Raw genomic sequence first — 144,179 nt, forward strand, 5'->3', positions numbered from 1 at the left:
ACATCTATAGTCAATCTGTCCGTTTAACAAACCTGACATGATATAGTTTCATGCTAAAATGTTACAGTACAGTTTGTACCATTTTATCGCAAATCTATTGCGGACAATATGTGATGAGGCGGAAATCAAGCCACAAACAGCATTATAGTGTTTAATTTTGACTAAAAAGTAGTATGAACTAGGAACTATAGTTTGTTCTGGCAATTAATTTCATGACATGACTATATTCTAGTGTTTATAAGAAAACTCAAACGTCTTTGTAGAACTTACCATATCAACATAAACATTTTAAATACATAAACGCTGTTAATACTCATTTCATAGTTTTAAATCACTTAAACATTAACACAAACATGATAATATTACGTTTTATCGTTAGTGGCTTGACAAATATCAACTTTCATATTATTGCTGCACTTACTGGTCGATCGGTACGGAAGATATTTTGGAAAGAATAAGAATAATGCGTGATGCGACATGCTTATACGAATGTGTGATAAAATGATATAATTTATATAATGATGTCGATTTCAGGGCTGTTTCGACGCTATCTACAACCTGATCGATCAATATAACATCGCTTTTATTGTGGTTGGAGTCATCACCCTTCTCGTACAGGTAAGTGCCGGTGGACTTATGGAGATGCAGGGCTCAATTTCATCAATATGCATTAACGTTAATGAATCTCTAGACTTAAATTTCCCCTAAGAAAAGCATTACTGAAGTTAAGGAACAATTCTAAAGTTGAGGATACTTCCTTAAATTCTGTAATGCGTTTATATGTTAAGGGAATCCTAGGATTTAAGAAATGTTCATGAAGCTTGGCCCAGATCAGTGCGGCCGAAATGTAAAACAGTAAAGAAATCGTCTTTCATATTCTCTGTCATTATTACATGAATTTGGTTTGTCTTAATCAATATCAAAATCTTATTTATCAGTGTCATTCAAGGCGCCCTGCCATATGTGCAAGTTGATTTTAAAACGAAGCCCTAAATAAGATACACTTAAATGGCATTATTCATATTGTATTTTACAAGAGTAATACGAAAATACTTTGGATCCATTAAAATATCTTATTGCGCAAGACTTAGCCAACATCATTATCATTAGAGGGAGTATCAAATTCAACGTAATTTGCCAGAGTTGGATTAATGTATAATGTTTGTTACAGGGAATTGCCATTGCTTCAGCTTGCATAATCTACAGACAGATGACAAGTCATGATCAATTTGCCTAGAAGAAAAGGAGGTATGTTATAGGTTAAGCACACATTACATAAGTAACGAATTCGGGAAAAAAGACATATTATAAAAATATCACAGTAAGCAACCGAATAAATGGAAAGAGATTTATGCAAATAATTATAGATATACCTCTTACTCATAGAGTTTTAATTAACGAGGACTCAAATTAATTACAATATGGATTTTTTTTAAAAAGGCTAATGGATTTTATTTTGAACTATTTACAGCTTAAAATCTTAAAGTTTTTATACACAATTATATTCATTTTTGTAGGTTTCGATCCAAATCGGATTTGGATGATATCATAGTGCAAGTGCAGATACTATGAAACTGAGGCCTTATGCTTTGTGATATTGAACTTGTTTATTTGTTTGTTTATAATAAATTAACAGTCTGTTGGTACATAAGATGTCGAAAGAACCTAACGTTGACTGAAACTGAAAACACCATGGATTAGGATACGTTGGATATATGTGAAGATAATATAATTGGACCACGGTAATCCGGAAGCTGATAGTCCGGAAAACTCACAGTCCGGTCGGTAATGTCAAGGGAACGGATAATTGTAACGTTACATATTGACCGTGAACAGAAGTCCGGAAAATTCGAATTCCAGGCGATTGCATCCTCGATACTTCAGGGGTTCCGATCACTTACGATCTCTACACCCCTGGACTATCTCATAGTAAAACTGGAGACAACAGAATAGAACAGGTAATTTAGTCATTTGATGTCCATCAAAAGAGCCGTATAACGGTACACTGTGGTTGACTGTGTGGCTTTGATGTTAGGCGTCGCTCTCTCTGTAGTATTCAAAGGAAATCTTTGCTAGCCTGTGATTGGTCAAATGTTTTCCGCTGAGCTGCCTTCACCATGAGATAGTCTAGGGGTGTAGAGATCGTAAGTGATCGGAACCCCTGGACTATCGAGGATGAGGCGATTGAGGCTGGGAATGAAGATTATCGAGGGTTTACTATACAAATTGTTGAATAGCCATCCAATATAATATATACGACTATATATCAGTATTGTTAATCATGTGTTTCATTATTGAACATTGTAAATGCATGCTTCAGTAGGTGTCACGGCGATCCATTGGAGATTAGACAAAAGGGAAACATTTCTATGAGTTGATGTGTCAGTTTATGAATCGCTTGTAAGGCTTAACAAGCATGACTTATCAAACACATATTTGGTTTATTGTCTGTTTCTGTGAGTATCATAAAATTTAGTCTGTGAGTATCATAAAATTTAGTCCTCAATGTACATGAGGGTTCATTATACATGATTATGATTTAACAGAAACTAAAAGATATAAGTATCATATAGAACCCAATTTAAAAAAATCTAAATTGAACTATATTGGAAATTTTCACGTAATGTGTTTGTTAAAGTGGTACAACTTATTAATAAAATAGAAATGTTTAATGAAATTTTACTTACTGACAGTCAGCCATGATTCACGCTTTTGAGTATGTTATCTCAACTATTGTTATGTTTTCGTCCATGTTTGGGTTACATAATGTTTATAAAATGTACGATATAGTAATTTTGCACTCACTTTTTTGTTCTATCTGAAATAATATTATATCCTTTACGTTTGAACAAGCATCAGTCAATCAATTAATCAATCAAATCAATTTATTTGTAAACAATCATTCGTCAGACGTCTCGCAGGAAAGTGCTCGTAGTATTACGCTTCATAACATTATTGCCGTTTTTATAAAGTCATTACTAAAAACAAGAACAGTTCGAAAAGCGGGTTTTACTATGGCTATATTTTATTCACTATATTTTTAATCTGTAAAATTATATAATAACGGTGCGTTTTTATTATTATAAAACATTCAATATAACGTAGCTTACAGATTACATATGATCTGTAAATCATAACATGACCCTAATGACAATGCTAATTTTTATGTGCCCTTATACATGTATAAATATCAGACTGAAAATCAAAGAATATAACATACCAGGTATAACTGCATGCAATTACATCATTTTAATCTCATTGAGTATGATTGAAAGTAATGTTATTTTTCGAAAAAAAAAAGATCGACTGAAATATTGAAAATGTTTTGCGATTTTATTTTTTTTGATAATGTTGGATATTTTATCAACCTCTATATCATGTTTTTTACCTTCCGTCAACAACACCGAATACGAGATATACATTATAGGTACAATACTGTTTTTAATATCTTACTTTTTCATATGTTACTGATATGTTTGCAAACAAATCTATAGTATTCTTGTATTTTATCATTTTGCATGCATTATTAAAATGAATGAGTAATTAGTTTTTGTTTGTTTTTATTTTTGTTACATGTTGCAAGGAAATAGATCATAATCCTAAACCCTGTGAATAGGTACTCTAAATCTAAACTGTTTACACCCAGCAATACACCCAACCCGGTCCCATTATACTAACAACGCACAAACCAGTCGTCTGTTTTCCTTTAAGCCGAAAGCTGAACAGGAAAACTACCACTTTTATATGCTATGTATGTCTCGACTAGGGCAACCTTCCTCAATAGACAAGTGATCACTGAAGACCACAATTGAGGCTGAGACGTTAGGGAGAAGAAAATATTATGACTCTAAATTTAGTCGCCTTTAACGATCGTTTGCGATTTGAGATACGCTTATATACGTACGCGTAACTACACCTGCCCCTTTCCATTGTTTATACTGAATAATTAGTTCTTAGAAGAGTTGTCTCTCCTTTCTAGTTACGGACAACGAAAAATCGGATAATCCCATTAAACCTCCGGTATTCCATGTAGAAATAATCTCAAAACTAAAATCAGAGTACGTTATGAAACAAATATTACAATCGAAGCAAATGAACAATGACGTTGTGATTACTTTCTTTTCTTTTCTTTTTCATTTAAAACACGTGATGGTGTGAGGACAGAATTATTTTCTCTCGACAGTGATATACTAAATGTTGGGAGTCGTCGGTACTTTCTGTAAGTAATGACATCCCGCGCTACGCCATGAAACTGACATCAGATTGTGATTTCCGCGTATTTCACCAGCTTTCTTATACATTCAAATGTGTAATTCACTTGTCAATGATTGACTTTCTGAAGTTTCACCGACAAATGAACCCTTTCCCGATGGCAATGAACAATTCAAGTAACATTTATGGCCCAGATAAAATTTGCAGTTGTTAGAGTTAAAAGGAGAAATTTCATCGATCAATGATGAAAGGATGTGAAAGTAACAATACGATTACAGATACTGGGGCCCACCAGTAGTTGTGACGGAACAGTGGTCGTGATTGTGTGCATATCCTTCTGTGCGTCTAGATTTCCGAAGATTTCTGGAGCTGCTGCTGAATACATGATGGTACTTTTTGTTTATGTTGAAATAATGTGTCTTGAGATGCAAACAATTATTTTTTTCACGACTACTGTTCCTTCACGACTACCGATAGGGTCCCAGTAGGGAAGATAATTTTGACACAATCCTGTCTATGCTGACATGTTATATCATCAATGTATTATTGGTCCTATATACCTCTTATTAAAAGTAATATATGATAATTACATATAGCGCCGTTTTTATAAGACTTTGCATTATTAATATATCATATATTACTTTAATTTTATGTATTTTCTATAAACGGTAAATTACTGACCCCAAGAACAGAATATTTGAAATGTCAATAAAAGACGTATGCAATCACAAGGTTAACACAGGAACAATTTATTGATATAAAAATTGATACAAATAAGAGATAACACATTCATTACATCTTAACTCCTTGCTTGCCTTGATAATCGGACCATTATGTAACATCATATTATATTGCCTTGCAGTAATAGCATTCGTGGAGATACATAATAAAGAAAAAGGTTGGTAATGATTATCAGCAAATGTTTTTTTTAGTTATACTTGCAGTAACGACACGCTGTTCTGTTTAAAATCCCATCACACTGAAGCCTGTTAAACATCATCAACCACCCGGCTACATATTACTGCCAACAGGAAACCAAATATCATAAATACAATAACATACGGAGTATTCTACATACAGGGGATGCCGTACATAAATGACCTTAGCATTTAATAGTTCGTTAATCCGAATCACGTAACCAGTCATTCCACCTCCTATACGGTTTAGTGTAACGAGGGCTTTTTACTTATTCTGTTGAAAGTAAATACTGCAACATAATGTTTGCTCCTACCAAACAAGGCGTAAGTTTGTTCCTAAGTAAAGTTTGTTCCTAGGTAATCTCACAACATCATCACACAAATATTTACAACTGTAATCACACAATACACAATTGATAAATAAGACGAGTTATATTTCATTGATCGTTGAAGTTTGCAATAAAAGGAGTAGATGATATCTGCGATGTAATTCCGAACTTTAGAATGATGAAGAATGTTAGTGAATCTTTACAGTTATTGAAATAAATCACTAAAGTGCTTTAAATGAAATTGAAACTATACAGTTGTGATGAGTCTTCATTGCGAGCAAATGCAATGATAGATGATATTCTCCAATATCTCACGTGGTAGATGATTCAAGAGACTTCAAACTATATCAGTCGCGTAGCTGCAGCAGAGACAGAACGCAAATACAACCAGTAGAATCTGTTGAATAGAAAACAGACATGATTTAGAAATATTTTCAATTTTGTAGAGGTATATTATGTGACCAATATGGTAACTTACAAATGTTATATAATACTTCACCGAATTCCTGGTATCATGTCATATATAAGTCTCCCTTATATAAACACCGCCCTGATCTTTATTAGTTCCATATGTATTAATTATTCATATTGTACCGAAATATTTGTGATAAAGCAAAATTTCAAAAACTTATACACCTCGAAAATGACATGACGTCATAATTACGTTAAGTGATCATTCGTGTCTGACGCTAGCGTATTTTTGTTTAAACACCGCGATGTTATTTGTACTGCAGTATCAGCTGCCAATGGCTTTACATTTATTCATTAATGGTGGTACAGAACTTTAGTTAAAATCGCTTCAACACGGGTCGACATAATCCGAGCGTTCCGTTTTCGAGTTCGTACCAATTATACCAGAACACATCTGCTGTGTTTGTATTTGAAACAGCTTTTTGTTGAAAACAAGACGAAATTAAAATGCAATTCAAGGCTTTTAGAATTTTTTCATGATATTGCTTTTATATTCGTAATACTCTTAAGATAATATATGAATAATTAGATTTGGAATTCAAAGTTATCTTTCATATGGCTGCCGCAATATTGAGAAAGCCCAAATTTGTTTCATTAGCTGGTACCAAATGAATTTAGAACAGCTGGTACGAATTCGCATAAAGGTTTTGAATCATTCTTTATTTGAACAAAAACATTTGTTGGAAATATAATAATGGTATTCTTACGACGTGGCTCACTGTGCAAAACAGCGGTATACAGAGTGATAATAACATTGTGTAACGTACCTGAACCAGAACTGCGATCAAACACACGTAGCCCATGGCATCCAGTGTAGCCCCGAAAGAATTCATGATCTTATCAAAACAACCCTGGGATAAAAACATATTGATAATACATGGCTCATCTTTATATTTCGTCATAACCATAGTGCTATCTAATGAATGGTAAAAAAACGAAAGGAAACAAACACAGCGATTTTTAAATATTAAAATTACAATTAATACCATTTTCTTACAAGGTTATATTTCACGTACACTTGTTTATCATTTTTCTCTCATACGTTTTATTGCTATTTTACTTCTATGATCTGCCGCCATTTCGATATAAATAAAATTACTTCTATGATCTGCCGCCATTTCGATATAAATAAAAAAAATCAATTCTCTATACAAAAAGAATGCGTGATTTTTATACGCAGATCTCGCTGTTTGTATCTTTTAAAAAATAGTAATTGACGCTGTAACGTATCGAGGTTTTATATCATGAATAACCATTTTAAGTCCAGCCAAGACTCAGGCTTACCTCTGACCAGTATTGTCCGCTCGTGGCCGTATCGGTACAGGCTGCGTTTGAGTAGGACGCGTAGTTATTTTCAGTTACATCTTTACAACATCCCTTGGGTATCCGTTGAGCCGTACCTCTTCCCCAGGGAGTGTTGTCGAAATCATTCGATGTCGACGTCACGGGGTCAATGCCACAACACTCCATCTGCAAAAATTACAAAATATTTTTTTTACCTTTCGATTAATTAATTTCTTATTTAATTCATTTTTGTTGCTGTAGATAATTGTTTAGAATATCCACTTTTAGCCGTAGTTTGTTGTGCTTGTTTACAAATACTTATTTCGTAGATGACAATTGTATATGCTTTGTAGCTTATCTCAATAAATATTGAAAGAACAAGTAAAATAATGACGTCAACGTTTTGATATACTGGATGTTTTTGTCTATTTCACACAAACCAAATACCAGTGATTTTTTTATTCTAAAGAAAGAGCAAGAAGTTTTCTGCAAAAATCTGATGAAAGATAACATGATATATTAAACATATTTAGCATTGAGAGTTAATAATAACATGTAAAATCAGATGTATACAATGTATTTATAAAATTACGTGAACATATAGTAAAATATAGCATTGAATTCCCAGTATACTTATTGACTTACCTGCATAAACATATAGTTGAACGAGGAGGAGACTTCGTCGCTTTTGTCGAGGGCATCCTGTTTGTAACTATTTTGTAGCTGATTCAAGAATTCTTGCTTTATCGTATCATCCAACTACAGCAAAGCAAAATAGATTATGTAAAATAAACTAGTATGATATGATCATAATATAAATAAAATAATTAAAACAGTGGAATATATCACATCGAAAAAAAAATGATGTGGGGACATTTCCCAACATGGTGTTATATATTACTCGATAGCGATATCTATATTTAAGGGAAAACCTTCGAAGATGCTTGATTATAATATGTATATATCATGACGTTTTCTCAGTGAAAATACTTATATGAATTTAGCACTAAAAGTTCAACAGTTGTTATACGTCTTTTGTAAAGTATGTCGCCGTAAAATACATCACATTCACTAGTTTAATGATTGAGCTATCACGAAAAGGACGTTAGAATTGTACATGCTGCGGCCATTGAATTATCGTAAATACGAATAAAATTGGAATGCTTTTATTTCTCTTCCCTAATGTCTCCTGTTTGTATGGAACAATTGATCCTGTGAGGAAGGTTTAGGTTTGTCTCGTTGCCATGACACAGCAAAGAATACCAAAAAGTTGCTTCTGCTCCTGCTTAGCGCGCAGCATAAAGGAAGCGGATACGTGAACGATGGTTTGCCCGTTTTCACAAGTAGTATAATGTCCTCTCTTTTGACGACATGCTTTATTAAACTAGTAGCTTTTCAAAGGGAAAAAGGTGCACTTTTATACGTTAACACAACACGAAGATACCGCAGCATCCCAACGATGCATATATCACACACGTAGCACAACCAAAAGGAGAAGTTACTGTATATAGTTTGATGGTGCTGTGTGTCAGGATGACTTAGATAGACATTCTAGGTAGTTGTTTAATCCATCACTTAAATGCATAGATATGCCAAAATGTATAGTTTTGATTACATAGATAAATATATACATTTGTTCGTGTTCCCGTTTTTAGTGTAGAATTATTTTTATTGCTCATCTGAGTATTGCAACGACTAAGAACCGAATTTATGAGGGTAAAGGAAGCAAACTAATTTCAAAACAAACATTCCTATATAATAAGTCACCTTCGTTCAGGTAATTTAACTAAATTCGACCAAGGCGAGCTAAACAGCCAGATCTTTTACATGATTGGTGTATTATAAAAACTTTTCCCCTGTATTTTATACTATTTAGGTTTAAAATCCTACTACATGAACCATTTTGACTAACACATACAATTCATAAAGAAATGTTATAACATCGAGAAAGGAAAACTTTTCTAACACGACGTTATCTACATGTATCTAGTCTTTTATAGAATATGTTTGCAATATTAACGATCAAATATTTTCTTTACAGTATTTAAAATTCTCATTTTCTTATTGACACGTTTTCTCTACTCAAATAAAATGCCTGTCAGGTCAGTCAATACCATTGTTATGTGCAAACGAAATTGAAAGGTATCGCCATTATTTCAATAAATAATCGTTATGTGATAGATGCTAATACGCGATATTACTTATTTCAAACAAAAAGTCTGCATGCATTTTTGCAAATGGTTGGTGAAATACTGAATGTCTAAAATCGTTTGATACAAGTTTAAAAAAATCATCAATATAGATTTTTTTTTATTTTTATGGGTTAGTTAAAGAGACAATTCACTCGCACTATTTCTTTTACATAACCAAGAAGCAAATTATATCATAAATGTATTGTTCTACATTTCTTATGAAACATATAACGTAAAACATTGACAAATTCCACGACCTTGTTAAGTATTTTAATTAATATCGTCGAAATATAAAATCGTTGATCAATACGATTAAGCTGGTACAATATGGACGATGTACCCATACCCGAGTCAAAGTCACGCACATTAAACAAATGAACTACATAGCCACTGAGAAGGTGATAAAATGATTTTTAGGCAAGACAATGCACCTAATAAGGTAAACACACTACTTTCAGAGCGATTTGAGCAGTTCTAGACAAAAGTTGCATTACTCTACGAGCAAATGACAGGGTTCGGCATACAAGAAGTTTGATCACAGGGTATAATGGCGGACAGCGAGCGAGTTTGAACATTTCACACACATGTCGCCACAGTAGGCTTTTCAGGCATGTCACAGTAAAACCGACTGATCTAATTTCCATTAGAACTGGGTTTTTTTCCGATATATGTACAAATTTTAATGTTCTCTTAGACTGAATTGTGCCTTTAACAACCTAGTCTCTCTTATTGATTATTATCAATGATAATCGTATTATGTAAACCAATACCTACCATGGACCTCAGCAGGAAGAAGAATGCCAATATAATGATCTGGGCTATCAGCAATACAATAAGAATAATCGCGTACTGTAACAGAAACACATAATTACATTTGTGCATGTACATATAATCGCAGGACAAAACGTAATTATTCCTATAAAAAACGGCATGTCTTTCACGGTTACCATTGACTAAGCCATAACTAGACACATTTTGGAAGTCTGCCAATTTAAACCTGGTTCTGGGAAGTCCATTATGTTATAAACATAACAGAGTTAGTAATGATAAACAGCTTTAATTTAAAATACTTTGTTCTGTGATGTTTTAGTAAAGAGGTAAAATAGTGACAAATATATGTGCTTAAACAGTTCAGATATTGTACTTGGTCATTTATGCCTGTACTCCATCTTTAGTTCAGTTTAGTTCAAATATTTGTTCTCCAATCTTGTTTTATTGATGTTTACCTATATCAACATTATGTTATCTATCAAACTTGAATATTGGAGAAGTCATAAATAAATTATTATCAATAAATAATTAACAACAAATATTGTCTCCATTATTATTCCTTTGAGTAAAGCAAACATAGCTTCGGCCACTTTGCTCCATGTCACAAAACTGAGATGACATAAAGAAACGTTAATGAGTAAGAGTTCATTTTTTTCACTTACAACGACAAGCAGAGTTTTTATCTTGCAGCAGGCTCCAATCAACCCTATGGCGGCTATTGCTAATATCACTCCGCCGATTATGATAAACAGCATCGGTAGGTTGTTCGAAATGCTCCCGAGATTGACTCCGTTAAAGGATATTTTGTCGAGGAGGGGTGTAATCTCGTCACTTAGAAAGTCTATATTTGTAAACATTAGAATTCCTGGTACCATGATAGCCAGGCCAAGTACCTAAAAAAATTAAGACGTCAATAACGTTAGTATGATGAATTAAATGCTGTTTTGTTCATTGAACTGTTCTCTTTCTTTAAACTATTCTTTTTATCAATATGTGTGCTATTGTAATACTATAATGATTTAAGCCTTTGTATGAATTCCAACTAATTTAATTCATAAGAATATATTTTCTCATTGAGTAGACTATACAATTACCTCATGAGTGATATACAATTGGATGTAGATATTGTTAAATATAGTTAGTTTCCTCGTCTCCGACTCAAATCTAGCTCATTACAGTCTCACTAGCATAGTCAGAGTAGCATAGCCCCTCCGACTCAATTGTAACTCATTACAGTCTCACTAGCAAAGTCAGAGTAGCATAACGCCTCCGACTCAAATGTAACTCATTACAGTCTCACTAGCATAGTCAGAGTAGCATAACGCCTCCGACTCAAATGTAACTCATTACAGTCTCACTAGCAAAGTCAGAGTAGCATAGCGCCTCCGACTCAAATGTAACTCATTACAGTCTCACTAGCATAGTGAGAGTAGCATAGCGCCTCCGACTCAAATGTAACTCATTGCAATCCCACTAGCATAGCAATAATATTACTGATAGTTCATTATGTTCATGTGACAAAGAGGACAATTCTCACTTTTTGTTGCACTGCACAAATCATACGTTCGCACACATAAGGGTTCACATCTCCTGTGATACATCTGATAAACTGTTATTAATTGGTGATAGAGGTTTATACTTGGCCTAAAATATTGATTTGTTAGAGCCGTCAAAAGTTTGTAAGTTTATTGTAATAAGCATATGATAATACTTTAAAAAGACTGGTTAAGATAACACCTTTCTTGCTCTTTTGTTTATAATGTAGGACAGGTTCCTCCACAGCCGAGTTTTTATTTATCACTTTGTACATTCCACGTTCTCTCCTTTCTTTCATTTCATGATTGCATGACATAAGGATGTGACCTTAGTTTAATTAAACTCTGACTTTCCCATTATGTTCCGTGCATTTATTACATGATTAGAAAGAGTGCTTGTTTACTTATCATCATATTCATGTTGATGTTTTCTTATATTGTACATGTCTTCATTGAATAATAAATATGTTAAGTCATTGACAACTTACCATAAACACTATGTTCAATGCAATGATGACTGTTTTTGAGATTGTTTCCACGCAGCACACCATGGTGGACCTAACTGACAGAAAGAGAGATATTAAAAGTATTAACTTCAAAAATCGAGAAGATATTATATAACCGTAAATCAACACAAATCTGTTAAACATACAACAAAAACCGTCTAATATAAAAAAAAAAATCATTGTTTGAAACAAATTATTATAATTCAGAAGTGATTTTCTTTCATATAGTCATATGACGTTCAAGCGCTCGAAGAGTGAGTCAAACCAGTTCTCTGTGTTACTCTCCAAACACAAGTTGCAAGACTAACATAATGACTTGATAAAATTCTACATTGAATAATACTGGTCCAATCACTTGATAAAATTCTACAGATTATTTTCATAATCTTCGATAATTACACAACTTCAAAGTACTATGTAGACTGGCGCTGTCATATCCGTGACAGGCAGAAGGAGAATCAGGCAACAACATCAGTGTCAGTGCATTATCTGGGACTGGGCTGACAATTGGTAGTTATATTTTTTTTGTTTCATTTCATACATATTAATTATAGTTAGTGTTGTGTTATTTAATAGAAAGCTCTGTACAAGACCAAGTAATCCCAACGGGAATGTACATGACACGTATCACTGCACTATCATTATTTAATAGAAAGCTCTGTACAAGACCAAGTAATCCCAACGGGAATGTACATGACACGTATCACTGCACTATCAACGACTACCCCAATAATTAAACGGATGAAACACATAAACACATGACAAATGTGTATTTTTAAAGTGAATAAACTATTTTCGTAGATATTCTATTCATGTACAAATCTGTATCTAACTAGAAATCTACAGAAATAATGAGAATGAAAACCAAATGCAGAGATTACAATATCAGTATAAAGATATATATTAATACAGATTGCGCGTCTCAATACACTTAGACTTCAAACATCTATTGTTTTATTTGAATACGATTAACATATATAAAATAAATGATATTTAGAATCTGCGTCTAGCTTTTTACCTATTTACTCTGGCGTAGCTTACCTTTTTCTTAGTCGTAGAAGAATTATATTATGTCAAAACAAAATTAAACCTCCATCCACGGCTACTCAATCTGTAATGTGTCTTGTCAAAGTGGTAGCTAATTATTAAAGCTCTAAAATTAAGCCAGTCAAACGTGACTATTTAAACAAAGGAATTGACGTATGATTTTATCTCTCAGAGGTGACCTCAATGCACCGATCCTATTCAATCAAATGTCTCTACCCTAGACACAAGAGGATACACATAACGTTTATGCATACAGTGACAATGGGGCCTGTTTTTTAAACTCGGGATATTTAACCTTACCTACCCCACAGTATGTATAGAGTCTTACTTGTTTAAGCATTTAATTATATTTGAATATTTTCAGTCCGCAGCTTAAATTCCAAAAACACAATTTGGACATTTTTGCCATTACGTGATGTATGCCAAATTGAGATATATACTGATATGTCAATGAATAATTATCTTATACTTGTAAAAACTTTGACCTGAATTCGAAGATAACAAGCAGTAGAGCGAACACGCCGTCCAATACACACCGCTGGTAGGGTTATGTAATGGTAATGGTAATGATTGGTATCTCCCGTGTACATGACACAAAGGAGTATCCGCTTGTTGAGATATTTACATAATACCAATTTCGTTCAACAGCACTTAATAATAACAATATTTTATAATATAATCACTGCAACATAAATCACCACGATGACAAAGGTTGAATTTGCATTTATTGATGTCCCGGTTAAACTGTATCAGTTGTAACTGTGTTTTACTACGAGGTGTATATACTTATGTTCGAATCGTATTGGTATTCATACAAAGCCGATGGTTCTTGCTTCACAAAGCGTGTTTTATTGAATTACAAAATAATTATGTATACAAACTTCTTTATTTTTCATATAATCCACATGCCATCCAGTGGCTTCGCCGTGTAATTGTTATTGTTTTTGTATCGGCTTTTAACTTTGAACAAGAAATCCACTGTAACGTTATGGCAGAAACAATGAGGTGACGTCGGTTAGTCAAACGGTATAAGGGTAAAATGACTGCCATTGCTGAATTTTGCAGAACGTTTTGATATTCTCCTAAGTATAAGTTGCTGTAGCTATGTATCAGTTTTGTTTTCATTTCGTATAAGACTTGAAGAAACTTGTCTCAAAATCTAATTTTTGCTCGCCAATACTTGCTAAATCAAATCTAAATAAACACTTTTTGTCCTATTTTGCTTCTCAAACGAAAGACATTTGTTCATAATGAATCAAACACAATATTCAAATGTTGTCAGTGGTTTGAACATTGCTTTACCGTGCGACGGCGTTAACATGATTTGCAGCTGGCTTGGAAAGTAAGCCCTAGATATGGCTGATAACAGGTTTATCTTCGCTTCGTTTGATGCATGCCCGACGAACGGTTCGCCCGAGGTCAGCATAATTTGACCGAATGGAGTATTTCCTGGGTGTCTTCGGTGGTATGGTTTAGTGATATGACACTGTAAAAAGGGCAAGAATTCCACTTTATCCTGCAACTGCCGCACAAACTGACGGATGACGTCATTTTTACGATATCGAAAATCTCGCATGGCGGTGTCGTCTTTTTCTTCGCTCACGGTAAGGGTATGTATTTTGAAGTAATTGTTTGGTGGGTAATTATTGGTGTTGGAGTATTTTCATATTGCTTCAGTAATATTACACACGGAATAGAATAACTGTTATTGTTTGTGAATGCTTTTATATATTTCCCTTGACAGAAAAAAGGAGTACATACTCAATTGAGTTAGTGAATGGATCTTTTCCTCCGCATCAAAGATGCATCTCGCTTCGGACGAAACCAAGTAAATAACTGGAAATTTCTGCGTATTGAATGTCATGATAGTTGCAGGATAAACAGAATACACGGTTAGTATCTTACAATACAAGTTTTATTTTGGTACTCGACACGAGAAGCCGAGCTTACTCGGCAAAGCCTCGTCATCTTGGCTTTCCTAAGTCTCGCACCAAAATAAACCTTGTATTGTAAGATACTAACCATGTATTCCCTATGTTTAAGAAGACACACACGAATATGCCTCAGTCTCTCAGCACAAGCAGCTCGCATTTCACACACGCAAGAAACGAGACGCAAGAAACATCCACGAGAGGCCGTTCCTTAATGACTCTGGCTGTTATTAGGACGGTTCGATGCATTCCAATCCGATGTTGTATACTTTATATGATTTGTTTGCTGGCAATGCAATTTTGTTGCTTTGAAATTTACATTTCCATAGCATCTGGTATATACCTTATCCGACGTAATGTGAAAGTTATATTGCGTAAAAAAGTCCTGACGCGAACGACACCGCCAACATTAAATGTGGTCGATGAGCCAATAAGGCTTATATGTTTTGTTTTTCTTATATATGTTTTTTTTGTTGGTTTTGTTATGATAACGAGGATATGTATATCAAATAGTTTTAGAAATCAGAATTTAAATATCTAGAATACTTTATAGAAACCAAATAAAAGATAAAATCATTCTGAAATGCTTGTCAGATGTTACACAATGCCGTCGCTAAATACCGATGGAGAGTTCTTATTCTGTTCATGGACTTGTTTGATCTCTACGCGAATTACGTGGTATATATCAATGTAGCGTATGTTCATGCACAATTTTGTTTAATGCATTATGATGCAAGCCCCATGAAATGAAAATGTAACACACAGGTGTAAGTTGCTGTTGTTTACTAAAGAGATAACAATTGAATCACGCATATAATACATGTACAAAACGCAGTTTATACAAATATAAACCACAGTTTGGTTTGGTTATGAGGATAGTGACATTTTATGTCTACTTTGTGTGGCAATATTTAGATGTCTATGTATTGGGACGATTTGACTTCGGTAGTGATCATATCGCTATGATGTGATTAAAATATCCTCAATTAATAAGGCTGGTCCTACCCTTCGGGATAGAGGGACGGGCTCCAAAAGGGGAACTTTTAATTTTGCTGTAAGTTTGCTTTACAATTCTACTACTCCGGAATACTCTCATGGAATACAACCAATTGACTTTGGAACATAATTTGGAGAGTTACTATTTTATATTCAATGGATAATTTGGAGAGTTCTGCGACCCTCTCGGGACAGAGAGACGCGGCTCTAAAAGAAATAAAATTCCATGGCAATCCTACTGTTTTACGCTTGCATGAATTACGATCAAATTTATTTTGAAATATCATAGGGGGATATTATCTAATACAAAAATGCTGGTCCGACCCCTGAAGGGAATGGGATCTTAATGTGGAACATTGGTGAAATAGTTTATTGAATTAACAGGCCCATGGGGCTCTTGTTAGCTTGACCCTCCGTCTAACTGCTATTCTTTGTTCACAGATATACTCGCATATAAAAGAAAATCACAAAACACAAAAATAACTAATAACAGTAGTTTATTTCTGAACAATTTTAACTGGAATGTTTTTGAGCTTTTGGAAATACATGCATTAGACAATATAAAATAACTTTTGTTTATGCTCGGTAGGTAAAATGATTCCGTACGTTAAAGCGTAAAAGATTTTTTTCTTTCTTTTTTTCGATAATGTAATTCCTCATTACGAATGCATTGTGACTTTCTTTCCCAGTACATCAACACTAACATGAACAATAATTTATAAAATAAAAAAAACAATTTTATTCTTATGTTTTTTTTTGCTAATTAATCTGTCGTTGAGTAAGAATCATTATATAATGATCATTTAACAAAGTAGATAATCGGACATAATCATATTACAAAAACCTGTTTTCCTTATGCTATTACTATTGTTAGAATAAAATGTTATGATGATATGACAAGACGTATATTAAAGGGAACATTACACAAAACCATACAATAGGATAATATTTAGGATGTTGATTTTAATAAATTAAACAACTATATCAAATGTGATGCCGTAATTTTAAAACTTCATTCATTATATAATTTCCGAAACGTCATGGATTTTAAAAAGCTTTTAATTACGCGTAAATCGAATGCTTTTAGTCATAATACAGTTTCTTTTTAATTTACCAACAAAAACAATTTTTCCTTATAACAGAAATATGCAATTTACTTCTCAATTCATTAAATACATGTATTACGTTAACAATTATACATATATAATTACATATCTAATTATTACACAATTTTACCAATTAAAGCAATAAAATAATTAGAATTTCTTTATCATTAGACGACGATTATCTTCACAAGTCATTTCGTGAACATACATCCATAACTACATTGAAACCATCACATGGCATTATACCATTATGAATGGACCAAATCATATTAGGTATTAAAGCATTAAAGCATAAAACAAAATAACAGTATGAAGTGGAACACTACTGAAATGGAAAATAACTGTTAAAAACACTGTAAGAAATCTAGACCATAATCTAAGATCTAGATCTAATAAATAAACTTGGACGGAATTCACTAACATCCCTGCGCAATACAATTTTAACAAATTTCACAAATTGAAATGGGATACCATCCATAACAGAAATAGGAATAGATTCACTATAAAGTTTAAATAGGCGTATACCATTAAAAAATCGATCTGTACAAAATGTTTTTAAGGAACACAACGTTATACAAAATAGAGAATCAGTATAAACAATAAAAGGTCTGGAATTATAACAAGAAAATGTCTTTGAAAGAATGTAGTGATTTTACATTATTTAGAATGATCGTAATCAAGATAATTATGATATTAATAATTATAGTTCTTTTACAATCACACCATAATTCCCGTCCGTGCAGATTCTCTTACTAAGAATATAACAGAAATCACACAGATGGTCTGAAATAAAGAGAAAAAAATATCAGCATAACAAACAAAAATATAAAAAAATAATTCAACCTGTCAGTAATTTTGTTATATAACAGAAAATGATAAAATATCGTTTGTTGGTACAAATACCGTGTTACTATTATAACAAAATCAACTATATCCATGATTATAGTAATGTTTTATAAATATTTTGCTTCGTGTATATAATTTAAATCGTTCTATGTACAGATATAATTTAACAAATTCTATAACACTATATATAGTTTTCAAATGGAGTAAAGACATATTTGAATTAACAAGAGGATATAATAAAATAGTAAGATAAATAGAGTTATACCAATGTATTAAGTAAAAGACCTGGCACATGACAAAAGCTTGTCACGTGATCATCTAAACCATCATGTCTTTGTCTCCAGCTTGTTTACAAATAAGGCAAGCAGCGATGATGGCACAAATCTGAAATATATTAGGTCATCCACACAAAACAAACATTAGTACTTCAGTGTGATTATGGAAGGGCAAGACGATTGAACTTGAACACGTGGAGTTAGTGTTACAAAGTGCAATACATTATCACATGAACGTGGGCAATGATACAAAATGAAGGAAGACTCGAATTTATCTAATGTCAACCTCAAACTGTTTCTACTACTAAAACATTCGCCTAATTATCCCTATACGTGGGGAACATTTGATCCCTATACGTGGGGAACATTTGATCTGGTATCATGTTTGTAGCATTTCCCGTTGCTATGACTTAGCTTTTCCTCGTGTTTTTCGTATTTATCTAATATCAATATCAATATGAATATGGATCGAAATCTACGGTATGTTCCGGGTAACATGAGATCCTTACATACGTATGTCTGTAAGGAACGAATTATTTACAAAACTCAATATGCAAATATGCAAAATACCTTGAATATTTTATCCGAAAACGTCAGTTCCATAACTGTTAATTGTACATCATAAGACATCAACACACAAATTAGAGCAATCAATTGCAAACAAGTTCGAAATATAGTGAATTTATCAAAACACACGTCAAAATCTAACTGACAAACAAGACATCTTAAAAGTTAGGCTAATGGTCTATAAAGACCCGACGTCGATATCAAACTCCACACCAATCTGGTCAATACCAGAATGACCAAGTGCTAATTTACCTCTATAACGAGCAGAGTGATTCCGACTCCAATGAACCAGTTGCTGTACGCCATCACTTTGTCGTAAATTGCTTGATAACATCCCTGTGACAAAAAGGATCAGTATTGACTCATTAGATCATTTTACATTCGAATATATCACATTTATCGAAAAATAAACCAAGCGAGTCGGTGCTCGAATAGAATCAAAAGAAATCGTATAAAATATTAGTGAGACATCTATCATCAACATACGCCTATATATGCATCACGGACTAAGTAATTACTATATCACTGTTTTATGCAAAGATTTATCTTATCTGCTTGCATTTACAAGAAAACATGCAATTGCAATGGCAATTATCATGTTACTAGTTATTACCTATATGTATTGCAGACTTTTTGTAATGGATAAAAATAGGGATGGATAAAAAACACACATTTAAGTATATTATTGTTTGAATGTATGTTATAAGTACTAAAATGAGAGCAACCGCGCACCAGAAATAGCTGCACTCACCAGAGGATACCTACACAAGGGATACACAATTATTTCCAAATTATGGCAGTGAGGGCTAGGTATGGAGATAGTATAAGATCTGATGGTTTTTACTTACTTTCGTATAGAACCCTGATGTAACGGTATCTGTACAAGCTGCATTAGAATAACTTGTATAGTCACTGACTGTAGCTCCACAACAAGCCTTGGGTATCTGAGCAGAAGGGGTTCCCGCTTGCCACACGCTGCCGTCATAATCATTAGTTGCTCCTGTTACTGCATTCACACCGCAACATTGCAACTGTAAAGGAAATGCAAGGCATTGCATCAGATTTAAAAATATATTGCTTTCTTCTAGAAAATATATATAATTGAAAATGTATTTCAATCTTGAAGTATATTTACGAAGCAAAGAAGTCTGACCGTAATTCCAGTTATGTATCGTTAAACTGCATAGAAAACCATTTACAAAAAAGGCAGCAATAATACCTAAATATAAACGTATTGCATTCTGGCAATACAAAAAGCAAACAGAACTAGACAAGCAGAGCACAGAATAAAACCTTCACAGTCAATTTGATAACATTACATACATTTTTCTCAATTTAGAAAGGCCTTTATAAAACGATTTGGAAAATAAAATCTGAATTTTCACCACATTCTCCAATATACCATTTAGAAGCAACCCTCACAGAGCATAGGTAACAACTTGTAGAGAGCATAGGGGAACAAACCTTACGAAGCATACGGTAATGACCCTCACAGAACATAGGGTAACGACCCTTACAGAGCATAGCCTTACAGACCACAGGGTAACAAGCCTTACAGTCCATAGGGTAACAAGCCTTACAGACCATAGGGTAACAAGCCTAACAGACCATAGGGTAACAAGCCTTACAGAGGATAGGGTAACAAGCCTTACAGAGGATAGGGTAACAAGCCTTACAGACCATAGGGTAACAATTCTTACAGAGGATAGGGTAACAAGCCTTACAGAGTATAGGGTAACAAGCCTTACAGAGTATAGGGTAACAATTATTACAGAGTATAGGGTAACAATTATTACAGACCGTAGGGTAACAATTCTTACAGAGTATAGGGTAACAAGCCTTACAGAGTATAGGGTAACAAGCCTTACAGAGTATAGGGTAACAATTATTACAGAGTATAGGGTAACAATTATTACAGAGTATAGGGTAACAATTATTACAGAGTATAGGGTAACAATTATTACAGAGTATAGGGTAACAATTCTTACAGAGTATAGGGTAACAATTATTACAGAGTATAGGGTAACAATTCTTACAGAGTATAGGGTAACAATTATTACAGAGGATAGGGTAACAATTCTTACAGAGTATAGGGTAAACAATTCTTACAGAGTATAGGGTAAACAGCTTATTACAGAGTATAGGGTAACAATTATTACAGAGTATAGGGTAACAATTATTACAGAGTATAGGGTAACAATTATTACAGAGTATAGGGTAACAATTATTACAGAGTATAGGGTAACAAGCCTTACAGAGTATAGGGTAACAATTCTTACAGACCATAGGGTAACAAGCCTTACAGAGTATAGGGTAACAATTATTACAGAGTATAGGGTAACAATTCTTACAGAGTATAGGGTAACAATTATTACAGAGTATAGGGTAACAATTCTTACAGAGTATAGGGTAACAATTATTACAGAGTATAGGGTAACAATTCTTACAGAGTATAGGGTAACAATTATTACAGAGTATAGGGTAACAATTCTTACAGAGTATAGGGTAACAATTATTACAGAGTATAGGGTAACAATTATTACAGAGTATTAGGGTAACAATTCTTACAGAGGATAGGGTAACAATTCTTACAGAGTATAGGGTTACAATTATTACAGAGTATAGGGTAAACAATTATTACAGAGTATAGGGTTACAATTATTACAGAGTATAGGGTAACAATTATTACAGAGTATAGGGTAAACAATTATTACAGAGTATAGGGTAACAATTATTACAGACCGTAGGGTAACAATTCTTACAGGGGATAGGGTAACAATTATTACAGACCGTAGGGTAACAATTCTTACAGAGGATAGGGTAACAAGCCTTACAGAGTATAGGGTAACAATTCTTACAGAGTATAGGGTAACAATTATTACAGAGTATAGGGTAATAATTTATTACAGAGTATAGGGTAACAAGCCTTACAGATTATAGGGTAACAATTATTACAGAGTATAGGGTAACAAGCCTTACAGAGTATAGGGTAACAAGCCTTACAGAGTATGGGGTAACAATTCTTACAGAGGATAGGGTAACAAGCCTTACAGAGTATAGGGTAACAATTCTTACAGAGTATAGGGTAACAATTATTACAGAGTATAGGGTAACAATTATTACAGAGTATAGGGTAACAATTATTACAGAGTATAGGGTAACAATTCTTACAGACCATAGGGTAACAAGCCTTACAGAGTATAGGGTAACAAGCCTTACAGAGTATAGGGTAACAATTCTTACAGGGTATAGGGTAACAATTATTACAGAGTATAGGGTAGCAATTCTTACAGAGTATAGGGTAACAATTATTACAGATTATAGGGTAACAATTCTTACAGAGTATAGGGTAACAATTATTACAGAGTATAGGGTAACAATTCTTACAGAGTATAGGGTAACAATTATTACAGAGTATAGGGTAACAATTATTACAGACCGTAGGGTAACAATTCTTACAGAGGATAGGGTAACAAGCCTTACAGAGTATAGGGTAACAAGCCTTACAGAGTATAGGGTAACAATCATTACAGAGTATAGGGTAACAATTCTTACAGAGTATAGGGTAACAATTATTACAGAGTATAGGGTAACAATTATTACAGAGTATAGGGTAACAAGCCTTACAGATTATAGGGTAACAATTATTACAGAGTATAGGGTAACAAGCCTTACAGAGTATAGGGTAACAATTATTACAGAGTATAGGGTTACAATTCTTACAGAGTATAGGGTAACAATTATTACAGAGTATAGGGTAACAATTATTACAGAGTATGGGGTAACAATTATTACAGAGTATAGGGTAACAATTCTTACAGACCATAGGGTAACAAGCCTTACAGAGTATAGGGTAACAATTATTACAGAGTATAGGGTAACAATTATTACAGAGTATAGGGTAACAATTATTACAGAGTATAGGGTAACAATTCTTACAGACCATAGGGTAACAAGCCTTACAGAGTATAGGGTAACAATTATTACAGAGTATAGGGTAACAATTCTTACAGAGTATAGGGTAACAATTATTACAGAGTATAGGGTAACAATTCTTACAGAGTATAGGGTAACAATTATTACAGAGTATAGGGTAACAATTCTTACAGAGTATAGGGTAACAATTATTACAGAGTATAGGGTAACAATTATTACAGAGTATAGGGTAACAATTCTTACAGAGGATAGGGTAACAATTCTTACAGAGTATAGGGTAACAATTATTACAGAGTATAGGGTAACAATTATTACAGAGTATAGGGTTACAATTATTACAGAGTATAGGGTAACAATTATTACAGAGTATAGGGTAACAATTATTACAGGGTATAGGGTAACAATTATTACAGACCGTAGGGTAACAATTCTTACAGAGGATAGGGTAACAATTATTACAGACCGTAGGGTAACAATTCTTACAGAGGATAGGGTAACAAGCCTTACAGAGTATAGGGTAACAATTCTTACAGAGTATAGGGTAACAATTATTACAGAGTATAGGGTAACAATTATTACAGAGTATAGGGTAACAAGCCTTACAGAGTATAGGGTAACAATTATTACAGAGTATAGGGTAACAAGCCTTACAGAGTATAGGGTAACAATTATTACAGAGTATAGGGTAACAATTCTTACAGAGTATAGGGTAACAATTATTACAGAGTATAGGGTAACAATTATTACAGAGTATAGGGTAACAATTCTTACAGAGGATAGGGTAACAAGCCTTACAGAGTATAGGGTAACAATTCTTACAGAGTATAGGGTAACAATTATTACAGAGTATAGGGTAACAATTATTACGGAGTATAGGGTAACAATTATTACAGAGTATAGGGTAACAATTCTTACAGACCATAGGGTAACAAGCCTTACAGAGTATAGGGTAACAATTATTACAGAGTATAGGGTAACAATTCTTACAGGGTATAGGGTAACAATTATTACAGAGTATAGGGTAGCAATTCTTACAGAGTATAGGGTAACAATTATTACAGATTATAGGGTAACAATTCTTACAGAGTATAGGGTAACAATTATTACAGAGTATAGGGTAACAATTCTTACAGAGTATAGGGTAACAATTATTACAGAGTATAGGGTAACAATTATTACAGAGTATAGGGTAACAATTCTTACAGAGGATAGGGTAACAATTCTTACAGAGTATAGGGTTACAATTATTACAGAGTATAGGGTAACAATTATTACAGAGTATAGGGTAACAATTATTACAGAGTATAGGGTAACAAACCTTACAGAGTATAGGGTAACAATTATTACAGAGTATAGGGTAACAAGCCTTACAGAGTATAGGGTAACAATTATTACAGAGTATAGGGTAACAATTCTTACAGAGTATAGGGTAACAATTATTACAGAGTATAGGGTAACAATTATTACAGAGTATAGGGTAACAATTATTACAGAGTATAGGGTAACAATTGTTACAGACCATAGGGTAACAAGCCTTACAGAGTATAGGGTAACAATTATAACAGACCATAGGGTAACAATTATTACAGAGTTTAGGGTAACAATTATTACAGACCGTAGGGTAACAATTCTTACAGAGGATAGGGTAACAATTATTACAGACCGTAGGGTAACAATTCTTACAGAGGATAGGGTAACAAGCCTTACAGAGTATAGGGTAACAATTCTTACAGAGTATAGGGTAACAATTATTACAGAGTATAGGGTAACAATTATTACAGAGTATAGGGTAACAAGCCTTACAGATTATAGGGTAACAATTATTACAGAGTATAGGGTAACAAGCCTTACAGAGTATAGGGTAACAATTATTACAGAGTATAGGGTAACAATTCTTACAGAGTATAGGGTAACAATTATTACAGAGTATTGGGTAACAATTATTACAGAGTATGGGGTAAACAATTCTTACAGAGTATAGGGTAACAATTATTACAGAGTATAGGGTAACAATTCTTACAGAGTATAGGGTAACAATTATTACAGAGTATAGGGTAACAATTATTACAGAGTATAGGGTAACAATTATTACAGAGTATAGGGTAACAATTCTTACAGGTATAGGGTAACAATTATTACAGAGTATAGGGTAGCAATTCTTACAGAGTATAGGGTAACAATTATTACAGGATTAAAGATAGGGTAACAATTCTTACAGAGTATAGGGTAACAATTATTACAGAGTATAGGGTAACAATTCTTACAGAGTATAGGGTAACAATTATTACAGAGTATAGGGTAACAATTGTTACAGAGTATAGGGTAACAATTCTTACAGAGTATAGGGTAACAATTCTTACAGAGTATAGGGTTACAATTATTACAGAGTATAGGGTAACAATTATTACAGAGTATAGGGTAACAATTATTACAGAGTATAGGGTAACAAACCTTACAGAGTATAGGGTAACAATTATTACAGAGTATAGGGTAACAAGGCCTATACAGAGTATAGGGTAACAATTCTTACAGAGTATAGGTAACAATTATTACAGGAGTATTAGGGTAAACAAGCCTTACAGAGTATAGGGTAACAAATTCTTACAGAGTATAGATGGTAACAATTATTACAGAGTATAGGGTAACAATTATTACAGAGTATAGGGTAACAATTATTACAGAGTATAGGGTAACAATTGTTACAGACTCATAGGGTAAACAAGCCTTACAGAGTATAGGGTAACAATTATTACAGACCATAGGGTAAACAATTATTACAGAACATATCGGGTAACAACGCCCCTTCTTACAGACCATAGGGTAACAAGCCCCTTTAGTGTATAGGGCCTAACAATCCTTACAGAGCATATGGTAACAACCCTTACAGTGCATAAGGTTACTTTCCTTACAAATCATAGGATAACAACCCTTAAAGATCATAGGGTAACAATCCTCAGAAAGCACACAAGGAAACCCTGGCATAGGGTGAACAAAAAGCTCTAAATACTTCTTAAATTCTTACAGAGTATAGGGTAACAATTATTACAGAGTATAGGGTAACAATTCTTACAGAGTATAGGGTAACAATTATTACAGAGTATAGGGTAACAATTCTTACAGACCATAGGGTAACAAGCCCTTTTAGAGTATAGGGTAACAATCCTTACAGAGCATATGGTAACAACCCTTACAGTGCATAAGGTTACTTTCCTTACAAATCATAGGATAACAACCCTTAAGGATGTACTCCTCTGAGAAGTCAAAATTTTCTTGTATTAAACTTTTTTTCTCATATAGATTTTTGGAAATAGGAGTTCATGTTATAAACGAAAATGGAAGAAAAAACATATGTCCGTGTGCTCGTTTTTGAGATATTGTCACTCAAAGATACCTAGTTGACAAAATATTGGATTTTATGGGAATTTTGCGGTTTTGACCATATACACATGAGATTAAAGTCATAATTTCCTATCGAGGTGTTTGATATGTATGGATGTTTGTAGAATTTATTTTCCAGTAGTCTTCTTTAAAAAACATACCAGTTTTGATTAATAAGACTAATATTTTTTCTCAGAATAACAACATATGCTACCCCTACCCCTTAATTTCTAGCTAAAAAATGCACCATTTTCAGCCATTTTTGCCAAATTTAACCCTTTATAGAAAAAGTTCTGGTATTAAACTTTTGTTCATATTTTGCATATCAACAGGGAAAGGGTTGTTCTTTCTAAATCAGGCAGAAAAATAAGGGGTCCGTGTGCTTACTTTTTTGCCCCATTTGAATATTTGTTATTTTTCAGTATTTTGGAGTAAAAAATAAAAGTGCCCAAATTACCATTAAATGTCAAAATAAAGTGACAAAAGTGTATCATTTCACACATTAATGCTCAATATTTTAATTACCACGAACCCAGTAACGATTTACAGCAAAAATTAGTTCGATACAGCTAAAAATACTGGCGCAGTGATGATTTAAGTAAAAACAATTTCAGTAAAAAAATGGTAAAACTGTGGCGCTATTCAAAGCGAAAAAAAGACACAATTTCAAAATGGCCGCCAAATGGACCATTTCTTAAAGTCCCCGTATAAAAAAATCTACTAAAAATAGAAATGTAATTTTTTGACAGAATTTGCAACTGGCAACTTGCTAAAGATATTGATAGATTTTATCTTAAAATCTCATAACTTCTTTGATCTATGTCGAAACGAGACTTCAACGGGACTGAAACCTCAGAAGAATACAACCTTAAAGATCATAGGGTAACAACCCTCAGAAAGCACACAAGGAAACCCTGGCATAGGGTGAACAAAAAGCTCTAAATACATACAGAACACACAGAAAAAATAGCATAGGGTATCAACCAGCACAACCCGTACACAGCGACATATCGATAATTGCATTTACATTAAGTGGATATTGCAAGTGTCATTAACTACGAAACCACGATTCACTATAAGAAAATATATTGTAGCATTTATGTTTTCCACTGTGACGAAATAACTTACCTCCATTGACAAATAGTTCCAGGCAGTTGAGAGTTCATGAGTTGTCAGATCGTCATTCTTGTAGTTGTTGTGAAGCTGTGATATTAATTGGTTCTTCGCTTCGGATTCCAGCTGTAGATAGAACCGACACCACAGTTTATTGTATATAAAGGCACATTGTAGGCAATAGGGAATATTCACATATCAGAACATTAAAAACTGTGATATCGAAGAATGAAATGTAAAAAATATCTTTTAAATTATTTGTAGATATTTATTTAAGCTAAATCAGACCCCCCAGCATATATTTTCCCTTCATTTCTCTTTCCTACATTCGATAAAGAATGTATGACTCGAGACCCATCGAAAGTCAAACAAATTCATCTAGCCAGCCTGCATGAATGAATTAATCTTATCAAACGAGTGATTTCATTGAGATTTTGATCATATCACCCAACAGGAAAAGTTATGCATCCATGTATTCTGATCATTAAGTTGATATTAAAAACACACACGAGTACCGGAAGATAATAAAAGCGAATCAGAAAAGATAATTCATAAATGTAAAATGTAAGTCCCATATATGTCACTATAATTTATGTCGGATGAATCACTGAACATCGTTTCTTTTTTATTTAATCGTAGGTTATCTGCGTAGAAATAATATATAGTACTGTAAGTTAATAAAGATAATATTTCAATAAAAATCATTTATTATTGAATACAAAAATGTGACAACCTGTTTAACTTACATTATCGCGCATGACAAACCATAAGATCACAATGACAATCTGAGCGATCCAGAATATTGCGACGATGATGGCATACTGTAAGAGATATATAAATCAGAGTCATAAGTTCGACATGTAAAATCGCATTAAGGGTACAAAAAGAATGAACATTCAACAGTTTTATTATTGTGGAAAAGTTGTAAATGCATGTCATTTAGATAATATTAAAATATTTGATAAGGTCTTGACAACGATATCGTATATTCATGTTCAGTTTATTTCCATCAAAGATTGTATTTGTGATGGCGATTTATTTTCGCAAGATACGTGAAATGCAAACGCACACGAAATATTTGCTGTCTTTAAAGTAACTTTCTAAAGAGAGAAAAAATAAATAAAATATTGTGATTTTTAATATTAGTCATGTAAAGTAAATTGACATTCATTCCATCGAATCTTAAATCCCAATACAAATTCTAAGTAGTCTATTTTGGCGATAACTATTTGTCTACTTGGTGTAGTAGCGCATGCAAGAGCTTCGAGTCTTTGTTAGTGAAGGTGATTTATTTCTCCTTATCATTAACTAACACTGATATTTTAGAAAGACTTTATATTTAACATACAAGGCAAACATACATACCACGACCAGCATGCATCTGTTTTTGCAGCACGCGCCAAATGCACCCAGGCCTGCCACCAATAGAATGAACGTTCCCAGCACGATCAGTGTTACAGAGAGGCCGTTGGCTGCGTTACCGAAGGTCAGACCTCCTAGGGAGAGCTGGTTAAGGAGTGGCATGACTTTTTCATTGACAATGTCAACATTGACTTGGACGAGGATTCCCGGAATCATCAACCCGAGGCCAAGTAACTGGAATAGAAGTAATTCGAATATGCTATAATAATGATATAACAAAAATCACATCAGCAAAAACAAAATATCGTCAAATTGTAAAATGTCCTGTTACGAACATTCCAGTGTACAGAACATCAAAAGAATAAGTTCCAGGGCTGTAATAATAATAAACGTATTAAATAGTGGATTTAACGAAAAAACAAGGTATTCAATAAAACACACGACATATCCATCCTCATATCACATTTAATCATGAAGCGAACTGTGAAAAATTCCCACGTTTTTTCCGATTCGCATCAGTCATCGGATGCATATCAAAAGCCTTAATTGAAACTTACCATAAATATAATATTGATGATAATCAGGAATACCATCCCAAGTTTTCCGGAACAACTGAGACCCATGATGAGTGCTGTTTGATCTACTTCACCAATTAATTGTAATCTAGAAACAGAAAGTACAGATTTCCTTAATGTCGCATGAGTATGATCGTAACAGTCATTGTTAATACGATGGTAGCTGCGACTTTCTCTAGACAATAGTAAACAAAAATTAGCGCGAGGAATTGGAAAAAATGCACTGTGTACATGCCTTTTGTCCGTTGTGCATCCATTTTTGATATTTAAAAAAGAAACAGATTTGCAATGTTAACTGTTTACTTTTAGAATAGCAAAACTTGGTATTTCGGGGATAACTTTGCCCCTTAATTTGCCTGTATATAAGTTATATTTTGCGTCATTTTCACCAAAGGAAAATGTTATCTTATCATCAATGTAGATCATTAATGTAGTTTCGTCCGTCATATAGTGATAACACTAGAAAGTAACCATATACAATACAATATGTGACGTAATAGTGTTTCAATAATATACGTTCCTCATACATTAAACCTTTTTCATCATTTTTACAGATATATTGAGAGATTGCTTAATAATCTCAATGCATCATCGCTAATATATCTACATGGCTTAATAAATAAAATACGTATTAGCTTTGATTGTGTATCCCTTATCCATTGACAATGAATCAATTTTAGTTTTTAGTCATTGTGTTGTGACTGACTCGCCTCTCCTAACCGAGATCTAATCGATACGTGATATATATAATACAATGGTATTGCCATAAACCAGTACAATATACAGGTAGATTCTCTTGAGTGCGTGTTTCGGACCAGCCCGATTGGGTCCGGTACCAAGCAACGCTATAAATATTGACTTGTAAACATTCACGTGAGTATGACTGGGGCTATTTATAGACGACATGATCATGAATACGCTTTCTGGAATTTCGCAATATATTTTCCGTTGAAACAATCCTTTTAAGGGCTTGTTTACTTTTGAGCTATGACATAAAAATGGATTTCTTGGAAGTCGGTGTATATTTTGTGCTTTTTTCGTTAGCCTTAAAGTACTGTAAATTGTATTGTATTCATTCATCATGAATATTTTATTTCAAATGAAAACAAAATTGTACATGAGACACTCAATTCTGATTTTCAACACAGTAAATACATTTAAATTTTAATTGATGTCAAAATTAGGAGTTTTACGTGACTTTTATCATCATGCTGTCACGTGCGTATTATGTTCATGCCATCAACACATTATTCCTTTATGAGTTTCCACTGGAGTACCTAGTTACATGATTATTTATTTACATAAATAGAACTATTATACTCTGATTTACATTATCATTTTCTACCGTTCGTCTAAACAAGAACAAGTAAACATATTCAGCATTCATTTCTATTTAAAGGTTTGTTAAAAGTCAATTAGCGCAGGCGAGTGAAATCTGCTCTATTAAGTTCATCTCCGATTGAATCGGAACTCTTATCAGTTGTACTGTATATCGATCTGTATTCCAGATATAAATCGTTATTGGAAGGTTGAAACAGGATCATCAGTTCTGTGTAGATAGATAAACGGAAATGGGTCAATGTGAAGGAATATCACTAAGAATTATAGGAAAAGCATTACTGATTGTATCTTTACCCGATGTGCGATACAGTAACAAGAATTCTATATCAACTATCAATTTAACTGGTATTACTTACCATTCGCACCTACATGAACTATAATGCATCACATTGACATATATATGCGTTAATGTTCAGGTACCATAACCATCTCGTTACAGGTATATATGAGTACGCCTTATTTGTCGTAATTGTTTAGTAGTATAGGGAAAATACCATCAATGAAAGCAGTGTGTGGCAATTTGCTATATCTCATTATGATATATCTCGAGTGTGTTCGTTTCTATGATAACGACGGTCAGTGCGAATACACTATCAGGACCAACATACATGTAGCTGGATATCTCTAACTTGATTATACAAAAACTGTATTCAGAAATCAGCAACTATATAAACATATTCGGTTTCACTTTCCTGAAATAATATTAACGAGATAACAGTGAATTTAGACCTTCTGAAATAAGGTACATCATTATTCGAGAGTACGTGAATCAAGATGCATTTGCTGTAACTCGCTTCATTATTATATCATACAAATGTTAGTCCTTCTTGTTGCGTCGCAGAGATAAAACTTGAGTAATGAAATATAAACAAATTTGGGCAACATTTATCGGACATAATCGGGACATGATATCATTTCATTTATAAGATCATTTGATGACACAAAGGTTTATAAATTCGAAAATGATATTTTCTACAATTAACTAATAAATCTGTCGGAAATGTGCCAGCTGCATTTAATTTGTAAAATAAAAGATAAGAGATGATTTGAGCTATTCCTAGCGACCTTTCAACATCTAGAATGATTTCAGAATATCTTTACCTTTAAACGACATGCCTGTAGGTTAGATTTGTATGTGTAACAGGAGACTGTAGTAAATTGTGTATCTGCATTTATCTCTTGGCTTAAGAGCTGAGATGTCATTGATATGGAAAGTAACTTAGAAGGTAATATGGTAGTATCTTCAACGTTTGTCTGTGGCTTAATACAGAGCTCATTTTGATAGAAAAAATATTGATAAGCATGTTCATAAGACTGATAACAATATCAACTTTTCAATCCTGGCTCTGATTTATAATATTCCTTTCTTTTTAATATCTATGGTTTTTCATTAAGTTATTTTATGAAAGTTTCAAGTGCTCGAGCTCCTTTTCATTCTGGTAAATAAAATGTATTACAATAAACATTTACTTGGTAGCAAATTTAGTTAAATTCCAAAGCCTTGTGCACCTTTCCGCAATGCCAAATCTTGCCAACAAACCAAGCTGTGTCAATAAACTTGGCTAGCTTCTGGTGTTATGCTACTTAGTGTGATATCAGTTACTAAATCCATGTAAGGATTGCCAATAGAGCTAACAGTAGGAGTCGTACAAAGCCCGATAACCTAAATAAAACAGCATAGATAAAACAAACAAATGGCGATTTCTTATATGGCTACCGTTTTAACGCACCAAAACCTTTCCAAAACGACTTTTGATAGCTTAGTAGTGTCGCAAAAGTTATCAACTCAAAGTAAATACTACACTTATCACCACTTTCTATTCAATTTCATCAAATAGAAATTAAATGTTGATTTTCATAATGTGGTCCATATTATGTTTCCCGCCGTAGTCCTAATTACAGTGCTTTTGTTGAAAATCAATGCGTCAGACGGCAAAACAGCGAAATGAATCTTCACTGTTAACACAGGGAAACTTTTGTTTTGGTGCTTAATTCTCATTAATAGAACTTTTCTGATGTTCTTATTACTATTATTATTTAGTTTTGAAACGTTATAGGGCCTTTAAGGTGTCCAATGCTATCATGGCCATGAGACACCTATAAAACAACCATAACACATGGTATTCGGTGTAGACGAGGTATTCATGAAAACCCATGAATAATGCAAACATCGTAAGCTACCAATTTGTTCTATCCAAATCGAGATTAAACTGTTTTGTATTATTGTTATTCTGATTAATACTACTGCAGGATTCGTAATAGAATATTGTGTTAATATGCGCGTATAATCAGTGGTAATATAATGGTATTTGCAATTTATCTGCTGATCGGAATAAATCAATAAGGACACAATGTACCTGTTAATATCCAATCTAAGCAATTTACATAAAACGTTCTTCAGCAGTTCTGCATAATAATCACTGCACTGAATGTCCTTTATAGATTTATACATATCTAACATCTAAGATCTGAACTATCATTGTAACTCACTTACTCTTTAATTCTGTCAAGTTCCAGAACGACAAATACAAGTTTTCAACGTTTTTTTTAGACCTGTGTCTAACTATGTGACTAGTTTAGATCAATGAATAAATTTGCGAAATACTTCACCTAATGACACCTTGTTAGGTTTTATTATGTCTATATTTCCGATTTCATGATTTCTACATGTGATAACAGTTTCAAATAAATTGTAATAGTATTCGTATCAATAAAATTACCGAACAATATACCACAGGCTCCCAAAACATCACACCAAGATGCACGCATACATTACAGGCCGTGCTTAAGTGTTAAACATATCTCACATGACGTACAGTAACACAATGATTCCAGGGTATTCCTGTAGACGGTTAGTTCGAAATCAATATTATCCATACAAATATCATATTCACGGCATGCATAATTCATCAGCGTATACCTACTAATGATTTTACCTGTGTGCATATACAGTGCGTAATATACAATATGTGCCTATAAAGGCCATGGTAACGTATAAAACTCATATAATTATGTTAAAAATACCCCGACGAATAAAGACTTGAAAAGGCTTTCCTAGAAGTTCAAATAAAATAAGGTGCATTTACTATTTTCCAGATAGGTCTATAGTGTCAGCTTTCCATTATTAGTCGAAATGATATCTAATAGGGATTCCATTTGTAATTATTTCCTTAAATAATACATATATGTATCTACAAGAATGAACATGATATCAATATATAATACGAGAAACGCTGCCTTTATGAAACATTTAAAAGTGAAACACAATCATTCTGTTCATACAAACAAATTAAATATATTGAAATGTAATAGATTATTTGTTGGCCAGTCTTAGATTTACTCGGTGATGGTATATTGACCTTTTTACCTGGGTGTTGTTTAGAAACGTTGTGATTGAATAGGGTGATTTAATCTTTAAATGTATTTTAGATAAACTCATTTCGTTTCCATAATGTTATAATGCTCATCAGTGTTTGCATTATTCTACATACTATAATAACTGCAGTTCATAAAATTAGCAAAGGCAGCGTACACGTTTGTATTTTGTTCTTTGTTATACTTTTATATATTTAGTTTTGATAGTTCTATTTTACGTACTTAATTTTCCAAAGCAGATAACTAATATATTGATTCGGAATCGCACTAGATATTGATTTAAAAGCAAACAGTCATTATTGATCTAGGGTGGGTTTAATTATACATCTCAAGAGACAATCGAGCGTTTACATGTGAACACTCTCGAGTAGATAATGAAATCGAACAGCATCATGACATATACTGCATTACAGATCGACACTTAAACAAATTTGAATAATCAAAAACATGTCTGATATGTAAGCACTGGGTTTGAAGTACATACTCTCGTTAGTTATATGGCCACGTTGGGCAACTTATAACACGGAATCCGAAAGTCTCTTTGTTTGTTTCTGGTAACTCATGAAAATAGATCTAGAGCTGCTTGCCAAAACCTACTGCGTGATAACGGCTAAACGATATGTTCCCTGGCCGAGATACAGCATATACATGCCTAACCAGTACGGGAATTGTAGTTAATGTTCATGATAAGAGAGTCGGGATTGTTTTGGTTTTGGTTAACAAAGTTTAACGTCCTTTACACAGGTGTGGTATGCATTGTGTGTTATGTCTTCGGAGAATGTATGATGAGTCCGATAGTCGTGTAACGTAACTGAATAAAGTGTACCATTCAATTTTTTTTACTAAAATTTAGTAAAATAACAATATAGTAATCAATTAGTTATTTCGCTCTTACATCAGACACAATACTATCATACTTCAATATATTGAAAAACACAAAACGGGACTGCACACTGGAAAGGTCGCTATTAACAAAATAGAAATAATCAAGTGGTCGAGCGTGGGTCCATAACGTTTTTTCATATGTTTTGTATTTTTCACGGTACATTATTATTATCATTTTTCATTTTTATCGTATTTCGTCACAGAATATCATTGCGTTATATAAGCTATCATCCTATCATAACATTGATCTGTAAGGTATTAATTATAATTTTGACACAAACACGACAAGCAATCGAAAACATACTAAAATGTTAATTAAAACACAACTTATTATCCTTGAAACAATACCTAAGACTTATATCCAGTGGTAAAGCACATTCATGAAAAGGTTACATTAATTATAAACGTATATGGTTGACAATTACTGTCTAAAAGTAGACTTGGTTCAATTAACGGAAAGGGCATGTACGTGAATCTCAGTTTACAATAGCATGTCTGAGCTTAGTCAAAATTCATTGTCGACTTATAAGCCAGACATTCAGGTTCAGCGACATGGAATGTACATATGTGTACACATGTGTCGTGCCTTTTAAATCCACATTTAAGTAAGCGTGCTAATGGTGCTTTTGTAATCGTAGACAAATTAAATGCTTTTCCAATTTACGTGTTTCCCTTTAGGGTCTATTCGTCTATGGTCACTTGAATGAACATCTATAATATCAAAATGAAATCAATACATATGCATTGCATTATTTACCTGTGTACCAGATGGTTAACACGCAATTAAAGTTACCGACCTATGTCATATACAGTGTAGGTCATCAACCGATTTTTACTAACATTTATTATAGCTTTATATCCAACCAAGGATACATAAATCGTCCTTATCAAATGTTTTGTAAATATCATTCAATTCTTTTCAATCGATTTCCAAATTGGTCTTATTGAAGTAGCTTGACAATATAAATCACACTTTTATATAAATATTAGTATATGACTTCGATGTGGAATAACGGTTTAAAAATACAAAATAATATATGTACAAAATGGCTCATAGGAAAAAGATAGAGTGTATTGTTTACATCTCCAAGCAATTTACTGATGCTCATTGGTGCTATATATGGTTCCGAATCATTTAGAACTTACATACCTTAACATTTACCAGAAAACAACAAACGTTAAAGAGTATATACCAACTCATTATACATACGTAAACGTGACAGAACACAGTCCGTGGTGATTTGTGAATGTTGAAATGGAATTCGAGCTTTCACCTACCTGCCCTGGGTAAAATGGCGTCCGAAAGGTATTGGTTTCGATTAACATATGAATATAATCCAACAGATTCTTTCACAGACAGTAAAACTTAGCTTCGTTCACCCACTCAAAGTTGATATATATCCGGGTTTACACGTAAACACCGCGTATACCTTTTATATCAGTATTTCAATAACGGTAATGTTCAATACCCATGTGTGTGTTTACCAGTATATAACAACGGTATGTACGTCACTCACCTGTGACGGAGCCGCAATACACTTCGGCATTGACCATTTCTATCGGTTAACACGATTGTCGGGGGCACAATAGGGGAATCCAATATAGGTTGTTAAAGGTATGGTAGTAAATTCGAGAGATTTCTCTCTCTGGTATAACCATCTCTAGATTTTTTTATCTTCGAACCGAATTAAGAAGGTTTGTTTAATTATAGATAATTATGTAGGATATTTTTGTAATATTAAAGGTATGCTATATTATACGAATGGAAGGATAGTAGGGTCTGCAATGTATGTCGAAATAAGATAGATTTAACGTTAAAGATGAAAGGAATATTTCTTCAAATCTTACTGAAATGGGTCATGGCGATTTAAGGAAATACGTTGATTGTAACAGGATATTCCACTGAATGGCGATGAAGGCCATTTTTGCCGAACATTGTTTTCAAGCAACAGTAAGTATGTGTGGAAGAAGGTTATTTTCAAATGCTTTTTTTAAATTCAAATTTAATCCTTAAAATTACAATTTATAATGAAATATTCTATTGACTTTAAGATACTCATCAATAGCCACGAATAAAACGATATTTTTTTCATTATCTTTTCACAATGTATATATTAAAAGGATACTTCCATCGCCATAATCCCTTCAAACAAAACGTAATACATCGTTTTCAATTATGTGATCAAATATAACAAAGCTTCCATTGTTGTTCGCGCGATATACATTTCATCTTTAAACACTTCTAATATTAAATGTACATACATTTTTGTTATCACTCCCTTCAAACATTTCACTCTTGTTCATATAACCTCTTACAAACAATTTATTCCCCGCATATATATTCCCCCTATCGGCCATTACATACTTGTCACAATTTATAACTATCTTCAAACTTCATACATATATAGTTTACTTTCCTTCACACCTCTACGTTTCACTTTTAGCCCTTCGAACATGTACACATTTGTAGATTTTTGTTGTTACACTCTTCAAACATTTTCATACATTGCAATATTCAACAACACATAAATAACAGTATTTCCTATTGTTATATCACATCCAAGATATTACTTTTGATTATCACACTTTTCACCATATAAATTAATATAATTTTGTACAACTGCCTCCAGATATTATATGCTTCTGATTTCATTGTCTTTAGTATTTTCAACATTTATAAAAAAAGTTAAAATCAAACACTTTTGTTGACTCAATCTGCATATTTTTGTTTCACAATATCGATGGCCCCGGAAATGTATAATTGAAGACTAATTAGTTCTTACTATCGGTTTGATTTTAAGTTTGTTTACATTTCCCTATTCTGTTACGTGTTCTAAAAAACGTTGACATAGGTATATCAGAAATGGTGGGAAATCGAGAAATGCATTGTGTGTATATGTGAAATTAACAAGTACATTTGTAGTGGTGTATTTATGTATTTTTTTAAAATTATATGATTTGTTTATAGTAATAATATATCAGCCGTCACTGGATAATTCATAATATTGAGTTAATGATTACAACTCAATCTAAAGAATGTTAGAGTTATCTCCCCTCTGAACTTATTTTTCAGTATTCTACATTACACTGAACTTTATGATATACAACATTGTGGGGTTATTTTGTTGATTTCAACTAAAAGTATTTGTTAAGTTTTTTGTCAAGGATTAATATCGTTCCTGAACATATGAATAATACTAATGTAATGTACTGTACTGTCTTAAGTATGCAGCAAATATTTCATCATTATCAAGTTTTTGATATTAAAGTTAATTATAAGTTAGCATGATAAATAAGAAGGCCTCTTACAGGAGAACAATCATGTATGGATGCTTAATCCAGGGAACCCTGGCGGCAGTCATTTATGTATGTCATGTCTGGGGACAAAAAGCTAATTTTTTTTTTACTTTAGATAATAGAATTTCTGTAATTTTGTCTATATTATTTTTAATATTTGAAAATTTCAATAAATTATTTGAGCTAACGCATTAAGAATTTTGGTTTGTATTCTTTATACACAATAAGTTGTCAATGATATGTAGTTAGTCTATTTACGTATATTCCCTTATAGTATTCATAACTAACTGATATTCTAAAGAATGTACGTAAATTTCATATTCTAAAGAATGTACGTAAATTTCTTTCATACCTACGGGTGTAACACTGGCTGGTCTAGGACAATACACGCATGCCGCCTGATGAGGCTGTATTGCATGGCTACCCATGCAATAAAGCATCATGACGTCAGGGCGTCAACAAAATTTCTATTTCCTCGGTAAAACTTTAACATTTTTTTCACAAACTTGACTGGTTTCACTATAAAAGATGCAAACAAAGGAATTTTTGTTGGAAATATCACATAATTAAAATTGACTTTAGCCGTGGATTTCTTCGAATTTATTTCAGATGGCGGTATATTATTGTTGTAAAATTGCAATAAAACGTCGAGGTATGAAAGAAAAATAGTCTTTCATAAGTGGATATAAAGGAAAGGGATATTCTACCCTCGGGATCACAAAACGTTGCAAAACCCTCGGCAAGCCTCGGGTTTTACTACATTTTGTGACTTTTGGGTAGAATATCCTATCCTTCATATCCACATATGAAAGAGTCTCATAATATCGTATAACTAAACAGAATAAATGAATGGATGAATGGATGGATGGATGGATGGATGAATTATGAATGAATGAAACAGCAATGCGTTATCAAGTAGATTTCATAAACAGACATATGCGAGGTCTTGAAGTAGTAAGAAAGCAAAAATAGAATAAAACGAACTACAAATGTATTATAGTGAGCCCAATCCAGAGATGTTTAGATACAGAAGAAAGGTATGCGTGGATTAGGGGAGCCATCCTGTGAGGGGGCATTATTTTTATATGAAAGCTGATCCCTAGGTTCCGACCTTGGCAACCTCTCAGTATGTATGTCTGTTGAAAAAAAAGTTTCGTAAAAAACAACATATATGCTAGGTAGTCATTGGTAACATCAGTGCACATGTTTACGACGCGCGCAAAAAAAAAAAACAAAAAAAAAAAAAAAACTAAAAATACTGAAAGGTTGTTTACTTAGCCCTGTATCCCATTTCCAGAAAATGGGGTAATTAATTTTAAAATGCTCTGAACACCACAAGAATCATCCGATCTGAATATGTTTTAGCTTACATTGAAGACAATTCCTTACTGGTCACTATGGTATATGATATGATGGGATTATGGGCGAATTTTATTTCATATCGAAAGTTGAATTACGAGGATTCGTGTAAAAATCGTTAGTCGGAAAAGTACACGCTACATCCCCAGGTCACGATTCCCTAATGAGCACAGACCGAATAAAATCGCCATCTATTCAACGAATGCATCCCTGAAGTGCAGATCCTCAATATAAACTCACTTACTTATAAAAAATTGCACATAAGTATCCCTTAGCGATCCCCACGCTCCATTTATTGTCATGCAGAACAGATGATCACCGATCTCGGCCATTTTTTGTCTGTCGTCTCCGATTTGATACAAGCTCTCTGAATGACTCCTAGGAGCGAGTGGATCAATCAGATAGCTTATAACAAATCGGAGACGACAGACAAAAAATGGCCGAGATCGGTGATCATCTGTTCTGCATGACAATAAATGGAGCGTGGGGATCTCTAAGGGATACTTATGTGCAATTTTTTATAAGTAAGTGAGTTTATATTGAGGATCTGCACTTCAGGGATGCATTCGTTGAATAGATGGCGATTTTATTAGGTCTGTGCTCATTAGGGAATCGTGACCTGGGGATGTAGCGTGTACTTTTCTGACTAACGATTTTTACACGAATCCTCGTAATTCAACTTTCCATATGAAATAAAATTCGCCCATAATCCCATCATATCATATACCATAGTGACAAGTAAGGAATTGTCTTCAATGTAAGCTAAAAAATATTCAGATCGGATGATTTTTGTGGTGTTCTGAGCATTTTAAAATTAATTACCCCATTTTCTGGAAATGGGATACAGGGCTAAGTAAACAACCTTTCAGTATTTTTAGTATTTTTTTGTTTTTGTTTTTTTGCGCGCGTCGTAAACCTGTGATCAGTGACTGATATTCTGAAGAGTGTATATAAGTATATCTTAAAACAAAACAGACATTCCATGTTTTATAGATATATATTTCTGATAAGAAAATGGGGAGTTTGAGATAACAGTAACAGATGTACATGTATTTATGATAAACCTTGTCCTTTGTAATCTCACCTATAGGTTTGGCGAGGCACTACTAATGGAATATGTTGGTTATCATTTCTACGCGCTAAATAATCTTTATGATTTATATATGTTTAGTGCTTAAATGTATTTACTTGGCTATGCTACCATTTTTAAGACATATGGTATTCTCAATCTGATTTCTTAATCTCACCTGAAAACCTAAATCGCATAGCGCTTCCCTATTCACACTTTATTTTAGAGGTGGATGTTCCCACTTCCCACACAGAAACGTTTTCTCAATTTCAAAATGATGAACAAAGTACTAAGCATTGTTTTTATCGTTTTAACGTTAGTGATTTTCATTAATGGCGATGTGGATGACATCACAACTTCTCGTCATCTCCGTCTCATCCATGTTGAAATAGACATGCTGACGTCACTCCTTACCAAGAAAGAGTTGACAAGACGACAGCTTCAATTCTGCGTCACCTCCTTAGAAACACATGTGAACGACTCGACCGGAACATCTAACAACAATGAATTAAACATCAGGACACTAAGGTCGACTTTACGCGAGTTAAAATTGCTGACGGAAAAGGAGAAGGAGTTGTACCAGAACATCATTGATAAAATGAGAGCGTTATTCCCACATAGAGTGTTGCTTCGCGGCCCGGGAAATACCGCTGAAATGTTGAGGGAATTAGAAAATATCTTAAGCCGTTTTACTGATGTGTTTGCGGAGCCGGAGACAGATGAAGTCCCGACAGAATGTTCACCAAGTCCGTGTTTTGGTGAGTATTAACAACTACAGTTGTATATATATAGAAAAAAGCATTTTGCTGAGGAGTTTTTTTTTCAATTTCCTGAAGTAACTTCTTTCTGCAGTTAATGTTGTTTCTGATTTTGTTTTTTTTTAATTTATGTTTTTTTAAACAAATTTTCAGATTCTGATTATATTTTCATGTGCAATCGTCTAGCATTAACTAGTCAAACACTGTAAATAACGATTAAATATTCTAAAATATATTTAAATAGTAAAAGGAATGAAACCTTGCTGAACAACGTATTTTAACCAAAATTGTATTGATTAAGTATATATTGACCATCAAGTCCTTCATGGTTTTACGTTTAATTTTAATTCCTTGTCTCAAAATAACGAGATAATATCATTTCACTTAAAAATTTACTTTATCAGCCCATAAAGGAAAAAATGGCGTCGCCGTTTGTAACGTTGCTTCTGATTGGCTGAGATGACGGCGTAATGATTCCATAGACAAAAGAGTCCTAAAATGAATTTTGAATATTGAAGAGATTATCTTTAGTTAATTGAATTAGAAGGATAAATTTGAATAGATTTTTTATGTTATGGAGATATAACACAAAAATATGAGTGTACTCTCCATAAACCGCTTCGTGGTTTATTTAGAGTACACTCAGATTTTTGTGTTATATTTCCATAGCATAAAAAAAAATCTGTTAAAGTTAATCCTTGATTTATCGTATCCAAAGTCATATGTCACTCGACAGAATGATATTAAGAAATAATAATAGGGATATGAGAACATTTTCGTTACATCGTAATTATGGAGCAGGTTCGGTTGTTACGTTATTTATTTCAAAGAGCAACAAGATGCTCGGAAGATGATTAAATAAAAAAAACACAAAAAAACCCAGACGGATTTCAACATTTGAATTGACATGGTAACAGTATATATTTACAGTTTGAACTGACATGGACTCAATAACCATGCTTTCTAGTATTATCATTATCAGTGTATAATGTTAGCATAACACGCGCTGCGATTCTATTGTTACGTGAATAGTCGATGGCGTAGCAACGTGAGGTCATGTCCCCACTTCGCCGGAGTTACATAATTCACACGTGCTCCATTATCATTAAACCCTCATAACCTAAACAAAATAAACATTTAAACCTTAAATATATTGCTCTGTATCGCAATAACATTAATTCACTACGACATTAGTTTGGGTACGAACGTTATAGTGTGTTTATGGTGTTCTTTTTAGCCTATAACTTTAAATATAAATGATAAATGCTCATAAAACGTATCAAATAACTATAAAACAAAACCACATGATGCAATATGTGTATAAAAGACACAGATGTGATCTTGTTTAACTAAGATGCACTAAGAACAGGGGGCCAGTTCAATGAAAATGGGTGCTCTCATACATTATTTTTGCATTTGGTGGATGGACTAATGAATATACATGTACCTGACATGCATGTGTTGTGGGGTTTTTCAGAAAATACGAAAATTGAAGAAAAAAAATAACAGTAAATATCCCGATTTATAAATAATTTTTCAAATATTTTTTTTGAAAAAAAACCCTATCACATGACTGTTGGTTATATTCATCAGTCCATCCACCAAATACAAATAATGTATGACAACTATTTTCATAAATTGGCACTAGCCTGAACTTTTGATACAGATCATCATTGATCTAGTGTGATGTGCTGTTGGCCTGAAGGAATACCTACCGCCATCCTATATCCTGGCATTGGTTCATGATGAAATGTCTTACTTTCAACAACGTTATTACACCTGTGCTGTGTATATGATACTGTCATATTTTCAATATCGTTTCTCTCTTAAACAGAGCCAGCGAGCCCGATGCCAACTCTACTTAATACAATTGATTTGTGTGGAGACGTGAACGAATGCCAATTTTCATTTGAGGTAACTGACGAGAATAGTATTATGGTTTTGAAAAACTATGGTGATAAGATAACGATACATTCTGGTCAAGATGGGTCGACCATCCGCACATACAACTTTGAATTTCAAGTAGAAGGGATGGCTTATCAGAACCGAGAGACGTTTTACGTGGACAGAGCGCCACGGAATGACAGACTTATTTACAAATATAATACTACATCACGGGAATACACGACCTTAATGGAAATTTCGGAAGGATTTTCATCGTACGGGATGGAAGTTCTTGACGGAATGTTGTTTATAGGGGGAAAGTATGGCGGAGGGATGCATGTGTATTTACTGAATCAATCACGAGTCGTGGAGATATACACCTATATCACAAACTACGAACAATATCATAGCGTGATCATGTGCGCCTCCGAAGTTGGCTCGAAATATGGCCTGTTTACGGGCCGTATCGTTGGAAATGACATGGTGCTGATTACGTCGACAGGAGAGAGATTGTGTGCCACACAGCCGCTCTATGGGTACCAGTGTGGAGTTGTGGGCCGAGACGGAACATTCTACCTTCCCGAAAACAACTTCATCGTACGATATAATTCTAGATGTGAACCTACTGGGATGATGGCCATCCCAAGTTCAGGATATATAACGGGACTTGACATTCAAGATGGCAAACTGTATGTTGGTAAACCAAACGGTCGAATAGATATTTATCAGGTTTGAGTTTGGTACAAGGGAAGTTTGCATTGTATTTGGTAGTTAATGAAGCATTAAGATATTATTCTGGAGTTCCATAAAGTTTTAGTTTGGAGAAGCTTTTTTTGTAACCCAAACATTAGTATATTTTATATGAGAGATACGCGCAGAGTGCGATATCACATGTAACATACTCGTTGTCTATTGAAAAGAAAAGAATAGTATGAAAAACGAGGCAACATATAAATAAAATGGCAAAGGAAAATTAAATATTGTTAATGCTATATTTTTAATATTTGCGTCAAAAACAATTACTGGACCATTGGACTTCAATCCCTTGATGTGGAGTTATGGTACTTCAACCCTGGTCAAGTGTTTTTGTACTGGACATGGGCCCAAATAAGGTAAAGGGGTTCTTGGGTCTTCTCAGAATCATAGGAAGTTAGGGATAAATAGAGGTGCGGGGATAAGAGTAGAACAGAGAGCAGACAAAATACCGGGAGAGACTACCAGAAAGAGTACTAGGGAGGTACCATAGAGTTCGGAGAATGAGGCTGACATAGCGACTGGAGATTTAGTACCTACTAGTTCTGGAGTATGGGATTTAAATAGAGATCAGGCCAGAACTAGAAAAGGAGCTACTTTGACTGAAACAGAAATGAAAGGAACCATTGTAATACACTTTACGATCATGGAACTTGTAATAAACATCAACTTCTAAAAAGGACCCAGAGTTATATTTTATAACATTACATCGCCGCCATGTTATTAAGCACAATGTTTCACTTTTCCGGTTCTGTTGCTAACCAATGTTGTGGGAGTTACCTCGCATGTCTCAAACAAGTGGCCCCATTGCATGTTCCGGAAACTGATTGAAAGTCATCCCTTTTTCTGTTTTTATTTTATCTCTTAGGGTTAGAAATACTTGAGAGCTTTTTCACTTGAGTATTTCTGCTAAAACACACGATTTAGCCATATAGCAAAACTGTGATAAAACTTAACGAACATCATGTAGAGGCAACGACCATTGCGCAAACAAAGATAGCTTGTATGGGAGTCCTGCAAATGTGCAAACAGGTTAAAAACAGTACAAGTGTTCCGGAAAGATTTTAATTGTATTTGATTTATAATCAAAAGAATAATTGTTCGTGCATGTACGTCGCTATGGTCGTGTAACTAAGGTGTTCCTGCATAAAGACTAGATCTCCACCTCTGGGTCGCGAGTTCGAATATATCATGTAGGACAGTTGCCAGATACTCGGAAAAGGTCGTCGAATATTTCCGGATATTCAGGCGTTCCTTTATCTCCTTAATCTGTCATTGCTTTAAAGGGACAATTCAGTCTAAGAGAACATTATTTTTTTTACGTATATCGGAAAAAACAGTTATAATGGAAATTAGATCAGTCGGTTTTACTGTGATACGGAAGAAAAGCCCATGGTGATGAAACACGTGTGAAATGTTCAAACTCGCTCGCTGACCGCCATTACACATTGTGGTCGAACTTCTTGTATGCCGAACCCTGTTCCTTGCTCGTAGAGTAATGCAACTTTAGTCTAGAACTGCTCAAATTGTTCTGACAGTAGTGTGTTTACCTTATTAGATGAATTATCTTGCCTAAAATCATTTTATCACCTCCTCAGTGGTTATGTAGTTCATTTTGTAACGTACGTGACTTTGGCTCGGATATGCGTACAGCGTACATATTGAACCTGCTTTATCGTATTGATCAACGATTTGTAATTACAGCGGTCTCAATTAAGATACTAAACGATGACGTAGAATTTGTCACTATTTCATGTTATATGTTGCGTAAGAAATGTAGAACAATACATTTATGCCATAATTTGCTTCTTGGTTATGTAAAAGAATTATCTTGAGTGAATTGTCTCTTTAAATGACTTTTACTGATAGTACGTCGTTAAACTAAACATCATGTCAAATATCTGAAGTCTGAACCTCTTAACTTTCTGTTGACATAAACAATAGTATATAAGAGATGAGTGAGGCATGGTCACTTCCAATTTGTCTATTGAAATCTGGTAATGATGGTATACATGTATTTACTCCATCTGCAACACACATACTTTGTGGTCTGAACAATTACTAGGATTTCAGAAATGCAACTATTCGAAACATAAAACCATTACAAAAATAAAACACAAAAAAACATTCTTTAATTCACAAAATAATACTTTAGAACATTCTAAAAATGCATTGTATGCAAATGTATTTGTCTAGTACTATTGCTTAGTAACTGACTCATAAGTGCATCATTTACTGCCATATCACTTAAAATTTAATTTTTCTAAGTGTAGAGGGCGACGGGTCTGGTTTTTCAAAATCATAATTCCAATATTAGGCCTAGTATCTAACTATTTCTAACTATAATTTGTATTTGATTATTTGAGATCTCTGTAAGTACAAATATGTGCTTCTAAAAGTGACTAGTCCTTTCATGAGTATTGTTGAGATTCTAACTCCATTATATAATTGTTTTCTTTCTTTGTGACATGGTTTGTGACTGTGTATATTATCGATGTAGCCGATGAATGTACAATACCGTTTATATAACAAGTGCTTTTTTATACTATGTTTAGTTTAACAACATCCTGATTATAGACGTTTTCATTTACAAAATTTCTTAGGAAGATTCATTGGGTTCTTGACACTTTCTTGTTTGACAAGAGTTGCAGTATATAAATCATTAACAACGTAATAAATACGTCAAACCACATTTTTTGTTTTAAAAATAATATCAAATTCAGACAGAATGATATTTCTATTTAACTACTTACGGTTATCAATTATTAGTGTTTTAATACGAACTTATAATCAAATTTATATATTGTATATAAATAATCACATTCTGTATATAAATAAAAACCTACAGAAATATCTCTTCACCAGCCATTCTGCTGAGTATAAAAAGTACAACTCTTTAATAAAGTTACCCTTGTAACAATACATATACAGCTAAGCCATTGCATCAATTTGATACTAATGTAAACACATATAGAAATTTACATAAATAGTCATGTTACATCGAATTTTAACGAGTTTATGATTTTATGAAAATGAATTTTATGCAACGAGTTCTGAAAATAAAATTTATCCTAAAATATGAATGAAAAATGACATATCTTTACAATGCATTTAGAATTTGTTTATGTGACTTATTTATGAAGTGTTTTATAAAATAGATAAAAATAATAATTATCATCTTCTGTAAAATATCACAAAAGGAAGGTGTGTGTGTGTATATATCAATATCACAAACAACAGATATTTGAATGTAAATGATACTCAACTACCACTCCCTGTCCCCAGACAACCTTAATGTTGAACATTACTCAACTTGTTGAAATGTTACACAAACGAATACAGACACTGTAGTAAAGCTAACATAAAAAGTAGACTAATCGCTTGTAACATCCGGGAGGAATACCAATGTTTATATGCCGTATGTGTGTCGAACAAGTCTGAGGAGCCACCAAACTTCCACCAAGATTTCCAACATTCTTTCATTTGTTTTCCCTTTCCAGCACTCTCTCTTTTGTTCTGTTCTATACTGGACGGTTTATGACGTGGATCTGGCACATCTGATGGGCTCTCAGTGTTTGGCCCATCAGTGGTATCAGTTTTAGCTATGTTTTTATCTGTACTGTTTTCAACTTCGTGTAAATGTTCTGGTTCTGCGTTTTCAGCTTGGTTGCCAGTAACAAAGCGAATAAATTCCAAGATATTTTCATGTTCCTCTTTGAAATGAACACTATTTGATAATTCCAATGCACTTTCGGCTAATTCTATCGCTTCCTTAGTATTGCACTTCACGAAGTGTATCTTTGCCATTGCAACAAAGTAGGACATTCGCCAGCGAACCTCCATCTGCTGCCAACCTTCACCAGTGTCAACTGTGGTAAGGAATGACTGTGCAGTTTTAATGTTTTCTTCTGTAACACAATCGTGACATATGTTCCTCAGTGTATAGCCAAGCCCAAGGTTAGCGAGCGTTATCAAAAATTGTAATCCTCTGTTTAGATATAGTTTGTACACTAAATCCTCGTTCAGTTCCTCATCCACGGCAAAATGCATTGCTGCTGCCGCTCCTTTCTGCAAAAGCTCTTTTTTCGTAACCTTGTCAGAACTTTTTTCGTATAGCTGCCAGTAGACCTTGAACTCTGTTATAAGTACCAAGGACGTTTCCCGACATCCTGGAAGAAAAGGAAAGTTACTTTTTGCCTCATTCAAAACACTTAAGACTTCTTCACATGGTTTTCTAGCAGTTAAAAGAGAATGTGCATATATTGTCAAAAGCGATGTGACAGAGGCGCACGGATGAGACGTGTAAGGTACGAGTTGCGCTGTGTCACTAAATAAATTCCTAATGGTATTATCTTCCGCACCTCCCTCCGATAATTTTCTCATCTGAAGGATCTTAATTTCAAAGTATCTATTTGCCACCAGGTGTCGCCTTTCGGTATCGCAATGATTCTTGTCCCAAAGCTGTTGATATTTATTAAGCTCATCATCGAACTCGTGTAGAACATGCTTTCCTTGGTTAAGCAAACGTCGCATTTTACAATAGAGTTTTGTAGCAAGAAAATGTTCTTTAGTAAAGACCGTTCGTTTGATTTCTCTGGACGGGTTACATATGCCAATGAAATCGTCATCACTTCCAGTTAAACACACGTCCAAATTATTCGTCTTTTTACGTGGTGTTGCTACCACTTCACCAAGCGTAACAAGCAGTTCTGTACACAAGTGTGGGAAACTACTTTCATAGTTCAATGCATTGAGCAATGGCACCAATATGTACGGTAGCTTGTTTAATTCCAAAAGCAGACGACGACATCGATCACGTGATGTTCTATGTTCGTCTGTCACATACTCCAAAATTTCCGGAGAGAGCAACTCCTTTTCGTAAAGGTAGTCAGCTATATATCGTGCATCGACATTTTCCACCAATCTGGTGTGCTCTTTTCGGACCGTCTGGTGTCCAATGGTGGACATGCCTGGAGTCTGTAAAGTCTGCGGAACAGTAGACTGTAAGGTATATGTGGTATCATCATAGCAGGTGATCGTTTTGGAACCTGAAATTAAACGTTAAACAAAATCAGTATCAACTAAGAGGAAGAAAAAGGGTATCATCACTGGTATACATATATATTAAAAAACCCATCGAACAACACGATTGCGGTTATTTGAACCGTGATATGTGATATGATACTGCGATTTATCAGAATGAACTGAAGGGATTTGTCTAAAAATGTCTATGTAGATTTTACTTTGATTTATTGTAGGATTGATAGGAAAACAAGATGGTAGCCATCTTGGATTTTAATCATTTAAGTTTTTATCATAATATCTAAAACATGTACTATGCGATTTTATGGTCTTATTGCAAAATCATATTATGTTCTTCTAGTACTTAGAATGATGCTAAATCCAATTTTGTGAATCATTAATACACAGAATTAAGTATAAGCAGCCATCATGATTTTTGACACCTTTACAGAAAGTATTAAAGAGATCACCCTCATTTTAAAATTTTATGTCCTGCTTGGTCTTTAGTTTTGTATGTCCATTTTGGGAACAATCCAACCGCAACATGGCAACATTGAATTTTAAGTGTGTTACTGCTATTTAGACTTTATATGAGACGTTCCCTATATATGTATTGCATAAAAGAAAAATACACTTCTTTCCATTAAGTGACAAATATTATTCTATGGTGGACGCACAAAGATCCTTCTGTGATCAATTGTAATTTTCAGTTTGTTGATAACTGAACATAAACGCCATGACACAAGGAAATGATCAACGACAATGTAAACATTGTATACTCATACAAACGCCCTTATTTTCTTATTTATAATACTACTCGTTTTACACAACAATGCACAGATTGGTGTCATTTAATTTCAATTATATATAAATTGCAACGAGGAAATCAATTTAATCATTCATAGATACTGACTACGAAACAACACAAATAATCGAAAGCGATGTTACCTTTTATATAGATAGAAGTCGTATTTCTAATCATATAATTAAACATGCACTTAAAAATGTATATGAAACATATAATCATTTTATATCGCATTATATCTCAAATATAACAGCAATATGAAATCTGGTCAAAAGTGTTGCTAATTTCCCTGACCAAAATAAATACTAACCCCACAATTCAGGGCTCACCACCTCAGCCTTATGTCATGCTTGCGCTTGTATCGTCATGTTATCTGAAATATAAAGGAGAGGGCTGATATATGCTATATAAAACACTTTCGTTTGTTTGTTTGTCTGTATGGTGCGGAAATCCAAGTGACAGCAGTGAATGTACATTTTATTTCTTGAACTTTAACCTAATGCTGAATTACACAAAGTAATTAATTGTATCTGGTATTTCCGACTAGTAGGAAGATTTGTAATATGAATAGTGTTAATAAAACTCTCTACCGGTATGTCTGCTAACTGTTAATTTCCTTACCGCCAATACAATTAGGTCAATGCTATTATTATTGAACACTGGCTTTGTGTACAACGAGGACGACATTGTTGTGGTGTAAAGCCTATAGTAATGGCTGCCTCAGTGGCATACCACCGATTGATAAATACACATATTTTCGACGAATATCAATACATATATTTTATGGTATATTTGATTTTATAGTGTAAATTAAATACACAGGAAAATAGTATTGGGGATACGTATTGTTACTAAGTTGCCTTGGATCAATGCCAAAATAACGTTTTAGTTTAATGTGTAGAGGCCCACGCTTTTACAAGTCTATAATGTGTTTTCTTCATAAGCATTTGTACCCATTACAGTTGTTCCTCCTACCTACGAAACTATACAAAAATGACTAACACCATTCACTGCGGAGGATGATATTTAGAAGATATCAGTATATAGTGTAATGGTGATTGCGACTGGTATTTGTCAGGTTCTAAACCAAAACATTCATCACTGTCAACCTGTCCCTAACCACAGGTAGTCAGTAACAAACGGTTTTATCTTATTTAGCTTTTCTTAGATATCACGTAGGTATATCATACTAGTTACAGCGTATTTTGAAGACGATTCATGATCATATGTGACCAGGTTTTTTATAATTTCATTAAAGGGCAACTACCTTTTTGAAATTACTTTTAATTTTAAAAGTGAATGTAAAACTAAACTGATGGAGTCACAAAAGTTATTAACTTACCATTAATTCTGCAATTACCATCACATTCTTAACAATTTAATTTAAAAACATTCAGTGCTAATTTTTTATAACGCGGGTCGGTTTATGTTTCCTGCAGTCGTCCTTATTACTGCGCTTGGGACTTTGATATACATTTTCGTATATTATTATTGTTTATAGGAAACTTTTGATTTTTATTTCGCAACGTTAGTGGACCTTTAATTCGCATATCCTTTATATACCCTCAAACCCAACCGTATAACTATATTTATCATAAAACTGGCCTGTCTAGCCATGTCATATATATCGTAAGATATACCCTCAAACCCAACCGTATAACTATATTTATCATAAAACTGGCCTGTCTAGCCATGTCATATATATCGTAAGACACGTGTGTAATAATATTACTGTGGTGTCACATGTAGTTTTGGCGTCATGATCTATTTATGACGTCGCATGATTGTCTCAGAAGACGGAAAAGTCACATATGAGCCGGGTTTCTACTGTTTTATATAGAGACAAAATTAGAAAGTTTCACTTATAGTTATATTAATGAATGTTATGTGATAAAGAGTATCTAACACTCTTGACTATGTAATATGAAATTTATCAAACTCGTTCAATAATTTGATATGTCATTCGCCTGAGGCTCGTGCCATATCAAATTATTGAACTCGTTTTATAAATTTCATATTATTAGCCACTCATGTAAGATCCTCTATGTATATAGTCACAAACACAACTGTATTGGTTATCACAACATTTAAGTCTAATCCCAACAAGTACCATGAACGTCTTCATTACCAATATGGTAATATGAACTGCTTTATCAATGAACTTATTTCAGAATTTAACAAAACAGTTTTCACATAACCAAAGGGTATATTACCTGGCATGTTGAAGTGAATAAGTCCGCTAGCTGATACACAGCTGAATCACTTTAACATTATAGCCTATCCTTTTCTCAAAAGGCGACAATCTTAAGTGTTACATTACCACATTGTGTTGTATGTGTATCAAATTACACAGTATAAATATCAAGTTGTATTTTCAGTGTGTCATCACTACATCTGACTCTTAAGTATACTATAGTCAGAGAACGTATGCACTGACCAATGACCTAAATATAGTGTCAGTTAAATTACAACACAAATGTATAAACCTTTAAAAGTTTATGTGAGAAGTACATTATCTTTTTTATCAGGCTAACATAAATCTATATAAATAATCTTTTTTCACAGAGTCAATCTTGATGTTCACCAAATAAAGCATGATCTTAATAAGTGGATTTTTTTTTTTATATAAAATGACTGGTAAGTGACAGCATCCGTTACTTGACTTAACATTAACACACATTTACCATACGACCAAATATAATCATGGTAGTCTGTAGATTTACTGAATACACATCTAGCATATCGAATTCATAATGAAAATATTATCCAAACTTAAACGAGAAAAAGATCGAGATGGAAATACAAATGTATGAGAGAAGACCCCTTAATCTCCAAAGAAGTTGATGTCAACGCCACACATGTGTACATGTATGTTACGGTATAATTTCATGCTGAAAGCGAGTGATGACAACTGGGTTTTCTTAAAGTAAATTAGCATGTGTCTTAAACCATTATATAAATGTCCCAGAGATTACATGAGACGAAAGTTAATTGTAACACATATATAATCCACATCTAATTAGCGATCTCAAATATGCCATTTCCAGGAAAACCCCGATTCCATTGCTCATATTATAAGGTCATGTTCCCAAGTTCACATCTAAAAACGTATACGTTATAATGTACCTGGTGCTGTCCTTCGTATGCTTTTTATGTTATATTTGATGGAATACTTCCCTGTTAATGCCCTCGAGGGATATATGTTTAATTAGCCATTGTAAGAAACAATTCACCATGTCTTAATGTCCATGTAATAGATAGTGCTGAGACGATATCTTATGTTTTTCATATGATAAAATACCAGGTTGTTTGATTGATAACCCCACAAAAATAGGAAATACCATCTGTAACCATATATAATAGTATTCTAAATTATGTGAAAAGAAATTGTAATTTACATAATATTGTAAATTGTTTTAATGAATAAGAAATATAAACAAAATGCTACATTTCGCCATAATCTATGAATCCTACAGGGATTTTGGTGTACGTTTGGCAATAAGACAAAAGCAATGTTTTAAAAAGATTTGTCCTTTCATGAAAGCCTTGAATAGAATCTTCACTATTATGTTACATTAAATGAAATATGAACCGTAGTAACATTTCAGTCAACAAAAAATTGTATATTGAACATATATTTCATAACACCAAAAGGGGAGGTATAGCGGGTACAGTAAAACATCAGCTGACATTAAACTGTTTGGGGAAATGCATTAGTTATAATTTCAAATTGCAACTGTTCTGATGATAAAAACAAAATCAAACTGTACTCCTTCAGTGTTTGTTCGAACCTTGTTTACCGGGTGATGGTGTGAGTCCGTGTGTATCTTATACTAACGGATGTAATTCTACGTTATCAAGGTACTCGGAAACCTATCAAAGTTGTCCTGAAATCAGGATACAGAGCCGTGGTTGTGGTTAGATTAAATAATTCCACATATGTTAAGTACGTGTAACAATCATACACACATTCTGCACGCGTCTTGCAGTACAAATGTTGATTCATCGTGTGGGACATGAATTGACAATATTATGTTGGTGCTACACAATAGTCCCAATGTCCTTCCCTGTATTGCTGATATTTCCTAAATCTACCCTTAATTAACTTAGTCACGAAATGACTATTTTTCTGTGAAGAAAACAACAAGATATGCAAGAATGGTACAGATACAATTGTATACTTAAATAAAACCAATTATTCTAGAGAAATACTTACAACGATCGAGATACACAAACAACAAATCATACGTCAACAGTTAGTCGCCATTACAAGTACACACATGGCTACGTAGCCGCTCCAGATGATACATAAAGCGTAACGCACAGTGACAGCATACGGCTGCTTAAAACATGTAGTCTATAAATATATACAAATGTATACAACCCACCTGGTGTTGATTTTGTGGTACACAAACGCACTATATTACAATGTCTTCGCTACAGTAAAACGATATTCGTCTTCCTGTGAACACATATCTATCAGTAACTTCACTTCTCAAGTAGGAGTATTCTGCCAGAATTCTGATAGCCGCATTATATTTCTGCGGAAAACCAAGCGGAAATTCCCAGTAACACATAACATAAAAGGCAAGGGGTCATTTCTAATTTAAGAAGCTAAAGAAGCATAGCGTAATCCGGAATACTGAGTTAACAATTGATCCGTGGACACATGTCTACAGACATTATTTCATCAGCGATCTCCTACTTAATTTAATTCCCATTGACAATAAAGAAAAAATAGGAAAAATTAATGTTTTAGATTGAACAAGAATATACAGTATAAGTAATATGACATCAAAAACATCTGGAGCATGACCGACATATACATATTGACTTGATAGTATTTGCTTTATCCCGATATCGATAAAACATATAATTGCTTTTCTACGTCAAATTGTACATGGAATGTTGTAGTAAGGCGTTTCTTGGTCATTCATTATTAATGAAGTGATTCTTTGTTAGAAGTTCCGCCCTGATCAGTAGGGTATAATTGCCTTCTCCCTGCCATAATTACTATTAATAGATTTGGAATTTTTCAGAGTAAAAATAATGCACTGATGAAGCGAAACAGTACTCGGGTACTGGAGACATATATCAAATATTATCTCATTAAAACGGACAATGATCACAACATATATCAGTGTTGAAGTCATATACTAATTCATTTTGCATATGCTTCGTAACAACGATATCCAGGAATGGTAGGATTATATCATGCTTAAATGTGTTCTAGAAATATACCACCATACACTAGAATTTCCTGGATATATTCATAGTCATTATATATACCTGACTATGATTCGTCGCTGGGCTGATTCAATGTCTGAATATCAATGAACCGAAGAAGAAAGAAAGAAATAGAAGGCCCCGCCTTGTAATATTTTCTGGAAGAACCGTATCGTCATACGTTAAATATGAATAAAATTGTATCTTTAGGATTTTAATTCTGGTAGTTCAAATTAGATCATATAGTCGAAATATCCAAATTGTGGTGTCCTCTAAGATTTGTGATGGTTATAGAAAAAAAATACATTCTCTGTAGCTATTCATTATTTGTGCCAAATATATCAAATAGTAGCTTGAATCAAAATTAATATTAGCAGACCATGGCCGTTTTCGATGATGCGGTTTGACTGGTTGGACCTAGTTGTTCGTTTATAAATTAAAGACGGACCTGGTGATTTTATATTGTTTTCAGACGAGCTTTGACAAAGCCCCCAAAGGCTTGTATCAGAAACTGCAGGTCCGTCAGGATTTATATTTCAAATAATGACTTTTACAAACGTCCAAAACGGTTGTTCCGAATAAACGAAAACGACCCATATTTTAGCCAATAAGGTACAATGCTTTTATGACTTTCTGGTACCTTTCCTGACAATCCGACTTGGAGGAGTCCGAGGTTTAATGGCAAGGCTTTGCCCTATTTTTGATCTTCGCTAAACACCAACAATATCTTATGGGCTTATAGTGTATTGGTGTCACTTTTGTCGTAATGCAAACGTAACTGTAAAATTATTGAGAAACGATACAAGATTTCAACCTTCAGATAAACATGGACAAGCAAACTCTTTTGAGCAAGTTCTGATATGACTTCCCAATTTATTTAAAAGAAATTTGTGTTGTGCAATATAACTGACGATCATCGTTTTGTTCAAAAATAAAAGCTAAACTTGCTTGCATAGCCTCAAAGCTACCTACACATTCACCGGTTCATTATTTTTTTTTTAATATTTTTTCCTTTTCCCTTTTTTTTGTTTTTTTAATATGAAAACATCAAATCAACTACCAGTTTTTAAATCATCCATAACCCAAACATTAGAACGTGAACCAGTACCCTGACTAGAAGTAACCAAACATCGGTTAAACAGCAGAGTTGAAGATATATGGAACACGTAACCAGAAAACGTAATGTCTGAAGAGTCTGTTAACGCTTTCAAATCGCGCCTTAACCAGTACGGGTACAATCAATCCTCCAAATTTTCTCTTACTTGTTATAGTGTTACCTGAGCAATTAATTGTTAACTACAAGGATACGCCTACAGAAATCAGAAAGAAAGGTATTGGTGATTTAATTACATGAATACAATTAAAATGTGACGCGAATCCATCACTTTAACTAATTTGGGTAATTCAAAAAGAATGATAATATTTTTCATTATTATCTTAAATACATGTAACACTAATTAATGTTCATTGAATTTTAAACACTATATCAATATTATTATTTAACATCATAAGAAAAGGAAAGGATAATTTTCAGTTACAATACATATGTTCATAAAAATGCATTATTAAACACCAAAATATTTTTCGAAGAATGCGTATTTATCTAATATTCCCAACAGAGATAGACATACTCTTACTCCTAAAGATGATACTGGTTTGTCTCATACAAAACGTGTTCACTCCTGCCGTCTGTCACTGTATATAAAATATACATACATGGCTACCCATGCAATATAACCTGAATTGTGACGTCACCGGGTTAACAAAAGGGCTGATTTCTCAGTACAATTTACATCACTTCAGGAACAAGGCTGGTATTATTACACAAGCCTTACCCAATGTTAAAAATGTAATGTAATTTTTATGTTGGGAGAAATGATTTTTTCTTAAAACTTATAATAATAACGTGGATGTATGATAGTGACATGTACCCTTTCATATTTTGGATTGGTAGGATAGGAATATTCTATCTTCGGTATAAAAAACCTCTCCATTAGGGAAGTTAAGATAAATATATAAATTCACAATTATGTATCGGTAAACTCCTAATATGTTTCTAAAGTTTGAATATCTTTATCACTTACGAAGTCGGGCCGCCCAATCATTGTACAAAAGTAATCCCTAACATTATATGTACCTTATAAGCTATTGAAACTCGTACATTGCAACAATCATGCGGTTCATAACAATAAAGGATACTAACTAGCAACAAGATTATTTCAGGTAATTCCTAGGTCATACATTGGGTAATGTCGTGGTTCTTCGGTTATGCAAATTCATCACATGAGTGTATATTACCGACTAAAACATGAAGCGAATATTATTATGATAATAAGCCAAAGCAATGTTTAATATGTTACGTGACCACAAGTCATATGTTCGAGAATCACTGGTATACGTGAGGCAGTTGTACATTAATATATATATATATAAGAGGTCGGTCATGTGGTTACATCAACCATCATATTCAAAACTTAAAAGCCATGGTTTGTATAAAACTTGAACTTTACACTTAAACTCATATACTTGTAACTTTTTAACACAGTGAATTCCGACACATTAAACACATCCTGAGAGAGCAGTTAGCTGGTGGATGATCTGAACTATCAGACATCTTATAAATTATAAACTCAGTGATTTTGTTACACCTCAGGTTTTAAATGTAAAGTTTATCTAGGAACTTCTCTGTATCATTGTCACCAACACACATTCATTCAAAATATTGTTACACAACAATCTTCTGTGTTTAAAATCTTGTTAGCTTTATAGGGAAATTCTCTGTTACCAGATGATCATCTAGGAATACTATCACTATGTTAATCTCAAATTCTGAAACATAAAGACAGATATCATTTTAAGATATAATCCTTTAAACATGCAATCTTTTTAAAATACAGACCCGTATTATCAGTACATTAAATTTTGATATGAGGATCTGACAACATTCCATTTGGGGTTATGTTCTGGTAACAATTCGAAATGGAAAATGAAATTGCTGCCTCCAGAATATTGAAATTGATTTTCAGGAAACGAAATAGATTGATAAAGCTACGTAGTCATCTTGCCCATAGAGCGCTACAAAGCTTAATGTATATGGATACTGGGACCAACTGGTGTTAAAATATTTGATCTGAAGTACGGTAGGTGGTATAAAGGTCATCCGAACATGACCCGATATCAGATGTTGTCAGATCTTCTATTCAACAAGTGCTTATAAGGATCAGCAATTTAATCAGATTGTAAATCATGTATCCAACTATCAACTTAAATGATCACAGACATTAAATAACTAAGTGCATTTATCTTATAGACATTATAGTGAGAGTTTCTTTTTTATTTATTTATTTCAAACAGTAATTAGAGTTTTAAATATAAAATTGTTTTATTTCATAGTTCAATGATATGCAACCCAAATATGGCAGATTGATACATCATATAAAAGCAAATTTTATAAATATAAACGTATACGCTTTACGTACCAACTTTAAAATTGTTTGTCGATAGGGTTGGACATGTGAACAGTCGAGGGAACACCATATGTATGGGTATGGCTATACCTCGACACACGTCTCCATCCGCAATCTGTATATTCTGTATTTCTGTGGCTGAAATAGTCATTTACATCATCTAAATTAGATAACTGCTATAAAATGGCATAGAAAGTCATTCAAAGAAAATAAGACAAACTAACTTAAATAAAACCTATCATGAACATTTTTGCGCAATGAGTTTATCATAACAAATTCACGCAATCACCATAACCATATATACAACCTATACTGTAAACCAAATTTTTTCGTGTGTAATTTAGTTTCGCAAAATTTTTGATCCATGCATGTTCTCGAAAAACCATCTCTGTGAAATATTATCTACATATTTTATACTGATAGGGATTGTCTTCAAATTTTAAAGTCGCGAATATTCATCTTCAGTTTAACTAGTTAATCAAATAGTCCAGGGGTGGATATATTGTCAGTTACAGTAACCCCTGGAGTATCGTGGATGATATAAAGGTGATTCAGGTAAAGTTTTCATAATGTAAAATTTTTGGATGAATCAGACATGGGACAGATGACCTAAAATGGTTTGTCTCATGATAGAAAGATTATGCAACTTTACCATCTTTGGCGTAGCCTTCTGCACAGCCACAAGTTTCCACTCGTACCAACTGTATCTCTATAGATTTGATCTGAGACTCACAACTGTCCACCATCAACTGTCAATAATAGAAGCATATCATGTGATGGCAATAGTCAATGATAATTTTAATACCACAAAATGTAATCTCAACAGGAAGTAGCTATATATACAGGTAGTGATTTTACAATTTCTACCTGTCTAAATGACATGATTTGCATCATTTTACACCTGTTCAGGAAGATCAGATGAACTATGAATATTTAATGCATAATTATGTATGAGGAAATTCACAACTGGCATATGTTTAAACAAAACTTGTAAGACTTAAACAAGTTAACTCTCATCAGTTTTGCTATACTGTCAGCCATTTTACATTTATTTTACTTAATAGGCTGATTTCCATTTTGTCTCTGAAATATTCCATTCTTCATCAACATCTCAATATGTTAACAAGTTGATGTTTAAATGAAACAACAAATGATATAAAAACATTCATAATGTATACTAAAACAAAGAATCTGTTAACTACACAAGATTACCTCCCCTTTCAATGGCGTTGTGATACACAGTGTGGATGTCTCTAACTTTCCTCTCACTTTGAACTTTGGCACATTTTGTTTCTAAAATGAAAACATTTCAAATTAAGACTTTTCTTCAAGCAGATTTATCTGCACTTAGGAGTAAATTTTTTTGATAACATCATTATTTTTTTCAATATTTTTTTCTTCACAAAGCTACTTGCTCTTATTCCACAGATATGGTGAAATGGTTCACACTTTTTGGCAAGGCCAAATATCCCTACATAATGAAATGTAACAGTATGCTAGTGTCCATAACTTTCCTTCAAGGTCATACATGACATGGGGAGAATAACTCAAATATCAAAATCAAGCATATGCTGTTAACAACCAGTCAGCACAAAATCCTGATATACTCATCATCATCATCATCATCATCATCATGTGTTAGTTTAGTGTGTTGCAACATGATGTTTCTATAATATTATTTCCCCTTTTTCCTTCCTTGTTCTATGTAGCTACTATAGTATCATATTTCATTATTTTGTGGAAAAAGGTATAATAAAAAGTTTCCTCATATGAAATGTAATGCCCTAGGCATTCTATCAGCCTTGCTTCTGACATTTCTAAAATAAAACATTAAATACAAACCTCTTTTACATTGGTAAGTGTTTCTGGTGTTATTGTGAAGTTTACAGGCTTTAACTTTGGTTTTTCCTCTTGATTCTGGAAAAAATAGATTGATATCATTATATTGTACATGTATAATGACTTTTTTGTTCTTGTTTCACACCAAATTTTGTAAGCATTTTACATTTTACATCTGATAAATATTTTTAATAAAAGAAAAGGAAAGCTGTTTTAGTAAGTCTGTTACAATGGAGTTCAATGTACTGTTAACTCTCATAGCTTTATATGTATAAATTTAACTTCTAGTTTGAATGTTCATCCTATGAACACTCTAACTTACCAAATCAACATCTATAAAAAATTACATTGTACTTATATAAAACAAAAACATACCTTATACTCAACAATGAATTCACAGGTTTTTTGTAAATCTTTATTTAGCAGCGATCTCTTCATGTCCACTTTGAGTGTATACTGAAATTAAACATATTTAATGAGGTTGATATAAACAAGAAATACATTAAGTATCTGTGAGATTTAAAATAATCTTGTCTCCATTAAAATATCAGTGGCAGTTCCAGAGACTATAATGAATTGTATTGAATCAGTATATGGTGGATGTATTGAATCAGTATATGGTGGATGTATCACTATTGAATCAGTATATGGTGGATGTATTGAATCGGTATATGGTGGACGTATTGAATCAGTATATGGTGGATGTATTGAATCAGTATATGGTGGATGTATTGAATCAGTATATGGTGGATGTATTGAATCAGTATATGGTGGACGTATTAAATCAGTATATGGTGGACGTATTGAATCAGTATATGTCGGATGTATTGAATCAGTATATGGTGGATGTATTGAATCAGTATATGGTGGATATATTGAATCAGTATATGGTGGATGTATTGAATCAGTCATATGGTGGATGTATTGAATCAGTTTATGGTGGATGTATTGAATCAGTATATGGTGGATGTATTGAATCAGTATATGGTGGATGTATTGAATCAGTATATGGTGGATGTATTGAATCAGTATATGGTGGATGTACTGAATCAGTATATGATGGATGTATTGAATCAGTTTATGGTGGATGTATTGAATCAGTATATGGTGGATGTATTGAATCAGTATATGGTGGATGTATTGAATCAGTATATGGTGGATGTATTGAATCAGTTTATGGTGGATGTATTGAATCAGTATATGGTGGATGTACTGAATCAGTATATGATGGATGTATTGAATCAGTATATGGCGGATGTATTGAATCAGTATATGGTGGAGATATATATTGGTAACCATATGTCTTAAATTAAGTAGGACCACAATAGCAAATAGCTCGCAAAAGTAATACCAGACAGACACTTTTTAAAATAACTGAATAATTAGATATACTGTTATGTAAAATTTGTATAATCTCTGCATGCCTATTATAATCCTTGCTTTAAATACAAACTCTGCTCCATGTGAGCTGAGTTGTTAGTAAAAAAATAGTTTGACTTAGTGTTGGGAATCAATTAAAATTTCATGGTTAATCATCAGTTTTGATTACCAATCAATGATCGAATAAAATCAATCATTTTTTTTCGTGATGTATAAACAAGTCTTATATCAAATTTCCTTCAAAGGCTTACAATCAAGAGGCCATTCTGAGCAGTCATGTTTTCATGTCGTTTATTTTCTTCACAAATCATGCTCATCTGATGAATGTTAACATTACTACAATTCATTTAGATGCTTGAAATTTGAAATGATATGAGTGACAACCATACACAAGGGAATGATTTTAACAAGTTGGCTATGATTTTTTTGCATGTTTTATTGATCAGCTAACTTTATACTTTGGTTTATTATGGTGTCGGAAAATTCCAACAAAACTTGATTACAGATTTCTTACTTGATTCATTGATTAAACACCTCAAACCAACGATACTCGATAAATTTGATTGATAGGAACACCACTACCGGTAGTTTGACTACCAGGTAATTGAAATAACATATTGTTCTAGGTGCAGAAAAAACTATATGGAATGAATGGCTTGATAATCTGTATCAACAATCAACATGAAATTATATATGACAATAAATGTAACTCTAATATTATTGATTCTTCTTACCTGTATGTTAACAAATACTCCGTGGTAGGTTTCATACAGAGTTTTATTTCCCTTTGGCTTCAGTGGAATCTCAAAAGGGATCTCTGTTTTCCCTGAGGGAAGTCGACCAGGCTTGGCTATCTCCAGTGTGTAGTTCACCAGTTGGATTGGCTGAAGTCAAACATACAATTGTATGATAGTGTTTGGAAATGGTTGTAAAATCACAATCGATGATCGGTAGATTATTGATTAAAATTGGTACAACACTAAATATATATGGAATTGCATAAGAAGTTAAAAACAGAAACAAGATTTTTTCCTAGTTGATCAAAGTCTCAGAATTAAAAATAAAAACAAGACAATAAAGTCCATACGTGTAAAAAGTCAGAATGGCTTCTAAAATATTCCCTATCAACTATTTCCTATTGCATTAAGTGCATTTTTTTTTTTTTTTTTGACTTACCTTCAGGGAGTTGTAGAATGCTTCAAACAGCCCCACGCTCTTGGCACTGAGCTGGAGAGTAACTGCACCTTCCATAGCTAGGAGAATGCCTTGGTGTTGTAGATCCCCTTTACTCTCCACCACAACCACCCCGGACACAAGGTCCTGCAACACAAAGTCAGGTTAATGAATAAACATTTCAACAATGTACGGAAGTAAAGGTGGTCAATTCAACTGATTCAATTTGGTTTATTATGTTTTTCAAGTGAAAAATTAAACCAATTTAAGTCTTTAAAACCTTTTTCAAATCAATAAAAAACAGATACAATGTAAATATATTTCATTGAATTTTTTTTTCCATTCCGTTGCAGTCTAATTAACAAACAAAAAGTGTTGTCTATGAGAAATTCTGAATTCTGTAAAATCTATAATGTCTTCTTGTCAATAAAATATACATAACATATTGTGAAGTTTTTTCCAATGATATTTGTCAGAGTTTTTTAAATATCATCTAGACTCTAATATTATTTTAATATATAGTACCAGTTGTAGACTCAAACTATCTAGGGGAGACAATCCAGCAGTTATGGTTGCTTATTGTGTAGTATGTATACCTGGCTGATGTACGTGGTATAAGCACAATTACACACTTGAAATAACGAAGTCTTAACTGAGAGACGTTTTATGTATCGTCCTTTATGTCTGAATGAAGGAGACAGGGTAAGATCATTCGCACTACAGTTGTAAGGGGGGTGTCAGCTGGCTCAGCTGCACAGAAGCTCAAATTGTATGTGATAGATTTTAATTTTATTCAATTACGATAGCATGCAATACCAACCATTTGCTACCTGAGCATGTACTTAGTTTATTATTTAGAAAACATCCTACATTCTAGGTGAAACAGTCTAACTTACCCCCTCTCTGTAAACTTTGTTGATTTTCTTCAAACGCAGGTCCAGCGCCATTTTGACAGATCATGTGACACCATACAAAAATCGCTTGCATCATTAACAAATTAATTAAAAAATATTCGCGTTAATTTTGCTTGATTTGTCTTCATGGTCAATTAAAAATGCTATTCAATATTAATTCTTTCCTCTTGATATTATCAATTAGTTTGATTTCTGAAAAAAATAACAATTCAGTTTTGAATGATATAGGGGACAATATTATTCATTCCATCATTTTCGTACACATATGTTTCATTAATAAAATTCTGATATCAAATGTAATAATAATTTTAATCACATCATAAATAAAATATTTTTATTTCAATGACTTAGTAAAACACCTTCTATAAAGTCATATATATATATTGGCCATTCCTACGTATAGACATAGGGAGTTAAAAGGAACAGCCGTTACTAATATACGTCGCTAAGGACTTTTCGCCGGTGGTTACGAGTTTGCATCTGTGCGCTGAAATCCGTGTTATGTACATATGTCGGTCGATTGTTTACCGATAAGACACCGTGATTTTTAAATTTGTTCATGGAAAGCATGTAGTGTTGCAGATCTTTTACCACCGAAGTAGCATCGTAGATTAGTGCCCAAGTAACAGCTAATTAGCACGCGCCAATTAATTAACTACCATGGATGTGCAACAGATTTTAGCTGAACATTTCCCCGATGATGCCTCTGTTACTGACCTTTGTGACTGTGGGTAAGTAACAGAAGTTTGAAAATTATATTATACCATATAGCCATTATATAGCTGTATTTGTACATAAAGTGTTGATTTGTTGTGTAGTGAAATCAAATCGAATTATATCAATAATAATTTGTATGCTAGCTAGCTACATGTAGTCCATATAATTTATATACAAGTATGAGGAAAGGAGGTGGGGGAGTGATTTTGGATGTTTGGTGCAATAAAGTATATAAAGGATGATTTTGTATAGCATTTTCCTCAAAAATAAAAAGCAAAATTAAGGTGCACTAATATAGATCTATGTACAAGTACATTTTGTACATCTTATAACAGGTGATGGTACATTGAAGCGTGCTGCCAGCACCTTGCAACCCACGACCCTGGACAAACTTGCTGGTCCACTGCTCTACCAATTGAGCTAAGGGGAGATTCCCCCTAACACGAAGCTAGAAGCTTGTGACCATATCACTATGAACTCATATGTACTATATACAACAAAAACCTTCTAGCGCTGCACAACTCCCCCTTTCTGGTCCCCGCACACAGGCCAACACAGGTTCTCTCTCCAAGGGAAGCCTTGAATACTTGTATTTGAAGTGGTCTTAGACGTTTCTGTTAAATAATTTGCTATACCATTTTCGCCATAATTAGCGCCCCATCCCCTATAAGCATCCCTCTCCTCTTCTGTGGATGGTATAGCAGTTACATAAACGCCCCATCCCCCTCTCCCACCCATCCTATGTTTTACAACTGTGTGATGTTTATAACATCAGCATTGTATCCTATATTATATGAATTTGCGAGATCGTCTTTCACATGTGAATCATGGTGTAAAAATGCATTTCTAAGGAAAGAACCGAAGACATACATCGCTGTTTTGATTTTGACAGATTAAATTGTGCCATTAAATTGAAAGCATTTAAATATGGCTGACTAATTTGAGAAGTTTTTTTTTTCCCACAGCTTATATTTTGCTTACAAACAAGCGCCCCTCCCCCCTCCCCCCACCCCCCACCCCCCCACTTTGTTATAATTTGTAAGCACCCTGGATGCCATCTTCGATACTCCAGGGGTTCCAACCACTTACAATCTCTAAACCCCTTGACTATCTCATAGTAAAACTGGAGGCAACAGAACAGAACAGGTATTAATTTGTCCTTTGATGCACATCAAGGGAGCGATATAACATACACTACATGTGGTTGACTGTGCAGCTTTGAAGTTGGACGTCGCTCTCTCTGTAGTCTTCAAAGGAATGTTTTGCTGGCCTGTGATTGGTTCAGAATTTTCCCTCTGAGCTGACTTCAGCTACTATGAGATAGTCCATGGGTGTAGAGATTGTAAGTGATCGATACCCCTGGAGTATTGAGAATGCATGGATGCTAATTACAGTGAATACAGTTTTTAAATACTGTTACATGTACAGTGTACATTTTATATATACAGTATAATGAACCAATTAGTGTTATTCATGCATCGATATGTTTCTGTCTGAGAGACCTGTTAATCGATCAGGTTAAGGTATTCCCTATCAAGTCCATTACATGACTGATGTACATAATTTGTATGTACATTTTATATTCACTTCAGTTTAAATTATGAAAGTAAAATCAGAACTTGAATCAGATACATGTACCTTTGATCACTGCAAGTGATTTAACCAGATGTTTTAGATAGGGTATATATATATAGCGAAAGGCATGGCCAGACCAGTGTTTCAACCCATGTATGTCCTCCGAACACTATAATATATATGAACCGGGTATCATTGTTGGTTACAGTGATGGGGCCACGTTAATCAGCCTTATTGGAGTGTAGTGGAATTTAGAAACTGGCTTTCCCAGGGTGACCTTGTATGTGCTACTGACTTTAACAGGCATCATATGGAACTTTTATTTTACTAAGAACAGCTGTATACATGTACCAGTATATATCTGGCTTGTCTTTTTTGTATTCCTACCATATTCACCCTGAATGAAGACTCGACACTCATACAACCCAAATTTGCATACTTTTATCATTGTTTTAATAACAATAATTAATATTAAATGTACCTAGACATCATGAAATTTGGCGGTCTGACGGACATGTGCGGCAAAATTTGACTTGCACCGTCTATTTTAAAATCCGGTCCGGACCGACCGTCCGGCAATTATTGAGTACTCGAAGTTGGTAGAAATGGTGTCTCTGAGGTATTATGCAGGTGCCGAACCTGTAAAATATGGAAACTGCATAAGATAAATTAGATAATCATGAAAACAGCTGCCTGGATACTTATAGCAGGAAGTTATGTTTACTTCAAAACTTCACATTAATGTTCGGTCCGGCAAATTCTTTTTCGGTCCGGCTTACTCACAGTCCTTGCTGGTCCGAATGTCCGGCCATTTTTTTTCAACTTTCGCAATGTCTGATGTACCTTTCCTGAAACAAGGATGAATGTTGCTGTAAACCATCTCAGCTTCTGAACTTACCTAATTAGCTAAACAAATGAACTTTACTGTATATCAATATACAGAATAGATCATTTTACCTACACTATGTATAGAGAGGATTATTTGAGCTGATGTATCCTTAACATCTGACCTATTCAAAGTTCCTAGCTTAGAATGCCATACACCAAACAGATCCCACTTGAGATGTTTGTACAAGTTAAACTGCATGCTGTGCTGGGAAATAGATAAAAATGTTTCAATGAAGACTGAAGTACTAGCTAGCTCATTCACAACATTTAAAAATGAAGAAAAGAAATATTTGAAAGCTTTTTGAAAGTGCATAATAGCAGTAGTGTAATTTAACTTAGCTATTTATAACTTCTATTCAGATAATTGCTAGTTATTAATTACCAATTTCAGGTTAAGACTTGTGCCATTCAAACTTGTTTATTGAATACAAATTGTCACAACCTTCAGGTTTCTCAAGTAAATTTTATCACCTGATGACTTATATTTTATCTAACAAAATACCATATTACAATAAGTTAACATATGCACAAACCAATATTCACAAAAGACTGATAGCCTGACTAAAATACCCTGGTAAATAAAATACAGAACAATTCCATCAGAACTTAGCTGACCATTAATGTCTAATGGACATTGAAGCTTTAGCCTTTTTTTCAATTTAAACAATGATAAAATAGGGACAAACATTTGACTTGTAATCTTTTCTGTAAATTTAATCTATATATTGAAAACATTTAAAGTAAATATTTGACACTCCAGCTACTGAATACTTCAGGTTTTTATGTGTGTAAATATTTATTAAATCCTAAGCTGTCATTTTTAGCTGTGCAAACAATGTGTATAAGTGTTTTGCATAAGTTTGATGAACTGAGAAAAATGGTACCAGGTATGTTAAACTAGGCCGTTTTCGATTATACGGTTTGGCTGGTTGGACCTACAGTAGTTGTTCGTTTATTAATTAAAGACCGACCTGATGCTTTTACATTGTTTTCAGACGAGCCTTGGCAAAGACCTCACAGGCATGTATCAAAAACTGCAGGTCCGTCAGGATTTATACTTGAAATAATTACTTTAACCAACGGTCGAACCGGTTGTTCCGAATAAACGAAAACGGCCCTATAGTACCCAATATGTTTAAATAAGCTGGCTTCTATATAATCCAATTTTATCAACTAATATTACCCAGTTATGTTACACATAAGATACAATGTATTTTTTTTTTTTGTATGAATGGCATTGAAAATGACAAACATGGACACTTTGCTAAAGCCAATACTTGATTGGTTGGTAAGCAATTTTAATTTTCAATCTACTTTTTAACAGCCATTGCAAACGAAGGCATACAAGAAACCCCATACAGGGAAGAATCAAAAGGGTTCAATTTCCAGAAACAGACTACCAATCAACTTTCAAGGCTGCAAAGCAGCCCCGCCCCAGGTCCTCCAAGAGACCGCCTGCTTCCCCTGGTGGAGTGAATGAGGTCCTAAACAAGCCAATGAGCATGGTATTTAATACTAATCAGCGTGATGACTTCAAGGACCCAAAGGTCAAGGAGCGTACACCAGCAATAGTACCGGTGGGTCTTCTAATGTCTATGAATATGGATTTATCTGCATGTCATTAACGACCATTTTTGTTTGAAAGATGAAGCAGTTTATATCCTCTACATTACCTATTATAATGGTATAATTTTCATATTTACAGTATTGCAAAACATATTCTTGGAGTCTTATTAAGTTAGTTTTACAAAAATAATAACCTTTAAATTGTTTTTAAAATGTCCAGATCTTTTAGTGACCTGTCATAAAAGTTTTATCAGCTTTTAATAATAACAGGCACTTATGATTGCACCCTGCATAATGCCAGTGTCAGTGTTTTATTGGCAGGTATAATATTTTTCTTATATTGGAAAATTGTTTTATTTTTCCTGCAATTATATAACCACATATAAATATAGTCAAACTAATACATGTCTATCTCACTGTAGGAACACAATTATGAGTCCCTTGATGTACCAATGGAGGGTAAGACATCATATTCTGCGGAGTTCATTCAGAAGCCACTCCCCAAAGAATTCAGAGGCATGGAACCATCCAGCAATTATGTGACTTCGTCTGCGAGGTTCGATGACAACACAACTAATAAAGATCATTTCAAGAAATGGGTGCGACAACCGACAATCCAATTTGGAGAACTCCCAAGCTTCACAGGTATTAATTGCTGTACAGTAAATATTTAACTTTGATTTTAAAGATGCTCCACTGCCAACAAAGCATAAATGATATTCATCACTTGAACAATAATTGGTGTTTAATCGTGAATAAATATGTCTAATAAACATAAAAAATAATTGAATTAATTTATTTTGCCTTTGGTGCATGAGCAATCAGTACTTCATTCCATATAGGATATAGTGCCACAGAATTTTTTCGGGATGCAATTAATTATTTTTCATATTTTTAACTTAAAGTAAAATTAGAAGCTCAAACTTTTCAATGGTGGTAATGGTCTAAAGTAAGTAACTTTTTTAACTGATGAAAAATACTAAATCGTCTGCTCAGGTTTTTGATAGTGAAAAAATAATGTTTGTCAGCGGTGGAGCATCTTTAATAAATCTTCATGACATCAGTAACTACAAATTGTTCTGTTATATAAATGATTAAAGGAAACTGATTACAATTTTTCACTTTTATTTTATGTTTTCTAAATTTTGATCAGCCAATTATCACCAGTCTCTGCAGAAATTGAATATGTGATCTGTCTTCAGTAATCATATGCTGTAATTATTACATACAATGTAGGCAGGCATAAATGATGTAAAGCCTATGACAAGAAATTTACTGGTATTTTCACACTTAGTTGTACAGAATGTATATTACTCATGAAATTTAAAAATGTGAAGTCCTGCGTCCCGATGGTAATTGTCAATGTTAGGTTAACACTCATGTACATAGTATTTGAGTTTGAATTAGTCAAATGTTTCAATTGAATTATTCCAGGATCGATACTGTTTCCTAACACTAAAACCAAGCAGAGAAATCAGAATAAAAGTGAGACGAAGGAAGAGTTTAAAGGAGCGTTCCAAAGGCGACCCGACGCGGTCCGACTCGACGAGGCGAACATCAAGCTGGAAGGTATGTATATTATGCTCTTCCGAAACTATCCACTATTGTCATCCATGGAAATGTGCTTATCTAGCATAAATGATAAGTTTTTATTGGACAAATGTAATCAATTCAAGCTTGGTTGATATGAAAAATCTGAAGAAATATCTTGACAGCATTTGAAGAATTATCTCCCCTTTTGTCACTTTTTTTCTTTCTTTTTCGTTTCATCATGATTGTTGTTATGGGATCATATCAGCATGTGTGATGGTAAGGAAATCCGACATATGTCATGTTAATGTTGGTTACAATAAAATACTTTTTGTAGAGAATCAATATTGTTTATAGCTATAAATATTTAAAATTCAAAAATTTTTACTCCAAATTATGTGAATTTTTAATAAGAAAATTCTGATTAAAATTTAAATGATTAAATTGGGAGATAATTTACAGTACATGCAACCTTTTTAATTCTATAAAATCTCCTTCAGTTTTGCTCATTTAACATTCATTATAACAACCACACTCATTACCTATTTGTTTACAGGTGTGAATATTTTATGAATTTAACAATTTATCATCTACAGCTACTCATATTTGTGTCAATAGAGCAAAGACAACTAGGATAGTAGTAAGGATTTTAATACTGTTTTTATATCCACCATGTGTAATTTAGCCATGCTTAAAACACAAATAGCACAGGGTCATGAATCTATTATGTTTAAAATATATTATAACATAAAGTGACTCCATCTGTAATATAATACATACCGTTTTGTCTTAATCAACCGATGATAATTTATGATATGATTTTTTTATGATGGACTATAAGGATGTATAAAATTGGTTGATTGTTCCCAACTACAGAATTAATCTTAACATCATTTTGAAAGGATAAATTCCACATTTGGCCATATTCACAAATCACTGAGCTAGCAGAAATATGGCATGAGACTTTTGCACCAATGCATGCATGATTGCACATAATATTTGTGGATATTTTTTATGTCATATGACCGTTGTGTTTACCTCTCTCTAAAGTTGTTTACATTTGGGTTTTTTTTTATTGACTTTTAAATGTACTCGCATCATTAAGACTTTATAAGTTATCAGCAAGCATTTCATTTGCATGCCACTTTCATATTTTGACACACCATTGCATGTATCAGGTAAATATGCTTTATGTAAAGTGAGATCACCTATATATTTAAGTTGGTTATTTTGACAGATATGATATTTTTGATAATTCATGATTACCAACCTTATTTTCATAGAAATTGTAAGGTGAATATTCATGTAATTGCACATGCCTTATAAATACATATTACAAACCAGGTAATATAATATATTATTCCAATTAATTATATATTGTTATACTGGCTAGTAGGCATATAAAAATATTAAAATAAACTTTTAAAAAATATATCCAAAAAATGAAAGAAATGATGAAAAAGTATTTTTTGAATGGTTTTTATCATAATATACTTACTGTATAATTATGTTATTATCAACAATTCCAACAATATGCAACCCAATGGTTTGAGAAACATTAAAAAAATATATGATAATCTTTTAAAGATACAAGAATCATGATACATGTATATTTTGACTTACAAAGTTGACTGATTGTAGGATAACATTTCTGATCATCATAAACATATTCTATAATTTAAGACATCTTGATTACAGATGCATGCAGAGAGGATACACATTGAATATGTTAACTAAACAACTGATTCACTTTTATTATTTTAGGTGAGCTTTTCATGGACACAACACATAATGATACCTATAAGAAAATTGAAGGCGTTCACAGAGCCGACGCTTTCTTCCAAAAGCCGAAAATTGATTTAGCGAAAAAGTTAGGTCGCTTCCAGAACCAGACTCAGTCAATGCGTGACTTTCCCGGCTACACTAATGGGATGCCTTCCCGCATGAGACCAGCATGTCCACCACCCTCCACCATAGATCTGAGGTTTGATAACAAGTGAGTGCAATCATAATTACTTGAAATTTGTACAATTAGTAAAAACTTATTCTGTTTCCAATTTTTAAATTCTTTACTGTGAAATGGAACGTAGTTGGGGATGGGACATGTATTAATTAATAACCATATCTATACCATATGTCATACCTTAATTCCTATCGAGTTTCTTCTTATTCCATGATTCTTTTATATGGAGGTGGGAGTCAAGTGTTAATTCCTACGAATGTAGATACATGTATCATCCAGGCATATATGCCTAAGTATGTACATACAAATATATTGTACATAAATTTGGATAGCATTCATGTATATGCCTTTGCATTTGTGTATAAAACTATGTTTATAAACAATTTGCTAAATAGATTCAATAGACATAGTTTATTGAAAATTTGAGATCTTTTGAATTTCTGATAACTATATATATTGCACTAGTTAATATGTTTCCATCCAGGTGTCGGTAAAGACTATTAATACTAATAAAAACACTTTGTTTCCTAGGAGGGCATTTGACACAGAACAGCGGGCCATCTACAAGGGCCATGATGTTGTCCAGAACCCAATGGTAAAACCATGTAAATTTGCATCGGATGAATATGTCCCACCAACTGTGAAATTTACTACAGAAACTTCACACAAGGTATAAATACATACACATAATATAGAAAACAAGTGTCTGAGTACATATGGGTCAGATTATTAACTGGATGTTTGAGTACACAGGGGTCAGATTATACTGGATGTCTGAGTACACAAGAGTCAGGTTATATACTTTATGTGAGTATACAGGCTCAGATTACACTGGGTGTTTGAAAACACAGGGGTCAGATTATACATGGTGTCTGAGTGCATAGGGGTCAGATTATACTGGATGTTTGAGAACACAGGGATTAGGTTATACTGGATGTCTGAGAACACAGGGGTCAGATTATACAGGGTGTCTGAGTACACAGGGTCAGATTATACAGGGTGTCTGAGAACACAGGGATCAGGTTATACTGGATGTTTGATAACACAGGGGTCAGATTATACAGGGTGTTTGAGTACACAGGGTCAGATTATACAGGGTGTCTGAGAACACAGGGATCAGGTTATACTGGATGTCTGAGAACACAGGGGTCAGATTATACAGGTTGTTGGATTATACTCCATATAGGCAAATTGAATATGAAGTTTCGATTTCCATTGGGTACATTGTAAAAATTAAGAGAGGTATGCAGATCGATATATGGTAACATTTTGTAGTCATGTTGCATGATACAATTAAAAATGGCTTTTGGTAACTGTTTATATCAAAGGAAAATTAAATATTTCTATATACACTGTACCTAAAAAAAAGCAAACACAAAATTGCAGAAAAGAAAGACAATTGATTTGCATGGTTAATGATTGCGTTCAGTAAATGCTTATAACATTGATTTTTTTGTTTTTTGTAAATTACAGAAAGATTTTGTTCCAATCGACATCTCAAACAATTATGTCAGGCATGCGTCTGCCCCCAGTACAAACTATGTCACAAGCAGTCACAAGTTTGAAGACCAGACCACTAACAAGGAGTTCATGAAAAATTGGGGACCACAAAGGCGTGTCCGATACGGAGACTTCCATGAGAACCGGAATGTTCAACCTGTCGCCAAATTTGGCGGCGTCAGTGTTACCAAGGATTCCTTTGTTCCTAAGGGCTTTGTGGAAACCAAGGACTTCCGTCCGGAACATAAGGCAATTAATCAGGAAGGAGAGATTGACTTTGATACTGTTTATAGAGGCACTTTCCAGAAGCCAGTCGTTAAACCGTGCCGTGCCCAGATTTTTCTGGCTAAGCAGGAAATACTGAAACAACAGCGGGCCAAGGCAATAGCCTCCCATTAAGGATACAAACATTGTAATTGATGGCCACATTAATTACCACCAAATTAAGTCTTTTGCCTGAGGATCAGAAAATATTCTGATCTACCAGAGTTATTTCCCTTCGATTAATTCCATCAGACTGTACTGATGGAGTGAAGCAAAGGGAACTAACTCTGGTCTCAATATAGACTAAACTTGTATGCAAAGCACTATTATGTACCAGCTAGGATGCTGGTATGACAAAACCTAGCCATAGGTGAAGTCCTGTAGGTGGTAATTATACTTTGCTCCTTGATATGGACAGTTGACAATAACCATGCATTCATGCAGATTTCTATTTTAACTCAAGGTGACTATATATCATTTTAAGACATTTCTTATCAAACAAATTAATAAGGCAAAGACATTTCTGCAGAGATATGACTATTAATTGAACGGTTTGTTGAATATTGTTGATGAGATTCGAAAACTTCCCAAGGATTTTCTATACCAAAGTATTTGATTGCATGTTATAACCAAACATAATGAGTAAGTATAGCATGTTGAAAGATTAATATACAAATACTGTTGAATTGCAGGTTTTAAGTTTGAGAATGTGCTACAAAAATTCTTGTTTTAACCTGGCATATGAATACCTCTAAATATCATCTAAATATGTATAGTGTTTGCTTTATTCGACTACATATGCCCTTTGTCATAGTATTCCATTCAAATAGGTCAAGCTGCCAAACAAAAATGTTATTGAAGCTAGCTTTGTCGTAGTTACATGTGCTTTATGCTATTCCAGAAAGATGTTTACATGTAAAACTATGGTGATTTGTTATTGAATGTTAGAAATAGTCCTGTACATAGTTAATTTGCCAGTTAAGTTTAAAACAAACAGTAAGCTACTAGGTGAAGTTTAAGTCAGTATTTTATATATTTTGTGCAATTTACACTTTATAGTTTTAAAAGCTAGAAAAATCTAATCTACTAATTGTTGCTCAAATTAATTCTAATTCATGTGAAATATATATGTTTGATAGAATAATGGAAATGGCATTATGTCCGGTATTTTGGTAGATTATGGGGTATGGAATGTTTAACTTTGTTTTCTATGCCGTTAATTGTATTGGTTTTGTAACTCAACAGACATGTACTGATCATATACATATGTATAAGGTTAGGGCATTTTTTTTTTTTCGTACATTATGTATGTTCTTTCCTTTCCCTTTTCCCAAAAAAGTTGTTCTAGTACAAAAATACTGCTTAAAGTGCACAAGCCATGCTCTTGATGAAATTAAGGTGGTAAAGAAAATTTTAATATCTATAGTTGTTTGCTTTGTAATATGGTTTTATATTCAGTTGTGAGAATAACTTCATAAATATAATTTAAAGACATATAGCAAGTAAACAAGGGGGTATAACTCTCCATTATTCTTCCAAACAACTTCATATAGCATTCTCTATAGTGATTTGTGAGTCTTCAGTGTAAATTCGAAGATATTTGAGTTTACTGGTACATGTGATATATACGGCCAACACGTAGATTATCTATTTATCACATAATTGGCCTTTTAATTATAACCAGTGAATTTTGTAAAAAAAATCATTATATAATTAAGATTGCATTTTTTTCATATCACATTTTTTGAAGTCATTGTTAAATATTGTTACTGATAAAAATAAATCGAGGGAAAATGTTAAGTTGTTATTTTAAAACCAAACTTGTTGAATTTTACAAGGTTGTGATTACCAGTATTTTGTTTATCCTTCAATTTTATTTATTTTATTTTTTCTTTTCAAATTAGTGTCAAGCATTAGATTTAGCCAGTGCTCTATGTATAAGTTTTTTTTTACTCTTTTCAAATCAAAATCCCCACATCAAAAGCTGGTAGGACTATTGTACCACATACAAATAATGCTATCTTGTTTACAATTTGTAGGACTATTTTTATTTGTGGTTTCTTTAGTACTCAGTTAAGTTTAAGTTGTTAGTATCAGTATGGTGAACTTCTCCTCCAAAATTTAAAAAAAAAAATATGTTCAATTACCTTGATTTCAATAACTGAAGGGAATGTATTATATGGCATGATTTTTCATTCTTGTTTTAATTATATATATATGTTGTATAATATTACATATACACTGTGTCTTTCATTATCCATGTTTTGAAATACATAATTTCTCTTATTTTGTTTTCTGTATGTACATAAACTTAATATATTAATCACTGACCACAGTGGTCACTTAGAAGGTTACAAAGCATGTGTTTGGCTTAATTACCGAAAGGAAATAATTTGAATGCACTTTTAAATATATGAGTGCGCTGATCATTCAATGAAATGATTCCTTCATTCATTTTTGTATTATTTGTGTATTGCTATCAATTCACCATATAAATGAAACATGTTTTATATCTGTTTTACATATAAAATGTGTATTATAAATGATATAGAACTGAGCACATATGTTGAAGGGGAGATAATTCAAAATGATATGCTACCAGATTGCACATTTATATTCATATATACCACTATTAAAACAAATGTACAGTGCAGAAAGTCACAAGATTACTATTATTACATTATTATGAAATATTTTTATTATGAAGTCACTATATATATTGTGGCCAAACCTAATTAAAGCACAAAGTACTATTGTAGTACATCATATTTTATCTGTGAATTTCATATATATTTTGTGTCATATTTTTTTCTTCTTCCAGTTATATTTTTTTCTATTATCTTTTACTCCAGCTAAATAAATGTGGTTAAATAAGACCCTGCTAGAAAAGTTGTGATGCATTTATATGTCTACGCTTTGTTGGAAGTCTGTGATGTGAATTTTCTGTGATATAAATCTTTAACTTCCTAACTTCTGTTAATCAATTAAAATAAAAATTGTTTAAGCACAAATAATTGCTTTATTTTTTGTTCAATATTTTCAGTTTGACATCAAATAAATTCTTGTGCTGTGATATTGTTGTGAGGACGCTGTATAAGTTGGTAATTTTGGTATTTCGAGGGATCAGGAAAAAAATTACCATTTAGAATAATTGAGATGAATTTTACGGTGTATTTTTTATAATTTTAAAGCATTCTTTACGTGGTAATTTTTCGAATTTTTGAAAACGGATTGATTCATATTGCAGATTGAAAGTTACCTACATTTAGAAATCATAATTGTAAATGTCGTCGTATCTTTATGCTAAGGAGTTGGGATTTACCTTTTGAGAGGGAACTTGTACCAAAAGTGATATGTGACATCGGTGACCATTACCGGCATAGTTTACACCTGGTCATGCTAGTTATCAGATGTATTATACTATAACCTGTACTGGTGTGTAATGGTAGACTACAACTGTCACTATCAGCGTTCTATATTGAGTAAAAGCATGTTACTGTATAGCCTTGTTGTTAACTATTTCACGACATTTGCATTTTTGACACGGCTATTTTTAGCAACATCTGTACTATTTATAGCTTGGTTTGGTTTGGTCTATTATTAATATCCTATCAATATAGACAGGGTCATGCAAGAATATTCTACCCGAGGGTCACAAAATGTTGTAAAACCCGAGGCTTGCCGAGGGTTTTCCAACATTTTGTAATCCCGAGGGTAGAATATCCCTATCCTTCATATCCATTTATGAAAGAGTACTTTTCTTTCACACCTCCACGTTTTATTGCAATTTTACGACTAATAATATCCCGACATTTTGAAATTAATTCGAAGAAATCCACAACTAAAATCAATTTTCCATACATGAAAAGTTATGTGATATTTTCAACCAAAATTCCGATGTTAACATCTTTTATAGTAAAACCAGTCAATTTTATGATTTTTTAAAAATTTTACCGAGGAAATAGAAATTTGTTGACGCCGTGACGTCACGAGGCTTTCTTGTATGGGACAGCCTCAGGCGACATGAGTGTATTGCCCTAGACCAGCCAGTAATACACCCGTAGGTATGTATGGATCTCTTGCCTTATTTATAGTGCTATATCGCGGATGCATACCGCCGAAGACACTAAGCAACACACCCCACCCGGTCACATTATACCTACAATGGGCGAACCAGTCGTCCCACTCCCGCTATACTGAGCACCAAGCAGCAGAAACTACCACTTTTATTGACTTTGGAGTGTCTCGGCCAGGGAACAAAATCCAGAGCCTCCCTCACAGGGGCGAGCGCTCCACAGAAAGCCAAAAGTGAGGCGGGTCAAGGGAGACGCTAGGAAGAACAAAGTTAATTAGAAAGAAGAGAAAAGATGATATCCTTAACTTAGTCGCCTTTTATGATCATGCAATGTAGGGACAGCTAGTACAATGCTAAAGCCCTACCTGCATGACAAACGAGGAACAGAGGAGTTATCAAGAGAACGATTCCGACGAAGTAACACCAAATTATGGATGATAGTCACTTCTCTCAAGGGATCCGGAGTACTTCTGTAAAGCCCTACCTGCAGGGCCCCCACACGACCTAGCGCTTGGAACAGAAGGTCAGAAGCGAGACGTTTTGGAAGCGTATAGTAAGAAGAGAAAGAATAATATCCTAAATTTTACTCGCTTTTTACGTCATACAATAGGGGCAGCAAGTACAACGCTCCACTGGGTTTTTTTTGGATGCCCACTGTGGGTCTGTGGTGCTATTCTGCTTTGCAAGAGACAAAGCAATATACTACTCTGTAAATGCGTAGATCCAAACAATCAGGACTATTGATTTCTAGGTATTTATTCAAGATTTAAAGGCCCATTACCTTTCCGAAACAAAAACATAAGTTTCTAAAAAAACGTTCATAACATCAGGAAATATAAATTGATGGCCTAAGATGAGGTTACAATACCAAACAAATGCAAGATTTCCTCCGAAATCTATGTAACAGTGAAGCTACCTTTCTCTGTTTTGCCGTCTGTCACAGTGATAGTCAACTAGCTACCGCTCGGTAATTAGGACGACGGCGGGAAACATAATACGACCCGCGTTATGAAAATTAAAATTCAATTTATTTAAATCTAATTGTTTAGAAGGTGATTACAGGTATAGTATCAGCGGTAAGCTAATAACTTTTGCAACTCTACAAATTTATCAATCTCGTTTTACATTTCAATTAAAAAAAATAAAAGCCGTTTCGGAAAGATAGTGGGCTTTTAACTAACCAAAATTACATTATTTACTGCTGTAAATGTGAGTACATACGTGTTTTATGAAAGTTATAAGATAACCACACGTACTGCATGGAAAGGCATCATTCTAATTTGAACTTTTGACCACAGAAATCGAAATCAAAGTAACTTCATAGTAATTATGTTATACGACCCATTTTATTTAGATGCACTTTGATTTATCGGAAAACAATATATATTTTTGATAAGCAGTGTGGCTTTATTGGAATAGATGGGGTACTTCAAGGTAACCTTCTTTGGCTTTTATTTTTTCTGATATTAGACTTTAAAATCAGTTTCAATTTTTATGTATGCAAAACTACTTTTTGTAATGCTTTGTTTGTGTTTGCTATAATTTTAGTACATGTAATTCCAATTATCATCCAGCGTAAAAAAAACAATAACAACAACATCAACAAAAATCATTCAATCATGTATGTTCTATGTCAAAACTGTTCTATGAAAAACTTGCTCAATACGTTAATCTTAAACGTATACAATGTACACTGCATACACTACCTATGCCGCGAGCATGTATGGAAAAAAATAAGAAGAAAAAACAAGGGAGGCAACCGTGGTTTCCTTAGAGTCTTCTGTGGCAGATTTGACGACAATATCATGAACTCGGTAAACGCCATATCAGGTCCAGTAAAGTATAAGTGACGATGACAGATATTACAGGTTATGAGAGTTATTCTGGTGCCCAAATTTCCCACGTAAAGCCACTGGTTTCGGATGATATATTTGATGTATTGTTACGACTATAGCGATTTGATTTGACTATCTATAAGTTTTGTGAAACATGATAATAGTAGATATACTAAATTCAATCTTCATATATAATTCAGCTGAATATCTGATACTTTTCAAAATGGCCGACAGTTTATGATAATTAAGTACATAAACTCCATCCTCAAATATTGTATGAATTACGGCTTATTTTACGGCTGAGTCAATTTATTGTATAAATACTCGGAAATGTCTCAGGCTTCACTACATTTTCCGATCCTCCGTATAAAAAAACCCAAATCATTCATACCTTGTATAACATACACAAATATCAAAAGCCATTCAGGATGTGATATCCATACACACACGCAATTCATCTTTTATACACATCAGTTTCATTTTAATAAGACATTTAAAGGGTGTGAGTGGTGACTTCTATTAATATATATCAAATGTCAAATGACGACGCCCAACTTGTAAAAACCGTGATTAATACGTGTATTACATCACGTTATTTCCCGGGTAATGTAGGTTGTCATCAACAGTCAATCGTACGAGGGATCACGTGAATAGTGTTATTGTATATCGAACCCTCCAACAAGTGAAATTTACATTTGATATTTTACACCTAACACCATTCATCATTCTGGAGAACTCTTTAGAAAATAACACAAATGGTGCAACATGTAAATTGTTTTCAATAGATATTCGATGAAATCAATCACGTCTATATAAGAACGTATACGTTGATTTAGTGAAAACTGTTCTATATTTTTTTCTTTCTCTTTAGCCATGTGCATGTACACCATCGCTGTGAACCTTTTTCATTGTCATAAAGCAGTCGATCCAGCGAGAGTTGCTATTGTTTTTGTTTTTCTATTAAAAAGGGTACTACCAGGTACAAGTGTACGAGTATACTATTATTTTATATATCGCCAGTGCTCTTTTCACGATCAGCTATTCATGTCTTGCATCTATTAATGTTTCACTAAACCAGACCTGGTTAACACCACTACATTTCTACACATTCCGATTCACGTTCTTGTCTGACAACTGTCTGACATTTTGACACATGCAAATAACTCTCTAAGCAGTAGAATAGATCACGTTTTGTGAAGATACACCACTATATGTATGTAAGATAATCCTTGTTTATATATTATATACCAGGTCCACGTACGATTACTGTTCGCGTCAGATTTTATGTATGTTGATATAGACCCATACAGTATATATATATATGTTCATGTATGGCGTTGTTGATGACTAGTATGGTCGCTTTTACATTAATTAGACAAATGGCAAGTAATTATAAGTTGTAGCAGATATTATCCTCTTTGAATGTATTTTGGAGGACTGAGATATGCTATTTCAGAGAAGATATGTTTTTAATTAGAGATACAATAAGAATAGTGTTATTTCGATTGACCAATTAAAATCGACGCACATTGTGCACAGTATGTACGATGCATTACGTGCATTTATAACGATGGTGGAGGTAGAAATGTGTAGAATTTCTACATTGTACCCTTTAAATAGCCACAATAGACAAGTATCCTTATGTATTGTAACAAACAGACCATGGCAGCTGTGACCCTGACCGGACCACGAACTTTCCATGTACGATAACTCACTGAGAAATGAATTAAGAAAACACAAAAAAAAAAAAAAAAAAAAAAAATAGCGATGGTGAAGAGGAGAGAGTGGTTGAATTTACATTGTTTCGTCGTCAAAATTGTCTCTCTACAGAAACATCAGCAGATTCATTACAGCGCAATTTCTGATTTTATTTTGTAGGCAATGTTTAGTTTAGACTTCTACGACTCTCATAATAGTATCTATTCAACCTGTTTAAGTATAGTTTGATGTTCAGAGGTTCCATTGACTTTTTATCTTACTGCGAACTATTATTCATAAACATATACAATGTCGACAGAGTAATGAAATATTTGCCTGATATCCATACAATTATTGAAAAATGTAATGTAAAACAAAAATATAAAGAGCATGTAAAAGAGAAAAGGAAATATGTTAATCAAAGGTTACTAAATTTTGGATCCTATACATACTTCAGTTAAATGGTGTTTCGTGACAACGATTCATATTTTCCATTGTAATGAAAATCCCCCAGGCTAAGGTTAGATTCCACTTCTTTAATTATGATGTTTTTTGGGACGACGGATATTAAAATTCTGGCGCAGAGTATGTTTCACCCGAGATATAATAGTTATAATTAAATGCCAATTTTAAGTAACAGTTCATGTGTATTGCACATTATAAATAAAAAAATAAAACAAATCCAACATTTTTTTATGTTTTCGTTCTAGAAAAACAATTGCTTGGATCATTTATTGCAATTTAAAATGTTGGCGGACAGATAATACAGGCCTCCATAGGCTTGGTCAAGGTTTGTTTGAAAAGAATCATTTTTGCTTATTCTAATAACGAACACAATCAGTTTTATAAACTCAAGCTGTATTACCAGTTGGTATTTAAAATATTCTTAAGTGTTCTACAAGGAGACGTTCTTTGGCCCTTAAATTTGTGTTCATATTTTGTCGTGTCATAAAAATGAACACAAATTAAAGGGCCAGATAACGTCTCCTTGTAGAACACTTTAATGTTTTACATACCAAATTTTGTTACACCACTCTCTTGTCTCGTTTAAGCAGACGCTTGATACTGCGCACTTTGTCTGGCGTGGCATACGAAGCCAACAAGAGTCAGGATGAATGAGACTACATGTAACCACTCTTAAGCCCTCCATCTGTGATTGATTTCCACAGCCCGATTAAGGACATTTTTTGTTAGTTTTGTTGAAACGGGACTGCTATCGTGTAAGTGACGGAACTTTGTATATTTCAAGGAAACATACCGCTCTTTCCAACGATAAATAATCGTTTTTATGAAGACTTACTAGAAATGAGTTTTTAGCCACTAACACTACGTAGGGTAGAATGTTTGTTCCACCCTTCTGGTGTATAGTTCAGCTAGAATAAGGATTTTACCGATTTTTAGGCTAGACCCCTAATTCGTCTAAAATTATCAATAAGCATTCTGGTGGGTCCATATTGGTATGAAGTGTAACTAATTTTCAGATTTCTTACACCGCACCACTTTTGAGTTGAACCCTACCCATATGAGGAAGTCTATGGGTTTTATACTCTGTCTATTTGTTTGGTTTATGCCCTGCAAGAAAAGCATTAGAATGGTACCTGTTACCCCTATTGTACGATCGTAAAAGGCGACTAAATTTAGGATGTTATCGTTGCTTTTCTTCCTTATTAACTTTCTTCTTCCGAACGTCTCCCTTGAAAACGCCTCACTTTTGGACATCGGTTGAGCACTCGCCCATGTGAGGTAGGCTATAGGTTCTGTCCCAAGGCCGAGACACACCAAAGTCTATAACTAGCTTCAGAAAATATTGGCGAAATTTCTGCTTTACGGCACTCAATGCTTCAGATGAGTGATTGTAAAAGGCGACTAAATATAGAATCTTTCTTTTTCCTTCTAACTGACATTCATGTTCCTAACGTCTATGGCTTCTGTCCTTGGGCCGAGACACACCATAGTCTACAAACGTGATAGCTTCCCTAAACATTGATGGCGAGATATTTATTACACAGAAACAAAATACACATGGATTTGTATAAGTTCTGGACCGAAAAAAACCAACCCTATGCTTATTGAGAATCCAAGAAAATGGCTCAATGTTAATCTTAATGTATTATTTGAGAACCTTGACCTCCAAGTTAATACAGGAACTAACAAGAAGCTTGGTCTCTTAGGAACCTTGACATTCATGAACAATTAGGATTCATGGACCTTGACCTTTTGAGTTAATGCATGTTCTAAGAACATTTGACTGCATGTTGGTATATTATCGCAGATCAGTACACGTGGCCTTCATGAAAATTTAGGATCTATGAACCTCGATTTTTGTGTTAATACAGGATCTAAGAAACTTGACAGCATTGTTAATATTAAATTCAAGAACATCAGCCTGTATTAATACATGGATAAGAAACTTGACCTTCCTGGTAATATTATATCTAAGAACATTGGCATTCATGTTTTGAAATACATGATCTAAGAACAACCTCTATCTCAATACTAAAAATGTATCTAAGAACCTCGATATAACGTGGTTCGTAGTTCCTATTCTACACGAATATTATACCCAGCAGGTTACAAACAAACACTGTGTCGGGTTGGTTCGCTATTTATTTCATTTAGTCCTATTAACAGCTAGGGTCATTTAAGGACGGTCTGCTGATATGGAATGTGTTTGTGTGAATGTCGGTATATTTTGGGAGACTGGAGGGTGTCGGGATCACTAGAGCGTTTTAAATAGGCGATCACTGCCTGTAACAAAGGATTTGAATCCTGTGCCCTGCGTGACTTGTACAAAAGATTATCATGATAATAGGGACATTATAAAGGCAGATTTCGGTATATTTACGTTCAACTTTCGTTATCTGCGAACATATTGCATATTTGTATTTTTGTGCTTGCTGTTTGTGATTGCATAAGCTACGACTGCATTAAAATAACATTTTCCTGAAAGATAATTATTTGCATTTCAAGTTACTGCACAAATGATAGTATTTAAAAAAAACCTCGTAACTTTAAAGTTCAGGGGTGGGATTAAATGAAGAAAATGTCTACAGAGAAACAAGATAGAGCGCAAATATGCGCTGCAGGTAAGGCGTTATAATTGTACCTGCTGCCCCTAATGCATAATCGTAAAAGGCGACTAAATTTAGGATTTTGTCTTCTCTTCTTCCTTATTAACTATGTTCTTTCCAACATCTCCCTTGACACCACCTCATTTTTGGCATTCTGTTGAGCGCTTGTCCATGTGAAATAGGCTCTGGGGTATCTCCCCTGGCCGAGACACACCAAAGTCTATAAAAGTGGTAACTCAATTTGTTTATTTCCGTAAGCCTTGCGGCTTATAAGACACAAAGTACAATTTTAATACATATTGAATAATTTAAACATGTACAGGAGAGTGATTGTATACAATAAAACACAAACATTAGCACACAATTATTATACATCATATACTATACCGTTACGGTGTATTAAGAGACTGAGAACGTAGCTTGAATTGCGCTCCTGTTTAGCGCTCAGCAAACGAGGAGGGGGACGACTGGTTGGCCCGTTGTCAGTACAATGTGACTGAGTGAAGTGTATTGCTTGGTGTCTCCGACGGCATACTTCTATGGTATAGCACTATAAAAGGGGCAAGAGTTCCACTTTACGAGAAGACACATCACGAGTATACCGCAGTCTCCAAAAACACACGCCCTGCACTTCATACACACTATACACCTCATGCATTGGAGGCCGTCCTTACATGGCCCTGGCTGTTAATAGGACGTTAATTAAAGAAACAAACGCACGATCCAGAAACACATGTTTAAAAAGAAACCACTGTGTTCGACTATTCGGTCATGCATCCTTTTAGAAATGTTCAAAATATTCAAAACCATTCTTATCGCAAATATTCACAAATCATCGATCTCGGTCACATACTTTTCTTTTTAACCTAGCGCTTAGAGTAGTTCTAATACTGTCAAGTAGATGATATTTAAATGTATGCTGGACAGTACCGGTAATCATTTCGTTTTAGAGCTATTAATTCCTTGCATGAAATGCGTGCTGATAAATGATTTGAAATGCACTGTGAAGACTTCCTGCATGTAATGTGCCTGAGGCACACGATAGGCACATTGGATTTGAACGTCGACTCGTGAGATAATCATACTCTTGGCATGTCGTTAACATGGGAGATATAATAACCGAAAGTGTAAGGACTTGTCATTATCTATAAATAGGCCTTAGGCAATATTACCAAAACAGTGTACTGTTAATGGTTATTTTTTCACTTTTTTTTTCTTTTCTCCCTTTCTTTGCATGGGGGATTAAGCTTATATTTAATGTATATTTCCACAATAGACACATTGTATAAATACATTACCGTTTGACATATGAATCATGAACACCACTTTCCACTATAAACATAACATTTATAAATGAGAAAAAAATAAATCATGTCCTTTCTCGTAGTTATCCAAGATTATACTTATAGATGCACCTTAGCGAAGATGAATTATAAAGTATACATGCGCTACATTTCAGTAGAGGGTCGAAATCAAATAACATATCCATATTTCAAATGTGTCTTCAACTTTACAATTAAATTAAAACTACGAAAGGAAATTTGTTTGACTTCCTACTTTAAGAACCATATCGGTTTTGCTAGTCAGCATATGACGTCAGGTTCGCCTGTGGTCAGTATACTCAAAGTAAGGTGGCTAAGGTGAATATTCCCTCTGGATGAGGTCTGTCGAATGTGATTCTCCTTCGTGGTCATTTGATCCTGAAGACTCTAAATGGACATAACAGTTGTCTCCAATATTCACCTCTCGAATCAGGTAAGATGTTCAGCTGTCGTCTGTGCCCTTCGTCAGTGTTGTAAATTAGGGTGATACGTTCTGTGAGATGGTACTATTGTTTTAAGGTTTGAGAACACTGTTTAAACTTGTTTGTGTATGTCTATATATCACTTCTTATGTGTGCTCGAATATAACTTGGTATAAAGTGTCTATATATCCGTCCTAACCTTAGATATTACTGTTAACTGGTAGATTGATGTATTAATGTTTGTAAACTGTGGTAAATTTCACATATTATACATTTCAGTTTTGCAAGTCCACAGTGTTCAGTACATAACATTTCTGTCACCAAATAACCGCATCATTATGTTTACTAGTGTTTATAGCATGTCTAGTAGGAGCGCTGGTTTGACCGGGCTCGACTTTACATAACCATACACATCGCGTCCTTTTTGACCTTGTAAGGAAAATGGTGGCTGTAATGCATATTTTTTTTTTTTTGCTTTTAAAGATTTTCTTTAAATTTAGAAACAACGCTACAATATACGTGTCAACAGTAATATATATAGGTTAGGAAAGATGTAATGACACTTTATATCAACTTAGTTATGTTCAAGTACACTTAAGGAGAGATATAAGGCATCCAAAAAATCACTAGTTTAAACCACAGCGACAATCCTAAACCACAGCGACAATCCTACCACAGACGTACACCCACAAATACTTATATGTATATACCAAAAACTCTCTCACACACTATCACCAAAAATATAATATCATCGTTACAAGGTACAACTGTATATGATAATGTACTTGTACTTTATCTTAGGTGAATGTGTGCGCCGAATCCACTTTTTCCTTACAATTTATTAAATTAAATGAATAGCATGTAGAGTTTTTTCGAAATGTAATTCCATACAACGGCATATGAAATTAATTAAAATCAAATAAATTAACTATGGGATACCTAGATACTGTAACCATGAGCTACCTGTATACTGTAACCATGGGGAACCTGGATACTGTATCAATGTGATACCTGGATACTGTATCCATGGGATACCTGGATACTGTTACAATGGGATACCTGGATACTGTAACCATGGAGTACATGGATATTGTAACCATGGGAAACCTGTATATTGTAAACGAAATTATTTCCGTGTACAATTGTCCTTTGCGAATTTTATGACCACTAAAATGTTAAGAACACTAGAGATTTTATCTAAATCGCAAAATTAATCCTTGTGAATGAGTCGTTAGACATGCAAACGCAGGCCCTGCAGGTAGGGCGTTAGAATTGTACCTGCTGCCCCTATTGCATGATCGTAAAAGGCGACTAAATTTAGGATCTTATCTTTTCTCTTCTTCCTAACTGACTTTATCTTTCCTAATGCCTCCCTTGGCACCGCCTCACGTTTGGCCTTGAGTTGAGCGTTCGCCCCTGTGAGGAAGGCTCTGGGTTCTGTCCCCTGGCCGAGACACACCAAAGTCTATAAAAGTGGTAGTTTCTGCTCCTGCTTAGCGTTCAGCATACAGGGAGTGGGACGACTGGTTCGCCCGTTGTCAGTATAATGTGACCGGGTGGGGTGTGTTGCTTGGTGTCTTCGGCGGCATGCTTCAGTGATATAGCACTATAAAAAGGGCAACAGTTCCACTATACAAGAAGACACAACACGAACATACCGCAGTCTCCCAGTGCACTCACCTCGCACAACATACACGCAACACACCGCATGCATGGGAGGCCGTCCTTACATGACCATAGCTGTTAATAGGACGTTAATAAATCAAACAAACAAAAAACATGCAAACGCGAAATAATATATTTTTTATTTGTTTTCATACTAAATCCGACTTTCTGATTGGTAGATACCTTTTTTTCATATTTCTATAAAGAAAAAAATCCAAGAATGACGCGAAAACCCGACGTTATCATGACGTCACAATAGAGAATTCGTCGTTGCGTATTGATTTTGAAAAAAATAATTCATCGGAAAATCAATGGAATCGTACGTTTAAACGTATATAATATTATCAAGTAGTCTGGAAAAATAATTGCATTGATGTCACCATTTATTAACTTCATCGGGTTATGTAATAAATTTTGTTTGCAAACTTTGGTGAGAATCTACTACGCGAATTCACATAAATGTAGTTTGCAAACAAAATTTCTTTCATACCCCAATGAAGTTAAAAAAAGTGACATCAATGCTAAAATGAAGTCGACACGAAAACAAGATATTTATCAGTTACCGTATATTAAACAGTATTGCGATGGTTTAAATGCTATCCAAGATTATTGTAGTTGATATACTATATCCTATTGTCATTCGCAATTATGTTATTAGGATTATATCTTTAATTCCAATAGGTTTATTGTATGCTCTTGCTGATATCGCTCTCCAATCAATTCCAAATCTGGATAAGACGCTTTTGGGATTTTAGTTCTCATTAAAACTCAACATAAAGAACATGTCGTTCAATTTGGCGGGATTTTGTTTAACATGCTATCGATAGCTATGCATTTGTTTGATTTAAGCTAATGACTGATTAAATATTCTAGGCACTAGCGATCTGGCAAACTACCGCAGCTGCAAGATACGGGCGTAGATATTGAATGGAATGTTGGAATGTTGTTTAGATGGATTGGAATGTGTGATATAGATTTTTTAAAATAAAATTAGTATAAGTCTCCGTTATACTGAGTCTGATGGTAAATATTTATATTAAGTGATTGGTATATTTCAAGCCAGGTAATACTTAAATGTAAATGTTTAAGTAAACATGATATGTTGTTCAAATCGATATCAATATTGCATAATAGTAAATCAGAGAATAATGTGGAATATTGACATTTAAAACAATGATGTCAGCGTTTTCATAGTTGTAATACGATTGTCGAGTATAACATCCAATCGACCTGCGCTGCCTGATATGGTACTAGTCAGTACTTGACAGTTAATATATTTCACGTCAAAATCGAACGTCATAGGCAAATACAACCTTCATGATAATCAATTGTGCTATGCATAATTAATATGTAAAATGGTCCTATATAGTGTTATTGCGAAAAAGCCTATGTGGAGAAGAATATAAGCCATAGTATAATGAAGGTAAGTACGAACTTAAAATTGATTGTAATATATACCTACAAGGCTGATATACTGTAGTACTAGGATGTGATCAGCGAGTGATCGATATCGCGAGTAGGATGTCACCCTGGGGCGAGGTAGTACTATCACTGGTAGGTTTTGTTATACCTAATGGGACGGATAGTTATATACACCTGTTGTCGATAGCATTCACTTACTGGATACCCAGAGGTGCATACATAACAGACGTCATTAATTGCTGTAATATGTGTCCCGGTATACATTGACACCTTGTATTGATGATAATACGTTTGTCATCTCGCAAGCGTCCTTGACGTGACGTCAACTTTTACATAGGCTGTAAAACATGATGACAATGCTGCTTTTCATACAGTTTATATTTGTATTTATTACTAGTATATGATTAAAAAAAATAATAGAAAAAAATAAAATCATTTCCATCAATATTTAATTTGTAGATCAATATCAAGTATATTTAATACAACTGTATTTGGAAGTTATAATATCCACAAATATTTCTCGATATAATTTCTTGGTGAACATTAAGTTATGTATCAGTTTAATTGCTGATAGTGCAACACTGCTTACGAAACGAAACACAACTTAATCAGTTAGAAGTATTATTTTGAAATCTTTTGTTATGAAGTATTTCATACTGAGTTCCTATTTTTTACAATATGTTTGTAGTGCTAAATGAATTTCAAGCTAGTGAGATGTCATTACCCAACTATGTTTTAGTCTTCTCAAGAAATTAATAGGTTGATGTTTGATTAGTCTCTCAAAATTATTATTTTATATTTTCCAACCGTATACAATATTCACTATAAATTAAACTATAATTTAGCACCACCAAATATATGATATGTTTCTAAAAAACATATTTAAGTATTCATATATTTGAACCATATTTGTCACGTAACCATGGCATAATCCACTTTTCGATTTTTTTTTAATAATAACATAATATTTCGACATCGCGAAAACAGACTGAAATAAATACCGAAAACAAAGGATTATATGTCACTCTTCTGTGCAATCTATTTAATCTTTGATCACCTAGTTAGTAACCTCTATCGTAAACCAAGCTGAAAAACGTAATCTACCTGATACATTCTTTACACGATATTAAATGGAACACTTAAATCCTTTTCACCTAGGAGTTAATTTACCTATATACGACAGTCAGTGATAACCTTTATCGTATATAATAATCCCCCTTTACCTGAGCGGATCACCTGTGTGTACACACAGGCAACCCTAGCTTTAGTCTCACGGCACTAGTCACTTTGCCTACAATGTAGCCACTTCAATACACAAAGAAGCCACTCAAAACTGGAGGACATCGAGTGAAAATCTTAAAGAAAAACAAAAACCGGTAAGTTGAAGCAATCAGTTGTGTTGTCTCTAAGTCTTATGCTATATAGACACTGATATATAGTAGCAACACGAGAAGTAAGCTCTGTACCGCGTGATACTAGCTACTCGTGTGTGTGTTTGTGTATAGGACTTTGTAATAGCGTAATGTGTGGCTTTATTTTGATTCCGTCACTGGAACCTCTGGCAGGAGTGGTTCATATGTATATGAATGACATCAGGGACATAAATGAACCATATTCATTACATGGATATAAAACGTTAAAATAACATTGATGACGCTTATAAACTTCTCACGTTAATGATGTAACAGCCAAACTTTAAGTAACTTCCATTTAAGAGAACAAATTACCACATATATAGTGTTGTATTTATTATTTTGAAGTGCTGACATGTTCTATACACCATCCTTACCTCTTTTTGTGCTTTAATGATGTTATATTTTATATGGTACCATCATATTTTAACGAAAATATTATTTGATGTCAAAAAGTCGTAAGTAGAATGTACTCGTTACGGATGTACTAGTAAAAATAAATATCAAATTACTCACGGATGTTAACATGGGTCATTTGTTTAAATGTAAAACCTTCTTTTCGATATATAGATTTTATTTAATGTATTACCAAGATTTATAAAAAGTTGATATGTTTTCAATTAAATATCCCACTTAAATCTATTCGAACTGATGTACCTTACATCTGTATTTTGATAAATGAATATAGCAACTACAGTCTAAAATGTTTTTCTATATTGAATCACGCAACTTGAGAAGGTTTCAATTACAAAAACGTCTTGTCACTTTTTAATTTCTTTTCACCTGTTCACGAATAATCATCACCCATAATTGTTTGGTGTCAATTTTAAATCTATTGAAATTAAAGGTACGGGATACAATTTAAACGAACAAAGCAGAATAAAGGTGCATTAAAATAACAATGTGACCTTTGTTCTCCGTTGTAATCGCACTTCCTTTTGAACTTTAAACGCATTGAAACAGTGAGGATAGATTTCAACTAATCTGTGTCGTATACATTGTTCTCATTTGTTTTCAAGCTATTCAACATAAGCTTTAACAGAGATGTAAGCGATCACTTTTACTAAAATAGTATTTCATAATCTTAGTCAGTGTAGGGACATTTTTCATTTCATTAGATAAATTTAGGTCATTTTAGAATGGAGATGATATATCCATCGTAACATATTGAAAATGCCATATTATAACATCAATCATAGCAATAAAAAACCACATGATAAATATTTTAAAGAAGACTAATGAAAACGTCCATTTGTTCCGAACTGAAATCTGTCTGGAAGTTTTCCGGCTGTACAAGTATGATCTGTTATCTGTTATGACCTATATAAGTATGGAGCATTACATCAAAGCTATAACGAGTTAGTACCCATCCTCCTCTTTCTGTGATATTTTTGCTTTGCACTCTATGCACCTGTACTCCGACAAGAATGATATTATCTTTGCGTTCCCGCACTAATTATTTAATGGTGCTATGAACAGAACACTAATTATATCCAGACAGAACAGGCAGTGCCGCTATAAAATCGTTGAATTCAGGGGAGGTAATTCTTAATGTGCGAAAAAAGACAATTGCATATATATAAACAACTCAAGCGAGCATGTCAGTGCTCGTAGTGGCGTTTCACGTAACCAATACACACAGATTGTCGATAAAAGTGGTGCACAGGTACATTACTATGTACATATCGCGTGATTCTCGCCTCAGTGATAACGTATATTACTCATTCACCCGAATCGCTAGGGTTGGGTCAAGTAATATAGGTATTTAAATCAAACCGATCAAAAAGGAGTATATACTTATCACTTCAAAATCAAATCCCGCATGAAATACATTCATATATAAATCGTGTAATGTATATGTACTTACTGTCGGTGTGACGAGCCGTAAAATAATACGAGGAGCTGTGGGGGGCTCCGTTAAGGGTTCTCATCTTACAGCGATTCCTATGGACATGCATACACTATAATTTATATCTATGATTTTTGGTACAATATTATTGAAAAGGCGGAGACGTGGTGAGTGACATGTTTATTTGGAGCCTGATAAATTCGTGTGGTGTCATATATGATCTACTGCGACTTGCTATTATTTGCACATGTAGATAAAAGTTATATATAGCATTATATACCTGTTCATATACCGCTGGATACAAAGGTGAATGTTTCTTCATGTCGGAGGCTGCCTCGCTGTCAACTTACCATGTGAGTAGTTTATACTATATGTCCTTAGTACCATTGTGATGGCTTTTGTTTAATTATTCATTAGAGAATTTATCTATATCTTTGTACAATATATGTAGGCTATTTCCACGTTAAACATTGAGCAATCTTTGACACAGAATCGTGTCATATGTTACGGGCATTTTTGTCAGAAAAATAACATTGGAATCTACGTTGGATAGAGTTAGTAAATGATTTAATCATTCGGATAATTTATTTTTGATCAAAGGCCTTTAAGGAAACAGGATCAGCTGATATTTATACGAGACGATGAATTTCATTACAGATGATAAATGAGAATGTGTCAGTTAGCGTTCAGGTCATTACATACTCACAGAGGCAATTTCTTTGAGGAGAAATCCGACATGAAGAAACATTCTCCTTACTGAAAGTTATTGTTGACGTGTATATAACAATGGTGAGAGTGTTTGGCCAGACACCGCAATACATCTTATCTAACGTGCAGTAAATACTGACAGCTGTGTGTTGGGAGGCCGTGTTTATGAGAACATCTGTATATGTGTGTGTGTCGAGGTGACTGGAGTGGCTATAACCATATTTATGGTCTAACGCTGAATGTCAACATGTTATCTATTGATTGAACCAACTATTGATTTTATGATATTATTTCTAAAAACCAATATTTCATCTCGTGGCATATCACATCGACATTTTAATCATTACGAGTCAACGTTATCAGTTTGACGTCATTGCAATGTTATGATAAACTTTCCACTAGGATGGATACTTTAACACTTAATTGGCCCAAGTTTGATAAAATGTACTTGTTGTGATTATTTGCTGGTATATCCTACGATTACTATATAAATGTACCACGTATAGTACCAAGTGACTGTCCCCTCCATGACTTATATATATATATATATATATATATGTCACGTACGTGTGAGCTAGGTACATAGTTAAAAAGTAACAATTCAATTCATGACGGCCTTGACCAGGGTGAACGTGACGGGAAACGATGCTGAAGATGACATGTTCAGCCTTCCAGAACAGTTTCAATGGTCTCATTTTAACTCTCTTCTATAGTCACAACCTGAGTCGTTTTTATCGATTTCGAATCTTTTCTCGCTTTTGTATCCACTTGTTGTCCCCTATTAAGACTGAATGTCTTACAAACACAACAATCTACAGTAGCTACCGCGTATTTATCGCTGTTTGTGCCCCTGTATCAGGCTAGGATGGGTGTAGGACCCCGAGAATGTTTGATTAGCTTATCTAACTAGTGCCATGTATTGTGTGAGACTACCATGTTTGTTCTTGTTGTTTACATTTCAACTCGCTTATTGTTACAGTAAATAAACTCAAGCCTACCAGATTTTTCTGAGCCTTTGGTGATATTCCAGGTAGCCGGAATGTCAATCATAACTTTACCTTTATTTGTAAATGGATCGTACATGTCTGAAGGAATGTAAAGATACAGATCGGTTATGGACTCCCCATTGTTTTTGCGAACTTCATGATCTCATGATATAAAACTATTTTAAAGACAGAAAATCTGATTGAGAAATATCTATTAAAGTGATAAAGTGAATGAGATATTTTATAGTAAATTGTTGTGAACTATTTTGAAGACGAGTTTTCATAATTATAATTTATTATTATTCATAATTAGTATTTTGTCAAAAGAAAACAGAGTAGATAAATACAAAACTCATTGTATAGATTCACATCATATACAGAGGAACTTTATGAAAGAATAAGATGAATGTCTTTATTTAAATTCGAATTCATATTTTGTTCTAAAACATATATTGTTATATTAAGTTAAAGATGGAGCTTCTTCATAGCGTGATGACGTTGAGACATTCGTTATTTACATTCCGTGTTCTGCTAAGTTCTATTAAAAAGAGTTTTTTTTTCTTAAATAGCATTTGCTATATTATATTGTTTCAATGGTTAGATAAGGGGATTAACAATGCTTTTTTGGCAGATATTGAAAATCATATCTTCGTTGTGTACAAAGTCTCTCTAACTAGGTTGCTTTTGCTAAGGGAAAATTAAAACATGTTTCGTTGTTTGAGCAAGTGCAAGAAAGCGAGCCTAAGATATACAATGATTAGAATTCGATGAAGCCCCAAACGAAATACGATATTTTATCACTTAGGACTGTTTGACAACAAGTATTTAATGAAGCTATAAAACGTACAATAAGTTTAATCCTTTCGAATTTTTTTATCGGACGAGTTTTGAAAGACTCATTGAAAGCTCGATACACGTATATTCAAGCAAATATATCGGTATTCAGGCTGATTATCTTTCCAACCGTTTTAGTCCAGGTAGATATATACGACTGTTAATCTTTTAATAGTCAAACACACTTATATGATTTCATGTACAACGTGTACAGCAGTTGTCTCATTAATTGGTACGTCTTCTTGGAATTTTAGATATAAATTTAAAGATGCTCCACCGCTGACAATTCGTATTTTTTCGCTATCAAAAGCAGGAGCAGACAAATAAGGATTTTTCTTCAGTTACAAAATGTATTTACTTTACACATTTACCACCTTTGAAAAGTTTGAGTGTTGCATTTTACTTTAAAATAAAGATATTAAAAATACTTTAAGTTAAAAATATATATTTAAAAAAATTAATTGCGTCCCGAAAAAATACATGGCACTATGTACTATATGGAATGAAGTAATGATTGTGGATGAACGAAAAATGAAAACAAAATTAACTTAAATTACCTTATATTTATTTTTGTGCCAATTAGACACATACATACACGATTAACATCAGTTATTGTTCCAATAATGAGTATCGGTTTAAGCTCTGTAGGAGATTGAGCATCTTTCAGTTGACATTATCATAGTCATAATAAAATGAACCTTGTTATGGTCTTCCGGTCAAAAACTGGACATATATGTTTCGTTGTATGCCTCGGTTAGATAGAAACTATTTTAAGCTTTTTTTGGCGATCAAAATCGATGTGATTTTAATGACGTCATCTTTAATTGGAACATACGCTTGTTGATTAAAAGCAGAATATGACTAGGCCGTGATTAAAAGTCATCTGATCGCATCTTAGCTAGCTGATCCATTGGTAACTGTATTTTATAGGCAACTATATCTATACGCTGTCTTTGAAGTTCTACTTATCTCTGTTCTGTTATCAACATACCCCTGTAGCGTTAAACTTGATACAAAATAAGAGCATTATCTATTCTTCTTGAACGTTATACATGATCACGAGTGATTTGCATTGGTGTTTAAGTTTTATCAACATATTTTGATCCTGACTTATAAAGAAGTCTATATGTTTATAAGATGCACATTGGACGACATTTGTACATGAATTGTGTTGTGGTGTTGTATGGAAAGGCCTCTGTGTATGCGTTGATGTTCCCTGATAACCTAGAACTGAGGTCAAATGTTGAGTTATCTCCTGAACTATTTTTCATCCATGTGATTAATATGACCACTTTCTTGATACTAAGGTTTCCAGTAATCTACCTACAGCATGGTAAATCTGAAACAAATGTCTGTGGTTCTTTTTTGGGAACATCTTTCATTTGCCGTCAACAAGTTAATGTCCGTTAATAACAATGATTGTTGATATAACAAAGATTGCATCAACTGGCCCAAGCTTGTCATGCGTCATCACGTATCTTTAACATACATGTATGATTGGTCTTGAAGTCACCAAAGTTTTAATTAACGTTGAAATGATAGCATCTTATCATTTATCACAAACTAAAAGGGATTAATGTTGGAGATTTGAATCAGGACAGCATCCTGTGCTTGCTTCATCCGTAGAATTAATCTCTGTAAATCACGTTACCATCTTCCGAGTTTTATATTAATTCGATCCATCGCTTTTTCTATCACGCCAACGAGATGATCACATAAATTGTTGATGAACTCTTCATTTGGTTTACGCAGATAACGTTAGCATTGGAATTGAATTTCAGCATGTCGCTTGCAGGCCTTTCTATACGTTGCTGTGTTCGCTAACACATGTGTATGTGGCAGGCTATTAACAGTTGGAAAGACATGAATTTGTGTCGCATTTAAACGTTAATATAAGTTAATACCAGAAGCTGTCTCAGGGCATTTCATGATGGCGACTGATTCCGGCGTAACCATAGAAACAATGGTATAATTATCCTGGCATCAGCATGTATCTACACGAAATCTTCAGCACAGGAGGTAGGCTGTGCGTGGTTATGGCCTGTCTGTACTAATACCAGAACGAAAGAAATATACAGGATAACGATTATTGTTCATATTTATAAAAAAATCGTAATGACTTTCATGATCAATAAGTTATGGAAATTCGCTTTCTAGACGATCGTAAACGATGAATTGAATATACTATTCAGTCCTCTAAGAAAATCAATTTTTGATGACAACATTTAAAAAGGCCTATTTGTGTTTCGGTCATGTATATTGAAAATGGAACGCTTGGATATAACGGAAATTCACTTGTTACAGTGTAATTTCTAAGTCACCTTAACTCACAATGGGATGACATTTCTTTCTTTAAATAAGCAGTCACCACTCATCAGAACGCTATAGGATACAAAAATACTGCAACGAATGGATATTTTTATTCTCTGAAGAAATCTAAACGCGGATTAATTTGATTTGTTTTACGCCCTACCGACCTTTAAGCGTCCTGTAGCTCAGAGTAAAATAGGTCAATAAAATTCAAGGAAGATAAGAATGGTATACTGGTACGTAATACAAGGTGTTAAGTAGTTGAAGCTTCCAGTATCGATCGATAACTCGACGTCACGAGAAACTGCTCACGAAAGCTGTCTATTTGGTGTTGAAAATTAAATTCCACAGAGGCTAAGCGATATCATGCTAGGATTCATCGATAAATCATATCTAATTATATTGACAATCGTGAGCTGTCTTAGATGATAAGCCAACGTAGTCCACAAACTTTGATGTTGTTCTGCTGAAACTAGCATCGGGTGTATGTTTACATGTAGTATGTCTATATCAATAGTAAGCAGGATAAGCCTTTGACCATAGAGATAACAACTGAAGCAGATCTATAAGTTTGTAAACATTATATTCTGTACGAATGATGGTCATTTAGAAATGTTTATAGTCTGTAAATATACTCGAATACGCTTGACGTCTTGCTTGTCGGTCTACTATGGTTTACTGTACATATCGATACCTTGTTAATCCTACTGTTCTATAATATTGTTCACTTATGACATTTTATGGACAAAATATATCACCATAAGATTACTGCCAAACATGTACTTTCCTAAACGCCTATTATCGTAATTTTCCAATTTCTGTTTCCAATATATAAGTTAATAAATGATTGTATCATTACTCATTAATGATGATATCGTAAATCCGAACGGATTTTATTATATATAAATTTGCAACAAAACAAAATATCATCATGTTGTTTTTAGTACACACTATATAAATGCATGATGTAGACAACGTATGTTAACAGGAACACCTCTGTCTATATCAGATTATTGTGAGTCACGATATAATTCTCACACACTCCCAATCGTACGACAGACTAGGAATGCCAGTGAAACACGGTGAAAACCTCTACCGTCACTGCTACAGGAAATGTGTGACAACATTGGTGACGCGTCCTACTGCGAAACAATTACACTACATAATGTGATAATGCTATCGTTAAGTGACATTCTCTGGATGACGGTGGGTGCTCGTGTTGTGTTCAAAGGAAGTTAAATCGCATTTTATCAGTGGAAGTTTAGCCTACTGTTTAGTCAGGCAAGGAATGTCTTTGTGAAGTGAGAATCCCATAACAGTTATTTTCGTTTCCAACACAAGTTGAATCATATGCATCGTGTATTTTAGTGCGTCACGCGGATGTGTATGAAACAATTGAGAAGTAATGAATACGTTCTGTCACGACGATGCTGCTTTCTACATAATATACCAGTGTGCAATATTTGTAAATGTCACTTTTAATGGAAATTTAATAACATAATTCCTATTTTCTAGTAATGTTAAGGAGAAAAGTGGTGTGTGCCTGTATATCCGAAATGTTTCGTTTTGTATGTGCTTGGCAATCTTAGCATTCGTTCCTGTAGCATCATTTCTCTTCGGGAGTGGTTTTGTTGGCTGTATGATGTGTCCCAATTTAATGTATAGTTAGATAATGTTTATAAAATGCTTTCGAAATTACTCATGTATATATCTTTTTCTATTTCAGAATCCCCGTGATGTCTAATGACGCGGTTGTACGGATATCGCTGAATACAGACGACATTATCTTTGCTGCACAACAGATAATCGCGCAGACGACAAGTGAATTTTTGCCGACACTTATTGGAGTAACGACACTAGTATTTATTGTCATTGCTGCCGCTTCATTCTGTGGATCGTTTCTTAGTTTATGTTTGTATAAAAGATACACGTGTTGTTGCCCGCCTCCAAGACGGCGGCGATACAGACCTCGCGACGACGAGGAAGATGATGATGTCGAGGATCGTGAAGACAGTTCAGATCGACCACGACCACCAAAATACAATGCAAATTCATATCCACAAAACGAAACGTTTCTATGAGGATGTGAATGTCTTCTACAAAACGAGACATCAATCTCCATGATGTTGCTTATTTTCTGTGGTGTTCACCCATTAAAATGGGACAAACGTTTGGAAAAATTACAATTGTGTTCTGTGTGTGACTGAGTGGATGGCGATACTTGTTGGAGTAACTAACCATCATTTCAACTGTGGCGGAATCGTCAACAATGGATGTCGTGGAGTTAACGTTGTTGTGTTGGAAATACGTGGAATACATGACACCATCATTAGCATCATGTCATGTTTTGTGTGCGAGAGTATGATGTAGTGTGTTAACGGTACCACCATAGAATCCAGTTTATGTGATGACATGTGCTCTGCTCTCAAGGATCATAACTTCATTGTGCTGTAAAACGTCAAAGTGACGCGATTTTTTTAACGGCGTCTGTCAGTAATTTGATATCATTTTTTGTAAAACCAAAAATCATGTCGCTGACTTCGTTCAAACCAGTGTGTAACTGATATTGTTTCGATGCTAGATTACACATTATATGACATATAAATACACATTTGCCATGTAATTGGTTCGATGTTGAAATGGTTTTATTTCATATCGTCACGAGATTTTGCGATATTTTTGATAATCGGTTATGACCAGATAATAGATTATCTTAATAAAACCTAGATGCTTATTGACGGACACCGCATATTTATTTTTTACAAATACTTAATTGACTTTATATAATTACGAAAATCGTGACATTGTTGTATACAAGTAACTATTTATCCCAGGAGATTATTAGAAAACATTTAAGTACTATAAATAGACAAATGCTACTTTAAGGACATATTCAATAGAAAAAACTAAATTCAATACATGGCAGAACACGATCTAAACACAGCCACATTGATTCAATGTTAACCAAACAGGTGCCATATTTTGTTATTGGTCTATGACTCATATGCTGGATATTTTCAGTATATTGTTTTATGTCTTACATTATCATGACAGTTATGTTAATGCCAAAGTATTTTTCATCTGTACCGGGATTAATCATGTATATAATGTATACTCACGAAAAAATACCAAATATAACGATATTGTTTCATTGTAACAGTATATGAGATGGGTGATATTATTGAATATCTTTGAATAATTGTGTAGAGTACCGTAATTTCCTGCGTATTGTCCCTGAGGTATACGTTTTTTACATAAGACTATGCCTTATAAGATACATACAGACTAGTTGATGTTCTTACATTCGAAGCAAGTTCCAATAATACGTCATTATTAATTGTTTTTTTAACATACCTGTATCGGGTTTTTTTAAACGAAATCACTATGTCCTTATGGACTTGCTATTAATTGAGTGTTTTTCACACTCGCATCTCCAATGTTTATATCGACGGATACCCGCAGACAATATGCTAGTATGGGTTATCTGGACTTTATTTTACAAAATCATACAAAAATGTCTAATATTGCGTGGGTAATACATAGGGAATTACGGTACTTCGTATGAAATATACACCTACTTGATGACATTCTTAATCTAATTTGGAAATAGAACTGTATGTATTATTTCTTGTACAGGTAAATGTAAATCATAGCTCAGATGAGGTATTAATTTGAAGGTGCTCATAATCATTTCTTGACTTAATTAATGTCGAGAAAAAATAGTTTGGAGTTAAAATTCAAATTGCACGTCAATAAATGTTACGATAATGAGAATTGGTGTAGTTATTTAATTTACGAGTGTGAAAAGCGAAAGAGAATATGGAGGCGATAATTAAAGTAAAAATAGAATGTTATATTTGATTCATTGATTAATTTTGATATGACGTCAAATGCGTGGAGTGTGTCATGAGAACGATTGCCTGTGTGTGAGTGTGTGTTGTCTACGTGGTTTTGACTATCGCCCACTACTTCACTTGAAACTGCCAAAGGCTTCATCAATCGCATAGTCTGAAATGGTTTATACAAGTATATAATGCTGTGCAATTTCTACTGCTTATTTTCTAGGAGATATTACATATGTATGTCCTAATGTATGTCGATATAATATCTCAAATTAAACCTTAGTGATTTTGGATATGATTTCGATATTATCATATTTTTTATATATTGTTGTTCACCATTATGTACTCAGCGATATTTATATATATATAATTGTATCATGGTAACCTTATGCATTACTATTGATGCCATTGTTAAGTTAATTGCTGTAATATACATGTAATTAATATAGAGGAATTGTACCTAGTCATTAACCAGACACTGTATGTTGTTTATTGTTAAAACCTGTTGAAGATGTTGTCTGATTTATTTCCTACATCGCCCCGTCTAATCATATAGTGACCAGGGTAACTGACCATCAAGACAAAACCACTGTATATTTTTGTTTTATGTAACCAATACCAAGATATTTTACTGTGATGATATTGACATGTGTATCAAACGGATACCTCAATGATATGGCAGTGATTTTAGGTAGAGTATCAATAAATGGATTCACAATAAAGTTTATCTTATATAACATAAATCACCAAACCCTTTTGGATCGCAGAATTTAAAATTACTGTAAAACAATATCGTAATATGTCAGTTTCGATACAAGGTTGGTAAAGAACGATAACCGTCGATTAGTACCAACTTTTGGACATTGTCACGTTATGTTGTGACGTGATATTTTGATATTACAATCATAGGAAGGTTACTGGGTCCGAGCTGTTTAAGTATCTCAAAACTCTCATATAATGGTCCTTATTTTACGGAATCAGCTTGTTTTATTATGCTATGAATTGGGTATCTGCTCGATTACAGTACCCCTTTGGATCCAAAGTTGTCGCTAAGTCTTAAAATAAGCAAAATTAACAAACCTGTTATTTTTTGCACTTGCTCAGTATACCTTTTTTAGGATATTTGATAACTCCTTTAATTGTTTTGCTTTTTTCTTCATTCAAACAGAAATTAGATAGATACTTCATTAGCAAAGATGGTATGATCTAGGATATTATTTAACTAGGTCATTATTCCTTTATTTTTTCGATTGTTTCCGTATCTTTATGTTTGTTAACGACAGCAAAACCAATATGTGTGTGTCCAACTGGCGAATTAAGATAACATTATAATAAAGAATTCACCTTAAATATTGGAATATTGGAGTCATAAGGGTGTATTTTAATAATATGTTCGTATATTTTAATTATCCTAATGAACGACCTTTTAAGTGATGAATATTTATATATAAGAAACTGCTAAATCTGGTAATAAAATTATTGAAACATAAAGCCAAGTCTATCATATTTGTTTGTTTTATTCACTTTTACATCAAAGTATGAAGAACTTTTCATCCGTTGAATTTGCTATACTATAGCAGTGTACGACAATAATATAACACGAAATTCATCGATGTCTTCTGAGAATGTTACATAGGTAAAACTAAAGTTCCTGTGATTTACATTATATTAAATATTAAAGCAAATTTAAAAAATGCTTGTGTTTAAACTTTGGTGAAGTGCAAACTCCACAGAACGCATATTTAATTCCAAATATGAATAGAAAACTTTTAAATCAATGTGGTACTTAGTAAATCAAATGAACTCGTAAAATAAAACCATTTTATACTCTACAGAAATCTGAAGAGTTCAAACTTCCGAATTTTTCCTGTCGGAAAATATTAAAATTTCAAAACCAAAAGAACTTGTATATTTTTCATTTGGTAGTTGTTACTATACATTAATACATGTGAAAACAATGACTTGCTTTTGAAGTTAGAAGCCTAAGCAATTGTTTTCATGAACCGCTTTGCAATCCCGGTCCAATCCAAATATCGATACCCTACTTAACCTTATCCTTCAATAGAAACACCAGAGATATGTTTTAAAACTTAAATATTCTAATAATCTTCGGCAAGCTAACATATTTCATGTCATGAGAACATCAACAACACAGAACGTTTCATTCCCATGTGTAAGTATGGGATAAAGTAAAGCTCATCGGATATTGCTAATATGGAGCACTATATTATGAAACAATTTGCAATCTAGGACGTAACTTTCAAATGTGTAAAGATTTATACTCCGATTTATTACATAATGTTGATATGTAGCATGATGCAAATCAGTCATTTTTATGTCAAATAGGTTATTCGAATTTAAAATTTTTAAAGAGCACATTTATGTTGTGTGTCCCACAATTCAATCGAACAAAGGACATGGTCCTATGTAGGAAGATATAGGTGATGACTTACCCGGTCAGGTATTTTCGTTTCTAACGTCAACTAGCGGGTATCAGTTCAAGGTCATTTACGCCTTATCTAGCTTAATCGCATATATTTTATGCACATGTATGTCGGGTAGACTAATAAATCATTTTTATCCATCAAAAGTCATTTAGTGGTCGTTGTTAAGATTCCTATCATTTAAACTGACGTTTGGTGTGAACGCGACTGGTCCTTATGAAGGGACGGTGTTGGTATCATACTTTGACATCAAGGAAATCCTCGTTCTACCAAGCTCCCCATTTAAAATGCACTGCAAGTGAGTTGTGCCGACCCTAAAAATTACCCTCCATTATGTCATAAATATGTCCACTAAGGGCATTTAAGTACGGATTAAAAAATAATTTCTGTACTTTTGCTATCTGCATGGAGTTAAGTTTTATCAATGTAGTTTTTAAACAGACTAACTCTGATGAGGTTTTCATTAAAGGTCAAATATTTGTTATTTCATTTCCTGTCTTTGTTTCTCTAATGCATTTCATCCCGAGTCACTACGATCTTTCTTGATATTTGACCTTTAGTTCAGTGCATAGCAATTGTAAATATCCATTATAATCCGTATTTATCATCAATATGCAATTGAGTTGTACAAAAGTTATAATGACGAATGCTAAAATCGCTAAGTTGATATTCAAATACAATATGCAGTATTAAGGTGTATCGGGTATAATAATCCAGCAGCAAAAATAAACCGTCTGCGGGACGCATATAAAGTTTTCCTTTTAATACTCTAAACAAAGTCACTAATATTTTGTATTTTATCAACATATACATTTCACACTGTCTAATTTGTCGCGAAGCTTCAAAGTAAATAAATCATTCACTTGCATAAAATAAATATATATATACGGAAACGTCACAGCTTAGAAAGGAAATCGTTACTGTGTTTTTCACTGGAGTAGGTGGTGTATGCTGGTATTCTTAAATAGATAGACTACAAGTTTGCCTCGGGCTTACTTTGTAGGAGACTCAGCAGGCAGCCATTCGTGTCGAAAATTAATGAAACTTTTCCGTCCGTGTCTCTCATCTTTATAAATATGTCAAAATGATAAGGCGAATGAGTAAAATAGATAAAATCTTTGTTTAGACAGCTGTTGTTGTTATGCTTCTTAAATAAGGACAAAATTCAGAATTATTAAAATGATTAACTCCTTTGGAATATTTAGTAAAGTACCTTATCGAATCGAAAACAAATATAAAACAAAATCATTTTAATGAGATTGAAAAAGTCAAAAGAATATTATACCTCAGACAGGTTATAAACACTACCTTGCCTAACGTATTTGCTAAATGGGTTTATTCACATAATTTATTACCGAATTAAATATCTTTAATTATATATTTATCAACTGATAGAAAATATGTAAATCTTTAAAACAATAAAGCTTTGACTTCCATAAAGCACTGTTGTCGCAAATTACATATTTAAATATGGCCTAATATGAATATATGCATATATTCATGGTATGAGATATTCCTAACACTGTTCATGTGGTAGTACTGGAGGGATTATCTCCCTTTGTATCGCATGAGGAAACGTGCAACTGTATATTGATAACAGACGTTTCATTGCTAATTGCGGTACTGATTTTTGTCATTATTAAATTCACTTACATGACCAATTATTGAAATATAAAAATCTAAAAGGATAACAAAAAAATATCATTTTATTTTAGTACTCCCTCCATTGATTACCTAAGAATTACTGTAGCACTTGTAAAGCGATATCAATAAGACCTCGTAGATAATTTATTTACCCATATATTAACGCCGGACACAAACAGATAAAGGGCCCATTAACAACGATTGTTTATGTAGAAAACCAATATGCAATTTTGTAGATAATTTTACCATTACAGCATATAATACGTTTTATAGATTATTTAAGCTACCAAGTTTTTTTTGGTAAATCAAGCTCCGACAGGTCTGCAAACAACTAATGATAAAAGTCACTTGGAAACCACTGAGATACATGCATAAACGAGCTCATGATTTAAACAAAGGTTATGCATGGAAACACTTAAATCATAGTTTGAAATGTTTACTTTAGTTTGTAAACTTATACTGGTATATTTAGAAAATGCTTGGTAAAAACTATACCTGAATCACTCTACACGTATGATTTTTACGATTGCGGATGTTCTCTTTGCCTATATACAAAATGTAATGTTATGCGAAAGAAGTATTCTGCGAAATCCAAAACACAGTATAAATCAAGTCAAAACATTCACATTGGAAAAAACAACATATCCTTTTATTTATTAACTCTTTTATAGTTTGGTTTAAGATTGCTGATAAATTAGAATCAGAGGTCAAATGTTGATTAGGTATTATGGAAATACACATTTGGAAAAGCATTTGGAGAAACATAAGAATATGTATTACTATTAAATTGACACTGTCATTATGTCTCGCCCTAGGATCAGAGTCGCCCGAACCGCTACAGCCAACAGTAACGCTATAACACGATAGTTACTAAAGGCAACATGTAAGAGTGATGAGCGATTCTATATATTGATTCATGTAGACAATGCCTTTAAATCGTCTATTCACGCTTACCGTTATCGGGATAGGCAGAACCATATGTAAAGTAATCTATATAAACTAAAGGTCTTTAATTCACTGTTTGGTACCACGGATCTCTGGATGTGGCTGAAATCTAGAATTCGGCACTGTCTAAGATATGCACTTGCTTGTTTATCTTACACGTATATACGTATTAGCGGTTGGTGAGTTTTTATTTTTAATATTTAAATTTGTCTAACTATTGCTTGATTTAAATTTTGCTACTCGATAACTATACAAATACAGTTATCAGCTTGAATTTTTGAACTTCGATTGCTTTGTCGAGTTATCTTTTTAAATTTTTAATTGACATTTACTAAGTTAACAAAAGTTAATTAATCTCCACTGTTAACATTGATTAGGCATGGAGTCTTGCAGTATTTTGATGTTGTATTAATTTTTTCGGAAAGGTAGTGGGCCTTTTTGTAAGATGATTAAAATAAATAAAACAATAAACAGTAGATTCTATGCAATTCAAATTACAGAGTTAAAAACGTATATATTATGTATTACAGTAATAGGTATACAAGAAAGAGATATAGATCTAGTTATTTTAGGTTGGTTTTGTCTGATTTATTATATTTGTGTCCTGTTAGCCAATGTAACCCGATGCCATTACAATGTGCCCCGGGTGGGATGTGTTTCTTCGGCGGCATACTTCAGTAATATAGCACTATAAAAGGAGTTCCACTATACAATAATACACAACACGAATATACTGCAGTCTTCGAAAACACGTACCTCGCATTTCACACATACCTCACACGTACCTCACACACAAGAAATCACATATATGGTAGGCCGTCCTTCAATGGACCTGGTTATTCCATATTTGCATATTACAGAGTTATCTGCCCTTGCGGGTAGGTATTGATTTTGACGTCATCTGTTTGCGAGCGTTAAGTCATACCTTTCGGAGAAAACGACGTGAATTGCGCTCATAAAATTATGACATAACAATCGTCTACCTTTAATATACTTACTTTTTAATATGCAAAGAACGGAATAATAGGACGAACATTTAATATATAACTTCTCATAAGTGTTCCAAGGGAACATAATAATGAGTTTTTAAAATCAAGATGGTAGCAAGACAGATGCGCATAATGTAAAATCAAACATGATATTCTATGCAGGGTAGGTATACGTTATATGATCGTTTATATTCATCATTCAACGATAAAATATATGCAAAAAAATGAAAAATCTAGGTACAATTGTACTCCAACGAAATTCATCTCTGGGTAAAAACAACGAACTCATAAGGTCGAAGGGCACGAAGTGCGAAGCACTTCTAAGGTAACGTATACATGAAAATATAAGAAAAACACCATCTTCAAAATTCAATCCACACTAAGACAGCTTCAGTTTGCGGCCGCCATGTTTTCACCCACTGTAAAAAATCCCATCAGCGTGAATGCGATGCTTTGAAGTCAGCTCAATATATAATCAAGCGGTTCAAACGCTTTTATGACCCGACGAACGTAATCTTCATTCAGCAGAAGCTTAGTGCTATTGCTCTTTATTTGCAAGCGTTCAAGTGATAGACCATCTTTCAATATAATCATCTGACCCAAAACGGAATATCTGTTACGGCAAATTATTAAAAGTTTCTTCTTTCTCTTATGTGAGCCTAACTCGATTTGTCCTCTTTTACTTCCGAATATAACATCCGTTCACTGGATTGTAGCTCTTCTACTTCTGGAAGCTCTTCTCTTCTTAGAAGTGCGCAAATCGAGTTGAGCTGTGGATTTCCTTCTCAAATGGGGGGTTTTGGGACAAGGACAGCGTGCGAATATATGAATAAAAAATAAACAGAAAATTCGGCTCCGTTATTTCCATAAGTTGAAATTAAATGGTTACTGAAACATCTGGCTGCGCCCTTTAAGGCCTTGCCTTCAGTCAAATTATATATATGTCAATGTGAACTGTAGGAAGCTCACTGATTCAACGTGCTCTTTCAATGCTCTTTTTGTCTTAATTGATATCTCTGTGATCACACATGAATATATTTGAAGCAACTGAAAACCGAAATCCTTTAAATTCAGCACATTTGGTATGTGGTGAGTTGATTCTGGAAAAGAAGAATACCATGGACAACTGGTTCCCTCTAACCTCCGTTACGACTGTGGGCTTGGTTAGGTCACCTGCTGAATGTGGACTACATTGCTTACGAGTTGGATGGTGCCAGGCGATGATATATGACGTCATAGAAAATGTATGCAATCTAAGCAACCGATCATCTACTGTCAGCGAATCGTATTGGAAACCCAACACTACTTACTTCCAAGGTGAATACACTAGCGAAATTAAAACCAAAAGAAAAAAAATCTAATAATCTAAATACATAGTATTTTATTGAAAAGAAATATTAAAAGATATTAAGATACTTTTTAGTGTATAATGCAGTATACAATGTCTTGTTTCTAGAAAGTGAATAATTTTGTGTCCTTATTGAAGATTATGGCTATTATGTCTTAAACTGAACAAATGTCCCTCTTTAGTGTAAAAAAAATACCAGAAGTGAATTATTTCGTTGCGATCCATTTATACGTTTACAGTAAAACAAACCGTCAGTAAAACAAACCGTGCCAGATGGTTACAAGTGTGACGTGTTCACCAGAAGTTGCGCAACTGTGATGGACTCGCTATATTCATGGGCTGATGCCATTGACAAATGTAGTGATGACGGGGCAAGGCTGCTAATGATTGAAAGTGCTAAAAAGCAGTTGGAAACAGAGCAGTTTATGGAAAATGAAGGTATAATGATGTCCGTAGGTATGATCAAAATAGCTTAAAGTTTGAATCTTCTGCTGTATTACTGTGAAACTGTATTAATTTCGATTTGATCAACAAAATAATTTTCATTTCTTCAATCAACGTTTAAAGAATTAATATTTTGTTGTGCCATTTTCAAATATTTCCATACACTTTCCATTTTTTTCTAAACAATTTGTGAACGTATATTCCTTTATATATTATTTATTTATATGGTATCATAACACTCGTTTATAAACTTTACATGGCACAGGATATGTCTGTGCTCTTTGCAATAACGATACCAATGTTTGTATCAAAACATTCACCTGATCATAACGAGGATGGGAATTTGTCTATGATACTAGATATCTAAATCAGTCTACAAAATATAAAATACTGATAATGATGGATTCACCTATTCAAATTAAATTCTCATTTGTCAACTGACGTACATATGTGGAAAATATCTTATCGGTATTTAGTACTTGTTCCGATAAATTAATTGGTTTTTGGTTTGCAATATCCATGTATCACAAAAAGTTTGCATAAAAACAAACAAAGATTTTATAAACATTCCATTGAATACATCATTATCAAAATATTTCATATGAAAATTATGTTTATCTAATTTTCAAATCTTTAGGTAGTAGCTTTATTCGTTTCAGAGATTCTTCTCTGAGTGAAACATGCAAAGCCAATGCGTTCATGTCGTCATTGGCTTCACATAATGTATACAGTATCTATGTTGTAAAGAATATTGCGAAACTATATCAACATACATGTTTATTTGCAATATGAAAACATCAAATTGTAAAGCGGCTAAGTATATGGCTAAGGCTGTACATAGTAACATAAATGTTGATGAGCCTAAAATACCATTATTCCGTCTTTGCATAATACAGAGTTAGCTCCCTTGCGGGTAGGTATCGATTGCTACGTCATTATTTTGTGAGCGCAATTCACGTCGCTTTCTCCGAAAAGTATGACGTTACGCTCGCAAACACATGACGTCACAATCAATACCTACCCGCAATGGCAGATAACTCTGTATTATGCAATTACAGAATTCTCATATCTTCAGAATACATCAATTTGTAAATTTATTCTAGTTGGCTTGGTAAATACAGCTCAACAAATGCGTAGCTATTTAAATGTCTTAAACGAGGAAATAGCTGTTCGGATGTCTGATAACCGCCGTGTAATTCTCAGATATGGTAAGGCTTCATTTGCAATTCAAATCAATATTACATGTACATCACTGTACATCAAACATATTAACCATATCCATTCATAGCTTGAATTCTATAAGCATTACTTCAATCAATTTGGACCGTGTTTTCTTTGTCACGTTAAACAAACAAATTTAACACATCCCAGTAGCTTATTTAAAAGCTTCCAATCGCGTGTACTCCATTGTCGCTTGTCAGAATTGTCAATATTTACATAAACTGAAACCCGAATAAACACGCAAATATATATGATTGTACATTTATTCCATTTAAGAACAAATATGTGGTGTGATAAGGACGCGTCCACAACTTATTACTTGACAAAAAACATAGTTGAAACTGTTATATATATACGACGTTTACAGGACAACTTAGACGCCCTTTGACTCTAACTGGTAGACGTATCAATTATATTGGTAAACGTTCTTTACAAACTATTAGCTTGAGCATTTCGCTTAGAAAATCTTGGAATTCCATAAACCATTGTTGTCGGAAATTACATATTTACCTATACTATGGACTAATATGAATATATGGAAATAACGTATTCATGGTATGACATATTTCTAACGCTGGAGTTGTTCATGTGGTAGTACCGGAGGGATTACCTCCCTTTGTATTGCGCGAGGAAGCGTGCAACTGTATATTACAAACAGACGTCTCATTGCTAATTGCGGTATTGATTTTTTTCATTATTAAATTCACTTAAATGACCAATCATCCAAATGTAAAAATCTATAAGGATCAACAAAAATATAGTTTCATTTAGAACTATCTGATTGTTTACCTAAACAACGATAACTGTAGCACTTGTAAGGCGATATCACTAAGATCGCTTAGATAATTGGAAGTTAAATCGATACATGTTATCAAATAGCACCGACAGGATATATCGATATTTGTGATACTGCGTATGCTAAGATAATAACGTATTTACTTTTTTAGGTCTGATTTACGCTTGGCTAGGCTTGACTGACCAGACCATCGAGGGTCGATGGACAGATCCGGATGGTGGTCAAGCATTGTATACTTATTTCAACAACGGCCAACCAGACAACGGAATAGGAAGCGGACAACATTGTGCAATGATAAAAAAGCACTATGGGTATAGGTGGGACGACGAGTTTTGTACAAGCCGCCAACACGTGATATGCGAGATAACAACTTCTTAGTTAAAAATACACCCGTTTTTTAATTCTGTCAATTTCGACTTTGACCACCTCTGTCCATTGCGTATATTATAAAGGTGTTTTAGTAAATATCAATCATCCTTCTTTTCCTTTCACTTTATTTCATTGGAAGTGGTTTTCATAATTCCAAAATATTCAATACTGGAAACTGGCTCACATACAATGTATTCGTTACTTTTTATTTGATCCTGATTTGTAACATTGTTGTTACTACTCTGACGAAAGCGATTTCATAGAGGATTAATCCAGTCCAATGAAAACCGGAAAAGGGCCGACACAGCGCGGACAAAGAGCTTCGGTTTGTCGGGTAGAATTGTCCTGCAATGGTTGATAAATGCAAAATTAGATCAATATTCTGGATTTTATTCCGTTGAACTAATCGTGATCGACAATTACCTCGTGGCATTCCTCAGGTAACAATCCACGATCGTCAGATGTTCAAAATCGCCTCATGTCGATCCCTCCCTTTCAGTGTTTCCTAAACATTTCTTCACATCAAGTTATTAACTTTTTCCTTCGTTTGCCACTGATCATTATCTTGAGATTGATTGTTCTGCGGCGTACACAATATGGCCGACGGATGTTTTATTTAAGGACTAACCTATTACTTTGTTTAGTTTATGAGATGATAAACCCAACGGTGCAAGAGGTAAATTGCGTTAAGGAAAGAGATTAATCCTTAAACAATAAAATCAACCAAAACGTCAGATACAATCATTTACCGTGTGTTGTTTGCCGTCAAAATAATACAGCCGTCATGTTTATCAATGCACAACAGCCATTCAAAAAAGTGCGCTGTTGACTTACAACTTAATCCCGCCCTTTTTTCCATGACGTCATAAAAATAGTTCTCATATTTCGGTTATTTGATCCATGTCAAATATCAATGATACATTAAAAAAATAAATATGTTCTATTTTATGAATCCGAAGGTATCGTAATGTGTTATTTCTAAACATCGACACGTGATATTGGGGAATGTCAAAGAAAGTCCGCCAATGTTTACATGTATTCATACGCACCAAATCGGGTCACGTTCTGCACTCAAGTTATAGGGAAATAAACAGATCTGCCCCAATATAGTTTATCGATACAGAAACAGTGGCAATTGTAAATATTACAATATAAATGCGTTAATGAAAAGTTTGAAAATATCAACAGCATATCTAATGACTGATTTCGATTCCCATCAAAATATGTACTATAAACGTGAAAGAGGGTATGTTATGATTATGATTTGCTGATGGAAATATTTACACATATCTACTTTAATCCGTATTTTGTTTTAATTTGAAATAGGTTAATGACGACAAACATAATTAGAAAACATGGTACTACACACTATAGAGTCAACAGTATTTTTGTACAAAATGGAATAGAAGCAATTCAATTGTAAACAAAGATTTTTCGCATTTTTTCAAAAGTCTTTATTTGTATCTCTGCTTTCCTGTCTTTACTTTACCCTGTTACTCCTATATCCAACAACATGGACATTATAAATTAAGGTTATAAATTGGGAATAAAATCAATTTTAAAATTCAAGATAGTGCTTATTTACTTCTAGTATTTTGGAATTCAAATCTATCCCCCAAAATGATATACATTGATAAAAAGTTCTAAGAGTGCATAAGGATGCAAAAATATATTTCTAAATATAGTCACGCCAAGCTTATTGTAATGTAACAAAGGTCAATTGAACAAATGTGGGAACCACAAATAGTTTCACAAGTTATTCGATAAGTATCAATATTGAATTGTTTGAGCCAAAAGTATATTCTTCTCAGCATTAGAAGTGGAAGTTAATAAAAATATATAACTTCTGTTGTGTTTGTTGTTGTATGCAGAAGGAAATGGCTAGAAAAGATACGGAAACATTATACATTCCGTGCCTCAGGTTTTTTAGTAGTCGCAGGAATAGTCGAGTGATTCGGACTGTTACGAAACCATTTTATAAGTTGGTTCTGAATTACATAAGTGTTAAATATTATGTTTTATACTATGAGGGGACACACAATGGGCATATTTGATTTCGATTTGATGTTGTTGTATTATCATTGAATCATATTGGTAAAGACAATCAACAAGAATCCGCACCTCTCCAAGTTATTCCAACAAATAAATTCTACTTCCTACGAGTATACAATGGAAATTATAATTTCTATAATATTTATTTAATTTGTCCGTACAACGTTATCGGTATCTGCGAGTCCTTCTTTACAGGTTTGGCAAACAGAATGATTAGCTATTCCAGCTATTGGACTTTTATAGCAAATATGGATCAACTGTAATCAATCCTTCAGTTATCGTTATCGGGGAAAATATAGCTTCGCGTGGAAATAATCTATATAAGCTACATGAGGATTATCTTCTCAGCATATTTCTTCGGCAAATCGACATATGCGGTTTAGATAAAAATACCGTACGACGTCTGCCGTTGTCAGAGATGTGTGTGTTTATTTTCCTTCACCTTGTATCATTAGCAGGTAAGTATCTGTTCTCATGGTAATGCTTCATTCATCATTCCTCACTACCTGGTTTACATGATGTGGGCAAAATGTGCAATGTTGATAAAACATATATAAGTATAATTTACAAGGTAATTATTTGAAAAGTATATTTACTTTACAAATCTATTAGTAAATGATGCGTCTTTAAATAAAAAAATAAGAATGATATTTGAACTAAAGATATATTCTCCTTATAATATTAGATAAGGAAAAAAATAAAGATAAAATAATGAAATTTTATCATGAAATAGTGGACTACCAAATGCACAGCATTAGACTTTTTATATAATTGCCTTCAGTTGAATATCTTGTAACAATACTACAGTAATATTGTAATGATAAAAAGGGCGTTAACTTTACCTTTTTCTTATTTGATTGTATCTGATATATGGTGTTAAATATATTAAGTCACGTATTGAAATTGAGCAACGTGTAAAGCATATCAGCGCGTATATAATATCTATATAAATTTAAAAATCACCTATATGAAGGTATTTGGGCATATTGTTTAAGAGATTATCTCAAAATCGTATTCAAACAATATTTTATTTTATATGATAATCGTCCTTAACATGAACTTAACGGAATTAATCAATCATTTCAGCATATGTATTAAATGGAAAAATAATTTTGGAAAAGAACAATGTCATGGAAAATTGGTTCCCTCTAACCTCCGTTACGACTGTGGGCTTGGTTAGGTCACCTGCTGAATGTGGACTACATTGCTTACGAGTTGGATGGTGCCAGGCGATGATATATGACGTCATAGAAAATGTATGCAATCTCAGCAACCGATCATCTACTGTCAGCGAATCGTATTGGAAACCCAACACTACTTACTTCCAAGGTAGATACACTAGAACAGTATTGCCATTTTAATGTACATAAAGATGTCCAAAAATACGATTTATCACGAAAATTTCTTTTAACGTTTTTCAACCTCATTATCTAATATTGTTTCTATCGCCAATACTCTTCGCCTTTAAATAGTATCAGTAACTGGTCTTGGTGTACCAAACATACTACTGTAAAAACGTTTATGAATAACACGCTTACAATGATTACATGGTTATAACGTTGTAATTGTCATTCCCCGACAAGGTTCTCATGATATGTCTGTATTATCTGTATAACGAACTTTGCTTATAACGAAGTGATTTGTTTGGTTCCTATAACCGTGTTGTAATGAAGTTTAAGAAACTACTGTAACACATGCATTTGTCTGGCATCCCAAAAGGACGACTATTATTTGCACTTTGTAGCAATTATGTATTATCCTCTTACAGTACAAAATTTTGTGCCTATTGGCTACAACTGTGAAGTTTTTAATGGAAGTTGCGTTGCTGTGATGGCTTCAACATTCTCCTGGAATGATGCCTTCGACGTATGTGCGGATCAAGGCGCAAAACTTCTAAAGATTGATAGCGCGACAAAGCAGTCAATAACAGAACAATATATGACGAATGAAGGTATGAATTTAGCTATGGTGAAATATGTTTTTAGGGTATGGGGTTTCACGTCTTCTGTAACCCACAAACACAATAACAAGAACAAAACCCAACATTCACAAACACAACAACAAACACAAAACCCAACACCCACAAACACAACAACAAACACGAAACCCAATATCCGCAAACACAACAACAAACACGAAACCCAACACCCACAAACACAACAATAAACACAAAACCCAACATCCACAAACACAACAAACCACAACACACACAAACACAACACCCACAAACACAACAATAAACACGAAACCCAATATCCGCAAACACAACAACAAACACAAAACCCAACACCCACAAACACAACAACAAACACGAAACCCAATATCCGCAAACACAACAACAAACACAAAACCCAACACCCATAAACACAACAACAAACACGAAACCCAATATCCGCAAACACAACAACAAACACGAAACCCAACACCCACAAACACAACAACAAACACGAAACCCAACACCCACAAACTCAACACCCACAAATACAAAACTCAACACCCACAAACACAACAACAAACACAAAATCCAACACCCACAAACACAACACCCTCTCGGTGTAATGTTTTTAATTGAGATTTCTCTTGTGTCAGAAAGGAATCTCAGAGAAAAAAAATCAGAACATCATTGCATTTATTGCCAAAACGGTGTTTTTGTTTCATTACATTAGGCTCTATCGTAATGATTCATACCAATTTTCATTTTTGCCGTTACAATAGTCATTACATGTATTTCTACTGATTGTGATCAGTTTGTCTCGATATTTGTAAATAGATAGGCATCACGAAATGAATATTCGAATGAGAAATCTCATTTAAAATCGGATAATGCTAATGATATATCCTGTTATTGGGACCGCACTTTACGACTATTCGATTATTGATTTGATTCAAGCGTTCATGTAATTGTAACCTGCCGAGATGTATTCAAATATATCGACTAATTATATTATTAATTGCCTCATCTTTGCAAATAAGTTTCCTTAGTGCACTATATGTGATTAAAGCTGCTTCGATACAAGTCAATAATTTTGATTAATGGTTTGACGTCATAAGCACATTTAAAGACAATGCAGAACTCGTCCTGGTGTTGACTGACACAAAAACTGATATAATTAATATTGTTATACTTCAGTTATTGTTAGTGTTATATATAAAGGTTCTTTATAATCTTCCCCGTACATTTAAAATCGGTCGTTAGTGAATTGTCGGTCGGTTGTAATTTCTATTCGTCTTATATAGCGGGTATTGTGTTGGGTAAATTTATATGGTGCAGGCATGGGCACAATTATTCAAAATGTAATTAATTAATAATCGATTACTTGGGAAAAAAATGCTGTAATCGATTAAAAATCGATTACAGGTACCATTGACCTGTAATTACTTTCAATTACATTCGATTACATATTTAGTTGATATATTAAATTTTATCTTCTACCACAATATTTTCAATTTTTCCTTTTTGCGATTTGATAGCATTCCAAGACCAGTGATATTTATATGAAATAGTTTCATTGGAATTAGTTAAATTGTTAATTTAGTTTCAAGTTTACACCTGTCCCACATCATGCTTTTTAAACTGGTGTGTCTTAGAAATGACCATGTGCATTTTTCATATGTGGTTAATTGATAACCTGCATTTTGCAGATGACGGTATAACACAACAAGTAGATATTTTAAACCTGAAATCTAATTATTGATTCTTCTAGTGAGAAAGCGGAAATCTGTAGCAGTGTATTTTTTCTTATATTTATAATTTTCATTTACAATGCAATGCATGTTAAATATATAAAAATGATTCAAGTATATATAATTTACGGATTTTTTTCAAGCAAAAATGTGACTTATACTTCTGAGATAAATCTTGGGTGACTTCTTGGTTGACTGTACAGGTAAAAAGAATAGCTACTGGGAATATCAAACAGAATTAAATGACTTCTAATTGTTTCCTAAAACAACAAGTTCATTGGAAATCTGAGGACATACTCCCTGAAACAACTGAATTGATCTTAGTCAATGCCTGTTGACTTTTATGAAAATAATGCTTTCCATTGTTTAATACAAAATGCTCTTATGCCCATGGGCACACTGGTGAAACTTAAAATTAGCTATAAAGTGTATCTGTATTGACAATTCGTTTGTATTCTTTATTTCTTTGAGCCTTACAGTTCATCAGAAAACTAATAATAAAAGATTTTCATAGTAATGTTAGTGCAACAATCAATCAGGGTGGAAATCTTTCAACTTTTAATTAAGATACAAAGAGGCTGTCGGCAGAGGGACCCTATTGCACCTTACATTTTTATCCTTTGTGCTGAAATTTTAGCTTTAAGATTAAGACAGAATAGTAATATCAAAGGTATGGAAATTAATAATTGTCCTCTTCTTCTGTCACAATATGTTGATGATTCTTCTCTCGCTCTTGATGGTTCAGAACAATCACTAAAAGAATCCATTACTGAACTTAATTTTTATAAACGAATATCTGGTTTAAAAATGAATGTCTCTAAAACAAATGTAATTTGGATTGGCAGTAAGAAATTTTCTGAAGACACTTATCTCCCAGAGTTGAACTTACAGTGGGGCAAACAGAGTTTTACTCTATTAGGTATTGATTTCCATGTTAACTTACATGAGATGCCAAAATGAATTATGACAAAAATTGATAAAACTGAAGTCTTTGATACAAACTTGGAAAAGAAGATCACTTACTCCAATAGGACGAAATCAGATAATCAAATCCTTACTGATTTCACAATTTAATCATTTGTTTATGGCATTGCCAAATCCTGATGAATCATTTATCTCAAAACTGAATACCCCTATCTTTGATTTTTTATGGAACAGCAAGGTTGATAAAGTTAAAAGGGATGTAATTATTAAAGATTTTTTAAATGGTGGCTTGAAAATGATTAATTTGAAAGCTTACTTGTGTCCTTTAAAACTTGGTTGGATTCGAAGATTTTTTCAAATTACAGCTAAATGGCAAATTGTTTTTAAGAGTTTGGTAAATGTAGATATTTTAGTTAATGGTGGAAATGAATATTTACAAATTTGCCAGGAAAAAAATGTCCAATAAATTTTGGATTGATGTTTTTAAAGCATGGAATGCACTGATCAAGATGAATGATAAGAACATTACTACAGAGGTATCTATTCTGAAAACCCCTATTTGGTTTAATAAAAATAAAACTGTTGATAAGAAGTTCATTTATGATAAAAATCTTTTTGAAAAAAATGTTATTACAATCAATGATCTATTAAGAGACAGTACTACAAAGAGTTTTTACACTTTCAATGAGTTTCTTCACAGGTACAATGTAAATACCAACTTTCTTCATTATCATAGTATCATATCGGCTGTTAAAAAGTTCTTATCGTCGGTTGCGATTCCTCAATCAAAACTTCAGCATCCATTTGAACCAATTAGCGCTGAATATTGTCTAAAGGAAAGAAAAGGTACTAAAGATTTTTATAATATTTTAATACATAACGAAGCTGTGCCTTCTGGTAAAGTTAAGTGGAACAAAGACTTTGATCTTGATGATGCAACTTGGTCTCAAATTTACAAAATTCCATTCCATATTACTAAGAACACAAAGTTACAGTGGCTACAGTTCAGAATAAATCACCACATCTTAACAACAAACACTTTTCTTTTTAAAGCACATCTTTCTGTTTCTCCTTACTGTAATTTATGTAATTCTGAAAATGAAACAATAACTCATATTTTATGGGAGTGTAAAGAAGTACAAAATCTTTTAGATTGTTTCACAGCTCTACTTGATGTTTTATTCATTCCTTTTGGTTTCAATAAACAAACTTTTATTTTTGGTCTACATTCCTCCAACTCCATTTCCTTCAAAGCTGACAATGAAATTCTGCTAGTTATAAAACAGTATATTTATAGAATGAGATGTCTCCATAAGTCACTCAGTACTAATGGTCTTGTCAATATTTTAAAAGATTATTATAATACTCAGAAATATATAGCTTACAGCCAAGGAGAAAGAGCAAAAATTAAATTTGAGAAAGACTGGATAAAAATGGGAAAAAATAGCTAAACTGTAATCTTTTATTCGTACACCTCACCTTGAAATATTCGCAATATGATAATCATAGATGTATACAATTTTTTGTTGTTGTTGTTGATATATTTAGATTTTTTGTTCTTTATTTTTAATTATTTATTTTTTCATTATTATCATTTTTTTTTGTTTTTGCCGATATAACTTTTTATTTCTTCGATCTTCACTTACTGTACGTGCCACTCTAAATACCATCTCTCTGTCTATCCCTCCCCTTTATCTATCTTTTTTTCTCTATCTCTCTATCTTTCTTTCCTTTCTCTTTGTTTTTCTTTTCTGTTGTTTTTTGTTTTTCGTCTCTCTGTGTGTATATTTGATAGTATAAGGTGTATGTGTGTGTATGTGAAGAATGAAAGTGTCCTCGTTTGTCATGTCAAATGTGTTACAAAATTTGAAAAAATAAAAAATTACAAAAAAAAAAAAATAATAATAGAAGATTTTTATAGACCAATACTAAACAATGTTATATCTATCTTCAGTTTTAGTTGAACTACAGCAGACAAGTTGAACTTTGCACTTTCTAAACTTAGTATACTGGCTGCTAAATTCAACTTCATAATAGGTATAATGTAATTGATGTAATTATGATTACACAGTAAATTTTTACTGTAATCGATTACGATTACGGTTACAAGTAATCGAAATAGCCTTCGATTACTGATTACTGTCGATTGCTTGAGAAAATGTAATTAATTACAATCGATTACGATTACACGATTACGATTACCACATGCCTGATATGGTGCAGTTGAAAACAATGAATAATCAATTACTGTACACTCAATATTGAGTTCTACTTCTGAAGGAGTATACTGATTTTCAATGTTCTTCAAATTCGTCATACGGACTCGTAACGTTTTGTATATTGTTGTAATCTGTTTAAATGAAAATGAAAACAAACTTTAAATACTTCTTCTTCACAAAGTCAAGTCTGTTCCTGCATCATATTGTAGGTAATACAAAAAAATCATTGTTATCACAATTATTCATTTTTGTAGGCCTTGCTTACGCTTGGTTAGGATTAAATGACCAAACCACAGAAGGACAGTGGACGGATCCGGACGGTGAAACACAGGGGTACGCTAATTTCCAACTCGGTCAGCCTAACAATGGGGGAGGATCCGGCCAGCATTGTGTTTTAATTAGAAAGGACTTTGAATATAAATGGGACGACGTAAATTGTGACAATAGTCATTATGTCATATGCGAGATAAATATGCCGTAGATTTGTTTTAACGTCTAGGCAATTTACTACATCATTTATTTGCCAAACCTTGTTGCAAATGATAATACCATTATGGATCTACAGTACTCTAAAAAATGATTCGATCCCGTGATTGGTGCCTGTGTGGAAATGAAATGTGAGTTTTAATACTTAAAAAAATGCGACTTAATTAAACGTGTCGAAGATTTGGAAATTGATATTAATTACACGTTTTATAAATAAAAGCTTTAGTAGTATCTGCTTTAATTTTCGTCATGTTAGATGACGGAAATCACTAACATGGAATCCTTATCTTTAGCTATCTACTACATCGTCAACACATCTCGATACTTCAGTTAATTAAGTTTAATATCATCGATTTAGATGTTTTGACGGAGCCGATTTCATGCAGGAACGGGTAGACCGAATACTGGCCGGAAATATAGCCCGGGGCTACGTGATTAATCTGGTTTTTATTGGTAAGCTAGAATAAGCAGCTCGAAAACAGCATTATTCAACATGATTTTATCTATGAGAATATAAAAAATATATAGCTCAATAACACTAATCTATTAATTGATCCGAGGATACGTTAACAATACTTTTCATTCAAGTAATTATTAGTTCGAAATTTTAAAAAAATCCATTACAATTGTATACCTGTTTCATTGATGAAATATCAGACCTGTCATTAAATAAATAAAATAACAGCATGATTTATCGGTTAAGCATATCAACTGAGAAAACCATCGGTACTTTCTTATAAGAAAGAATATCTAAATGTCTTTAGTTTTTATCGATATCAACTTAAAACAAAAAGGTGCACATCCATACATAAATCATCGTAGGTCAAATTGCGGTCGAAACACATTAACAATTATCAATAGAGCGTTGATAATAGAGTTGATATTTATATATAAATTTATCTCATTTCGCAAAGATGACACCATATATCCATGTTGTCGACCGTTGTACTGTCCCAGTGCCTTCACCAACATTCATTCCGGAGTAATATGTGAATGAGTTGTATCTCAGAATCAGACATTTCTTTGGAAATCATAAAACGGAACAATGTCTGAAGTGTTTGTCGCCCAAAATAATGTAAACGTCGATGGTTTTGAGAATAAGGTACGCTACTATCTTAAGAGAAAATGTAAATGAGATTTGTAGTATTCTTGAATGATTTCAACTGCTTTGTCACAATAAAAAGTCTTCATATCTTGCTTGTGATATCGATTACCTCGAAACGTAGTGGCTACAACAGAAATATAAATGTAACTGAACATAAGTTTTGCATTTAATTTAAGTCACGTGCTTTCATTGGGTTTTTTAATGCATAACAACAAAATGTCAGTGTGGTGATATCCTTTATTGTATAAGCAATGCGAAATTAACAATGTAATTTGCTAATTTGCAAATAATATGTTCATTTCTCCATCTCCACAAGTTGTAATACCTGAACCATATAAACATGGCGAATGATTCCCTCCCGGTTACATTGGCGAATTATAAACCAGAATATTGCATTTTAACGAGATTTTATTGATAATATGTAAATCAAATGGGTTGGACATCAGGCTAAATATATAAGTCCGAAGAATATTATGCATTTTTGTAATATATACATATCTAAACTACAGTGTTAATGTCTAAAAACTTGATTTGTCCTTTGTTTGCTTTGGGCCAAAACATTTTCAAAAGATTTTCAAATATTTTTAGCAATGCCACATTTCAGCATCTTTATACCAACACGCAATGCACTTGTTCACGATTACAAAATGGAATATTAGAGTCCCTCGTCAAAGACGTAATGAGGATAGATACATAAAACAAAAGTGTATGTGGGTAATTAATACCCAAACCTCCATATGGAATCTGAAAGGGATGACGTGATGGGAATACAATGTGACAGGAAGTGTCCCATCCTGATCTATTCGTCTCAATTCTCTGCGTTTTACTCTGTCAGTGAAACGAAGGGACGCAACTCTAATATCTAATACATTCTAACAATTAGGAGGGTCCGAACTATGGTTAAGTTATATGCCCCATTCATTCCATGAGTTGTAGACATTTATACGGCATCAGAGACTCACCAAGTTATACACATGAATATGCCCACAATGTTGATCACACTTGTAAACATCAATAATTAAAATACAATATTTAAAAGATGTTTTGGACTTCTCATCCACAAATAAACCTTTTGAATATTGTTCAAATGTAATATATATATATATTGTATATGTATAGATGTACTTAAAGCGTTTATAAACAAATATGCCATCATAAAATATCGAAAAATTTGGATTTCTGATCCACGAATTTTACCTGATATTTTGTAAAGGGAAAATCACTATCTACAATGTATAATTATTATAGATACATAACATACAGTATAAAAAAATTAAGTACATATTCACATCATTGTTTTTCTTCACTACTTTGAATGAATGGTTTTATCGAGGATAAACTTTTCTGTTGAGCTGGCAATGACAAAATGATAAATTAACATATTTATCAACGAAATATTGATGCCAAAAATCTTAATAAAAATCAAACTTAATAATACACAAGAAAACAAAATAAAAGAACATAAATGCAAATAACCTTCATAATGCGCGCTAGCGAACTATTTGATTATTGCCTGCAGAGCTCTGACATCTATGTAGACCATATATGTCACAAGAAAATATATTTATATTTACATAATTAACTCATTTTGGAGGTCTCTGTATAAACATTGTAGACGTTATACCACGAAAACCGTTTACCAACGACGGTTTAACCTACAAGATGGAACAGCCACTTTGACGGTAATCAGTTGACGCTACCATGTCAACATTAGTGACGTCATAATGGTCATGTTTTGTGTGTCAGTTTTATCCCTATACATGTACTAACTCCACTTTACCTTGGTATATATAATAGAAGAGACAAATTAATGCAAATACAAATGTATATACCAACAATGTTGTCAATACTTGGAAAAATCAATTATTAAAACATAACCATATCCAACTTCTCATTGACAAATAAACCTTTAAAATATTGTTTAAAACGTAAAATATTGTATATTTTGTATGTATACATATCTAAAGCATTTATAAACATATATGCCATCATAAAATATCAAAAAATCTGGATTTCTTATCCACGAATTTTACCTGATATTTTATAAATATTAAATTATTATCTACAATGTATTATGTATATAATATCACGTTCATTATAAAACAAAATCACACTATGCATGTATTTACATGATTGCCCTTCACAACAAAATCATTATCTCTAATAATGGATTGATCCATGTGTAAACTTTTTACGTTGAGGTGTTAATGACAAAATGTTATATAACATATTAACTTATTTATCAAAGAAATATTAATAAAAAAAACCTAAATAAAGATTAAACTTAACACGAGAAAACAAAACAAAGTAAAACTTTCAGTTGAGAATGAACGGGATTTCAACATTATTTCATTCCTGATTCATTTACTAAAAACGCAAATTCAAACACAACTGTATTTCGAGCATAAGCTAAAATTAATATTTATGAAAAAAGCAGGGTTTCAAAATAAATGGAATCAAAAGTTTGAAATATATCGAGAAAAATTGAGAAATATTTATAAAGACCTTTTAATGCTAATACTACATCCATACTTCAATAGGTGCAATTCCGAATAAATCACATAATACTATCTACAAAATCATTTATAGTATATGAAGAATTGGTAAATCAAACATTATTCTCTGTGCATTTTGTAAATATTATCAAGAAAAAAATCTCAAATACATGTTGGGACTGTGAAGATGTATCGAATTAGATTAAACAACTAAGAATTTCTATAATTGCTAATAATTCAGGTCCTAGATTTGAAAATAGGAGGTAATTTTCGGCAATCAAGATAGTGCATAGTGCATAATTATGTTAGTTTTCATGTTTCAAAATTTGATAATGCTTCTAGTAAAACAATACATTTACAACTGTAAATGCCTTGACAAAAACTCAACTTGAACAGTCTAAATATCATATTAAATTTGAATGAAAATCTCACAATATTATAATATCCAATAGTAATTTAAAGCGTAAACCACAAACACTTGCAGAATTACAATATTGGTTGAATATATAAACAGTAATATTTTGGAAGATCACTGACCTAGGTTTACCTCCCGCCACAAAGGACCTTTTTTGTGTTGTCCTTGGTGTATATATATATTTATATATATAGTTTTTGCTTTAACGAAAGTTATCTCCCCTAATTCACTTGGTTGCTACATTTGTAGGAAGAGAAATAACTATATATGGGTCTTTAATGTGAGTGGTCAATATATGTGTAATATAAAAATACAACAAAATTTGTGATATTAAATAGTTCTTCAAATGTAACATCCATTGTATTTGTCTTTCATGTATCTTCTGTATATGTTATGTTGTGTATATGTAAAAAAAAAATGAACACAAAAAAAAAGATTACAAAAAATGGGCATTGATTCACTTAATACCCATGCATTGATTGTTATATATTGAAAAAGAACAGTTTTAAATGTACAAATTTATGGCACGAACACATCGTGTAATCGACAGGTTTATATGCAACGAGTTTCGATATTTACAATTGTAAGATGAGATGGGATATAACAGGTATATGTGACGAATATTCAGATTGCAGTAAAATGGAAAACATGGTAAACAAATCCGCAAAAATGGAGTAAACGAAAGATATTTTCTAAACTCTTTTTATAATCATAGTAAAATAAATAAAGAAATACCATTACGGTATCCTGATGCACAAAAAATGACCGCCCAACCACAGCATAAATAATGTGTTTATATGAATGACTGAACATATCTAACAAAACATCCGCTCAGATAAAGCACAACACAGGATACAGCAGTGACTCTCAAGAAAAGTTAATTTTACAAAACGTCAATAATTTCAAACACACATCCTGGAGCCAGATTTTACATTATTACATTTGTATTTACTACCCCATAAACTTAATTTAATTCCCAATGACATATTAAATCAATATGTCTGATTTGACAGCATCTGCTGACAAATTAAATACTGTATAGAGAGTATAACACTAATCATTGTACAATGTACATGAAAATATAGGTCAAATCAACGTCAAGAAAAAAGATATGAAAATTGAAATGGGTCAGCGGTCATCAATTTCAACCGATGACATTAATCATGCTATATCAAAACGTTATCAAAACAACTCATTAATGCAAAACGCGATTTACATCAGAGATACCGTTGGTGATATTCGCGCACTTCTAAATAATGTTTAATTAAAGTCTAGTGTATGTTAAGGTGTTTCGAATACTGATTAATACATTACAATATATATTAGCATTAAGCAAAATTACATGTAATATTATTCATAACTTAAATCAGCAGCATTGTCTTTCATAGTTATATGTTTCTTTACTCAGTCAAATTGATCATTAGCTAATACATTATGCTGACTAAAAGTTATACAAATTGGTCAAATTCAACAACAGTATGTGTAAAAGTTATACAGTAACAACAAATTCCGAATAAAAATAGAAATCAATATCAATGACGTTCAGGCTATATAAATATATTATAGATTTCGATACCCTTTTACAGTACTGTAAGTATGTAGTTATTTCGTAATGGTCGTAATGGTAAGCGCCTCTGCTTTATTTGGCCTGACTCCAATTTCTCGAAACAAAAGTACATAGTTTTGTTTCTCTCCTTATGTAACTTATTTAAATAAAAAATAAAGAAAAAAGTCAGTTTGTTTGTTTCGAGAAATCGGGACCTACATGTTACTGTAAATTAACAACTTTCGTAAAATGTTATTTTTCGGATAAATCACCTTTAAATAGCTACACAGTTAATTCATTTTTCTAATGTAATCTAATTTGACAGCAGTATCAATTATGTGCGCATTGTAGCTCAATGATGAATAAGGAAAACCAACCCTTAATATCTCGCTGTCGTAATATGCACCCCTGGACGGACTAAGTCATAGTAAAATTGAAGGTTGTGTGTGCGACAGGTGTCAAAGAATCGCATAACGATATATTGTATGGGTTTGACATCGGTATATGCAATAATGTTCAAAGAAAGTCTTTATAGACCAGTGCCCGGCATCATAAAACTTTCTCAGACAGATATTTTACTCAAGTCTATGTAAAATCATATACTTGAGTAAAAAATCTGTCTGAGAATAGTTTTATGGTGCCGGGCCCTGTATTGTTTCCTCCACTGGTATAACATGAATTGCATGAACATTTTTAAAGGAATCCCTAAACTTAAAATTCTCCATAGGACAGCATTACGCATTTTATGGAAGGCTCCTTAACTTAAAATTTTTCCTTAACTTCTGCAATGCTTTCCTATGAAGAATTTTAGGTTAAGGAATTCCTTACAATTAATGAATGTTCATGAAACTGGGCCCAGGTTTGAAGGTCATTAAAAAAGTCGTAACTATGACATGAAAAACCTACACGTACAGTTGTGTCTATCTACGTAGTAATTATGGATAAAAATTGGCATCGATCATTTAGCTAATGGTAGCCTATAGAAGAAAAGGTTAACATTTAAATTGTTTCTATGGAACCCAAAATTTAAAAAAATCCGATTGCACTAAATTGTAATGTATAGAATGACTTTAAGGTCCATGACGCATACATATCTTCATACTAAAATAATGAGTTAACTTATCCAATAAAAGAGTAAAATAAAATACATGGAACAGTTATGGTATATCCAAACGTTAATGTATCACAATAAATCAATTGTGTATCAATATATTCTATGAGCGCATCTTATCTGCATCTTAGTTATGAACACAACGGATATGAAAGAGAGCGACATGTGTTACTAAAGGTAAAAATATAGGTCAAATATAATAATATAATAACAATGTTTGTAAACTAATTTATAGGAAAAATATTGCATTGATTGGCAACAAAAGGTGTTACATACGTTTCTTTTAGAGAATAAAGTTTCTAAATGAAACAAATATTTTTGCATTTTCAACATTTAACGACACGAAAAAGATCATGCAGAAATTGGAGTCAAGAAATGATCCATTTCCAAACTATAACGGTAAAACCAATGTTTTAACAGAAACAACAATATTCGATAATTCTACCTCAATTAAATAAATATTCAAAAATGAAGAACGTATTGATAATAGCAAAAAATTGTTTCTCGTGTAATGATTTTGTTTAGTTTTCATACTTTAAAATATTTCATTTTTGCCATGGAAAAATCAAGTACACACAAGACATTCTATGTGAATACAGTCCTTGATAGAATACATGTTCACTATCGTTTTATAAGTTTTTAATGAGTAGTCCTTACTTATAAGATTCCTTACAACAGGAATTTGTAGGAACGCAAGCGCCAATGATGTTATTTAAAGGATATGTCCTCATTAATTGAACATGATTTTTTTTAATTTAGAAAATAAAATTGTTATCGTCTGATTATGATTTCATGGATAACTCTATTTATATATAAACGTAACTGAGGGAAGGGAGGCAACCTTTATAAAAAATACACCTCGCACAGGCTGAATTTGTTTTATGTCGATCACAAATTGAAAACAATACTTTCGATTAAGCAAAACTTGCTGACAATGTTTCAATTTGTATATTAATGTTATAAAAATGTCATATAGCATTGGTACAATTCAAACATCAATTGATAATTATTGTTATTATGCTCTGTCGGCGGTGGAGCATAAAATATTTTCACATTTATAAAAAAAATAGTACACTCAATTAATTACTTCGTGCCTACTCATAAACACATTATGTTTGGAACACTTAATACCTATATGTGTTTTTAAACTCTTAAACGTAATATACGCTATGTGAAGAAATTCATGTAACAATTAGTAAAAATAATACCAAATTATTTTAAACTAACATTGATATTCCCATTATACCAAGTGAATTTAAAGATGCTCCACCGCCGACAAATGATATTTTTCTCTATCGAAAACAGGAACAGACGAATTAGTCTTTTTCATCAGTTACAAAAGTTACTTACTTTACACCATTACCACCATTTGAAAATTTTAATTATTTAAATTCATGATAAAAATATTAAAAATAATTAATTGCGTCCCGTAAAAATCCCATGGCACTATGCCTGGGAATTAAGTACTGATTGTGCATGCACCAAAAGCAAAATAATGATTTTATATTCATTTCTGTGTTATTTATATACATATAAACACGATTACACAGCAGTTACTGTTCAAAAGATGGGTATCGCTTATGCTTTATCGGCGTTGGAGCATCTCTGACTTAATGCCAAAATGGTGTATTATGTAAAATGTTCGATGATACATGTATATCAGTTATGATATGAAACCTCCTTACTATATAGCTTAAATTATACATACATGTTTAACATGGAATAACAAACAAGACAAACTAAGGATTAACACAAAGGACGTTCTTTGTTATACAATACACATTTCAAAATGTAGCTGATCATTGATACGACTTTTGTTTCTCTTTTCTCTATTATTTAAGCATTGATGTCAAAAAAGAATTGTTTGCAAACTGTGTGAATCCGCTATTCTCACAAAAGTTTGCAAACAATTTTTTTTTCATAACCCGATAAAATTAAAAAATAGTGACATCAATACTTATAATTAATTTTATACTCTATTTGATAAAATGAAGTATGTTTAAATGTAACATTATAGTGGTTTTCAAGGGATTCTTTTTTCCGAATCAATACGCAACGTTAATGTCTCTGTTGTGACGTCACGAAAACGTCGGGATTTCGCGCCATTTTCGGATTTTTTTCATAGTGGTATGCAAAAAAAAATAATATATTGGCCAATCAAAAAGCCAGATTTGTTATGAAAACAAAAAAAAAATAATTATAACCCTATAACATATATTCAGATAACATCTACGTGATCAACGACATACCAATCAGTATTATTCATTAGTCAAAGAGCTGAATGGAGACTATCGGTTTTTCCTATGAAAAAGGAAACTACACACATCGCCGTCTTGTATATACATTTAAAACAATAACAATATGGATCATTAGTAATATTATATGTACATGTATATTAGTCCAAAGATCATTAGTAATATTATATCTATATGTTGAGACACTTTTTTGGATCTGCCGTCTAGTTAAACGCATACATTATGCTACATTGTCATATTTTGGTTAGATTACTTTCTGAGCAGAAAATGCTAAATTCTTGTCGATTTACACAAATAGCCAGGGTATTTATATATGTCTAGTTCTCGTGTCACCGATACAGGCCCTAATATGATTCACGAGTTAATTTACCAGACAAATTTCGGCTCAAAAGTCAGGACGCCATACACCGAATTCCACATGATCTATGATTTCCGCTCTTTCCTCAGCAAGTTGTGCGCGCCTGTCGTGACCCAGCCCACGTAATATTGCAGCAAATGCCTTGTACATCTTAGGATCATCAAGTTGTTCACAAATGGCTGCTAACTCATTAAGATGCTGATTGAACATCGCAGGACAGCCGCGAATTCCACAGCATTTAAACAAATTCAAAAGACATCTGAATTGGCTTTCCAAGAGTGACCTAACAACTTTAGAGGTTTGTCCATCCATACTATCACTTGTAGTAGTGCCGTCGGTAGATGCAACTGTTTCAGCTGACATTCCGCCGGATTGTGTGATGGTAGATGTCTCCGTATTTCGATGTCGTGTTGTAATATTGCCGTGTCCAACAACTTTCGTCTCTTCCGAAAACGCATCGGAAGGCATGAAGTCTTCAGGGGAAGCGTTGATAGCGAAGCATGTATAGCATTCGTCAAAGCTTGTCGCCTGGTCAAGTGCACTGCCAGCTTTCAAACACTCTATCCTAGATGCCGCAATCCGCACGATACATTTATATAGTTCCGTTGCTGTCTCCACATGGTGATCATCTTGACTAAGTTGCAAAGCAACCTTTTCAAGTAAATGAACTTTTTCTTTTACGTCGTCAGCGTTAAATATTGGGAATGGTAACTCACCTACATCCCTTGGAAACTGATGAAAAGAACCGACAGCATCCTGAAGGTGTGTGAAATTTCCAGGCAAAATGCTCGATATATCTATACACTGTGATATTTGTGTGTACACCGAGAGTAGACACAAAAATCTGACGTCCTTTTCTGTAGCCAATACCTGTGCGAGGAACCCATACATATCTGTAGTCCAGCTGTTGTTATCTTCAGTTTTGGAAACAGTCATCTCATTTTGCAAAATTTCCATACAACCGAATGCCTGCATTGGGCATGACATTCGCATAAATTTCTTCGACATTTGCAAAGTCATTGAAAGGAAAATCCGTTCGACGTTGATACCCAAGCTATGTCCTCCAATCAATCGGTTACACATAATCAGTTCGCTCAAAATCCACGAATTTTCAAACTTGTGTTTTTCAACAAGTGTTTCAAATGAATGTAAAGGACGTTTAAGAATTTCTCTCACAGCTTCTTCTAGCCTTCTGTAGGTAGCATCGGAGACTTGTAGTAGGTTCCGATCCTGCACGATGTAATGGGGTAAATGCCTGTTCTGCAAGAACTGGACGAGCATGTGAACGAGTGTCAAGAAACAATAGCCAAGAGACGCCGTCCAGATATGCTCTTTGATATCGTCGCAAGCATGAAAGAGGACGTGATCCAAATTCAATAGAACTTGCAACCGTTCACCGATGCTAACTTTCTCATCTGCAATGCTCATAATGTGATGTTGTATGACAATTTGGAAGGTAAAGAAGCACAGTAACTGTTCGCTTGTCAAACTTTCGGCTAGCTTTCGCTCCGATTTCGGAAATAGCAAAAGCCAATCAATGTCGTTTCTGGATACTTTTTCAAAAGGAACAACAAGACATTCATGTTTGCAGATATTATCAAGTGTATCTTTATCCAACCAGTTGTTTGCCCTTTTTCTTTCCTTGAATTCATCTTCGATCTGCGCAGGCCATTGCAAGCATACAAAACTTTGTCTAATGTCTGACAGACCACATGGAGAAATATGTTTTGAAAAAGCTTTAAGAAAGCAGCTACATCGGCCATCGACTTCTGTCTTATAATATGTCCATTGTTCCCACATTTCAGGACATATTGGCGTCAGCCGCACATAACCATAACCAGCTGATACAACCTTCAAAATGGCATCCCGGTTCGTCGTGTCTTGTTCTTTCTTGTTGTACACAAAACATCCAGGGATCTGGTAAAGAATATTAATATGTTCTATGATTATATTCTTCCAAGACGTGCAACACGGGCAGTTTCCGTTGGTGTTGATAGTGCATGTAAGGCCGTTAGCGCTCTGTCCACAGAATTCAATGAAATGTTTAAACAAGAGTGGCGATCTTTGTTTATAATACTCGATGTTAAACAGCTTTACCTCTTTTGGTAATATCAGATATTTCAAAGCGTACGACAAAAGGGGTGTCGAGGCTCCGGGTTTAATGCCTGGACTGGAGTTTGGTAAGGTTGGTCTGATAGAGTAGCTTTGGTGTGATTTTAAAGCTTCCGGTGGTCCACCAAGATCTTGTGACGGTGTTTTATCGGGACTTCCAGATATCTTTTGTTTGTGCACGTCTGGTTCCAAAACGTTGGCATGCTCAAATCCAAGCAGTTTTAGATTTGGAGGAAGATGAAGAATTCCGTTTCCATTTGACTGAAGCCTCTTATACTCTGAATGTTCAGTAACTGGTCTTTCTTCTGCTAAAGGGGCAGATGACTCTTGCAATGGCGAAGGTGCGGGGTAACCACTGGAAGACGAAACGGGGCAGAACGGAGTGAACTCACGAAAAGGCGATTGAACAGCAGTAGAGTCATCCGATTTTTGGGTCTCTTCACTCTGTTCCAATGCAGTACTGATCTTGCCTGGATCAGATGAATCATTCACACATGCTGGAGAAGCGTTTTGTGAGTGATGCTGTTTGTGACACTGGTTCTTTCCTTGAAGCTGTGGTTTTGTATTATTGGTTGTAACATCCCTTTCTTCAAATGACTCACATTCGAAAACCTGTTCTGCATCATCATCTATATATTCTGATATTCGCTTCATGGAGTCTTGTGATTTCTCCTCTAAAACTTCTGAGTGTTCAGAAAGGAGATTCAAACTGTTTGGCTGAGGACGAGATACTTTGGGAAACACATCAGTTAATAGAGATTCTGTGGAACTAGAATATTCTGCATCGGTCTGACATACCTTTGTTTCGCCCTCTGGACACAAAATACACCAGGTCGTGTCTGGTAGCCATGGCAGTGACTCAGGTAGACCGGTGAGCGGTGATCCCAAGTCCCTGTCTTTACCATAGGGTGAGTGGTCAAGTAAAACTTTGGCATCGGCTATTCAAAATAGATAAAATAATAAATTAATAATTATTCATTAGAACACAGGTGTTTTTGTAAGATGTGGTAGTATTTATATAGATATGTTACAAAGTTTCAGAAATTATCTTTATGATGAATTCAACAACACCTTTTCTTTCTCTTTACGATGTACATATACACGTATATCGGGAATAAAACTGTAATGATAATATGATATATAATGATTATTTGATGATATGGTGTTGAAAAAATAAATCACTTTTCACTCTCCGTACCATCCGTATTTTGTCATCGCATATGACACAGTGTATGGTAAAGGGACCAGCTTCAAACTACTTTTAATTTCAAAGCTATAACTGGGATATAACTAAGTCTAAGATTTTGATAAGAATGTAAAATTTTATATACTTATTATATGTTTACCTTCAATTGATATGAACTGACTTTGGTTCACCTTGAATACATACTGCTAATGATTAATACATACCTGGCATTTAAAAAAAAGTTATAAAAAAGATTAAATTTCCCAGAGATGTGAGTTTATTGATTTCAGTGAAAAAAGCCACAGAAATGTAACTTCCACAAAATATAATGGGTTCACAATAATTATTTACACGTACGTATTAAGTGTTAACTTACACACAGAATATTCATGGTTGTCCTCATCTTCGTCTTCAGTCATTGTAAGTCTGTGTTAAAGAAATTAAATATGTGATAAGAAGACACGACACATACTCCATAACGGCAAAAATTAGATAAAATTATGTTCTGATTTTCATCTATTCAATATTTGTTCAATATATAATACATCAACTGGCAATTTGTACTTCCATTTTTAGAGACATCGATTCAATACCCCTGCTCGATTCGTTCTGAAAAGCGGCTACTGGCGTACGCCAGTCACGTGACCGGGCGACGACCGGGCGATCTGGCAAAACAAGCATAACCGGCGTATTCCATCATGGCGAACATTTTTTCAGAGCTTTAGTTATATTTTAAGTTTTACATCAAACACAATCAAAGACTGAATTTAAGTTGATCAATGCGTATTTGGAAAAAAAGCGATATTGCCAATAAGAAATTTAGCATTCAAATATTCGTATTTTTCATTACCGGGCCAAGAACTTTAAGAAATTCATAAATCATTAGAGTTTAATATTAATAGGACACCATGACTGGCTAATGTTATTGTTTTGTTGTTTCGCCTATTAGAAAATGAACCCCCCCCCTTCTTAGTTTTTATTCATCATGCGTGCTACTCTGTATAATATACACGTGTATGCTGTTTTATTCCAAAAGAAAAAAATATAAGAAATTGCATCAAACTGCATTAATATCTTGTGTTGAAATAGAAAACATATGTGATGGCCTATTTCGCATTGTCGCTCCTCACAAAATCGCTCCGTGCGTTCCGATAGTAATCCACATTTGATGCAATGTATGATGCATTGTAATTTGTGTTGTATAATTATATACATATAATAAGACATAATTTTCTAGCATTACAGCTTGGAATTTAATTTCACATCACAAGACAGTACGCGAAGCAACAGTGAGATAATGCGCGGAGTGACATAGCAACACAAATACACTGTCGGAGTGTCGGTGCGACAAATTTTATTTTCTCGCTAATGCGACAGAGCGACATGATTGTTTTATCGCACAGTCGCGTGATATCGGCAAGGTTTTTTGTCGCTCCAAGCACTGTCGCTCCTTGCATTGTTGCAATTAGCCACACACCAATCATTATTTATTCTAACTAAAATTCAGCACTGAAGCACTGGTTAGTAAAGCATGAGTTATCTTACTAGTAACAAACTGGGTTTAAACTGATACCCTGGTGTGGCAATGTTTATTTCTTACTACATGTCACCAGTAGAATTCTTTATCTCATGTCATGATATAGGAATTAACAGAATGCCCGTACAATCATATTCACTTTTGAGCATTCTTTCTGAATTATGTATTTACAATGTACATGTAGGTATAATACTGTACACATAAATCTATTTTCTTATGTTACACTCTGAATTACATGTGTTTGACGAAAACGATTCATTAAATGTGTTGTTTTCGAAAGTGTAAATCTTAAATCTGTTTTTAATGTTATTGATAAGCAGTCCAAGAGAAGTCATTGAAATTTAATATACTTGGAATAAAACATTCAATTTTTATATACATTATATTTACAAATTTTATTATAATCACACTAATAGAATGTACATAGACAGGCATTTGATATAAAACGCTGTGAAACCGTATGTATTACATTATATAGAGAAAAAGATATATATAGAGCCAAACGCCTGGGGTACATACATCTAAGTCTATACATCACCGCTCGTTTCGATGTATTCGCTTCATAAATGGATATCTACATACCTTAGCGTATCAAAAGAGGTTTCAATTCCTGTCCGTTAATGAATACAACAAGAAAATCACAATGTTTGGAGAATTTATGTCTGAACGGAATGAGTTTTGCTTAAAGAGAGTTTCGTCAACAAATATCTAACCCTCATTCCGCCATCTTGCGCCGGTATTAGCCGGTGAATCAAAACCGGCTGATCGGCGTACGCCGGTCGCGCCACCGGCGCATTTTTTCTTTGAATCGAGTGACTTAGCCGCCTCGCCGGGTCGCCGGCGGCCGCCCATTTTTAGGAACATCGATTCAATATTCCTTCTGTGACGGCAATGTCATTATCTGAACGTTGAGTTCGTCAGGGTGACGTCCTTAGGCCATCGATCTTCTTGTTATTAGCATTTACATTGGATAATCCTTTGACATTTTCAAAGGAACTACATAACATCGGAATTAAGGACCGTTATACATATGAATCTCAAAAAAGGTTCATAATTGGGACATATTAACCATGTCATAATCATACAATGTACATATAATACCTATATTTGGTATGCGAAACTAATAACTATAGAATGTAAGATTGAAATAGTAGTATTAGATACGTTTATCATTTTAACAAAATAATTTAACAAAATAATTTAACAAAATGCTGCTTATACTACATGTATCTGCCATTCCAGCCATCTAACTCAATGGGAGACATCTAAATGTCTTGATGTTTGAATAAAGATGTTATTACATTTCAATAGGACACTTGTGTGGAATTTTCGTCAATACAATGTCTTTTTTAATTGTTGATCCTGTTCAGATGGTACATTATTGAACATTACCTGATTTCATTCCCACTCGTACATTGACGAAACATCCGCCTCTGTATACATACTACACATAGTGTAAAACACTTATCAATTAGGATGCGATTGAGAGAAGCTTGGATGGACATAGCACATTTTTATACCCTTCTCCCCATTCATACCGAAGTCATAACAATGGCGGTTACAGAAATAGAGGATCTTATATGAGTAACAATGTAATATGAAATTTATCAAACGAGTTCAATAATTTGACATGCCACGAGCCTTTAACTCGTTTGATAAATTTTATATTACATGGTCACTGTAAGATTCTAATTATCACATATTAGCACTAATGGCAATAAATCACATAGTGCGGTTATCGGAGGGCCACTGTTGAGCTGGTAACGTGATATTAAAAAAGTTATGTCAGAATTGCGTCTCCTGACGAGTTATTCCCCCTTTTTAAATGAAGACAATTTGGTACAACGACAGCTTTGATAGAAGCTAAGTTTCTGTGAAAAATTATTGGTTTGAACACCCAATTTCTTCACAAATTTCGATGCATTTAAGTTTGTTTGATATCTGATGTATGTTTTTCCTACTATACTCGTCATTTGATAAAGTAGTTAAAATGTTAGCAAAGTTGGAAAAAGGGTCTTTGTTGGGGAAAATGGACATTAAATCTGTATTCCGTCTCCTCCCGATCCATTCGGCGGTTTTTCCATTACTAGGATGTAAGTTTCAAGACATGTACGTTGTTGATATTTTATGTAGTCTATTTAAAAACGTTTTCAACATTTATTGAATGGGTAGTTAAGGAGAAGTGCGGTGAGCAAAGTCTAGATCAGTATTTGGACGATTATATATTTGCTGGAAAAGAAAAATGTAATACATATTCTAGGCTCATGTGTGCTTTTCGAGAAACGTGCAATGAAATGTGTATACCCATAGCTATAGAAAAATCAGAAGGCCAAACTACATTTTTGGTGTTTTTAGGTCTTGAAATTGACATTATTAAAATGGTAGTCAGGGTACTTTAGGAGAAAGTGGTATTACTCAGGTCAGAAATCGTGAAAGTGTTGGAAAGTAAAACTACAGGAATTACAGTCACTGGCTGGGATTATGTATTCTTGTGCAAAGCTATACCAATAGCTAGGACCTTTACACGGCGTATGAACCCCTTTTTTATAAAGTAAGAATATCTGAGGAAATAAGAGCAGACTTAAAAATGTGGTTGCTGTTTTTGAAAGATTTTAATGAGTCCTGTTACTTTGTGGAGAATTCTTGGCGCTTTAGTGTGTATTTAGGTCTGTATACAGGTAGTGCAGGGAATTGCAAATTAGTTTGTGGTACCTATTTGGGAAGATATTGGATAGCTTTCAGGTGGCCAAGTGATTGGCAGGGAAAATCCATCATGAGAGACATAACTTTCTTAGAATTGGTGCCAATAGTTTGAATTGGTGCGAATAGTTTTGACAGTCCAAGTTTGGTCATATCAGTTCAGGTTAAGTAAATATTTTTTTATGTAGACAATAATAGCTTAGTAACTATAGTGTCACTTCAAGAAAATGCTGCTACAATACACATATCTTCTTCAAAACTGATCAATATAGAAAAGGTACTATCATCGAGCTACCATGTAACAATGCCATTTATTACCCAGTCGGTAACCTTCCTAGATATATGGCAATTCGACTTGGGGTTCAGGGTCAATTACTGTCATTTTGGTGGCAGAAACTTGACAATATATCAATTTTCTAGTGTCCTTACAAAAGCGTTCACTCTTAGGTTATAACAGAAGGTACTGCAAAGCACATTCCTTCAGGATTAGTGCAACCAGAACTGCATCCCTATCCAATATGTCTACTGAAGCTAATATGGAATGCGGTAGGTGGAAATCAAGTACTTACAAGAGGTACATACGAATACCAACTCAAAAAAATAGTTTGCAAACGCTAGTTCCCCTCTCACCTTTGGGGAATGATATTTTTCCTCAACACCTTGCAAGTTGCGTTGGAAAGCTTCCGAACGACAAGTAATACTATGCTATGAATGATAGAGACATTTTTGGTCACAGCATTGTACCGTGGAATGTGTCTTCATCTTATATGGTTTTCGTTTCGCAGTGAACATGCTTCCTTTGGTGCAAGATCCTTTGGCAAATTTCGCGGTACATAGAAATGATTGACATTGATTGATTGATATCATATTGATTATATATGCTGTTTATATTGACGTGAATCAGTTGATATCCGTTTCCCAGTATCATTGATCATTTTTGACATCTGATTGATTGATTGAATTTATTGTTTAATTGATTGGGGATGGTTTCCCAGAATCAATCAATTTATTTGATAGATGGCTTGCCATTATGGTCTATTGATGGACCGGCGGCCATCTTAATTGGTGGATTACTGTTTCCCAGAATCTATCAATTAATTTGTGTTGTAGTTTTGACTGAATTTGTTTGATGGCATGCCAATATGACAGACCGTGCCGCCATATGTATATAATCATTAAAACTGTGACCATAAATCCAAAATTGAAATTATTTGTTGTCTGTGCATCTAATGATAACATTTATTACTAGAAATATAACTGAAACTTTTTAATTTTGTCTCTATATAAAACAGTAGAAATCCGTATCGGATGTGACATTTCCGTCTACTGAGACAATCATGCGACGTCACATAAAGACTACCTGTGACTTCACAATAATGTTATTACACTTGTGTCTTACGATATGGCATTTGGCTAGACTGACCATGCAGTTATGTGATAAAATGAAAGAAGGAACTGTTATCATAACATATAGGAGTTTGAGCTTGTGCATAGGGATAGAGTAAATTTAAAGGGATAATTTCTATGCGCGTCCTATAGCTCTTTGTAGTGTGTTTACACAGGGTTGAAATCGAACGAATTCCCCGATCCCTGTGAACAGTACGCTATTGTATATATCGGATATAAATGTTATTAAAATCCATATATACCAGTTATAAATAATTACGTGTAGAATATACAATTCATAGAAAGTGTCCTCTTAGTTTCTTAATGAAAATGTTATTTAGAATATAATATTGAATAGAATTCGTAGACAATTGTTACGTGTTTGTTATTTATACATGAACATATTTTGATTTATGCAAAAAAAGGTTGCGTCATACATGTATATGCTCGCAGTACATAAGCCACTATATATATAATCTACAATATTACAGCACAAATATTCTGAAAAATAGCAAATAATGGATTCTTGAAAGGTGATTTTAAACACAAATCGCTTGCTGTGTACATTGTTGATATTGATATAAGAGAGAGTAGCTGTTGTTATGGCTGACAAGACACTAAAAATAGCAACATCCCACTGTGTATATATTCTGTAGTGGCTGCTTAATCTAAATACGACGCTAATAATGCCTCTTATCTTCCCCAGTCAGCTTTGTTAGTTTGATAAATACTTCAAGTACTAACCTGAATGTGTGTCACCGATTTATCAGCTGATTCCTGTTCGATATTCTCACTTTATCGAATGCTGTATTTCTCAACAATGTTATGTTTCTGTTTAAAATAGGAAATTCCCTTTCTAAAAATAGAACAACTATAAGTCTGTCACGTACGCCACACAGGCACTTGCGAGTTAGGTGAGTGTGACGACGAGTGTTAACATTCTCAGGTGTAGAAATAATATAGCAAATATATAATAAATAATCATGTTTTTTCTGTATCAGTTGTTTAAAAATTAAACTGAAATACAATGCACACTGTATACAGATCAGTGGCGTAGGAAGATGAAACGTCATGGGGGGGCAAAGGTCCTCAATATTTTGTAAACCCCCCCCCCCCGCCACACCTACAGGAGGAGATTAATTCAACTCCCAAACCATATACATGTAATATATGCTTTATATACATTTTTCATATATCACTAAATTTAATCCTTGTACACATTTATAGACAGTGGGGTCGCTAAAAGGAAATTAACGAATACGCAAATTGGCCAAATTAGCGTGTGAGCGTCGAAGGCGCAAGATTTTGGTGTTTTATTAGGGGTCTGAGGGTGACCCCCGGGATGAGTTTTATGTATTTTGATGATTTTGCGATCGCCCGAAAGCACGAGAAATTTGGTGTTTGGGGGGTCCGGGGGTCTCCCCCGGCAAAAAATTACAATTTAGAATGGCTTAGATGAGTTTTACGATGCATTTTGATGAATTTGCAAGCGCCCAAAGGCGCGAGAATTCGGTGTTAGGGGGGGTCCGGGGGGTCTCCCCCGGGAAAAAAGAATAGAATCCCTTGATGGACATTTTTAGTCTAGTTTGTGTGTATTGAATTTTTACAATTTAAGGTTTGACATTATGTGCTTGAACCTTTTAGGAAATGCGCCGCGCAGCGGAAAAATTTTCTAGAATGAAGTACGAAAAATGTGCAGGAGGACCCTTTTTTCTTTCAAATAAGCTTTTTTTTAGAAAATTTCAGTCGGCGAAAATGGGGGGGGCAAAAAGACATGTTTGCCCCCCCGTCCTGGGGAACGGGGGGCAGTTGCCCCCCCCTCCCCCCCCCCCCCCCCCCCCCCCCGCTTCCTACGCCCCTGCAGATATCGCAAATTCGTGGCAATACGAATGCAGTTGTAGTATTTTGTAGTAATTTGAGAATTAGGACACAGCTGTGACTTGTTGCAATGCAAATTTACAGAAATAATAGGGCCGAATATGTTTTGTTTATTTTATTAATATATTCATACTCTATCTTCCGTCCTCCAGCCCCCATTCGAGAAGACATGGTATTTCCATAACAAATATTCCAGTTTTGGTCAGCTGATTATACTGGAAGCTGGTAGATGTTTATTATCTGAACACCACCCAAGTATAAATTTAATTGCCAAAAGGCTAAATATATTGCTGATGTTTGAAATTGATTTAAAACAACCTACGATATATGACATCGATCATTGTTTTATCAAAAGGAATATGATAAATACATATGTCAAGTAAAAGAAATCAAGTTTTCAAAGTCACTTGAGATGATTGCGAAACCATTGAAGCTTCTGCCGCATAAAGATTTACATTCATCCTAATCATAAGAACGTTTGAGCCGCTCGGGGCTATAGAGAGATTACTGCAAAGTATCATATTCATGCAATCTTTCCCAGGGTGTATTGCCGTCCCCACAATTACACCTCTGTAAACGACCAAGCGATATTTCAAGATTCTTGAAAAACGTATTTCCGACACATACTAAATTCTTTAGCACATTTTAAGTTTCCTTTTGTATAATTTTCCTGTAAACGGCTGTCTGCTCTGACATAATATAATTTGATCATTCGATATCAAACCAAACAATAATGGATTATTTTGCGAATACAATGGATGTAGGTAAATAGTCATGATTTGCATACGACGTCCGCCGTTTCAAAAACCATCACTATGACATAACGCACAATGTTCGGTCACTTTTACGTTAAGCCGGAATTTCATTGGAAAAAGCGTTGAACAGTAAAATAATATAAGCGCAATACTATTTTTTTTAATTGAAAAACAGAAAGGATATATTTATTAAATAACTGGAGGACTTTTATCAAACTGTCTGCAATATATTTTTTCTATTGATGCGTTTTTGTTGAGAAAATGACGTTTTTTAGCGCGACAGATGTAACACGCACCTGTATGCGGTTTCAGTTAGAGTGTCACTGTGGTCATACTGAACACCACATGGCGGTAAAATCTGACACAGAGATTCCCCGAAAACGCACTATAATGATGTCATTTCGTTATAATGAATTGTGACGTCATACTTCAAAATGGTGGACTTTGTTTGTAGACGTGCCGATCGACAGATCAGAAGAGAAAAGATAAAAAAGTGAAAAACTACAAATACACACAGTACAAAACGGTACTAATACATGATAAAGAGACATGAATTGTTAATATAAAAATACATTTTTCTTCTATTTTAATAACATGTCAGAAAATATAGACTGCGACGTCGTTCTACTTTTTTATCGAACAAAACCTTTGTCTTGCAGAAATGACACAAAATGAAATTTTTCATATTAACTGTTCTGTCACGCAAGTTCACGACGTTGAAAAGTGACTTTATATGAGGAATTATGGTTTCTATTCAGAATAAAAAAATACGTTTTTGCTCAAATATACGTGTGCGAAATCTCTACTGAAAATTCAAAAAAGTATTCGAAAAATTGTGTTTTTTCTTTGTCTTGCAGGTTTGCCAAATGTCGGAAATGACGTCAATTACGCTCGTCACGTTATAAAATAAAGACGTCTTTTACTTTCAATAACGTTACATAAAAGTGACCGAACATTGTGCGCGACGTCTCTGACGTCATATATAAAGAGGGCGCCATGTATCAAACAATTATCATGACGTAATATTCTGTGACCCGAGGTCAACAAACGGCTATTCCGTGAGCCGTTGACAGAGGTGAATGTGGGGACCGCAATGGGAGAGATTAATATTCATGGTGAATGAATCCAATATGGCTGCCGAAATTGTTGAAGACGGTGTATTAGCTATAATTTCATGTGTGTGTTGTCTCAAAAGTGTTGTGTCTTTATAAGTGAGGGATATATGTTGAACTGTGAGTGCCTCAGACAGACCGATATTTCACATGATAAATCCTACACATTCCCCTTTTTATTAGAATAAGCCTATATCGTACATATTGCACAGACTTAATGACATACCAGTGATGTAAGACTTATTGATAGACAGGGTTAAACATAAAAATTCCTCTACAACCTTAAAAAATAGTGTTGATAGTTATGGTATGTGTCACCTTTCTGAATTCAACACTAAATTTAAACTGTTTAAAATTCGTAATTTTGTATGCTGAGCCATTCACAATCACGACAATATGTATGTCACAAGCCAGTGATATTCATAGGTCACATGAAGCCATTTCTTTGATGATGATGAACTGAAGCGGAACAAACCGTCAATATAGGTACCGATTGTCACAGAAGCATGGAGAATGACCATAGTCGTGTTAAATTGATCATGAATATCTTTGTCCACTCCGTCAGATGCTTATTTACAAAAGACCTGTCAATGATAATAGCATTCATTAGCTGTTGTGCTTATGAACTATGTATCCTTTGTTAAAGTGTTTCTTTGTTCAACTGTGTTTATTAGTATTCCCTGTGACGTTATATATAATGGATACTTTAGTTTGAACTGTTTTGGGTTCTTATTGTTTTCTGTGATTAAATCCTTGTTTATTGTTGTCATTTGTATTATAGGTTCGTCACAATATCCGGATAGAGACTTGTATAATCATTTGTTTATCAGGTAAATAGGCGATATTGACCTATTGACAGGTACTATACACATACTGACAGTCCATCGAGGTATATTGACAGGTACTATACACATACTGACAGTCCATCGAGGTATGTGTGACCTTCGAAATCAAGCCAAAGTACATCTGCACTCTGTCAGAATATTCTCTCGTCGAATGGAAAAACCGCACAAGGAAAACGTGTGCAAAGAACGAAAGAAACGAAAAGAAAGAAAGAACGAACCGCAAGAAATGAAATAGATCATCAAATAATTATCAAAAACATAATGCAAAAGAAATACAATCTAAATAAAAAAACAGTGTTGTAGGTAACACATTTAAACGGAACCAAATCAATCAACACAATATCTTAAGGTTTGATCAAAATATCAATAATCTGTTATGATAAGTGGTCTTTGTATTAAATTAATTAACCATTGAAGTAAAGGTTGATGGAGACAAGACCTTGGTTACTATTACACCATGGATGTAAC

At 33.6% G+C, this 144,179-nt stretch overlaps 9 protein-coding genes, 2 long non-coding RNA genes and 1 pseudogene across 19 annotated transcripts in view; 7 read left to right on the forward strand and 5 right to left on the reverse strand.

The window, feature by feature from the left end:
• The window catches only part of LOC138317438 (tetraspanin-9-like), a 6,380-nt gene extending 3,908 nt beyond the window's left edge, over nucleotides 1–2,472 (forward strand). The window contains exons 7-9 of the mRNA XM_069259107.1: nucleotides 535–618; nucleotides 1,172–1,248; nucleotides 1,518–2,472. Coding sequence (XP_069115208.1) covers nucleotides 535–618; nucleotides 1,172–1,237 — 150 coding nt within the window. The 3' untranslated portion in view covers nucleotides 1,238–1,248; nucleotides 1,518–2,472. The remainder of the gene's footprint in view (nucleotides 1–534; nucleotides 619–1,171; nucleotides 1,249–1,517) is intronic.
• Nucleotides 2,473–4,945: 2,473 nt separating this feature from the next.
• On the reverse strand, nucleotides 4,946–13,414 carry LOC138317439 (tetraspanin-9-like). Of its 2 annotated transcripts, none has more exons than XM_069259109.1 (8): nucleotides 13,259–13,414; nucleotides 12,200–12,273; nucleotides 10,839–11,069; nucleotides 10,180–10,254; nucleotides 7,859–7,972; nucleotides 7,214–7,399; nucleotides 6,697–6,780; nucleotides 4,946–5,855 (listed from the first exon to the last, which is right to left on the reverse strand). In XM_069259109.1, exons 2-8 carry the CDS (start codon nucleotides 12,260–12,262, stop codon nucleotides 5,796–5,798), a joined length of 813 nt encoding a protein of 270 aa, XP_069115210.1. In that variant the 5' UTR covers nucleotides 12,263–12,273; nucleotides 13,259–13,414; the 3' UTR covers nucleotides 4,946–5,795. The 2 variants fall into 2 exon arrangements, with proteins under 2 accessions (XP_069115210.1, XP_069115209.1); XM_069259108.1 differs by having other exon boundaries at nucleotides 12,200–12,269; nucleotides 13,259–13,413.
• Nucleotides 13,415–17,581: 4,167 nt separating this feature from the next.
• Nucleotides 17,582–36,461, reverse strand: LOC138317441 (tetraspanin-9-like). 5 transcript variants are annotated; one of them, XM_069259115.1, is made up of 9 exons: nucleotides 36,321–36,461; nucleotides 29,332–29,437; nucleotides 28,778–29,008; nucleotides 28,159–28,233; nucleotides 27,428–27,538; nucleotides 19,834–20,016; nucleotides 19,238–19,321; nucleotides 18,409–18,527; nucleotides 17,582–18,080 (listed from the first exon to the last, which is right to left on the reverse strand). In XM_069259115.1, the coding sequence occupies exons 2-8, from the start codon at nucleotides 29,395–29,397 to the stop codon at nucleotides 18,462–18,464; spliced, it is 816 nt and encodes a 271-aa protein (XP_069115216.1). In that variant the 5' UTR covers nucleotides 29,398–29,437; nucleotides 36,321–36,461; the 3' UTR covers nucleotides 17,582–18,080; nucleotides 18,409–18,461. The 5 variants fall into 5 exon arrangements, with proteins under 5 accessions (XP_069115216.1, XP_069115214.1, XP_069115211.1 ...); XM_069259113.1 differs by having other exon boundaries at nucleotides 36,229–36,461; XM_069259110.1 differs by lacking the exon at nucleotides 36,321–36,461 and adding an exon at nucleotides 36,161–36,296.
• A 4,083-nt stretch (nucleotides 36,462–40,544) lies between these two features.
• LOC138317444 (uncharacterized) lies at nucleotides 40,545–45,546 on the forward strand. Its single transcript, XM_069259119.1, has 2 exons — nucleotides 40,545–41,433; nucleotides 43,268–45,546. The coding sequence occupies exons 1-2, from the start codon at nucleotides 40,908–40,910 to the stop codon at nucleotides 44,050–44,052; spliced, it is 1,311 nt and encodes a 436-aa protein (XP_069115220.1). The 5' UTR covers nucleotides 40,545–40,907; the 3' UTR covers nucleotides 44,053–45,546.
• A 636-nt stretch (nucleotides 45,547–46,182) lies between these two features.
• On the reverse strand, nucleotides 46,183–54,461 carry LOC138317443 (uncharacterized). Of its 3 annotated transcripts, none has more exons than XM_069259116.1 (3): nucleotides 54,286–54,461; nucleotides 50,208–50,270; nucleotides 46,183–49,118 (listed from the first exon to the last, which is right to left on the reverse strand). In XM_069259116.1, exon 3 carries the CDS (start codon nucleotides 49,036–49,038, stop codon nucleotides 47,395–47,397), a length of 1,644 nt encoding a protein of 547 aa, XP_069115217.1. In that variant the 5' UTR covers nucleotides 49,039–49,118; nucleotides 50,208–50,270; nucleotides 54,286–54,461; the 3' UTR covers nucleotides 46,183–47,394. The 3 variants fall into 3 exon arrangements, with proteins under 3 accessions (XP_069115217.1, XP_069115218.1, XP_069115219.1); XM_069259117.1 differs by lacking the exon at nucleotides 54,286–54,461 and adding an exon at nucleotides 54,114–54,256; XM_069259118.1 differs by lacking the exon at nucleotides 54,286–54,461 and adding an exon at nucleotides 52,111–52,265.
• A 3,169-nt stretch (nucleotides 54,462–57,630) lies between these two features.
• LOC138317446 (vacuolar protein sorting-associated protein 26C-like) lies at nucleotides 57,631–64,043 on the reverse strand. Its single transcript, XM_069259121.1, has 9 exons — nucleotides 63,879–64,043; nucleotides 62,986–63,129; nucleotides 62,544–62,693; nucleotides 60,805–60,885; nucleotides 60,433–60,507; nucleotides 59,803–59,883; nucleotides 59,243–59,339; nucleotides 58,603–58,728; nucleotides 57,631–57,952 (listed from the first exon to the last, which is right to left on the reverse strand). The coding sequence occupies exons 1-9, from the start codon at nucleotides 63,927–63,929 to the stop codon at nucleotides 57,870–57,872; spliced, it is 888 nt and encodes a 295-aa protein (XP_069115222.1). The 5' UTR covers nucleotides 63,930–64,043; the 3' UTR covers nucleotides 57,631–57,869.
• A 269-nt stretch (nucleotides 64,044–64,312) lies between these two features.
• Nucleotides 64,313–77,400, forward strand: LOC138317445 (stabilizer of axonemal microtubules 1-like). Its single transcript, XM_069259120.1, has 7 exons — nucleotides 64,313–64,627; nucleotides 68,401–68,653; nucleotides 69,065–69,287; nucleotides 70,077–70,211; nucleotides 71,937–72,168; nucleotides 72,667–72,805; nucleotides 73,609–77,400. Exons 1-7 carry the CDS (start codon nucleotides 64,557–64,559, stop codon nucleotides 74,032–74,034), a joined length of 1,479 nt encoding a protein of 492 aa, XP_069115221.1. The 5' UTR covers nucleotides 64,313–64,556; the 3' UTR covers nucleotides 74,035–77,400.
• On the reverse strand, nucleotides 66,614–92,981 carry LOC138317448 (uncharacterized). Its single transcript, XR_011207763.1, has 3 exons — nucleotides 92,689–92,981; nucleotides 66,972–67,036; nucleotides 66,614–66,827 (listed from the first exon to the last, which is right to left on the reverse strand). It is a non-coding gene; the product is annotated as an uncharacterized lncRNA (long non-coding RNA).
• Nucleotides 89,933–102,063, forward strand: LOC138317447 (uncharacterized). 2 transcript variants are annotated; one of them, XR_011207762.1, is made up of 2 exons: nucleotides 89,933–90,785; nucleotides 99,235–102,063. It is a non-coding gene; the product is annotated as an uncharacterized lncRNA (long non-coding RNA). The 2 variants fall into 2 exon arrangements; XR_011207761.1 differs by lacking the exon at nucleotides 89,933–90,785 and adding an exon at nucleotides 96,517–98,809.
• A 4,409-nt stretch (nucleotides 102,064–106,472) lies between these two features.
• Nucleotides 106,473–113,366, forward strand: LOC138319889 (CD209 antigen-like protein C). Its single transcript, XM_069263009.1, has 4 exons — nucleotides 106,473–106,562; nucleotides 108,447–108,689; nucleotides 108,976–109,158; nucleotides 111,333–113,366. The coding sequence occupies exons 1-4, from the start codon at nucleotides 106,517–106,519 to the stop codon at nucleotides 111,557–111,559; spliced, it is 699 nt and encodes a 232-aa protein (XP_069119110.1). The 5' UTR covers nucleotides 106,473–106,516; the 3' UTR covers nucleotides 111,560–113,366.
• A 926-nt stretch (nucleotides 113,367–114,292) lies between these two features.
• LOC138319892 (ladderlectin-like) lies at nucleotides 114,293–120,987 on the forward strand. The gene is made up of 3 exons (XM_069263010.1): nucleotides 114,293–114,931; nucleotides 115,371–115,553; nucleotides 120,684–120,987. The coding sequence occupies exons 1-3, from the start codon at nucleotides 114,733–114,735 to the stop codon at nucleotides 120,908–120,910; spliced, it is 609 nt and encodes a 202-aa protein (XP_069119111.1). The 5' UTR covers nucleotides 114,293–114,732; the 3' UTR covers nucleotides 120,911–120,987.
• Nucleotides 118,506–119,668, forward strand: LOC138319891 (uncharacterized; annotated as a pseudogene).
• Nucleotides 120,988–144,179: the final 23,192 nt, after the last annotated feature.

Source organism: Argopecten irradians, chromosome 3 (assembly GCF_041381155.1).
Source record: "Argopecten irradians isolate NY chromosome 3, Ai_NY, whole genome shotgun sequence".
Classification (NCBI taxonomy): Eukaryota; Metazoa; Mollusca; class Bivalvia; order Pectinida; family Pectinidae; genus Argopecten; species Argopecten irradians.

Coding starts and splice junctions, on each gene's coding strand:
- LOC138319892 (XM_069263010.1), top strand. CDS start 114,733: ATGGAAAATTGGTTCCCTCTAACCTCCGTTACGACTGTGGGCTTGGTT. Junction 114,932..115,370: donor CAACACTACTTACTTCCAAG/GTAGATACACTA, acceptor ATCCTCTTACAG/TACAAAATTTTGTGCCTATT. Junction 115,554..120,683: donor ACAATATATGACGAATGAAG/GTATGAATTTAG, acceptor TCATTTTTGTAG/GCCTTGCTTACGCTTGGTTA.
- LOC138319889 (XM_069263009.1), top strand. CDS start 106,517: ATGCACTTGCTTGTTTATCTTACACGTATATACGTATTAGCGGTTG. Junction 108,690..108,975: donor CAACACTACTTACTTCCAAG/GTGAATACACTA, acceptor ACAAACCGTCAG/TAAAACAAACCGTGCCAGAT. Junction 109,159..111,332: donor GCAGTTTATGGAAAATGAAG/GTATAATGATGT, acceptor TTACTTTTTTAG/GTCTGATTTACGCTTGGCTA.
- LOC138317443 (XM_069259116.1), bottom strand. CDS start 49,038: ATGTCCACCATTGGACACCAGACGGTCCGAAAAGAGCACACCAGATTG.
- LOC138317439 (XM_069259109.1), bottom strand. CDS start 12,262: ATGGTGTGCTGCGTGGAAACAATCTCAAAAACAGTCATCATTGCATTG. Junction 6,781..7,213: donor GCGGACAATACTGGTCAGAG/GTAAGCCTGAGT, acceptor TTTTTATCCCAG/GGTTGTTTTGATAAGATCAT. Junction 5,856..6,696: donor TGATCGCAGTTCTGGTTCAG/GTACGTTACACA, acceptor TCTATTCAACAG/ATTCTACTGGTTGTATTTGC.
- LOC138317444 (XM_069259119.1), top strand. CDS start 40,908: ATGTTCCCACTTCCCACACAGAAACGTTTTCTCAATTTCAAAATGATG. Junction 41,434..43,267: donor TTCACCAAGTCCGTGTTTTG/GTGAGTATTAAC, acceptor TCTCTTAAACAG/AGCCAGCGAGCCCGATGCCA.
- LOC138317445 (XM_069259120.1), top strand. CDS start 64,557: ATGGATGTGCAACAGATTTTAGCTGAACATTTCCCCGATGATGCCTCT. Junction 68,654..69,064: donor GTACACCAGCAATAGTACCG/GTGGGTCTTCTA, acceptor ATCTCACTGTAG/GAACACAATTATGAGTCCCT. Junction 70,212..71,936: donor GGCGAACATCAAGCTGGAAG/GTATGTATATTA, acceptor TTATTATTTTAG/GTGAGCTTTTCATGGACACA.
- LOC138317446 (XM_069259121.1), bottom strand. CDS start 63,929: ATGGCGCTGGACCTGCGTTTGAAGAAAATCAACAAAGTTTACAGAGAG. Junction 59,884..60,432: donor CACTTACCAATGTAAAAGAG/GTTTGTATTTAA, acceptor TTTTCATTTTAG/AAACAAAATGTGCCAAAGTT. Junction 58,729..59,242: donor AGAAGGCTACGCCAAAGATG/GTAAAGTTGCAT, acceptor TGACTATTTCAG/CCACAGAAATACAGAATATA.
- LOC138317441 (XM_069259111.1), bottom strand. CDS start 36,276: ATGTTAATCGAAACCAATACCTTTCGGACGCCATTTTACCCAGGGCAG. Junction 27,539..28,158: donor GGTTTGTCATGCGCGATAAT/GTAAGTTAAACA, acceptor TTCTATCTACAG/CTGGAATCCGAAGCGAAGAA. Junction 20,017..27,427: donor GGAACTATTTGTCAATGGAG/GTAAGTTATTTC, acceptor TTTCCTTTACAG/TTGCAATGTTGCGGTGTGAA.